Raw genomic sequence first — 143576 nt, 5'->3', positions numbered from 1 at the left:
TTTCTACCCACCAAAGCAAAACCACTTTCTACTTCCTAAAGTGGCAAAATAATAATTTTGAAACACAACAAGAAAAATATGTTTAGTCTTAAAAAGTTGAATTCAGCTGACAGATCCTCAGTTTCCCAACTAGCCCACATGTACGTCTGGAAAATGGCAGCTTCTGTATCTCAGGTCAAGGCTATTGATGAAAAAAAGATTCCCTTCTGCATCTGGAAACTCAACAAAACTTTCAGGGAAATAAAAAGCTGTCATAAGCTACTCCGCTTACATGAATGAAACTCTGAGTTTTGTCAGCTGAGACAAAGTTTGCTGATGACAGAAAAACAATGAGGTAGTGAATTGATGAGGGACCCATTTCACTTGTGGTCTGATGAGTTATTATATCAAAACATGTCCGGCATAGTTTAATAGTGTCAGCATTTAATGTTCAGCATAATGTCATTCCTACAGACCAAGACAGACACTTCCCATAGGTAATTAATCTTTTACAAGCAATTTAGCCATTGTAAGCAAAAGTGGATGAAAAGTATTAATAGGGGGAAAGGCTAGGGGCAAGCTATGCATGGAGAAACATTTCTCTGCATTAGTCCCACAAAATTACAAGTGAGTTACAGCTGATGGATTTAGGACAGTTCCTGCTGAGTAATTGTATTCCATGAGGGTTTTCAATACAATGTGATATTCATTTTCACTTTATACAGTAGAGACAATAATGGCTACAGGTGCACAGGCTGTCTTGCTGGGAGAAATAAAACTGTGATTGTTTAACATCTGACTTTTCTCACACAGTTACAACCTTTAGATTTGAGCTATATTTTGCACATATCTCAGACTTGAATTGTTCTTTTATTTTTTTTTAACTCCAAGAGCCTAGCTCTAAAAAATGCAGGCTCTAAAGACCCATTGTCAAATGAAACACATTTCCCTTGTTTGATTTGTTTTTTCCTCTCTTGCAATATCAGCTTTCACTACAGAAATGCAGACAACCCCATGTTTGGGTAGAGAAATGAAACCGCCACCACACTCAGGAGGCACAGCTGCCAGCCCGGGTTCCCAAAACCCAGCTCCCAAAACAGGAACCTTCGTGCACAGTTCTGAAAACCTGGACACCCCTGTAAATGCCTCTCAATTCTGCAGGACTTTATACCACTGCTTTTATGCTCTGGCATCTCATCACAGCTCCTCTGTGTCCTTCTGGGACTTTTCTGGTCTCTCAGACAAGAATAACAACAACAAACCCAACGAGCCAAGCAAAGAGAGAGCCTGAACTTTCTCCTGGAAAGGACAGTGTGGCTGTTCCTGGATTTTGCTTGCCAGCTGCCTCCTGTCTCAGAAATTAACTCTCCCTCCTTTTGCTCCCCAGAGAGACACCACGTTTACTTATGACGTGACTGCAGCTAACCACATCCACCTGCCAGGGTGACTCCCTTACAAAAGATGAAGCATCTGAGCTGAAGGAGGGATGGGAGGGAAGTGCAGCAGTGTTTAGCAAAAATTTACTGTAGGGTTTTCTCTCCACCAGAAAAGCTGTAGGTTCATTCTGATCAGGAAGTAATTCAGGTAGATCACTTTATTATGTTTCTATCCAACATTTCATTTCAGGGAGAAAGCTGGTTGCCCCTAAAATTGTTGTGGTTTCCTGCCATGAAATATTGAATTATTTCTTCCTTCGTACTTTAGAAAATTAAAACACATATTTAAATGCTAACCTTTTTTTTTTCTACTTTGCTGGGGGGAAAAAAAGTGTGGTAAAAATCAGGTTAAGAAGAGTTTCATTATTTTAAACAAATAGTTGCACTGCTATGGGAAAATAGGTTTTTTTGGTGGGTTTTGTTTGTTTGTTTGTTTGTTTTTTTAAGAAATATCCCTTCCTCAAGTCCTTAAGTCCTTTGGTTTAGGGATAGACTGAGTTTCAACAAATTTATCTTTTTTAAGTTAAGTGTCTCCAGGTTAACTGCCTCTGGACTTTGCTCTTTTACACCTCTCCAGGAAGAAAATAAATCCTGTCACTATTGCTTCTAGGGTTGTAGGGACCAGCAATAAAACTTTCCAAACCATCTTGGTGGCCTGGGAATATAAGCCCTCCATCCACCCGCTGGGCTGAGTACCCAGAGTGCCCTTTTGACCATTTTCCTCCTTTTCTTGTAACTCCTGCAGCATGCTGCTCACAGCAGTTCTGTAAGAACTGACACCAGTGATGATTTCGTGTACTTTTTCTCTTCATCTCTGTGCCTTACAGTGCAAGTTCCCATCACCGTTCTCTCTGAGGATGAAACAAAGTGTCTTTGTGGTGTGTGAGAAGAGGCATCCTCACACTCCCTCCTGCACTGCAATGAGAGTCCTGGTGTCCGGCTGCCAAGTTTTTCAGAGCTTTTAAGAACGTAACGTTGTGGGTAGCTGTGCTTCTCTCACAGATGGGAAGCAAACTAGGACTCAGAAAGTCCTGAGAATAGCAAGGACACACAACCATGCACGAACAGAAAGAGCTGGGTAGCGGAGGCTTTACTTCTTTAGGAAGCAAGCCTTAAAACAACCAGTAAAACACATGAACCCAAGTGTAAATAATCAACAGCATTCACTTGTGCCAGCATTTCTGAACCTGCTTTTAGAGCATTATGCTTGGGCCCAGCATTAGCTGAGGGTTTTGTTGCTCATCTGAAACAGTTAAGCTGTTCCCCTTGTGAACCTTAATCAACATCTGAACCCAGAGACCCTGAGCACAATGTGTCACCTTCCCCACTCTTGGGAAATGAAGTCCTCCAATGAGCACTGTTGGGCTGAAATATGGATCACAGATGTTGAACCAGGAAAAGACACAGAAACAAGTTTGCAGAGCTGAAATACAACTTCCAAAACCTGTATTTTTTCACATTTCAGTCAGCTGTTCCACAAGTCTTTGGGGGGAAAAGACTGCTATTTCTTCCCTTCTTCTTCCTCCCCCTTTTGAATTTTGTATTTTTGTACAGCTACGTATTCTGTTTTATCTTTAATTATTTATACTCTGTACTTCAACATCTGTACATGTTTTGGAAGGCATCTCCAAAGTTTAGTTTTGTCCTTGCTCATTGAAATCTGGGACCCTTACATAGATCCACTGTGCTGCAGGCAGAGAAAGTACTGGGCTCCTCCAGACCCCACGCATATCTTTGTTTTAACTCATCTTTATGTTGTAATTCATCTTTTATAAAAAAATAATTCTAGTGGACATTGAAAGACAGCTGGGCATGTGTGGCAGGAGAAGGCTCCTGATCAGATCAGATGTGCCCACTCACACAATCTAAAAGCATAAGCCATATTGAGCAGAGCAAGCTCTGGAGCTCAAGCAGGTCATTAGCAGTGTTTCAGCTCACTTTGAAGCAGGTCTCTGAGACCTAGTCTGTTTTATATGGTGGGATGTGGAAAAACAACCACTGCAGCTAATAAAAGGAAGGGGAACAAAGCAATGTTCCTGTGCACCTTTCAGTCCCTGCTTTCCTTGCCCCTTCTGAGCCTGCAACTGGCCAGACTGCACCCCTTCCCTACTTGACTCCTGTAATTTTCTGACCAATTTAAGCATGACCTGTAACTTCCCCTTTTACAATACTCATGAATTTGAATGCCTCCTAATTTTAGTTGCACCTTATAAATCCAATGGAAGTGATTGTGTGATCATAAAACCTTGGACTGGCTCCCAGAGGAGCTACTCCAGTTGTGAGCAATATGCCTGACACCAAAAATTAGTCCCGTTGGAATTAACCCACAGGTGCACACCCTGCACACTGTGTACATGAGGACACACATGCACACCCACATGAGCTAAAGCTGCACCAAAAGCTGAAGCTGCAGGTATGAACCACGATTGTGTACATGCAGCTTCCATATCATACACACAGTTTTCAGTCTCTGACCATTTCACAGCCAGTTCTCTCTAGACCAACTTCATATTTTCCAAAATGAAGAGCATTTAAAAATAGTTCTCGTTAAGGCTCCCCTGAATAAAAAAGACTAGGGCTGAGAGCTGATACAGATCAGAGGAGTGGAGGGAAAAGTTGCTGTCTTTCAGCCTCATGGCCTACAACACACAGGGAAGCATCAACAGTTGGTGCAGGTAGCTGGAGGCTGACGTTTATTTTGGCACCTGCCAAGGTGACTTTGTTGTTGGGATCTGGGCTTGGCCAGCAAGCTGTGCTGGTAGGACAGCGTCCAGACCAATGCAATAAGCCATGTCTTGAAGGAAGCCAAAAGAAAAGACAAAAAAGACCACACACAGTTCAAGGTTGGAGCGTGGATTTTACAGGAGAGCGTGTAGGGGTTTTCTTCCTTTCTCCTTTTTTTTTTTCTTTAAACTACTTTCCTTATTTTTATCCTTCTTTTGAAAATACTTAGGGACCTGGGAAAAGATTTGAATCATTACGAAAATGTAATTCTATCTCACGATACAGCTGTAGTGAGCCAGGGCAGCTTTGTCTGGGGGAGTCAGCAAATCAGGCTCTCTGATTAGGAAGCAGGGAGGCCTTTGGTCAAATTTAATAAAAATAGACTTGTTATATTTGGAACATTTTATCTGAGAACATGTTGTCTCTTTAATGCTGTCTTATATCTGCTTGTCAGGCAGTGGGGCACTTCCTGAGAGAAGGGCAGGCTCTCAAGAGGACTCAAAGTGAGGCTGGGAGGAATCTGTGGCTGCTGGAGGAAGAAGGAGCTGTTAAGATGATTTCAGGCTATCACAAAACTTTGTCCAGCCTGAGGGGAAAGGTTAACTTCTCCACAGTATGAGTTGTCCATACGAATCTCTCTCCCTCCAATGACACAGAGGAAAAAGATCCTTTTACTTGTCTCGTCTGTGAGTTAAAAGCAAAGCAAAACACACCCCATGATATTTACAGGTTAGGTTTTAGACAACTGCCTGATATCTCTCCTCCCTGGTGAATCGCTGCTATTGATTTAATGAGCTATAATGCAGCATACAAACAGCAAAAGTCAGCCCAGATAAAACCATCATACCACTGGGAAATCCTCAGGTCTTTGCAGTGCTGTTGTCAGCCTGTAACAATGATGGACAGGTACGCTCTGGCAGTCCAGTTCAGGGGCAAATAAGAAAAGATTTGCACAGTGCTTAGCAGCTCTAAGTGACTTTCTGTGGAAAGGAGAAACAGCCAAGGAGACAGTTTGGCAATGGACTTTTAAATTATTACAGAAAATTGTCATTTCCTTAATTCTTCACTCAAGAGCCTCCATCTGAAATACTTTGACAGTTATGGGCCCCCAGTATGAGAGAAATCTAGAGCAGGTGAAGAGTCAGCAGAGAGACCCTGAGATGGCCAGAAGGTATGAGCACAATGTACAAGGAATGGCAGAGGCAGGAGGCTGGGCTTGAGGCCTCCATCAGCTTCAGAGCATAAGAGACAAGCTGGTGAGTATCTTTTAATAGGAGGAGACTATCTTTTCAGACCCCAAAGTTCCCACTGGATAGATTGTGTTGGGTTCCACAAACCCAATATTTGGAAGTTTGGAGAACTTCCAAGAAGAGATTTTTCTGATCTGATTCTGGGTTTGTGGTCTCCCATGGCAGACCCTCATGGAGTCTGCATCACCTGTATCTCAATCTTCTGTGTAGGTAGGAGCCACCTCTTTTGACTTGCCATCCACTATGATCTCACAAACTACAGCAGGCTTCCTTTCAGCAGTGTCCTCACAGAAGCTCTCCTGTGAAAACTTCTTTAATTAGGATAAAAACTGATGAACAGCTGCAACACTTTTCTCAGAAAATAAAACTAAGATAATAGAGGAAAAAAACCCGGTGTTTTTCATCTCATGATAGATAATCCATCCACTGTAAGGAGCTGCTTTACAATCACTATATTTTACAGAGTAGGTGTCCTAAATTGAAAGACTGAGAAACATGATGAATTCTTCATACAGGCACATCTGATAACTGAGGTGTCAGAATGAATCTTTCAGTATTTTACTCCTCAGGGCTCCATCACCTTCAGGCACAAACCACAGGACTTCTCTTGGAGTCTGAGACTTTTTCTAATCTTCAGTCGCAATTGCCTGCTGGATTCTTTATGCTATATATGAACAGACAGGTACTAACAACTTTCCCTGCCTTTTCTTTCCTGTCTATTTTTACCTGAGCAGCCGGAAATGTTCATTACCTGAAGGTATAAAAAAGTTGCTGGTAAAACTCACTGTATGTATTTCCATCTGTTGTTTCTTACACATAGACATTCTGTCGGTTTAGGGTTAATTGTACCTTGGCTTTGCTTCCCACAGAGGATCCAAAGGAGCTTGACCTTTGGCACTTACACAAGTTTCTTAGTGTTGTCTTATGCACATGGATTATGCAGTATGTGTGGAAAGGAAGTAGCTGACTGAACCTGGCTTTGGAAGTCATGAACTCCAGAGCATGTACTGGGATATGAGTAGAGTTTAGGAATTTAGCATTCCATCTCATTTTGCAACATGAGTATCACCATTCTGATACAAAACACTTAAGACACTTAATCTACCCTTGGGTGAAATGAATTCTCTCATAACTGTAGTTGAGCCCAAATAATTGTTTGCACTGTAGACACTTGACACGGTGGGGTAGATTTAATAAACCTGAGCTACATAGACCATTCCTGTGGTTTAGCTTTGGAACCTCTCTATTGAAAACCTAGGAAATGAAGAGTTAAAAAGGAAATCCACATGTGTTTATAGCCAAATGGTCTGTAATGAATGTGTGAAATTAATTACCAAGGAAACTGTTTGGTAAATTACGGTTTAAGCATCAGGGCCAGTCAAAAAACCGGACTGAATTTGAAAATGAAAGGTATAAAGTTCACATGCTGAGAGCTACAGGTAGCTGACGGGCTTTTCACAACCAGCATCCTTCTCTTGAGTGACTTATGGTTTTTACCTCTGTTACCACGTGTGTCCTCTCAGAAAGAGAGCAGACCACCTATGTGATGCTGAGCTTCCTCTCCACGTGCATAGATGTGCCCGTACACTTATAACACTTACAATCAGAAAGTTGTGTGGTCTAGGATTTCAAGGGGGAAATAAAAGTTGGATTCAAGCTCCTGAGTTTTAACCGCAGTGGTTCCCAAAGGCTCATTGCCCCAAACCTGAGAAAGTCACTTGCTTCTAGCTGCAATTAAGGAATATGACACCTTTGGGGAACCATGCTTTTTATTGAGTAAATCTTTCTTGTTTCCTTGCTTCATTCTGAAGAGGGCAATAAATACAAAATAGGCCTATTTAGATGGTCCATCTTTATGTTTCCATTCATTCGCTAGTTTGCTTGCTTTGTCAACTGGCCTAGGCTGCAAGTAGCCCCATTAAGAAGATTTTGTTTCTGAAGGCCTGAAAATAACCTCAAAACAATTTTTCAGAAGATTTTAAGAGATGCCCAATAGAACACTTCTCCCCAGAGATTTGGCTGCTGCTTCTTGTGAGCCAACCCCAAATCTTACAACTACCACAGACGTGCATCTTTGCCCTGATGCTTGACTCTCCTGGAGTCAGTCAGGGCTGCTCACCCTAAGTCCTGAGCTTCCTGTTGTTGCTGATGGCTAAAACCTTGTGCAAGTCCCAAAAGAATCAGGGTAAGAGACATTTATTGCGCTTTTGTGCTAAGGCAATCGTGTTCCCCTTCAGTGCTTTCTTCAGGCTAATTTTGAATAGCTGAGTAATAAGGAATTTTCATCCCTGTGGATTATAGGGCTGCAGACTGATAGCATCTTCTTGCCCTGGTTAAGCAATGTGGTCTTGTTATTCCAAACTGTCCTTACTCCTGCTTTACATCATTTGCTTGAAACTGATGATCTCCAGAAATCTACAGGTGGCTTCCCTGGCTGACATACATTGGTGGCCCCCGGGCATACTGAGGTTCATAGTATGTGAAAGTCATACTGGAGGCAGAGATGGTGCCAGGCTTGTACTTGTGTTGGAAAGGACAATTGTTTCTCAGGGCATTCTTTTGCATCACACAAAATATTAATTTCTTCAAAACTTCCAGCAATGGAAGGAAGAAAGTTTTTTCAGAAGAAAGTTTTTTCGAAAACTTTCCATGAAATGCCAGATTGTGTGATACAAAGCACTGATGGCCCTCTGGCCACAGCTGCTTCTGTTTAGTCATAGTGTGAGCAAAGAGACACTCAAATAACACATTTGCACTGGAACAGCCCCTGCCGTAGCTTGCATTACTGCAGCTGGACTCACATCAAAACCCAATGCACCGTGTGGAAAGCAATTACCCACTGCAAAATGGTGGAATGAAAAGCACTCTTCAATATCCCCTTTCTTAATGGTGCTGAACCAGATCCGGGAGCTCAACAAAATAGTTGAGACTCTCTCTCCCCCTCCTCCTCTTTCTTTTCCTCTGTTGTTCAAGCTGCATTGCAAAGATCCAACAGGCACACTAAGCTGAGAGCTTTTATCATCCCATCCAGGTTCTTGACTGGCCTGGCAAGACTTGTGTAACTGCTTGTAAAACTGTGAGGATCCTGGTTAGGGGGCACATTGCACTAATTTACAGGATATAAACAGATATTGTGAGACCAGCCATGAGATATGGGGAGGATTCAGCTAAGCTTCTTGCACAGACTTTGGGGCCCAGCTGGAGTCCAGACGTAACTTGGACACATAGTTTTGAATCTGGGAAGGGATGAGCCAGGGAGCTGTGGGAGAAAAGGACTGGAGAACCCATGGCAGAAAAAAATCACTGTGTGCAGCCTATTACAAGAAATGGTTGAATAAAATGTTAGAGGTCCCATTTTGCAAAACAGGTGCTTGTTTTAATTCAGCAAAACACATGCATGAGAAAACAAATCACTGGAGACCAAAATGACAGCCTTGTGATGCAAAGGAGAGTGTTTGCCGAAAAAGCTTTGCATTTTCAAGTGTGTCCAATGGTGTGCCTTATTTGGGAGATGCAGCCTGTCAAGTTTAAGTGAAATTAGATCATTGATTTTCTGCTGCAGAAAGCACAGCAAGATTTCCCGGCAGTCAGGAGGGTGGTTTGTTTGGGTTGGTGGGGTTTTTTCATTAGAATTCATATTTTCCCTTGCTGTTAAAATTTATGTCAGAATACAATGCCATTTGTAATGCAAATAATTTATAGCCTCTTTTTTTTTAATTGTTCCTGTTATTTTGTTTCTCACCTATCTATGGGAAAGAACCCCACATTTGGAATAAAACATCTCCATTCAGTAGTTTGGGGTCTTCTTTTGCAACCTTTAATACTTCTCTGTCACCTACTAACAGGCTAGAAAGTGCCTTATCAAAAGCCTACACCTAATTCTAGATGATACATGACCTCAACTGAAATGGTAGTTCCTGCCTCAGTGAGGTTGCTATTTACCCCCACAATAAAAAATGCGCTAGGGATGGGCACTAACAAAGCAAAGAGGACACAGGATTATTACCCATATGGAAAGATATACAGGTCACCCAAATTCAGATACTGCTCCTTGCTGTCCTGCACTGTTGTCCTCTCAGCATGCACCATAAAAGCACTCAGATTTCCCAGCCTGTGGCAATTGCTGGTCTGCTAGGAGTGTTTTGTCTTTTTGTAGCCTTACTTGAAAGGGCAATGGTTGTAGCACCCCAAATGGTGTGGCACACAAACCCCACATGTGCCACAGACTATGTACCACCCACTACCAGTGACACCCTGGAGTGGAAATTTGCAAAACATACACATTTTTCCTCACCACTTCAGCAGTGATAACTGTCTGGTGAGTATGAAGAGGATCTCCTTTCCCTGGGCCACTGTGGAGGCAGTGGCTGGTAGACATCAAGGAGAAGTGATCCCCACTAAGAAGTGTCTATGTCATTTGTCAGGCAGGGCCACCACCAGTAAAGAGACACAGGAGATGCTAAAGGCATTTTAAATGAATGGGACACAAAGAATACCTCTCTGTCCTCAGGATGTGGATAATCAGCAGTTTTGGGGACAGGTCATGGAGTAAAGAGAACACAGAGAGAAGCTGTGTCTCGAAAGCTGCCACTGAGACGCCCTGCTGTAGCAAGCACACAAGGACTCGAGGGGGGTTAGAAGGGGAGTGTGCTGGGAAAGCAGAAGGTGCTAGCGAGAAGAGCAGCGAACAAGCGCACTAATTGCAAGAGCAGCAAGGAAAATATGACAGGGAAAGGAGTCAAGGCAAAGCCAGAGGGGCCCCAGCAGCCTGCTGCTTGGTCGGGTGCAAATGGTTTCAGCAGAGGCAGCTCGCAGCTGTAGGGAGCAGGTGCAAGGGCAGACGGATGCTGCCCTGAACCTGGGGAGAAGGCTGTAGGCAGGAAGGAAACCAGTTTTCCCAAGCTCCAAACAACAGCACCCGAAAGACGGAAAAGGAAGGAGAGCAGTGTTCAGACAGAGGAGAAACATTTCTGTCACTCTCCACTTCAGGAGCATGATGGGCAGATGAAAGATGAATTTACTTCAGCCAGTCCTGTCAGATGTTTCTGAGCTGTGGGACTTATCAGCTGTCAGACCAGAAAAGAGTAAGCTAAACAAAAAGCTTTCACAACCCTCATTCCCAAATCTGTGCGTCATAGTGTGCCACAAAAAAAATGATTTCTGGCTTTTTCTTTTTCTTAATTTTTTTTTTCTTTTTACCCCCTTTTCTCTGCTACTACTAAATAATTTTCCCTTTCTCTCACTGGACAGCTGGAGAGAATCCAGACAGCTGCTGTTCCTGTGGCTGCACACTGAATGCAGTGCAGGGAGGCTTGTAGATAGCTTTCCAAGTAGCCAAACACAACAGTGGCAAGGGGCAATCTGTGTGTGGGGAGCAGCGGGCTTTCTCTGGACTGAAGTGGCAGGGGCAAGGACAGTGTGGGAACTTAGGGCTTCCTGTCTCTCCATTCTTCCATTATCTACCTCAAAACCTTTCGCTTCTGTTCCCTTGTGCCACCTCCTTTCAAGGGCCAGTCTGTTCATATTGGTGCCACCACACAAAGCCTGGATGTCTCTGCACAGCAGTGTCCTTGCTGGATTCAGCTGCTGGCTCGTTCTAATTAATTGCTTTTAAGCTGGAGTCTGGAGGTAGTTGCCAGTCCAGATACTCCTGACTAGCTCAGATGAATACTCGGTACTCGGCTGGAAGAGAAGGGGGTAAGAGTAGCTCTGCTGTGCCAAACCAACACCCCACTAATGCCCCTGAATCAACAAGTAGATCCACAGAACTCCTGAGGACATTTCCAATTGAATTATCTGATGATCCAGTGAAATGTCTTCTCCTAGAGGCCTAGGCAGTTTGCTGGGGAACTCGCATGAAGTGGTCCTTCCTTGCAAGGTTCATGTCTCAGCAGATAAATCTCACACCTCTGAACCACACAGGTGCTCATTCTTTTAACCATTCCTGACTTCTCGAATAGCATTTAAAAATGTGTCTAGATTATTTTCTAGATTATTCCTCTTGGGTGTCCAAGACAGTCTGAGGAGCAGGACTGGAAAAGCAGAAACAGGTAAACAGTTTGAACCAATAGTGAGAGTGGCTTGAGGAGAGAAACCATATCTCATGTTCTTTATCCACCAAAGACAAAGAGATTATATTTTCTTCCAGTTTATCATGGCTTCATGGATTACTAAGAATCAGCTAAACTATTATATCAGTCTACATCAGCAGTCTCAGCTGTAACACAAGGGAATATGGCAGGGCACCATATGTAAAAGAAGGATCTCAGATAAGCTGTTACTGTGTTTGGTTCGGGACAGCAGAAAATACCCAGGTGGCTCCTTTAGCTCTGCTGATGCCTGGTAAATTGCCATGCTCTTTATCATTTGATTATGACCACCACACTCACCCTATGGACTTGGTTGACATTTTTTTTCTCCTTGTTTTCCTCTGCACTTTGGCTGAGTCTTTGCATCCTGTCCCTGGTTTGTTTCTGTCAATTCTTTAAACAGCTGCTGGGTTCTGCTCTAGAGGTGGCTGCCTTCCAGCAGTGGGGAATGTGACTCCTGACATATGGGAGAGCTGGTGCCGTGTGTCAGGAGCTGTGAGGCTGAGAGATGTGACACATCCAGGTCAGCTTGTCAGCGCTGCGCAGCCCCAGAAGAGGTCCCAGTTTGGACATCCATTTTATTATCTTCACATGCTTCAGTTTGGTTTCTAGCAACAGCTTCTTGCCTTCATTTCCCGGCCTTTAACTTGAGTCATGCCCTCTGAAAGTCTCAGCAGTTGCTGTACACTGAATAGGCTTCACACATGAAATCCCATGCTGGAAATGACCCTCAGACATCAACTCCAAGCGGCACCAGAGAACAGAGCTGCTGAGTGTGATCCTGGTGTCAAGTATCCAAGCAGCTGGGATGCTCTTTGTTTTCCCCATGCTGCGTTAGGAAGGGTCATGCTGCATTTGCCATGCTGGGTTTGGTCCTCATTTTCAAAATATTTTCTGGACTTCTCAGGAATCTTCCTCTGGCTCCCTCAGTTATTGGCAGGCACTTCACCACATCCCTCTTGCTTCTCCCTTGCACTCAGATGGTGCCAGTGCTCTCCACAAAGAAGGGTACCTTGACCCCTTCACTGCTGGCCCTTGTGTTCAGGGGGTTCCAGTGTGTCTGAAGTTTCTTCTGCTTTTTTCCCAGGACAGAATGTTTCCCAAACAGAATGTTGGCTGTGCAAGAAGGCATCTGTGGGTTTTCTGTATTCCTTTATTTCTCCGCTGTTTCTTCTGAGTTCTCATGGAACACCAGTGGTCTGTGAGCCATCAGCTGGGAGAGCCAGAAGTAGAGAATATAATCTATGACTCAGTTTCCCACAACCCAATTCCCTTTGTGCCAGAACTGATGAGTGTCAGTATCATGAACTCCAGAACTCCACACCCTGCTCCCAAGCTATGGACAGTGATGCTGCTGGCATGGAGGAACATCCCACTATGGTGAGGAGGCTGAGAACACAGCGGCAGAGCTGAAGGCACTATACCTAGCAGAGGCTTTTCTTCTCCTTACAGCAGGAGAACATGAGTTTGTAGAGCTCCTCCCTTTCCAGCTGACAAGGATCTGCCACAGATCTTTTCCTTTAGCCAATATACTGCCTCTGCTTTGTCTTCCCTCCAAAAGATCCCTTTTCAACGGTTGCTTTCATGGACCCTCTACTTGGCTCTTTTTCCAATCCTTTCAGGTCAGCCTTACTGATAAAGCTCATCAGTAAAGCCTTAGAGAGCCTCATATGCTTCTCCCTGGGAGGTGCATGGCCATTTCCATGGATTAATATCCCCACTCAACTGAAAGATCAGCCTATAACCAGGACACTTAAGGCATATTTTGTAGCAGACTCTCATGAAAGCTGTTGCTGGCCTCAACTCTCAGCTGAGGGGAGAGGAGAAAGAGGGTCTTCAGTTTGGCCAACAGAACAGATCCTACTGCCAGTCCCTAGGTCCAGGAACAGACTTTGCTGAAATAATCCCAGTGCCAGGACACATAGCAGAGAAACAAGCATCTACAGCAGGATCAAACCAGGGCCTAAGCTCTGTGCACATGGAACAGGTTCTAAATTGCTGAAAGTTCAACAAGGACCATTTTTCTAGCCAAGAAGGATTGTGATCCCCAAGCACTGGGGTTGCAACCCACAGAAATTATGTGGGGTGAGAATTCAGTTATGTAGAATCAAAGTATACAACTTCTCCTTTCTTTCTTTTCTTTTCTTTTCTTTTCTTTTCTTTTCTTTTCTTTTCTTTTCTTTTCTTTTCTTTTCTTTTCTTTTCTTTTCTTTTCTTTTCTTTTCTTTTCTTTTCTTTTCTTTTCTTTCTTTCTTTCTTTCTCTTTCTTTCTTTCTTTCTTTCTTTCTTTCTTTCTTTCTTTCTCTTTCTTTCTTTCTTTCTTTCTTTCTTTCTTTCTTTCTTTCTTTCTTTCTTTTTTTTCTTTTCTTTTCTTTCTTTCTTTCTTTCTGTCCATGAGAATGTTTCCTAAGTTTCACTTCCATCCTTTAGCTGGAACAGGGCAGAATGAGACAGGGTAAAACAGACAGACACAGAACCAGGAGTCACATATGGGCACTCTACCCTCAGACATCCACCACCTACTAGTACCACTAAAACCCAGTACACTTTTACAGCAGGAAGAGGAAACCCATGCCTAGCCAAAGCCATTCCTTGGAACATTTCTGCATGAGCCTCTCATCCATTGAACCAGCACAGCCTCTTCCTTCTCATTATTCTCTCATGTAATACCTCTACAAACGTTCCTTGCTTATTTCTTTCCCCTCTGTTCATTCCCCTGCATCATGGGTGGCAAAGCCCTAAGCTCCAAAGATAATGCTGTGCCAAGGCACTTAGACACAGCTATGTCTGGACACAGAACACTTCTCTCTGATTCTCAGCAGTATTGTCTGAATATGTCACTGCTTGCATGGAGACAAGACTTCTCAATGCCTTTATGAAACAGGAAAGGGCTTTTTCTCACCCAGGGAAGCTGAGGCATTATAGAATCTATCCAAATTGCTTCCCACGGCACCTAAAATAAACTTTACATCCTACTGTGATGTGAAAGTTCAAGAGACCAATTAGAAGCTTCTGCCATCAGGGTTTTGGGGAACTTGAATCATGTCTGGGATTGCTAGAAGGGTGGATGGTTGCATTCAAGGTCTTCATACCTTGCCCTGCTGCCTCAAACACTCTAGAGCTGGGAGATTATTAACATCTCCTTAACATTTGTGTATTCAGGTACACAAGGAAACACATAACTGCAAGATGGCCACAAAGCCAAACAGAAGCACTCCTGCTACAAAAAGAGATGGGAAATGAAATAAAATAAAATCAGCCAGAATTAGTTGGAAGCTCTTGTAGACTAAAAGGTTGAGCACATGATTTTGCATATGACAAAAAAAAAAAAACAGAGAGTAGTGACACCTGTGTCCTATCTTAAAATTCTCTTTACACTACTAGAGTGTACATGGATGAAACAACTCCATATCACAAACCAGCAACAGAGTTGTTCGTGATACATAATTAGTACTACATTATATATACAGCAGTATTCATACAGAAGAACAAGAGGCTGAAACTACTAAAGGAAAGGTGTAAATTGAAACTATCAGCACAACCACAAGCTGCTGATTTGTGTTCCCATAGCAAAGATGAAAACATTACTGCTGGCTCACTGCTAAATACGTACAAACCCTCACCAGAGGTAAAGTTGGTGCTGTATAGTGATGCACCTGTAGTGGTGTCAATGCTAAACAGTTTTTCCCTCATCCATGAAGGAATATGCTATTTCACATCAAAGGATCAGGAGATAAACTGTGTATTGCCATTGCAGGGTCCATAAGAAAACAAGAAACCATAGCACAATGCTGTTCTTGTCCTGCAGCCAAATGGCAGTAATTTCTTTGCTTGCCAATGAAATCAATCCTACATCTACAGGACTGCTATCTTGGGCCAGAATGCTCAAGCGTGATATTAGACAACCAGAGATGTTGGGGGGCTTTTTCTTGTACTAAGCCAATGCAAGGATATATTGCAGTTTGTGCATTATTTTTCCTGGCTTGTCTTTACATCGGCTTATCAAATTGTGAACTTCACCACCTGCCAAGATGGAGATGTTTTCACAGACAGATCATCTAATTTATATTTCCTAGATTCATGGATTTTAGATCCACTGCAATAAACTACTCCAGTTTCATTAGCAGTACAGACTATAATCAAGAGCATCATCAAAAGTAGGACAAGTGCACGTGTCCAGAACTGCAAAAGGGCATTACAGAGGTCTAAACAAGGAAGATTAATAGGAGATGATTGTAGCTTGGCCCTCATAATGTAAAGCTGAAAGGAGACAGACTCATAACAAAGAAAACTAAGCACTTCACGCAATTTGTCATTGGACAGTCCAAGTCTGACACCAGACACTGAGAAAACGAAAAGCTTGGAAGGACTTAAAAACTGAATGGATAGATTAATGGGAAAACAATCCATCAAGGACTCCCAGTCACAGATAAAGCACCTCTGAGCCACCAGATGCTAGTAGAGTGACCTCTGATGGATCTTCCCTGCCCAGGCACCCACTGTTGGCTTCCGACACAGAGAGGGTTTGGGACAGCTGGGCTTTTGGGTGGATATGGCTCAGTCTCCCTTGTGTAGAAACCACTGACAGGCACAACTGAATTTTCAGGACCATTATGAGCCTGAGACCATGCTTTTCAACTGTGCCTATAGGCAGTGGATCTGCCAGCACACTCCAAGGCTGTACTGACTCTGGGGCTAGGGCATCATGTGTTCCTTCAGACTTGATACCTGCTTCCCCCAGAAGTGGCTGAACAGATGTGAAGTGGGCTGATCTGGGATCATTCTCCCAGTCATTCCCAAACCCACACTTCAGAGCAATGTGGACAACAGCCCTAGGGACTCATGCTCCTCTATTTGAAGTACAAACCCTTCGTATCAGTTGCCTTCTAGCCTTGGAAAAATACTTAAGGTGCTTAAGTGTGAAACCAAGCAAGTCTTCCCCTTGGTCCCTGCCAGGAAGCACTGCAGAGGGGTGAAATTTGTTTTTCCGATTAGGCTTCACACAGCACGACCTTTGCCATCTCCAAGCCAGGTCAGGCTGATTAATGGGCTGTCGTCCCAACACAATGAGGACCAGAAGGGTGTGAGGTTGCTAGGACATTCTCCTAACAGCTTCTGCAGAAGAATCACTCTTGAATTGCTCTGCACCATTAAGCAAAGAACCTGGGGGTCCTTAATTTATCAGGTGGGAAGTGAGGATAATTACTTTTCAAGCAGCCAATACAGCCGACCGTGCACTCACAGCGGAAGCAAAGCAGGGAAGTTGGGGGATTCAGACACTGTTTACATTCCGGTGAAACTGGATCTTGGAGCTGTACACCAAAATTGGGAAGGGAGTGTCGAACTGGGATGGAGAGGAGGACAGGCTGTTATATTGAGTGACTGACAGATTAATCTAATAGTCTGGACTCTGAGGCTCCACAGGTGTTCAGACCAGTGATCAGACCAGCCAAATTTGCAGACAATAAATCCAAAACCTGCATGGGGCCATTGTGACTAATTTTGCTAGGGGCAATGTCAGGCGTGTGATAGGATGCAGGGACCCCCTCCCCCACAAGGACTGAGAGGATCTAGTGAACACTGAGGGCATTTTGAAAAATTAATTTCTTGCTCCATTCCAAGCTCTCTCTGGTTTTGATATCATACTTTATTGTCAGGATCTTCGATCATTACATAAACATAAAGGGAATCAAATCCCGATGGGAGACAACACTTTCCCTTCTGAGCAGAGGGTTGGAATTTTTTCCTGTCACAACAGGACTGCAGTTACTGTTTATTTAACTTTCAGGGGAGGAATTGAAAGCATAAATGTTTTACAGTAGTCTCACCCAAGAAAAGCTTGTCTTATATCTTAGCCTGGGATCCAGGACCTCTCTCTGCTCTTTTCCAAAAGTGAAGCAATGGTTTGACCAGGGACTGCTCTGTGGAACTGATGTGGGTCAGCTGTACCAAACCTGGGTGATCATTTGAGATGACCACGGACAGAGAGGGATGATGGTTTTTTCCCAGGTAACTGTCTAAAAGTCAGGGTCAGTGAGGCTTTCTGTCATGCTCAAGATAACAGCTGGGAAAGAAGCAGCTGAAAAAGAGAAAATCTAAATATGTCTTTAATTCCCTAGGAAAGCCACTCAGGAGCTCACACTTTTAGCAAGCAGGCAGATCTTTGTAGGAAGCACAAGACGGATGAAGCAAACACAAATCTTTCATCTGAGAGGAAGAGTGACTGAAATATTGCCATGAATGATGCTGATAAGCCTAGCACACAGCCTTTCCTCATATACAGTGCAACCAGAAGATACAGAAGACTCCGTGATTTGACTGTGTGACATCCCACTTTTGGATAAGGGAAGCTATCACTGAGCAGCATTTGACTCCCCTGCCCTGCACCATCCCACAGGAAACATGTAAATATCATACCTCTTTCAGCCTTTAGGTGAAACCAACTCATCAATGATATCTTCATAATATTTAACAGATGCTTGCACCTCCCCTGGGCTCAATAAATACATTCTGGGATCATCTCCTACCCCTCTTAAAGGCACTAGTTAAAAGAACAGAAGTGGGGGAACCCCCCCCCCCCCCCAGGTGCAGAGCAGTGCCCTGTGGAATGAGGCTTGGGTCTCAGAGCCTTCCTCAGAGTGAAACCCCCCACGAATGAAACATGTCTCACTTGGGGCAAGAGGTAAAGAAATCATGATCTATCAGCTGCTAAAATGCATCAGCACCAAGCAAGGAAAGAGAGAATCAGGCCCTGGGGAGACAGGTGGGGATCACTCAGCAGCACAGGCAGCAGTGCTACGGCAAAGGTGTTTACAGAGACCATCAATCCTCCCACTTCTAGGGCTGGGAAATTCAGCAAGAGTTTCCTCCCCTGCATCATGCAGAGCTGATGCCAAGGACCTGAATTATTATGTTGAGTAGTACAGGGGAAAAGGGCTTTGTCTTTCCTAATATCCAGTGTTGGCTCACCATAAAAAAACAGGATGGACAGAGCACCAAACTGGGATGTCCAAGCCTTGAAGCGGCAGGATGGCTGCAGCTGGTTGCAAGATGGTTGTATCTAAAAACACTGCATTTCTCTTTCCAGCTCCCTGGGAAGACAGATAGGATGGTCCTTTCTCTGGAGTTTCAACAGAGGTCCATAGGGATCAATCCCTTGGATGCCTAGGGAGCCCCTAATTCTTACATTTCCCTGGCGTGGTGAAAAAAGCTCTTTGATGACAAAGACTGGGCTGCAGGTGACCCTTTCACTCATTTTCCTGTTTCCCCCATTTTCCACAACTGCCCTGTGCCCCAGGTGTTGTATTGTGTGTGCAATCTTTAGGCAGAAGATGAGGTTTTTTGCTGTGTGCTTTTCCAATGCCTGGCAGCTAAAGCTGTTCCCTGTGCAGAGCACAGAGGCACTGGCTCCTCAGCACTAGAAATAGCAAAATACCACAAGCACTGAGTAGTTTCAGTAAAGAAATGTAACCACACATGAGCAGGGGGAATTCAACTTTCTGGTAGAAATAAAAGGGTAAAGCAATGCTCTTAAGACTAATGAAATTTTCCTGGCTGTCATCAGGATTGGCTGGAAAAAAAAAGGGCTTTTCCTGTTGATTTTGCTATTTCCTCTAGCCAGTAATTATTTCCTTCATTTTCTTTAAGCTCTCACACCTTGTTCTAGTAATCTCAGCAGCTGCAAGGATCCCATTCCCCGTATTTATTGGAGACATTTTGACAAGGTCTGTTTAGAGACAGGAAACATCTCTGTACTTTTATATGGGCAAAGCCACATAGACAAATTGTCAGTTCCTTTGGGAATTTATATGAGCAAAAAGTCAATTCCTTGTACAACGGCACTAGACAGGCATCTTTAACTTCCTCAGTTTTTCTTCTTATTAACAGTAAGCTGCCATATTTTCAGGTGATTAGAATGGCATGTCATTTGTTAGCCTGTGAATTTAACTTAACTACAAATTTACCTGCATCTGATAGAATGGGATCTGGGCTTGGGACATGGAACTTCCAGGGACTGGGCACACATCACAAATCATTATGGTACACAAAGCCTTAGAGATTCAGCTCACTAAATCACCAGTAATCTCCATGTTATCTCTGGCATTTACATCCTCGCCAGCTGTGAAGAGTGTGGTTGGGTAAGGCTGCAGATAATCTCTCTGTCTCTTGTCATCTGAATGGATTGGCCACCTGGTCAAGGTAGAAATTAAGCCTCTACAAAGGCATTGAGAATGGGCATTAACAGGGCAACACGGCACTTTGACAAGTCAGAGAAAAATACTATTTAAAAAGACATTAAATGTTTGTAGCCTAGTCAAGAGCTTTGGCTGAGCAGATGGCCTGACTGCAGCTCTACCAAGTCAGTTGAAATGGTTTCATGGCTGTGAACAACCTAAGGGAACTGTTTGCAACACCCACCATGGTACATATGCTTAAATAACACCATTTGACCTGACAACTACACAAACAGAATCCCCTTTAGAGGACTGTCTTGTAGCACCTGTCAAAGATCCTCCTGATCCTCTAACACAGGGTCTGAGTGAAGAGATGGGGAATCTAACACCACACCCACACGCTGTTTAACCCCAGAGAAAACACAGGCGACGTGAAATCCTTCCCAATCTGTCATCCATAACCAACCTGCCAGAAAGCAGCACATATCTCTAAATACACTGTGGGAAGGAAAATGCATTGTTACTACACATAAAAACATGCTTCCTTCAGGAGAGAGGACTGAAATACGTTCAAGGCTAGTCAGCAATAAGAGGGTCTCCAAATCATGTGCTTCCTAAGAGCCCTTAGTCCTTTCCACTGTAGGCTTTCAGCTCAGCTTGAATTAATATTGCCAATGTAAAATCTGTTCTTCATCCACAGCACAATGTTGAGGTGAGCCTATGCTTTGCCTTGCCTTGCTGTAGGGATGGATGTCAATCATCAGCTGTTAGGATTGCAATTTAATTCTCTGGAAGACAGTAATGAGATTCCTGGGAGCAGTTAATTCACATGGGAGTTTTTCTGCATTTGTCACTGGACAGAGGCGGACTTTTGCAATAGATGGTATATTTTACAACCTCACCGTTCCCTGGGCAAGCGCTGTTCCTGTCAGAGCAGCAGAATTTGACAGTGCAGCTCTGAACCTCTTTCTGTCTGGCTCCAGCAGTTAGAGCAACAAATGCTGAGATGAAGAGCTCGGTTTCTTTCCCTAGCTGGGTTCAGAGTCTAGCAGAGTGAGGCTTTACTGACCACTAGATCTTTTAAGTGTTATGTAAATACTGTAATACTTTATCATGTCAGTGATTGCTCTTGGGGATGGTCTGGGTATTTTCAGGGTGGGTTGCTACTTACAGCTGTGAAGCCTAAGAATTGTCTACAAGAAAGATGTAAGATTAAGCTCCCAAGTAATTAATTGAAATATAAGAACCACTCTAAATACATGACCAAAAACTCTCCAGATGACCAGTCTTAGGTGTCTACTCCTTTTATAAAGCATACAAATACACCACTTAGAGAAAAGAAAGAGGGGATGTGATGTCTAGGACATCTCACAGATCTGTGAAACAAATATATTAGCTGGATAGAGACATGGCAACAGAATAATTCTCTCCCAGAGAAGATGAAGTACTGTCACAATAAAAAAGGGAAAGATGTGACATCATGAGATAAGAGAACTTTGCCCATATATCTGGCCTTAGTAGAGTGTACATCAAAAATCAGTATTGTCGAACTGAAAATGCAGGGCAGGAAGACTTCACTGGGGAGACAGTTCATTCATGGCAAAAGATGTTACGTTATTTCTCTGCATTAAGCAGTAGGGGAAAAAGGACACCCTTAAGGACTGCTTGGAGGCATCCCTATGAAATACACCAAGGAAGAGATGAAAGAGATTACCCAGTCCAGATCAGAGACACCTCTATCACCAAAGATGTGAGACCAAGCCTGCGAGCTGAGCCTAAGAAGGTGATCTACCCTTCCTTTCTCGAGGCTCCCCACTGCAATGGGAGAAAGACATTTCCTTTTTGAGTCTCTTTGCCTGGTCTATGAATTAAGGCACTGCTCTCCAGGGATATCCATCTGGAATGCATCTGACATACTTCTCCGGTGTTGCATTTGGCTCAAGGGAATTGCTGTCCTCCCAAATAAGATCAGGGGTCTATCTACCCCATCTGCCTGTCTTCGAGAACAGACAACACCAGATGCTGGAGGTGAAGCTGGAGGAAACCCCCGTGGTCAGGAGTTATAGGATATCCTACCTAGGGAGACATTTTCCTTCAAAAATCCTATTGCTGAATGTTAACGAATAGGCAGGAACGTGCCTTCTCTGAGAATATATGCCTGTGAGCAAACACAAGAAGTTGCTATTTATGGGTTACTCTCCCTCAGCTGAGCTGCTGTAAATAACTGTATATGGCGATGGCCTGCTCCTGCTGAGAGAGAAAATGTGTTACCTTAAAACTCAATGAACTCCTAGTTCAACTCTGGCTCTTCCTGAAGAAATAAACTGCAATAAAATAAAAAGAGTTTGGCTCATGTTTGATCCATCTGAACACACCCCACTGTTCCTGAATCAAGTATGCATTGAAGCAAGATCATACTGGAATTGCACAGCAAGTGAAACTGTGAGAGCTGGCTGTGTTAGGTGCAGTGCTTTCACAACAGGGCATAAATCTTTTCTGAGAGAAAGAGGACAAAGGGAAGGTAAAAAGAAGTGGAAAAACAAGGTGCTGCTCTTATTTTCTCTAAAAGACCCAGACAGAAAATGCAAGCTCAAAGGCTTGACATGATGTGCTTAGGTTCATATTTTTCTTTTACAGAGTGAAAAAAAAAAAATAATAAAAGCCTTACATTCCACAGCAGCAAGTCAGGACAAAGAGGAGACTGAAACCATGTCTGCAGGAGAAGAAACTGCAAAGATGCAATACAGCTACCCAGAAAGAAAAGGAGCCAGCACTGTGGGGGTGTGGGCTGTACTTACGGGGCTGACTGCTGGGAGACTGAAAATAAAGGCCTGGTGCACAGAGCAATGCAGGTGTCTGAACCCAGGAGTTTCCACTGACTAATTCCTCACTCTGAAAAGGAGTTTGCTGAAGATAATGTTTAGAAAAGAGAAAGAAAATGCAACTTTTGCATTCCTTCTGCAACTCCATGAACTTCAGCACTGGGTGATGTGGAAAACACCCCATGAGATTCATCAAACTCTGTTTCACTATTTGCATCTATGATAGGGCATTAGATTCCTGAAATCTTGTCAGCAGCAGTGAGAGCAACAGCCGAGATTTTCAGAAGGAGAGGTGAGATGGATGAGAAAGGGTTAGATCTGATACAGTGCTGTTGGCTTTGATCAAGATTATCCACCTTGTGCCAGTTCCGATCAGGCAAAACGAAACACAACTCTGTGGCTTTTCAGGCCCCAGCAAGTGTCCTGTCCTTGGCACTGCTGGATGGAGTCAGGCTAGCTTAGCTAGCAGGTAATGAGTAGCTAAGCAGGTCATTTGGCAGACAGGATGACTGATGAAACCTAGGTTCCTATGGCTTTGTGCCTTGTGAGTCATCACCCAACCCAATTAGCCAGTGTTAGAAAAGACAGCTTTCCCCAGGCATAAAAAGTGAAAGACATTCCCTCTCCAGTCAATTTCTCATGTCGTAATTGATTCAGTACACATGAGATGGTCAAGCATTGGAACAGGCTGTCTGGAGAAGTGGTAGAATCATCATCCCTAAAGGTATTAAAGAGACATGTAGGTGTGGTGTTTAGGTATGTGGTTTAGTGGGGAGCATGGCAGTGGATGGTTAACAGTTGGACTTAATGACATTTGAGGTCTTTTCCAGCCTTAATAACTCTGTTATGGTGGAAGAAAGACAAACCCACACAGAGTAGTCTTGTTGCTTTGAGAACCAGGGTGAACAAGATAACAGCCCTCCCTGAAATCACTGCCTCTGAGAAGTCACCCACTCCTGGTCTGCAACCAAGACAGAGACAACTCTGCAAACTCTTGCAAGACAAACTCCCTAGCCTGTCCTTAGGGACTCACAGACTTGATGCTTTCCCAGCCTCTCCCAGCAGCTTGTAAAATTTCAGTGTTATCCTACCCATCTGAGGAAGAAAACATAAGAACACAACAAGGCCATGAGCAACCTGACCTAACTTTGAAATGAGCCCTGCTTTGAGCAGAAGTTTGGATTAGAGATCTCCTGAAGATCCTTTCTACCTAAACTGTCCCAACATAGACCATGGCCCTCCAAGGGGACACACAACCATTGTGCCACAACATTCCTCCTGTTGGGATGCCATCAGGCAGTGATAGGATGAACCTCCACAGCAATGCACAGGTTTGATTGCTGAAAGACAGCTGCCTCCAGCAAAGGTGGAAAAGGGAGTCTCCGTTTGTTAGGTTTATTTAATCCTTACAAAACTTGTGCCAATCAACACAAAAGAGCTTCTCTCAGCAGGAAAGAAAAGGAGGGAAAAAAAGATATTAGAAAAAAAAAAAAGGAAAGAAAGACAGAAAGAAAACTACTAAGCCCTCATTCAAGAGCTAACCATCCTGTCAGCCTAACACTTGAAGGTCCTGAGGACTACCTTGCACCTGATCTCTCCTCTTGCTTTTCAGATTCTGGATTTCTCTTCCCCCCCCCCCCTCCCCCCACCTTTCCATTACAACAGTCTTTGAGCCAGTCCTGGCATCTCTCTCCCTCTTGTGCAATGTTTGCCTACTACACGATCCCCTCTTCAGCAAGAAGCTTCCCCCGCTGTAATGAAAGCTGACAGCAAACAGGGACCAAGGCTCATTTTCTGCAGAAATGCACACACCTCACAGATTTCTACATGCTTCTTGCTGTTGGCCATAATAAACTCTCCTGGCAGTCCTAAGCAGAATTAGTGCATATTTGAGTCCCCAGCTGGGGGGGCCGATGGCACAGCAGATAAAACAAAAACGACTATTGTATTTCCAAAACAGCACTGGGGGAGATGTCTTTTCATGTGACACCACATTGCAAGAAATCACATGGATTTTCTCTGATGTGAAGCTTCAGGGGATTATTGTGTGAAACAGAGAGGCAATGGCTTTCTACGGCTCAGCATCTGAGTAATTTCCAATTGTCCATGCTCTCACATGTATCATAAATTACTCTGAAAAAATCTGTGCAGGATATGGGACATTCAGGATGGACATATTTCCAGGAGGAAATAGGTACCTGAGACCAAATCATTACAGGATACCACAGCACAGAGCTTTACTAGGTAAGTCCTGTGGGGCCCAAGATTGCTTTATGCCTTGTGCACTCACAGCAGAGTTGACCATGAGGCAGGATCAGGGTCACTCTGCCTTTCCGTTCTCCTTCCAGGCTGGAGAGTGAACTGAGCTCCCACAACACCTTCCTTGGCAAGATATCCCACAAAACATTTTTGATGGCAACCCTCTCCTCCCTGCTGGATACCAACTATCTCATGCTCATGCAGCTTGGTGGGTGTTTAAACATAGTCTTGACCTTATACAGCAGATTAAAGCAAGGGGTCAGAAGTACTTCCCAGACAAAGATGCGAGAAGTCTTTGGGAAGAGCAGTATACAGTTATCCAAGCAGGAGTTAGGTAAAGGCAACAGAAGCCTTTCCTGCAAGACTTTTCTACAATACTTTTAGGACTGAAAGGAGACTGTGTGTCCCTTTGCTCTGTATTGATGTTTGCCTCTAAGACAAACATCTATTTCTCTTTCTCATCCACTGCATGAATATCTGAGTCTGCACTACAAGGTCATAACAACACAAACTGCAGAGCTCTTGGAGCTGCAATGAGATGTTGAACGCCCATCTACATGAATTAGATGCAGAAAAACAATTAAGCTCAGAGTTCCTGGAATTACCTGCTGTTCACTATCCTGATGAAGACTCAAATACTTTGCTTGCAATCTACCCTGAAAATATTTATTCAGCTTGGATACTCGGGCCATTCATACTGCTTTACAGTGTGCTACAAGACTCTTGGAAGACAGCACCTTCTCTTCTCCAAACCACTGAGCCAGTGATGCACTGACATACAGGATAGTGCAGCCCAGCAAATCTAGCACTCATCTCCAGCAGGAGAAGTAAGAACTTTCAGGGAAGTAATGGCAAAATGCCACCAAATAGCCAGGGTCTAAAGGAGTTGTGCACTAAGCAGACCAAGCAAGAAACTATCTTTGCACTGAAGGCATTATAACAATACAGAGAGGAAAATTTAATGAAAAGATGGTGACATTTCCCCAAGGGAAATGCCCCACTGTAGGAACAGTGGTGAGAGGAGGTTCTGGATATACCTGTCTCTCTCCACCAGCTTGAACTCAGAGGTCTCTTTGAACCACACCCATCCCACAGTTCTAAAAGGCGTCCACACTACTGCCTTAGGTTAGGCACTTGGGTCTGTAGACAGCAGATCCCATGGCTAAGTGATTTTCCTGAGGTCATATGAGGTCCCTGGCTGAATCATGAACTGGATCTCTGCTTTTCACCTCTTTCTATGTCTATCCATCCCTCTCATCACCTAAGTTTTCCAATTTGTCAAAGTTTCTTGAAAATGAACAAAACTTGGCATTTAAAGGCCTGGCTCTTTAAGCACCACAGCGTCCCCAAAGGATGAAAGTCGGTCCTACACAAATGCTAGTACCATGGTTAAATGGCTTGCTGAATTTCTGCTAGTTGTTTTCATGGCTGACTTCCAACTCCAAAAGCTGAACTCACATAGGTCTATGCTTCTGCTCACAGTGCCAGCACTTCGCCTTTTCCTTTTGTTTAAAACCACTGGAAAAGGAGGACTGTTTCTTCATCGGTTATTTGAAACCTTGGTGATTGTATTTTTCATTTCACAAGAGAAGGGAGGGGGTGGAGTTTAGACATTGCCTATAGCAAACTAGCAGTATTTCACTAGCTCTGCAATGACAGAGTTTCCAAACCTCCATAATCTGCTCATGAAAGAACACACTGACTGTGAACTTATTTCTTCCAACATCATTTGCTAGCTTTGACCCTAACCCTTCCTCCTGGTTTAGGATCTTGGCTGAAATCTTGCTGTTGGGATTATTATCTCTCTCTAACTGAACTCTGGAAGAGAAAACAAGGTTTTACTTACACGGAATTAAGAAAAGTTTTGCAAAGCACCCAGAAGACAATTAACGAGCCTTTTCTCTAAGCACAGCAGTGTCACTGAAATAGAGATGTATCATGTGATGACTTGCACTCAAAGGATCAGGAAGCATGAAGCACTTTTTCTGCTGGAATCAGTTTTCCCATCTCTGTGTTTTATTGGTTTGTCTGGGAGAGGAGAACAGGAGGCAGAAGTGATGTGTCTGTAGCCATGGAGTGACTCAGTTCCAGATCTAAGACTATGAATGCCCCTTCTTCTCTTAGCCTTCTGTCTCAGTCAAGGCCAAACAATGTCCTCTAGGCTGCTGACAGTTCCTCAGTAGCTGAGTTCCAGTTTATTCCTATAGGCTTTTATGGCTACATTTATCCTCCTGAGACAATTTAATCTCTAAGTATCATCAAGTTTATTTTTTTGATCTTACAAATCCAGTCTGGTTTTTGCTTTTCTTTTTAAGAGTCTTTGCGGTTAATCTTTTGCCCACTGCTATGTTGTTGCTCTGCAACTGTAGCAAGTCAGGGAACTCAGCAGCTGACTCTGCAAATATTGTTCTTAATCATTATTTGATGGCTTTTCATCCATAATGACAGCCAAAAAACCATGAGCAGGGATCCTGTTCCATCACATGCATTACCTTAGTTTGAATAGGTGGATCAAAAAAAAGCTATACACACGCAAATCCTACAGCAAGGACCTAAGTGGTGTAAGAGAAAGTCACTTTTTCATAGCAGAATCCAACCAGGGAGCTTATGGCCAGCTGGTCAGCTGAATTCTCTTCTTTTCAATGACCCAATTTACTCCTATCACTTGTGAATCAGAGGCATCCTCCAGGATTTGGCAAGAGAAGGGGTGCAAGATTCTTGGTCCAATCCCATCTGATGAACCTATACTCCATTCTTCATCAGACTCAGCCCAGCAAAGCCCTTAAGCACATGCAAAAACCCCCTTGACTTCAGTGGAATTTCTCACTGGCTTAACGCTGAGCATGTAGCTGCGTTCGTAGCACCGCCTCCGATGGCTCACCAGTGTGCCCAGGGCCTGGTAAGCAGCTGACACATTCCACCTAGCAGCAGTTCCCCACTCTGAAAAAGGATTCCTGCACCCAGAGATCCTTCAGCACAAGAAAAGCCTAACGGTTAAATGTCTTTTTATTCATTTCCTGTCTTTGTGCCCAGTCCTCAGCAATATATTGCTGTCAGAAAGGAGGGAGAGTGAGAAAATTCCTGCTTAGTTTGCTTCTTTTCAATCACTGAAACAGGCTTTTAAGAGGAGAGGGAGTGTGAGGACCTGAGTAACATGCATCCAAGTTGGTCCACTATATGCAAGGATCATAAGGGTGTTACATGAAGGAGGGAGAAAGAGACTTAACAGCTTGAGGAAAAGATACTGAGTTTAAAAAGAGCTGAGAGCAGGAAGGAATCTGCCCATAGGAAACTTGCCTGACAGGTGAGAAAATTCTGTCAACAGATGACAAATCCGTGGCCAACACTTCATGTCTCCTTGCTCCTTTCCTTTAAGAGCAGCCATGATTTCTCCAGCTGATTTTCTTCATGCTTTTTCCTTAAGGTCTTTTTGGCCCAAAAGAAGAACTTTAGGCAGAGATGTTCTCACCTGAGAGAGAGGCTTGCCCTTCTCTCCTGTCCAATGGCTGTGTTGGACATAGAAACACCATACTTTGGAGGCCAGCTACAGAGATGCCTGAAGAAGCATGGTGTAGAAACTGCAAGTAGGACAGGATGGATGGGGCAGGATTCCGAACTTGGTACAGAGAAGAAGACTGAAAAGTTCTTCCAGGTACACTTTATTTAAAATATTGGTCTGCCTACAATTTAAGCCCCTGTATGTTCTGTCACACTTCAAGTCCCAACTCAGCAATGCACTTAGAAGGATTACACATAGAAAGATCTCTAGTAACCCAAACTAACAAGATTTGTTCAAATGTTTCCCATAGGACAGAGCTGAACCTGGCCAACTTTTATTGATCTTTCACCTGTACCTGTGTCAGAGGACTTAGTAAAATACACTGACTTTGTGTTGCCTTTATTTGTTGACCTCAGTGAATTTCATTGCTACAGCTCTGCTGTCCAAGCCATGTGTGTGCCTCGGCAGAGGGTGAATAACTTCAGAAACATTGACATTTGCTCCATGTTTCCTTGGCAGAGTTTGGAGTTCAACGATAATCTTTACTTTTGGAAAGATGTGGGGAGAAAGCTGTTGACTGAGACATAATGACTCAACAAACAAAAGGTTTGAGCTAGAAATATGAGGTATACTGAATTCTTCTCCTTGCTAGAAAGGCTATGGTAATTTTGAAAAGGTAAGAAAGCAGGTAAACGTGTACAGCCCATCCCCAACTTCCTTCTATTTACTTTGCAATATTCGAGTTTTAAGTATTTAAAGAACTTTGTGTAGCAAGAGCAGTCACCAGACTTGAATTCTTCTAAGCCTTTCTGACTTCCCACTGACCAGTTCATCTAGAAATCATTTTTCCTTGTGAAGAAGCATCTGTCATCAGCCAACATGGGCAAAGTGGTGACATGAAAATGGGGGAAGACCTCATTTTGACATAGTGCTTCTACAAACAGAGGGAACAGATATATTGAACAAAAAGAACAAGACTAAGATAGGAAGCATTCCTTTAATCACAGTTCTTCTAGACAAATAGATAAAACAGATATCTTTATGTCATGACTTAAGCCTCCTTAAGTAGTGAGAACCCCTCTAGAATTTTGGCTCTTATCCATCCATCCATCCATCCATCCATCCATCCATCCATCTACCAAAAATGCCTTACTTTTTTCTCAGATCCTGCATAGGTGGTTCAGAGGTCCACTTATTATTTTAAAGGACACTGAACAGGACTGAGCTACTGCTTGGGTAGATATCCATGGGAAATTTGTATTTCAGATCCAATCTCAGAATGCTAAATTAAGACTTTCCAGCTGAAGACTGTGGTATATAAAATTTGACAATACAAAGGAGGTGTTTGCCCTGTGTAGGTTACTGGCTACAGATCACATGATGGACTGAAAGTTGCTGAGAGAAGGTAGGTGTGACAGTTTCTGCCATAAATGTGTGTCTGACTTGGCAAGAAAACAACTTTTTTTCTGCAGTAAAAGGATATAAAAGAATATTTTGTCATAATATCTGCACCAGGATGGAAATACATAGAAATAAATCCAAATGGAAATTGCCAGCTGGTCAGAGCTGACAAGAAAAATTCTGGAGGAGAAAAATGGTTGTGTTGGTTTTTCAATTCCTCATTTCTTCAAATAAAAGCAAGTTGAGAGTGTGCAATGGACTAGTGGAAGATTCAAAAGTGTAATGTTTGACTTCATAAGAATCCCCTTCTCTGGAAGGAGTATTTTTATCTGTCCCACTTACAAAATGGATTAACCAGAAGTAGCATAGTGTGCCTCCCAGTAAAAGATCTACGACAAACATCCTTAGACTTAATGACTTAACCTTAGATTAGTCTCCTAGGAGAGAAAAGAATATCAGTCCCATTTTCTAAAATATTCTAAACTAATTATATAGCTGTAATAATTACTGATTTATCTTTTCAATGGACAGAGAGAACAGATGAGAAGATTTATACTTTCATTTATAGTGGTATTACATCTCCACTTTGATATCTGTAATTTCCTAAACATGGTATTCATGTTGAGTGGTCATCAAAGTAAATAATAATGCGTTTTGAAATCATGTATAAAAATGGATAAATGTTCCATGACCACAGGTCTTCAGGGGATGGCAGAAAGCAGCTTGCTTTCAAGGGCTAGCTACATATATTACAAGTTCAAATGATGCACAAGAGATTTACTTGGTGACTGTGGCTCTTTGTCTTAGCAACTGGTCATGACCAAGACTTCAGTATTCTCAGAATTGTTCAGTATGGAAGATTTATTTGTGAATTTCTTAGGCAAGCAAATTCTGTTCCACAAATTATGAATATCTCCAACTGTTTTAGAATACTAACACTTTTTGACTGTTTGGCTAGCCTGACATCAGTGTATGGGAAGTCTTATGAATTCTACAAGTCTGTACTGTAAAACAAAAGAAAAATAAATGAGAAGTGACTGTATTTTGCTCCCATTACCATCTAATTTAAAAATTCGCCTTAGAAGGGAGAAGATCCTCTGGGGCACCAGTCCTTCACCTTTGATTATAGCGTGAGGCTAGAGAACAAGAAAAGATTACATCTGCCTAAAGCTCAGGATGAAGTGTTGTGAAACAAATTCCACTTCTAATTTCATCCTATGCTGTATTTTAGCCGTAAATGGATTTAACTAAAGGAAAGTTTTACTTCATGGCCATCAAACATGACTGTCCCTAACCAATTTGAGATCTTTGTGGAGAACCTTTCCAAGAAAGGCTGAGCCTCCACAGCTCTCAGAGAAACCCTCAGCACCTCACCACACCAGTCCCTTTGCTATTTGGTGTCCACGCTGCCAGCAGCACTGCATTTCAGTGGCATGTGCTTTTCCACAGGGAGAAACACAAGCAGCAGGTGCACACAAAGCTTACTAAACCTGTCTCCAAATCAGCACACAGATGCAAAACACAACAATGATTTATTATTTACTAATTGTTGTGCATATCCACATAATGGAGGAGAGAAAGTCCTCTGTCTCTTTGGTGACTGATTAGTCATGAGGAATGAGAAATGTAATCCAGATACTACCACCAAAGCAAGAAGAGTAAAATTCTGGACGAGATGGCCTGGAAAGTTTGTGAAATCTCCATCACTGGGGAATTTTGAGAGCAGCCCAGGCAAAGGCTACTTTCAGTTGACCAGCCATTGGGAAGGTCAGAGCAGTGAACTGCCTTTCAGGATCCCTCCCATCTGTTTTCTGTGGCTCCAAAAGCTTCCTGTTCTCTGAAACATTCAAGATGTATTTGCACACAAGACCTGCCATGCACTGAGGTGTTCCAGAGACAAGCAGCACATCAAGTAAATGTCTTCTCGACAAATTGCCTTGTCTGCATCTCTGTGCCAAGCAGATAGAAACGCTGAGGCAGCCATGGGATGCTTTAATAAACACCCTGACCCAAATCTGGTTCAGAAACAGCCCATTTCTCCTCTAGAGCAGGATGACAGCACAACAGGAGGACACCCTCAGCCCCAGGACTGAGCAGCCAGGTCGAGACCTCCCAGGCCAGATGTGAAAGAAGAGCAGCTCTCCTGTTGCCCACACCACTGCTGACAGCATTTCCCTCCAGCAACAACAACATCCTCCTGCCCTCCCTGCCTGGCCCCGTTCATGCAGCCCCTCCAAGTCCCGAGCCCGACCCCAGGCTCCCCACGCGAGCAGAGAGGGAGTGGCATGTTCTGAAATGGCTCTTCACCGCCGGCTCCTTCGTTCCAAGGCAGAACTCAGGTCGCAGCAGACTCATTTGTTTGCTTCTGTTGAGACAGAGGGGGTGGAAGGGAGGAGATGGGACGGAGTTACCCAAACGTTTTGTTTTCAGGCAGAGCAAGAGCACCCTCTGCAGCTGAGTGCTCAGAGAACAGGCGGGCTGGGAACGGGAGGATGGTATGATGATGCCTCCGGAGAAGGACTCAGACCTCTTCGGCAGAGGCACGTGTAGGCTTCCAGATGTCTCCACTGCCAAAGGGCCTGGAGTTCAGGGAAGGGTGACAATCACTTTGGTTCGTCACAATTCTGACCTGGAAAGGCATTTGTACCAACTTCAAGGGCTGAGAGCAGCCCCAGATTAGTCTGACTTGTGGAGTGTTTCCAAAGTGTTGGAGCATCCCAAGGTGGGCTCTCCTACACCCAGAGTACCAGGAAATCACAGGGTTGTCTTGGATGTCATGAGATTTCACAGGAATGCAAAATAACAAAATAATGTTCCATTTGTTTATTGGACTCTGGGTGCCTTTTTTTTTTTTTTTTTTTTTTTTTTTTTTTTTTTTTTTTTTTACTAACTTGGGCCTTTCTGCCTTGTTGGGGAAGTTAGAAGTGTGTTTTCTTTCTCAGAAAGTGAAAGCAAAGAACCTTGTCTTATGAAGAACACATGATTCTCAAAGCTGCAGCTTCGTGGTAACAACCAAAAGCTATTAAGCTGAGGAATGAGGAACACAGCTATTTGTCTCCTCCCACCACTTCCCATCTTCTCTTAGGAATATAGTTTTATATCCTGCTTACAATAGCAAAGATTAAATTATTTTGTGTTTAGAAACAAATCAAAAATCTCTCCTCCATCTTTTATCTGACTTTAGAGACCGGAATTTCTTTGCTAAAGGTTCAAATATCCTCTGTTGATTGTTGATTGAAGAAAATATTGTGAATTTGACAGCCAGGGTAATACTTGATATCTGCAATAGCACAAGGATGTGAGGGTACCTACTGTGATGCAAAATCCAGATCTCTGCTGTTGGCAGGTCATCAAATCATATCCTCACCATAAAATTATCCACATCCATCACACAAGAATATCCTAGTTCTGATGAGAGGGCTAGGAATTTTTTATGTTCCTAGTGTAACCCTTTCTACAGCTTTTCCTGACAACAAGGGAGCATAGGGCAGTTAATAAACAGATTAGGGTCTGGTTTATTAATTTATTATGGGTTAAATACAACCAGAAAAACTTACTTGTTTGAAAGTGGGGGCCAAGGGAGAGAGTTACATCATTTTATATTTCAGTTTAATGGTGCTGTAGATATGTATAACCCACTAAAATAGGAAAGTAGCAGAAAACTTCCTTATTTGTGTTTAAAATACCTCACAGGATGGGTCTCCAAGAAGCTGATGTTCATTCTCCTGATTCAAATCTTGCTATTAGAGAAGGATGAAAGGAAAATCTCCTACAGAGCTTAAATCTCCTAGAGAGCTTAAATAATGTCTCCTTGGCAAGTATATTTATTGAACTGGCTTGGATTTTTCTGTTGAATTCCAATAATTAAATTATTTGGGGTCAGTGAGGAAAGAAGAATAGACAACAAGTAGCTTTTGGCTTGGAGCAGAATGGATATGTTTCTCTATTTTCAACAATAAAAGAGGTAAAATGGCACTTTCAAAACTCCAGCTCCTCACTATGAAAGGACCACAGCCATTTTGACAGTTTTCAAAGACACTCATTCAAACACCCAACATCTCCATGATCAGCTACATGCCCCTAGAGCATCAAAAAGAATCTGTGTTCCGTGCCAGCAAACACCAGCATCTTGTTGTACCTGGTGACTTGTGCAAAAGTCCCATGGACATCAACAAGCTCTTACTTGTGAAAATGTGTATCATCTCGTATCTTTTTCTAAGGGGAAAGCAGACTAATGAAATAATAACCAGAAAACCCATTTCCATGGATTTTTAGAGCTAGAATTTGATCCAAGTTTTCTCTCTCATTGTAATAGACAATTACAGATAGACACACTATCCTGTCTCCTTAGTAAAAAAAAAAAATAAAACTGAATTTTGCTTAGAGCTGGGACTCATTTGGCTTATTTGGAGATCTGAACCATATGATAATAACTAGAAATGACACAGCTGAACCCAGGGACTCCAACTCTCTAAATTTTGGAATCAGACCTGACTCATGAGTTGGCTGGTCTCATCTCCAAAACTATGAACAACGCTTTTTCTCTAACAGCTGAAAGGATAGGTTGACTTGAAATGGACCAGATTCATTAGGTTCCACTGATTTTCCTCCTTCATATCAGCATTCTCAACTGCTGCCATGTGTTCTCTCCCAGCTGCAAGAGCCTCTGCCTCTGAGCATGTACTGAAAGGCCCTCATGACTCCTTTTTCACCTCGCCTCTACACACCTTTTGCCGTAATGACAGGTCTTGGAAGAATGGACTATGCTGCCTGCTGCACAGCTGCACTTTAAAGAGACTCCTGTAGTTGTGCTGTGACACATGTGAGCATCTGCAGAATGTGGCAACATCTCTAAATCCTCCTGAGGCCCCCTTCCTGTAGGTGTTCTTGCTGCTCTCCCACAGCAGTCCCCAGAAACACAGAAATCAATCCAGGAGGAACAGAGAATATGACTTGGGGGTGGTCTCCTGTTTGCTCAGGTAAAAGCACCAGATTTTCTGAAGGGACATAATGCTTGTTGCTACTGGGAGAGTCAGGAGGCCTCTATGATTTGTGTGTTACAAGAAAAGTGCCCTGAGATTTTTTTCAGTGCTGCAGAAAGCCTGCAGCTGTTTTGTACAAACCAGGTTCATCAGTGCCCTGCTCATCTCTTGTATACACACAGAGCTGCTTGTCCCTAGTTAGTTTGCTATGTAACTTAACCCTGAAGCAGGTGCTCTGGTCACAACTCCAGGCACGACAAAGCCTCTCATCCCAACAGGGAACAGCCCACACAATCCAAGCAAAAAAAAGTGCCCCTCAAACCACAGGGATCTGACTGTTCTTTGTATTTAAGTTCTGTGTTCTTTCTGGAAAATACATAATCTTGCATTTCAAAAGCCAAGCCCTAGCCTTTCTTCTTGCAGGTAACTATCTGGGAAAATGCCAACAGGTCTCAGTGTCCTTTTCAGGGCACAAAAGGAGTTATGATATTCCTGATCCAGGTCTCTGTACCTCCTCATTAACCTTGACTACTGTATAGGGTAAATTCTCTTCGATGTGTGCTTTAAATTCCTAATTTGGAGGTCATGCACTGGTGATGCTCTGCCCACCCTTAGGTGGAGGAGCATTTCAAGGAAAGCCATAGAATCCCAGTGCCACCATCCTCTAGACAAGGTGAAAGAGCAGTCCCAAATGCTCACCCACCAAACGTCATCTGCAGACACCAAGCAGCTTCCATCTGAGTTTCAGCACTTGCCTTCAAACGGGCCTGAGATTATGGTGCTGTCTCTGTGGCCTCAGAGGTGGCTGCTGAGAGGACAGAAAGCAGCCTAAAATCATGGGTGGCTATGGTTAAACAGTAGCTACATGAGCTTCAGTTGCAATGAGAGGGGATTATAAATTGAGGAGAAATAGAGCCCTTCCAAAGGGAAAACATGACATTCCATCCATCTCTAGGCCATGCCTAATTGACAAGGATAGTTAGGAATAATTACCTTCAATTTTCAAAAGGGAGAAAAACATGGAGATTAAGATTTTTGCCCAAGAGCGCTTATATTACATAGTTTCAAAGACCAGCATTTTGAGTTTGGGTTCTAAAGCATTGGTTTCAAAAGTGGGATTTGAAAGGGTTTTCAGGCAAGTATTTTTAGTAAACCAAAGAACATCACAGCCCAGAAAACAAGTCCGGACTTTCCCACTCCTGACAAATAGTACAATCCTTTGGGCCAACCACATCTTCTCCAGGATGCCTAATGTTGGGCACAATTGAACAACTAGCATAGTTTGGTCTCTACTATGGTGATAAAAAATAAAGTACAGGTGATAAAAAGTAAATAAATTCTCTGTTTTAAGTTCAAGTAATTCTGATAACTTTGAAGCAATAAGTAGAGCAATTAGATGTGCACTTTGCATGCACACTTGCACATCTGTACTGTTAGGGAATGTGGTTCCAGGCTAATGCTTGCCAACACTACTGGGCCATCCATGTTTGAATAGGATTCAATGTGGCTCAGATTCAGAAGATATGTCTAACTTCTACACACGTGGCTTCTTTTACATGTCCACATCCAAACAGCAGCACTGCCAGCTCACCCAAACTGCAGGCCCTGCTGTCCAAGAGTTAATGTGTCTCCTGGTCACTCAAGGCAAGAGCCCTCTCTCTCACTCCAAAACCAACATACATGTTTCAAAATTTTGCCCTAATTTCCTTAAGCAAACTGGTGATGCGTTTGGATATGATTTCTTCACTCTGAAGTCCCTCCTGTCATGGCCACATGCTCCTCATTTTGCATGACATTTTTGCTTGCACAAACAATCCTTTGTACGTGCAAAATCTCGCATTTGTGCTTGCCAGTCAAGCAAGCCATTGTCTGCTCAGCCTGTCTTTGTGCCTGCAAAAATTCTAGGGCAAATGCAAAGGCTGAACAGAAGAGTCTTTGGGACTCCCAGTTTTCTAACCAGCCAAAGCCAAAGGCATTTCCAACTCACAATGACCTCATTGCAGTCAATGCAAACACGCATCCATCCATCCATCCATCCATCCATCCATCCATCCATCCATCCATCCCAGCATGAAGGCTGAAGTCCTGGCCCTCTCCAAGCTGATGGGAGTCCTGCCTCTGATTTCTGAGAGATGCCTGAACTTCCCTTGTGTGGGTTCTTTTTTCTAAGTTTCCCTTTAGCAGAAATGATGCTCCTCAGTTGCATATCCTCTGCCACTTGCAGCCACAAGTGGAAGCAGCCACATGACCCAAGTAATTAAGGCTCCGAGTGCTTCGAGCGGCTCGCTCCCACATTCTGCTTGGTCACAAAAGAGCAGTCATGGACCTGAACACAGAGACCCCATTGTCCCCAGGCCAGGAGAGATGGCTGCTGGGAAGAATTTGAAAGGCATAGGTTTCAGTATATATGTTGCTTTTCCATGAAACTATATACACTTTTGCAAATTATAAGCTGTTTCCTGTCTATGTTCCAGCACTTTGAGCTCAAATTAAAATCTCCTTAAAATTGGACCAGCAGGAGGGGGAAGAAGGAGGAGGCGTTTGCTGGAGTTCTTGAGCAAATGGGAGGAATTTAAGGTCTTGTCCTCTGTAATTCCTCCCCTATAAAGGAATGTACTTCACCAGGTTGCCACATACTGAAATAAACTTGGCAGAAGTGAGAGAAGCAGTGTTTTCCTTCAGGTTTTTAATGCTTTTGGCTTGGATTGCATTCTCATTGCTTCTTCCTCCTGCATTCTCCTGCCTTTCCATCCAGGTGCCACTTAACACACTGGCCATTTTGCCGAAGGGACACAGTAATAAAAGAAACCATTCCACCAGGCTGTGATGTTTTCCTTCCCCTTTGCCATTGGCGACCAGCAGACCTCCAGGCACCGGCCAAGGGATAGGTAATGTTTTATATGCCCCTTGCATGGGTTTGCTTGCATACCAATTACAGCCTGGCATGCCTCTGCCCCCCCTCCCCCAAGGATTGGGAACATCTGGAAGTATTCACAGTCCAAGCACAATCTGGCTCGAGTCCCAAACTGGAGGGAAAACAAACCAGGACGCCTGGGAAGTCAGAGCGAGGTTCACTCAGGCACACCAAGGACCTGCCTCTGATGTTTCTTCTCTTCTCTCTGCTGTGTGATGGGAGTGCTATGAGCTGAAGAGTTTCACCTGTCTGCTGACTCCATGCTGTGCCTCTTTGGCATCACCAGGGATACTATCATCCATGCAATGGATCTCTCTTGTGTACTACTTTCCTTCTGTCTTCAAGAAGGACTGTGTCCTGGTCTCAAATGCCATATTCAAATATTTCAAGACTTGATCTTTTCCAGCCTTCTAAAACTGGTCTCCTGTTTCCCAGAATCAGATTTGCCAATGCATCCTGCATGCCTTGAGAGAGCACTCAGCCCCACTGCAACTTGGAAAGGCACTTCATCTCCCAGGGAAGGGCTGTTCTCTCTAACACCAGTGCTCAGCCATGGCCCATTTTCATGCACCTCCTTCAGCCAGTGGAAATAGTTCAATACCTGCCAGAGGAGAATTCAGGCCATGCACTTCACACACTGGCAGCATCCTGAGGCACTGGTCTGCCTTTGCTGACTTTGCTCTGGAGGGATGGGCACCACTTCCCAAACTGATGCTGCAGCAGGCAGAGAGGTCAGTGCCAGCTGGCTGAGACAGCACAGACCTCAGCACAGTCCACCCTACTTCTGAGGTGGGTTTTCTAGGATATGGTCAGTTTCCATGGTGGCCTGGCTTGATTAGTACTGTGCTCCAGATACCCGGTTTAAAAGCTGAAATTCAAAAAAAGTGAGGAAACCAAAGAGAATGGCTTGGTGTGGAAGAAAATATGGACTGGCCTCCACAAATTCTTCCTGATAGTTGTGTTCATAATGAAAGATGATGCCATGGCAGAGTCATGTGTGGACCAAATATGTGCATGATTTATAGCCTAAGATAAGTTCTCCATTCAGATTTTCATCCAACATTACAAAAGCAGGAACAGTCTTTCTAGGTGTATCCTTAGAGGAAAACAGTAGAAAAAAACATGCGCAGAAAGCTTAGGATTATTTTCTTTGGCTTCTGTTCTGTTCCACATACACATAAAGGCAAAGAGATAAAGACAGGAAATAGGCCCTCACTATGTTGGTTTGCTACTCTAATTGAAGTAGCAGAGACCCACAAGGCATGCAGCACAACTGTGGTCTGATTCTACCTCAGCTTTCTGGATTAAGTTCACCAGCAACAGACCATTCCTTCATTTGCAGATGGCTCAGAGTAAAGTACATATCAGAGGAATAACAGCAGAATGTATGTCCTGATCTGGAGTAGGGAGAGGAGATGGATTTTGCAGTGACTGATGCCTACAGCTCATGCTCCCACAGGATGTTGGCCTTGATAACTCCAAGTCTTGAGCAAGATCCTTGACTTTTCAACATGGTGGGAACAGCAATCTGTTTCTTTTAGTCATGGGAGTCAGGGGTGACTCTGCCAGCTCTCTTTGACTTTGCTAATTTACCCAATTCTCCCCTTGCACACCCTTGTTCACACTGAATATTGTTCCTCACTCTTTTGACATACCTGCAACTTAGAAAGCAGAGAAGATGGTTGCTGTCATGAACCCATCCCAGGAGAGAACCAAGGAAAGAAACAGGAAATCTGGTGGGGAGAGCTTGGTATACCAAAAATAAATGGGGTAAAAAGTTCTCCACCAGGACACAGATATCCTGGTAGACAAGGACATATATCCATTTCAGACAATATAAAACAGAATTCAACTCTGGCTTCATGTTTTATGGCGTGAATTTCATGGCAATAGATAAGCCTGTATTCTGGGAGACCAAGACAAGTCCATTTATGAGGTAAGGACAAGTAGGTACAGAACCAGCAAAAATACCATTTCCCTTCCTGCTCTTTCGGTTCACTTCAGCTGTGCTGCTAAGGTTAAACAACACTGAAAATAAAGAAATTCCTTCTTTTTTTTCCAAATCCAGCTAGAAGGCTCTCAGATCTGAACTCAGCCATATAAGCAAATTTTTCCAAAGCTGAATTTTATAAAGCAGAAGGACTAATACAGAATCATACAGAATGCATGCTGTCACTCCTCTATGCCATGGTGTGCCTTCTGCTGGAGAACACAGAGATGCAGACTGGATATGCAGAGCCCAAAGGAGGAGCTCTCCTTCCTGCTCATACACATGCAATTGCCCTGGCAGGGTACATCTGTCAGCACAGGCCTGCTCTGGCCCCACCTCCACGCTGAAGGCAAAGGAGGCTGTAGCTGCACTGGGCAATTTCAAGTTACCCAGCCCCTAGCTGCTCTTGGGGCCAAGTTGCTGCTCTGTTCCCCCTGTTAATGATCAGCTCCTTGGGATGTGTCGTCCAGGTTCCCTTGCTTTGCACCTCATGATAAGCGATCCCCTAGTCAGTCCCAAAAGAGTTAATAGATCTGCCCTGTTGCTGTGGCATTTTTCCCTCCATACAAAGCAAAACACAAAAGCCTGTGTTGAGAGACCTGTCACAGACAGGTATATTTGTTAAGGTGCTCAGAAAAGGTACTGACAAAGCAGATTTTTGCCTAATGAGGAAAAGAAAGAGAGGGAGGAAAAAAAAAAAAAAACCACACCTGGGGAATCCCCATCCATTACAGTTTCATTATCTTTTCCACTCAAAGAAACAAACAAGGTAATTTTTGGTACAGCATTTAGGATTTTTCTGATCAGGATGGTTACATGCTGTCTGAAGTCAAGCCACCCATGGTTTCTCTTTGGTCTTTTGGCAATGCTTCATATGCCAACCTCAAAGACAACCACAGTGGCTATTACGTGTGCAGTTGAATTTGGTCATACCCTTCTCCCACTTTCCGAGAGCTCCAGGGCAAAGCCTGGTCTGTGCAGGCTAGAGAAGGCAGAACTTCTAGATGTTCCATAGAGGCTGAAGGTGAGAGAGATTTAAGGTCCCTTTCCAGGTCCCTGATCACACCAGAACTCCAGAGACATAACCTTGGCCAGGGCAAGACTGATTACTGTTATATCTGGCTGTGTCAGCTCTCTTAGTGGATGGGGAAATGAGCATCTCCAGAGATCAGTTTATCCAACCTTTCTTGCTTCATTCCTGAAAGGCATTGAACCCTTCTAATCTAAAAAAGAAAACAAATCTATTCTCTGTTCACTGATCCCAAGCTTTCTTATGCTAAGCATCACATGCTATATACTCTTAATTTTATTTCAAAAAAACAAAGCAACCACAACATCAGTGGATGCATACACTGACTTTATCTTAATCCTGATTTCCCTGAGTGGTAGGGCTCCTTTAATATACCTCTGTTTCCTTATGGAACAGGAACACAACTTGGACATATCAAGTTCCAACCCACAGGGAGGGTTTATGAGCCAGCCATAAGAGCCTGAAACACGACTCCAAGATGTGTCTTTGAGAATATTGCCACTGAAAGCTCCTCAACTGAAAATGCTTCATATAAAAATCTTAACTGGAACAGCCAAAGGAGAATGCTGGTGTCTGAATACAGACTGAGGAATCAGCACATTCATTTAAAATCAGATGCCAGCACTAAGACACATATGGAAATAGGCTCTATCCCTTCTAATACATATGATCATGGGGATCGGGTTCCTTGCAGGACCCAAGCCTCAGACAGACAGGAGATTTAGGCAATGGATGACCTTGAAAATGCTGCAGCATAAATCACCACGGAAATCCAGGAGGGTGGGTCTGTTTTCCCCATATGAATATTTAAAGAACACTCATTTTTTTAAAGTGATAGATGACAAGCAGGTGGCCCAAAAACTGGAAGTATTCTTGCCATTTGTTCTGGGACATTTCTTCACAGGTTTTGCATTTACTTCTTTATCTACTTATTTATTTATTGGTGGCTTGCCATTTTATTCTCCAAGGCCAGGAGTTGGTTTTGGAAACTTTCCTGGAGAACGGCGCTCCTGCTCTGGGATTGCTTTCTAAGCCTGGTTTTGATTTTAAGCAAGCAAGATCTGATTTCCCTGCTTTGCTCCAAGCTACCTTGCAGACCATGCTTTGGACCAAACCCTCAGCACTCACCACATGGTTGGGACTGTGCTGATTTCATTAGTGCATGAAAACAGCCAGATCTCATCAGCTCAAAGGACCTAATACCTTTTCTTTGGCATTATGCAGTAACAGGTGCCCAGAGAAGAATATAAGGGCCAGGCAAGTGCACAGTGATACTTCCCTGGAGTGTTCTCCCACTCCCCAGTAAGACAGTGGGTCTGTGTTTAAAAGCCCTTTATTTACCCAGTTAGTTTTTTAATTCATGCCAACTTTTTGCCCTTCCTAGCCTCCTGTGGCAAGGAGCTCCTTTGGTTAATTTTTGGGAGTATGTATTTTTCTCCTTGCTTGTTTGTGTTCTTCATGCTTTTCCTGCTTTTACAGATATTTATAAAATCTTCTCCTGGCCACCTTGCTTCCCAGCTGAAGAGTGCTAGTCTGCTTATTTCTCTTACAAAAGCTCTTCCCTGCCTCTGACCACTCCTGTCAAAGGAGCGTGAGACACAGGTATGAAATCCCATCACTCAGTCCTATCACCTGATGGGTCTGAGGAGTGGGGCAAGGCTGTTTGTACCTCAGCTGTGGCAGAGCTTGTACACACACATCTCTATCCAGCACAAACATGTCTACCAGGGGCATCTTTTTTAAAACTTCAGTGGTGGAAGGAAAGCACAAGTCATAAAGCAGAGGGCAAAATACTTTCCTCAGATAACCTGGTGACTGCGAAGTCCATCTGCCGTGTAGGTTAAAGAAAAAAAAAATGCCTAAGATATATTATCTAGGCATTAATGGAGACATCCATCCATGCCATTTCCTGGACCCAAGCACAGGCTTAGGAGCAGGCAGATGAACAGCACTGGGAAAGCACTCTCCACTGGACAAAGCAGTACTGGGACAGGGCCTAGAGAGATACTGGCAGGGAGAAAATGTTCCTGAGCCTCAGTCTACCCTGGTTTATTTCCTCCCGCTCCTCATTAGCATGAATAATAATGAGGTAACACGAGGAGGGGGCGTTGCTGGCAAGGCTGGTGACAGACCTAGTGAGTCTCTAAGGAGAGTGTATGCAATTATCTGAATGAAGTAAGACTTGAAGCCAGAGATAACCAGTACAAATAAATGAGCAGAGATGAGATCAGGGTGATGTCATTCACCCCAGGCAAATTTTGGATCTCTCTTCAGGCGGAAGTTTCACTAACCAGCACAGTGGAAATAGGAAATTGAAAACAAACCTCCGACCCATGAATTTCACCACTGACTGCTAACACAACTGTCTCCCCAAAGCCAAGGAAGAGGCCAAGTGGGGGAGAAAAGATCAGGTTCCCATTTATCTCAGAAGTATCTTCTAGTCACCAGCAGTGCTTTGACATGATTGAGTGACTTCCAATGAGTCACTTCCCTTCAGCCTCCCCTTCCAACTTTCCTCCACCTTATGTTAGATGTTGGGCTTATGGAGGTAAGACACAGACCACTCTCCAGTGGTCAAGTCTGACAGTCCAGATATTTGCCAAAGTTCCAGCAATTGTGCTAGCAATTTTTTGGAAGTGTTAAGCACCACTTGACAGCAACAGGAGTCAGAGAAACTCAACAAGCTTTTAAAGCAAAGCCAGAAAAGAAAATTGAGTTACTGCTGTCTTTTTTTTTTTTTTCCCCCCCAGTGGAAGCATATGTATAGAGAGCAGAGCTGCAGATTGGTGTCCCAGTGACTGACATGCAATCTCTTGGTGAAGACATTGGCCATGGATGCACAAGGGAGCATTCTTGTGCATCGTTTCCTTTGTTTATCTCACCAGCTGTATTTATAGATTTGCAGAATGCTCTCTACAGTTTGCAAATGACTGCCTCATACAGCTCACTCCATCTTCAAGATTTTTATAATGTGGACCCAATCCAACGTCTAGACCAATAATAACAGCTCACATCTCAGCCAAGCCTTTTCTTAATTGTCCACAGGGCTGGCAAGGAAATACAAACATTCATAGAAACAGTGACATTACTAAAAAGACTTTGACCAGCTGGCATCTTTCCCTGCCAGTCTTGGGGCAGCTTCTTACTGTATATTTCCTAGAGCTCAATCCAGTCTGGTCTTAAAATAGCTCAAATGATGGTGATTCCCTGAAAAATAGAAAATGTAATAGCCAGAGATTTGCCTTCTGACTTTGTCCATTGGGGTAAAACTTTGTTACTTCTTAACTCACCTGATGGCCTCTCAGCTTTTTTGACACAGTGTGACAGGAACAGGGTTTTGGGGTGTCTGTTGGGAAGGCTTCTCTCCCCTTATCCTTCTCCCACACTGATGGGGCCACATCTCACATGCTGGAGCTCCAGAGCTGTGGGTTGTTCCAGTGTCAGTGGCAAAGTGCCCCTGGTCCCATTTAGGATCTAAAGGCTCAACCATGGTGCAAAAATATTGTCCCAACAGATGGCAGCTTGTATGGGAAGAAGTTTGGCTGTCCCACCATGGTATATGTCTATGCAATCCTTTCCTTAAACTGTATGCTGTTCTTCTGGACACTCAGCATCTCCTGAAGGTTATGTCCTTTTTTTGCAGCACAGATTTCTGTTACTTCATTCCCCAGCCAGCTGTCCTTCAATTTGGTGATCTTATCATACTTCCACAGTTTCTCTGGCTCACTTCCAGATTTTTTATCTGTTCTCCCACTTTGGCTATGTACCACTGCCAAAAGCATGTCCATGGCCAAGTGTTGTGGTACAGGTGTGACTGTACCATCAGTCCTGACAAATCCTTCCTTACATTTCTCCAAGACTGAGATCCCCACAAAGATTGTCATGAAACCCTGAGACCATATGGTCTTGTGCCTTTGCATTCATCTCTGTATATCCACCTATTTTTGTCTTGCAGGAGACTGTAAATTGGCTGGCTTACTCTTAATTTTGCAGTTTAAATAGCAACAGGCAAAAAGAGAGAGGAGTGGGGAAGGGAATGAGTCTGGTTCCTCAGTGTTCCCTCCACATCAGTGAATGTTTGTAAGACAAAAACACAAACTGCTCATCTCTCTTGCACTTACAGGAAGGACCCCACCTCACCAGCCTAGACCTTGGGTACCCCATCCCAGCAGGGTCTAAGCTTCACATGAAGTCCGACACAAGCTATACTTTGTGGCATTAAATGACAGTTAAGTACTGAGCAGGCTTTATGAAAACTCCATGCAGAGAAGGAAGTTTCACCACAGCAACATTATCAGTGATCGCTGACTCAGCTGCTGCAACACCTCATTTTCAATTTCACAAAAGCTGCAGGATCCAGACTCCAATGCTGGGGGGCCTGAGGCTTCAGGATTTTGGTTGGGGCCTTTGTCCGCTCGCAAATTACCCACTGAAGACACAAGCAAAGCTGTGGGCTGTCATGCGATATGAAGCATTTTTCTGCAGATGGGTTGGGGTTTTAAAATAATATGATACCATGCAATGAGCAGTTGGGAAGCAGAGTTAGAGAGAGTGCCACTCCAAGCCCTGCCCACTGCGAGACAGCGGCAGAGCCAAGAATTAAACCCATGGCTCCCAAGACCCAGACTAGCGGCTGAGCCACAGGATCATTCTTCTCGCCTTCCTGCAATTGCCCCAGCTGAAGGCCTGCATGGTCCCTGCCATACCAGAACCCCACCGGCAGAGTATGCTTCCAAAACATCCCTGCCAGAAAGACTGAAGCAATGCTGGGGCTTGTCCCTGTGGCAGAGAAAGTGCTCTCACTGCCAGCCAAGACAATCTTTCTGTGCCATGCTCTCTGGCAGAGTCCAAGGAAGCTGCAGTTATTTCAGCCTTCCAAATATTAGCTTTCTTTCTCAGATACTAGAAACCCAGGCAGTCCAGTTTCCTTCATCCTCTACAAAGATTCTTCCCACACCACTAAAAAATGCAACCATCCTATTTCATATGCACGGTAAGAGAAGGAGCATAGCAACCAATCAGGTTGTCAATATCAGAGTTCAGGAGGTTCAATGGGAACTTGAAATGCACAGTACCCTGGATAGGAGAGCTTCAAGCTAGACCAGTCCATCAAAAAGAGCTTCCAGCAGCAGCCACCATGTGTTGTTCTCTTTGGTTCCCAACAGCCCCACTGAAGCACTCAGGTGCAATGGCAAGCACTCATTCCGTGGTTGAACTCAAGTGGAGATGGTTGTCAAATGTACCCGTGAGCACTGTCCACTGTGCTCCAAGTTATTCAGGAACCTCACAGGAGCAAAAAAAAATAGCACATACCACCCTGTCTAAATAAGTGGTGCACAGGAAGACTATTTCCAGATATTTCTGATCTCCTGACCTTGAGTTTGCAAGCTGAGCACTCTATTAATTTCATTTTTATTCAGTGCAATATCAGCAGAATTCCTTCTTGTCTCTATTACTCCAAGGATTGTGTCAGCTCTTCTAACCACATCGTTGCACAAGGAATGTATGTTCATCTGGACCTTCACCATAAACACTGTCTTTTGCATAGTCACCATCTTTGGGAGAAAGCTTTTCCTTTTTTTGCCTTTCCTTTTTGTTCATAGATAATATGGTCATAGGTACATGCATGTAGCCCTGTTAAAACCCACTTCCATGTGCAATCAGTTATCACTGTTCAGTTGGTTATTAGCAGCAAAGGGACTGAGCCAGATGGACACATCACTGCACACTTGTGGTAATGACAACATTGCCCTGACACACAAATGATAGGGTTTGTAATGTCCTCTGCTTCATCATTCCCTAGAAGTCTAGACCTTACAGATTGGAACACAGTGCTTTAGGCTACTTGGGCCATTGGTACTGTAGAAAGAAAATACATGGGTGTCTAGATATTTGGAGACTTGCCAAGCCAACAAAAATAGCTGAGCAATACCACAGCTTAAGCCAAGAATGGATAACTCCTAATTTTTAAAGAAACTCTTATATTGCCTGCCAGGTGTTCAGGGACCAGGTAAATGCAGCTTAATGTTGCAACTTTATCAATGTACCCTACCAGACCTAGCATGGGTGTGCTTTGCTCTCAAAAAAAAACCACTCCCAGGATGGTAAGCCCTCCTGTGACCTGGATACTGGGACCTGCATCCAGATTTTGGGTTGTCTGTTATTTAACCTAAAAAATCTAAACAGAGAAAGTCATCACGAGATACTGCTTCCTCTCTAATTTGACAGTGCTCTTCATCTTGGATAAAAACCTCAAGGCTTCCCAGCTCTGTAAATCCTTTCTGTTTGTAAAGACACATTAAGCAGATGGTAAACTGCTCTAGGCATTGATTCCACACAAAAATTCTCACATTTGGAACATGACATCAATGTGGCCCATTGGTCACATAAATTCCCAGGCCCGCATTTCTCCTCTCCTTTTTGCTTCTTGGGTTGTTGCTTACAGAAGACCCCACATTTCTCCCATTTCTCAAAGACTTTTCGCAAGGACAGGAGTGTTTCTTCCCCAAGGCTGAGGCAGGTCCAGAAGAGTAATATAGACTGGAAAAGTTTGTTCAAGTGGGAGGAAAGAAAGATCACAATTGCTCTGGGAAATAGCTGGCATAGCTGTTCTTCGTTTGACACCAGTGTCCAGTCTACCCAGCCTAGGCAGGACTTTCCTGCAGGAATGTTTCCTTGCCTGTCTGCCCACACCATGGGCTACATTCACAGATCATGGGTCACCTGCTTCTGGGGACACAAAACTGAGGTTTAGCAGGTCCATTCCTCAGTGGGCCACAAACCATTTTGAGGAATGTAAATAAAATCCATTCCACTTGTAAACTGTAGATAATATGTCTTTTCAGACATTCTTTGCCTAGTAAATTTGCTGCTCCTCCAAAGACAAGAGACTCATAATGTCCACCACTTCTGACCTGATCAGTCAGAGCCACAAGGCAGCTCTTTACTCACAGTTTGGTAGGAAGATTTTGCTGAAAGAAAATTTGAACTCAAAGCCCTGCACCCACAGAAAAATGCTCAATTTGCTTTGGTAGCTTGTTCCATCTGGAAACAGCAAATGACAAACTAGATAAAAAGAACAGTGTCAGTTCTACTCTGCATATACTCTTGGAAAAATAGAACCCATAGGTCTCCAGCAAGTGCACCTCCATCCAAAGTAGCAGTGACATAGACTGTGAGTAGTTCTAATTCAACCAGAGCTCTTAAAGAAATGCTATGGTAAAAGCAGCAAAGTGGGACAGTCATTCCTAGAGCTAAGAGCAGGAAATTAAATTTGACACCTCTGTGGATATAAAATGCAAATTTAAAAAACTGTACACTCAGTTTTGGAATAATTTCATTGGAACTGCAGCAGATTTTCCATCCTTTGAAGTCTTCAGGGGGAGACTGAACCCATATTCAGATGACCTACTCTAGATGCTTCATTTAATTATTGCACACACTATGCACTAAAGAAAAAGAAAAAAAAAAAAAAAAACAAACAAACAAGAAATTCTGGTTGTCTTCTCTCCAAGGCTATAAGATCATTGGATACCTATGCAGTCAGGGAAGAGAGATAGTCATGACATGAAGTCAGTTTCCTGGAACTGCTGGCCTGCATTTTGTTGTGGCAGCTTTTCTCCATGACAGGTTTTGGCTTCACCTCAAACTGGTGAATTCAATGAATTAATCACCAGAGAAATTTCTACAGAGTTTGGTTTATCTGCCACGTGTCAGGATTTATCTTCATAACTGTCTTTTCCAAGCTTACTGTGCAGGGACCACTACCCAAATAGCCTTTGGGAAGGACCAAAGTTCTTGGATAAAGTAGAGATTTTCAACTAGATAAATGGCAATCAGCTAAAAGTTTGTTAGGGGACTTTCTGCTAGAGCAATAGCTTTGGAGTTTTTGTCAGCTAGGACAGAGTAAAGGAGAAAACCAGAACTGTCACTTCCCCCTTCTGTGGGATGAATATATCCAACAGTTCCCTAATCTGTCCGAACTGGTGACCATCCCTCCACTCCATGCATGAACACCATGACAGGAATAACCTCACCATTTGTATTCAGCAAAGAAGGGGTTAAGCAAGGCCAAGAGCACCTTGTAAACAGACTGAAAGTGTAACCTTTGCTTATAAATCATGAGTTCAGCCCCAGAACATGCCTTTAATCCTGTAATTACATTCAGAACTCACTGTTTCAGTCAAGGAAATACTAGCTCCTCTCCAAATGGCACTGAGGCTGACCTTAAATGATATGTTAGCTCCCTGAAATGGCCGCAGAGCTCCAGTGCTTCCAGCATCCCATTCCTGGTCAGTGGAACAGGGAGGGGGACGTGCCCGGTTGTGTCACCCTGAGTTCTGTGAAGCTCTCCTGTGGGGCTCTACTTCCCACCAGCAGCTCCCTGAGAGAGGAAAACTGCCCGCAGACATCAGGTTGGCTTTGCTCTTGTGGCTGGCAGGAGACCTGATCCTCCACAGCTTGGGAGCAGTCACGACCTCAGTCATGGGCAACGGGATGGGCATTGCTGGTGGAACATGGTGTGCCTTCTTGCAGCTCTCCTCCTTTTGTGGGCACAGCCTATCCCCACCATCCCTTGGGAATAAACAGCGGTCAGGAGCAGCGTGAGGGCAACCAGGCAGCCCCCTTTCCAATTCCAGCTCTTCTTCTGCACCAGCCTCTCTCTACAAGCAGATTGAAGTCTCTCTCTGGTCACTGAATGGTTGCAAGAGGCAACACAGCTCACCAGACCACCCTCAGGCTGGTCCCCTGTCAGATTCCTGCCTGTGCCACTCAACTCTTACTCACCAATGAAAGGCTGGGAACTTCAAGAGTTTTCCACCACAGCAGAAATGGGGGATGGTCATCTGCTCTTGGGTAACTCTATAACAGCAACTTGTGCAGCCAAGGTTTTCATTTATTTCCAAAGCATCTATTGTATCTTTTTGTGGTGAGCCCCAGGATTATTTTCATCCTTATTCACCTCTTCTCCATATCTGTTTCCTGCAGAAAATGTGCACCAACAGCTTCACAGATGTGCTTGGGGAAGTTTTTCAGGCCTGATCATAAACCTTCCTCAGATATGTCTTCCTCCAGTAATTTCAGAGTCTCTCTAGGTAGACCAGCAAGAAAATAAAAATTATAAAAAAGGAGAACCACAGTGGCACTATAGCACCTGGCTCCCAGCTGCTCTGCCCCGGGATATTTACTTGAGCTAAAACTTGCTGAATGTTATCAGGGCTTTCAGTTTCCACTGGGAAATGGAGTTGCTTTTTTCTAGACCCATTTGTCTTAGGACATAACAATGTGCTGTTTCTGAGGCATCTCAACTGGACAAATGAAGCACAGATCTATTATTTCCAAAGAGTGGCTGGCAAGATCTTACAATGAGCAGATGTTCTGCCAGCACCGCCTGAATTGCTGGAGTTCTTAAAGTTGTAAACAGGGTTATCACATTGCAGTGAACTCCAAGATCTCTCTGGATTGGATCCATTTTCCATCCCCTTCATGGGAGGGATCCAGGAGCTGGATGATTCATTAGCGGCGACTGGCCAGAGCACACAGCGGCAGCACATGTCCTGGGTTTTTATGGGAGTAGTTGTGTTAGTAGTAGAGTAATGTCCTCACTGCACAAACATTGATGTGAGTTTCACCTCGTAGCTGCCTCACTGCTGCCCTTACTGAATCTTCACTTGGAAGATCTTGCCTTCCCCCTAAATTTGCTTTGCTCAGCATCCCAAGGACAGGAAATACCAAAGGCAAAGCTGGACCAACAGGTCATGGTCTGTTAGTGGCACATCAAACAATAGAGTCTCAAATGTCAAACAAAAACATACATCCTTTAAATTGCGTATATGTCACACTGGGCAAGAAATTCAAATATTCACACCCCTCTGCCAAAAACCTACATCTGCAGAGATGATGTGGTGACCTGACCATCTGTTTGAGGTCAGATGAGATGCAGAGACTACCACTGCCTTGTCCAGGGTCTGTAGGTAAGTATGTGTTTCATGCAGGGACACTACAACAGCCTGTCAGCCCAGATGGAAAAGGAAACTCCCTGGCTCTTCTCCTTTGGAATTATTAAGGACAGTATGTAAGGGCAAAGGGTAATACTGGTTGGTGTAGTTGTGTAGAACTGGCTGTTGAAATCATATTTGGTTTTCAAACCTGCTGTTGAAAACAATTCTTGCAGTTGAGCCAGTTCATATCAATCTCTTGAGTCCTAACCTCTAACTCAGCGACTAGGAATCTACTCACTTCCTCTTAGAAAGCTTAAGCACAGTAGTTCTGCAAAGATCCTGAATTTCTAAATGTGTGATAATCTTACACCTTTGCTCGCAGTCAATTTCTTGCTTGAAAAGTCTCCTTCAGCTTTTAACTCTTATCTCCAAATACACTCTTATTTTCTCCCTTCTCCATTGCAAAATGTTAGCATCCAGACTAGATATGTGCCATTCCAGCAACACATGGCTGATAGCGTTTTAGGCTTGGCTCCCTCACTGGGGGAAGATTGCCCAGAGCTGATCTGTCCCCCAGTGCTAAAGAGGGATTGCAGCTAAGCAGCATTTTTCAGAGTTACATCCCAACTTTTACAGGCCACAAATAATCAATCTTGCCCAAAGCACTGTAGAAATCTTCCACCTTATGCACGGGATACATCCCACTGAGTTTTACTATTTCTCTGCAATTTCTTCTAAGTCCAATGTATTCCTGGTGACAGAAAGGCAGATCCATTCAATTTAGTACAGTGAAGGGAAGGAAGAACAACTTCTTCTTTATTTGAGGGTCTTCCTCCTGTCACTGCTGCTAACACAGTATGCATTTGAGCAGGTTAAACTGACCTCCATTAGCAGCCTGTGCTGCTGAGATAATACCACAGCACCATAACAATTTAGATTGTCAAACTTGGCTGCCATGGTAAGGCAGGACCATTGCAGAACTGATTTATGTGACCAAATGGATGTGGTGTGGTTGAATTTGCCTTCAGAAATCACAGCTTTTCCACAAGACCTCCTCCTCTCCCCTCGAGGTCTGCAGTGAGATTTTAGCAGAACAGATAACTCCAGAATGAGAGGAAGTGGACCTCACATTATGGGTTTTTTCTGCCATACAATTTGGGGAAGGCTGAACCAAGGAAAAGGAGAGCTCAGACTCCATGCACTGACAGGAGTGGAAAATTGGCTGCAGAGCAAGAACTGTCAGATAATTCTCAATGGAATTCTTTCTAAGCAGGAAGGAAGTTTGCTTATGGAATACCACAAGGATTAGCACTGGGTCTGCACAGCTTTTAATTATTTATATCGCATAAATTAGAGGGGAGCACTTGGAGAGGAAAAAACTCCTTACCTGGCAAGCCAACTCTTCCTCCAAACCAAGCTTTTGCTCTGTTTCATGCCTACTCTCCATTCCTTCTCCCTTTCAGACCTCTACTCTCCATCATTACCAAACCCTTTTTTTTTCCTCCTCTTTACCTTCTTTTGCTCCAAGATTGTATAACATGATGCTATACTCCAATATGGTCTGTAGACATTGCAACTTGTGAACTCAAAAGGAGGCACAGTCAAGGCTGTGCTGACATTTTGACCTTCATTGCCAATCACTAGTGATATGCAATCACTTAGAGCCCTGCTGCAGTAGGTCACTGTGCCCTCCTATAACAGGAGAGTTTCTGCCCCCAAAATTCAAGGAGCCATGAGCCAGGTCAAGGCAGGAACCTCACATTGCCACTGATCTCTGTCCCAAGTTCTGCTCTAGTTATGCATGAGATTGGTACCTGAGAATGACAAAGTCCAGACAGGAGCTTTAATGAATTGTGGCCTAGACAGCCTAAAGGGCTACGCCCACCCACTCCAGTGGGCGTGGAACTGGAAACAGATCTGGGGTCTGCTATATTTGATGTCCAATCTATCAATGACCAGCCTTATGGATGAGTGTGGTGCTCAGGCTAAGTGGGACCAGACCCAGGATGCAGGTTATTTTCAGATTTGCTATGCAAGGAATTTCTGGTGCAGTGACACCTGGGAGGTGACAGAAGACAAGTTCACTTCATGCCACCATCACTGCTATAGCCTTGATTTCAAGCTGTGCAGAAGGACATCACCACTTTCTAGGGGCATTTGTATTTCCAATCCCACTGAAATGGGGGTTGGGGAGCTGTTCTTTAATTAAGAGAAGTGACAGAGAACTGGCAGCCCCTTGGCTTTGCAGAGGTGGGACCTGTCCCGCTTCAGTGGGTCAGCTGGCTGAAGAAATTGAGGCTGAACATGAGCCACCTGCAGAGCCTCATTTCTATCACTCACTCCCTTCTTTCTCAGCTGAGGCACCATCACTATTCTGTGATGAAAGCAACACAATCTGCAGTTTCACAGGGTAAGCATGCATTTAGGAGGAAAAGTCAAGAGCCATGAATTTTGCAGTTAAAAGGAATCATCTGAGCAGTCATTTGCATTTTCCCAGAAAGGCCTTTTTTTTTTTTTTTTTAAGAGCTGAACTAAAACACATGAGAAAAGGACACACAACCTCAGTTTACAGACATGTGAACTGCTTTCTTCAGATAAGACTAAAGAAATAAATGTTCAACCTGGGAGTAACTCCATCAGCTCCTACACAATCACACTAAGTCTGAATCTGATTCACAGAACAGAAGAAAACAAACAAATTAACTCCAAAAAGGTCAAACAGCCAAAGAAAGTGAAAGGAGTGGAATGGGAAACCCAGTCAGTGGTTTCCCTCATGTCCTGAACTTCTCATAGGCTTGAACCCTGAACCCACAACGTAAGCACAGACATTTTTCATTACAACAGAGGTATTTCAAAGCATTGGGAACTTTGGCAGTACAGCCTAATTCTGCCCATACAGCCCCCACCAGGAGCCAAAGGGGATCAGTTTCATTGCTAAGGTGGCTAACTAGGATCAGATGAGGACTGAGGTTTGGGGTTGCTTGTCCCTATGCTCTACAGTCACTCATCCAGCTGCAATGCAGCTAGAAAGTTATGGGGTGCAAATGGATGTTCCCTTCAGACTGACCTTTCCTGGGAAAAGCAAATTCATTGAGGCAAAAGCTTTTCTGGCCCCAGTACATTCTCATGCAATGAAATACTGGCATTTCCACTCACAGGAATGAAGATTTCCATCCCAAACCAATGTGATATCCTTTCTCTGACAAGAGCCAAAACTTAATGCCTCAGAGGAAAGCAATAAACTGCCACAGCACGCCAGGCCAATTTTGTGTGGCTAAAAGGAGCAGAGGATTGGGCTAATTCCTTCCTGGCTTCCAGGATGATCTCTTTGCTGATGCCTGAGATCTCATTACTTCCCTCCTTCTCTTGCATGACTGCAGGCACATCTGCATCTGCACTTCACTGTGTTGCGAGCCACCAAATTTCTGAAATTTCTGGTGTCTGCTCTCCATCCTGAATGCCATGCAATCCCCTGCTGCCATGATCAGCTGCACCAGCCAAACCCCTTGTGTAATCACTGAGGTGGGAAAACAAGCATCCCATGTGTCTATGAGGACACAGATTAAACAAAAATCTCCATGGCTTTGCTCTGCTTGGACAACAACCACATCACCTCCAATCCCACAGGAGGGCTGAACAGTCATCTCAGAGGGTGATGCTCACTTTGTGACATGCAGACACAGGCCACAGCCAGGACTTACCTGGTTTTGTCTGTCACCCCTTGTTACCATGACTTCCTAAAAAACATGACTAGTGTGATGCATGTCTGCTCTGTCATCTGTAAATTTTAACTCCGTTGGTTTCTTTCAACTAACTTACAGAAAGGGAGCTCAGGATGACAGTTCAACATCAACATTTGGGAATGTGTGTCTAAAACTGAATCCTGCTCTTATAAGAGAAATGTGATAAGCCACCAGAGCATCTACATGAGACACCACATACTCTTTGAAGGGCCTCAGCCATGGGACAAGTTTCAGCAAGAACCTTCTGAGAAAGCAAAATGGGCCAGATGTAGGAGAGAGCTTTGCAGGCACTCTGGTAGCCATTGTCCTGCCCTGTCTCCTTCCAACACAGAGCAGAGTAACCTCGTAGAAGGAAGAAGGATGAGACAGAGCGGCAGAAGCAGCAGTAACACCAGAGCATACGCAAACAGCATGGAAGAAGTGCCATGCATGGGAAGACACAACCTACTCTCCAGTGGCTCAGCCCCAGAGCAGTGTAGAAGGACAGAAAGCAGAAAGCCTCCTTACAGTGAAGTCAAGCTGCAGTGGAAAAGCTTTGGCTAGGAAAGGAAAAATCTTTTGCATGGAGGCTTAATTACACGCATCATGTATTCTTTCTGAGGGACATTGAAGAGGGCAAAGTGTTTCCATTGAAAGAATAACAGAAAGGGAAAGTTTCCATGACCCTGTTCTCAGGATAAACAGAGGGATGGGTGGCAAGAGCTCATAGTCTACTGTTTGCCGACAACTTTGCTTTGTATTTCTGAAACCAACCAATCAAGAACCCAGAGGGCTGCCAGACTGCCTGCAAACCCCACCTTCTCATCCCTCCTATTTTACAAAGTGCCTTTTATTTTTAATATTATTCCCTAAATGAACAGGCTTATGCAATCTCACCCACCCTCCATCTGCCCCTCCCCTTAGCAGCTCTGAAATCTACAGGCCCTTTCCACTGAGTTTGCTCAAAGGGAAGAAGTTCCAAAGATAGGAAGCTACTGTGAGACTTGTGAAAATTATTTAGAGAGAGGATACAGTGTGTATTAGGGATCTGGGTGTTATTAGGGATCTCACAGTAGGGTGAGAGATGAACTCAACCATATTGATCCACATATAGGTGCACCATCACTTGCTACACTACATTTAGGCTCCAAGGCCAGGCTGCCCTAGGGTCACAGCCTTGATCAAGGATTAGCAAGAGCTAATATGCACCAAGCCAAAATCAAACCCCTCTTCCCACAGCATCTGAGATGCTGCACCCCTCTGAGCCCAGATGTTGTTGGGCTTGGAGATGCCTCTGGATTACCCACAGGAACACTAGAAAGCAAGAAAGCTTTGCTGGAGTAAAACAGCTAACAGAACCTCACCAGCAGCCACAGGCAGAAAGGAAACTCAGTGCCAAAGAAGTCACAGCCTGTGAGACTTCATCTTGAGCTTCCCAACTATTCTGCTACGGCTGTCTCTGTGCTCCCCACAGGGGATAGAAAGGGACCTATGCCTCCTTACAAAGAGTCTGGCAGGAGCTGGTAAATGCGTTTGGGTGGCCTCACTCTTTGAGAGGAGATCCTCTCCAGCAGGGCAGAATCAAAGGCATTACAAAGCTTTGTATGGGTGCAGTGCTCTGGGGTGTGTCTCTGGTACAAGTCCCTGGAGAAGAGAAATAAGGACTCGTCACTGAGTTTCTGACCTGGCCCCTAGGAAGCAGTTTGCAGAAATGTTCCTCAGAGCCTGGTTTAATGTTCTTGTACCTCGGGGCTGTGTCTGGTGGTCTCTGTCTCTTTGATGGGGTGACAGTTCCCCTCTCTTCCCAGAAGGAAGATACGATTATGCAATGTTTCCATCATCACAGACGGGGAAAACGAGAAGCTGCCCCATGGATCTATGGCATGACTGGACTCAGAGACACTCGGCCAGAGGTCTTACACTGTTAGCAACAACTTGCGAGCCCCTCCATGCCTCATTTTTCCAGCAGAACCCTCTGAACCCTATTGCTCTTGCAGCTGCAATGCTCAGATCCCAGAAACACTGGGATTGACACCAGCAGATTTGTTGAAGCCTCCCTCATTTTGCAAGACTGTTTCAGACACTCTTGTTTCCCTGGGGGACATTATTGATGTGTCCAAACAGAATCACCAGCAGAGACCAAGTTTCTCAGGCTGCCACCCCCTATTGCAGCAGCAAGAAACCAAATGAACAAGCCTTGGCTTCAGGGAAGGGTCTGAGCCCATCAGCTGTCTCACACTACCATGAGAGTGGAAAGCCAAGCAACCCTGCCCTTTTCTCCGCACCCACCAAGGAGTGGGTGCTGTGGGCATGAAGCATCTCTGTGGTTCAGAGAAGCCAGCTCCCTGGCAAAGGGTACCCCCACTCAGATGGCATCCCCACGTTTTCCCCACTCCTGCCTCTCTGCCAGCCAGACTTCATCTCCCTAGCTGTCACTTAGTCACATGTTTTCTCATTCCCAGCTATGCTGAGGCTCCTCCATCCACTATCACGCAGTGGAACTCACCACAAATTGCTGACTCCCTGTGTCTGCAGAAACATGCCCCATCATTGGGGGGTGGGCGAGAAGAGGTCTTTAGCTCTGTGCCGAACACACACGCCCTCCCACTCTGATTGTTTTCCCTGCAAGGCTGCCACGGCTCCAAGGAAAGCTCCCTGAACCCACAGAGCAGCTACTGGCTCAGACAACACAGCCTCAGGGCCCTAAGCCCAGCTGTGGCTCTGTGCCCCAGCCCCTGCGCTCACACACATTTTCCACTTCACACAGATGCTGCTCAGCTAACCAGAGGCCAGGCTGCAGGAGTCAGCAAACCTCCAAAGGGGAGGCCAGGAAGGAAGACTCGGGGGCAGGCAGCTATTTGCTCTGGGGCAGGCATCCCTCTGGTCTGAGCATCCCTCTCGTCTGAGCATCCCTCTCAGCAAGAAGCAGCACTGCCTGACAAGGTGCCTGCACAGGAGGCACTTCTTACTGTCTTCCTGATGATGTAACTTCAAGAACAAACCTCCATCTGCAGCCACTTTACCTCCCCACTCTTGTTGCACAGCAGTTTTTGATCACCAACAGTATTTACATTTCCTTGTCTTTCCCTGGGAGAACTCTGCAACCTGCTGAAACCCATCAGCCCTTTCCTGGAATTTCAGGTACCTGTTGGCCTCTCTTAAGATGGAGACCAGTTTTTTGCTCCTGTTTCACCAAAGGGCTGTGAAAAGATTCACTGCTTCGAGCTTTGCTCCTGTCTCCTCAAAAAATGGCACTGAAATTGAGGCTGAGGGCAGATGCTTCAGCTGGGATCCTTGGAAAGACAAAATAACCATTGGCCTTCAAGTACTGTTATGGAGAAACACTGGGCTCACTACTCTTCCAGAGGTTACCTGGGAAGATCTCTGGTGGTTATCCTACTTGACAGACTAAAACTGAGCAACATCAGTGACTCCAGATTCTCTTCCCTCCTAGGAAGGACCAGGTAAAATGTCTTGCATGTGAGTGTGACATGGCTAGGGGAGCTGTCAACAGATCTATGCTGTTAATGTGCTCACAGCCTCCTTCAAAACAGATAAAATGCAAAATCTGGTGTCTCCCCCAAAACCACTGAAACCTTTTATATGCACATATTGCTGCCAAGTCCAGGGTAGTCAAGGCTAGTGTTAAGCAGCTGGATTCACACCCCAGATTGTCCTACCTGCATTGTGTCTTTCACAGTTGTTCATGCTCCAGCATGGCCATTGCTCAGAGCTAAATCAGCAAAGCCTGGGTTTCTCCAGGTAAGCTCCTAACAACTTGGGGCTCTGTGCTGAGAACTTGAGAAGTGAATGTACAGTGGCCACCTGAACAACACTTCCTTGTGTGACCAAGGTCACATTTGAACTTAAACTCCCAAGTAAATAATCCCTTACAGATTCTTTTGGGCTTCTTTTGGTTTACACCCTGCAAAAGATGGGATTCTTGGTGCCTCCCAGTGCCTACCATGAGAAATCTTAAGTACAGAACTGCCATGAAAACAGGGTTGAGTCTGGTGCAAGGGGAGGATTCATTTTGCTGGAGCTGTCTGAGTGAACTATTTCAAATACAGGAAAGACTGAATGCCCCCCAAATCTCAGTGTCATTTACCAGCATGCCTTCCCCTCCACTCCAATAAGTGGAAACTGTCCAAGTTTGCAGCTGCTTGAAGGTGACTGGGTAAACATAAAAAATACTCCCCTCAAAAAAACCAACTAAGCAAATAGAATTTTGAAACATGATGTCATTTAGCCAGCACAGTCACAGTCTCAGTGTAAGCTCCACAAAGGGCAACCAAAAATCTGGGAAGGAAAGCAGAGCTTGATCTCATCTGCAATTTCATAGAGCCTCTGACATTAACAGGAAAAATGAAATCCCCAGACAGGCAAGAGGTGAAAGTCCTGCATTGTTTTGTCCAGTGTTTGCGGAAGTCTCTAAGAGTAGGACAGGAAAAAACCCCACCATTTTGAATCCTGACAGCAGACTTTTTTTACAGAGGGTGTTTTTTCTCTACTGGACTGAGCATCAGCAATGGGAAACTCAATTCACCTTGATCTTTACCAGGAAGGCCATGGAATGAGTGCTTGGCTGGCTGGAGGGCTAACACAGATCATAAAGGTGAACACAGGAACCCACATGCCTCACACTGAGATGGGAACCAGGAGAGTTCTGCTCACCTGGAGTTGTCATCAGGCCATGTTTCCCAATCCCATCTTCACACATCATCTCCCTGCTCAGATGAGTGAGCAATTGTATGTGGGGTTACCATAACTCAACTCTCAGAAATGAGATGAGCTACCTGTGCTACCCAGTACCTAGCCTGGTAAACAAGGAGTAAAGAAGCATGAAACCCAGGTTTCTGCCCTGTTCTCACTTGGGCAGGTAACTCACCTTAGTGCCCCCAGCTAAAAAGGGCAGATAATCTGCAGTTACATCCCCCTCCTGATGTGCAAATACAGCAAGAGGTTTACATATTCTCTCAGCGATTCCTCATGGCTCATCACCATCGAAATGTCTGCCATGTGTCTGGGCTCTCAGACATCCTCTGCAGTATGACCACAAGGTGCTGCCCAGGGGATTTAGAGGCACCATTCCAAAGCAAATGCTTGCTTGGCTTCATAACAGTATCTTTGCAAGATAAATCACACTGCTCCCTGCCTTCCCCATCTAAGAGCAGCATTTATAATCAGAGGCTTTTATTTTGCAAAGCAGAGCTGCAACCTGACCTCAGAGGGAAGGAAGAAGATGCTTTTTCTCTCCTGGAAGGAGGTCTGTTCCCAGTCCCAGTCTGGAATAGCATGGATGGGTTCAGCAGGGGCAACATCCACTGCTGAAAGGAACAATCCCTCTGACACAGCCCATTTGAGGTTTGGGGTGAGGAACAGTGGTGGGAAGGAATTAAACACCATAAAAATGTAAAAGGAGTGCTAAAGACCCACACTGCCATTTAAATAGGTCGGCATGATTAAAACCTGATGTGTTGTAAGATCTTATGGGCATCTCATTAAAAACCTATTACTTAAAAAACAGAGCTTAGATGGGAATGTTGTTAAAGGGCAACTTAAAATAAAACTGACCATCTGGTCCTCATTAGGCAATTGTCTATAACCACCATGTTATTATAAAATCCACTGTGTTCTCCACATCTGCTTATCTCTGCTCTCCCTGCCTGCCCCTAAAAGGGCAACACCGGCTGAGACTGGGAGTCTGGAAGGAGCATGATCTGGGGGAGATGGAGGGGGTCTGTGCTGGTGTAGGATTTCTAGGTGATAGTGATCAGCTCTTCCCACATTACAGGTCTGTCCATGCGCTCCGTATTATTTTATTTATCCCCCTGCCTTCTATCCATCCCTGCATGGTATTTCTGTTGCAGTATCCACGGTTTTTTTCTCACAGTGTAAACCACCCAGGTTTCTATCTCACCCCACTTTCAGCTTTGGCCACTGCTCCCAACATACTTAAAGCACACTCAGTTAGTGAGCACCATTCGGCCAGGAACTCCAGGTTCTTTCACCCCAGCCCCCAACAGCATGATCCTAAGACCCACGCCCTGTGCTGCAGCCCCAGACCACCCACACTGCAAAAGCATGGAATGGATCAGCATCAGAAGAGGAACAAAAGACAAGAACCCACCTCCTGCTAATGCTAGACTGGTAAGTCCAACATTTCCTGGAGTTGTTGCATTCAGACATGGTTCTTAGAGACCAAGCACAGACTCCACCAGACATTCCTTGTCCCAAGGCAGCTCTGGTGGAATAACATACCAAACCCGTATGTAGAACTATCAAGACTTTTTGTCAAAAATATTACAGGAAATCCTACAAGTATGCTAATACTTTCTACGCAGGAAACAAAAATAATCAACACCACAAAACAAACAAACAATATATATATATATGTATAGCTCTGTGCTTGCTATTGGCAGAGTTTAAGATGAAAGGGCTTTGTAGGAACAGCTGAAGGACTATTCACCCAACGAAGATGCCCCAGAGAAGCTTGTCCTCTGTGCTGTGTCCAGGAGCAGGGCCACCTGCTGATCACCATGTACAACAACCACCGCAGAGAAGGGAACCAATTAATCAATGCTGAGCTCAAACAAAGAACTCAGTCAGGAACAACTGCTAGGCTAAAGACAAGCTACAATCCACCTCAGAGGATAGATAAGGGATACAGGTTACCCAGAGCACAAGTTCAGTCTGTCCAGAAGGCAGGATCAGAAGCAAGACTTCAGCCAAGCACATTCACAGCACAGGAAAACTAAATACCCTGGGACAAGCTGAAATTGGGCTCCTGAGGCAGGGGCCGAAGGTGTGGGTGGAGGTCCCAGGAGAAGTTAGAGTAATTGGTGCCTATAAGTACCCTGAGGGAGCTGCCAGAAGAGTTTCTGTACCACGGAAGGACAGAGACAGGGGTATTGTCAGTGGATGAGTGATTTCAGCAAAAGAGTAAAGCACTGGGTCTGCACTGGAATCACTCACAAAATCATTTCCTTCATCTCAGCATAATCTCCAAGCACTCCAACTAGACTTGTAACAGACAACCACTTGCCTGACTTGTCATTAATGTACGTTGTCTGACCCTCCCCACAGAACCCAGCTATAATGCTCCTCCATGCTGAGGGGTGGGGCCGCGCTTCTGTGGTGCAGTACATTAGTCCATCCAGCATACGCACAATCAAACCAAAGGGAACTCCTCCTTTCAGGGACCTTGGACTTAGGAAGCTGAGACAGGGCCATTTTAAATGTCTAAACTGTCTTTCCAGACCCAAGGATGGGGCTTTCTCCAAGAGGCAAGGTTCAGAGGAACCATTTGCCAGACTCGTAGCACTTTCTATACAAAGCACAGGCAGTTCTGACCAGGAGGAACACACAGGTAGTCCAGAGATGTGGCATGTGAGCTTGGAAGCCCTAGGAAACACTGCCTGCCAATCCTACCTGCAGTGGTGGAGAGGTAGCTTTCCAAGGGAGACCCAATACGACTGAAATGTTTTTGTCTTGCTTGCAGAGGAGGAAAAGAGAAGGGTGGAAACAAACACTTGTTGAGTAGGAAATGATTGTAGGAACAACATCCTGGCTCCATTCTTTTTTTAGAGGGACTAGATGCACAAAACAGGTTTTGCTGGAGTTTTCATCTTGCCTCCCCAGGGAAGAAGTCAGCAATTTGCAGTTTGCTCCAAGTATTCACCCTGACACAGTGCTCTGTGTTTACCAGCAAGGTACACCTCCTGTCCCCAGGCTCTGGAGAGCAGGGTCAGATGCTGTTTCAGGAACACAGGGGCATGTGTTTGTGCTTGTTTGTTTGTTTGTTTGTCATTGGGATGTTGTGAAGGCTGCTTAGTTAGTTTATTTGTTTCTTAAAACTCCCAGGGGGAGTTTCTGGCAGAAAGCACCTCCTGAGTGAGCTTGGATCAGGGTGTGCTTTGGCTGGGAACTGAGGAGATCTGCATATGAAGAAACAAGAGGTGAAGAGGAGACGTATGAGGCCAGAGGGCTAAGGATTTGGCTTTTCTATGTAATGCGCTCATCAGGCAGGGACAAAAACAATCAGAAAATCAGAAACAAGCTTTGCCCACAACACAGCTCAAACCTCAGCAAAAACCATTGGAAATATTTTCATTTCAATTTTTTGCCACTATTGGGCCTCCTTGTGTGTTGTTTGTGAGAGGCGCTGCTCTAGTTCCGATTGAAATCAGTGGGAAGCAGCCTGCTTTAGGCTGGAACACTGTGAACCCCCTGCTTTGAGAGAGATTGAGAGATGTTAATGCAGCCTAATGTCCCAGAGATCTTGGACATGGTTTTCTGTTGGAGTTGCATCCGAGACAATTAACATTCCCTACAGGAGCACCTGTCAGCCAGCCTTACCTCTGCCACTTGTTGGACCATTTCTGCAGGGACTTTTCCTGTGAAGATATCCACAGGGCTCAAAAATACACCTGATGGGGAAATCTCCAGACAGAAGAGAGAGCCAGAGGGCTGGTTTATTGCTGTCATCACAGCCAAAGAAACACGCTCTGTGGCTGCTGAGCTATCACAAAGCCAGAGGAGCTCTGGTGAGCTGCAGTTTTCATGCAGGCTGAGTCTGCAAGCCACCTCAGCTGACCATGTCATTGGTTTCAGAGCAGTTGGACATGTGGAAAATAGAGCTACCTTTTCTGTTCGCTGTTTCCCTTGGGATGAACGAATATTGCACAGATCACTACAAAGAAATCTTTCTAACAAGATGCCAGGTCCCATCTGCTCTGGGAGAAATCACACTCCTGCATTCAAAAAATGCTGATGGAAGTAACAGATGATGTACTAATGATCCTTGGGGCTTTTAGACAGGTTTCCTTAGGAAACCAGGCATGTGAGATCACATTGTCTTTTAGTCTGCCAATACATTTGTCTGGGTCCTTCCTAATAGCTTTTTAACTCACAGGTCAGTTTTAAAAAAATATAACAGAGGAGTATAAGTCTCCAAAATAGAAACTTCCTTTGACTTTTATGAAAATTATTGACCAAGTGTAAGAAAAAAAGAGAAAAATATAGGTCTAATAAAAACACCTACCTACTGCATGAGCTCAACCCTTTACAGGGCTTCAGAGAATCCACAGAGATGCTCACCTTAAAGTTCCATTAGAAACAACGCCTCCTCAGTTTTCCCATTCACACAATGATTTAGGACAACTTTAGGCTTCAGGTTTTCCATAAATGGGTGTCCTTGCCCCCTTTATTATACTATTCACATCAGGACAAAAAGTCCTGACACAAGCACATGTGTCTGTGCCTGGTGGTATAGATTGTGCTCTGGATAGTGAGGAAAGACACACAGAAAGTGAATGGAAGCTGCAAACCCCAGTTCCCAAGGGATCAGCATGGTGTTGATTTCTGTAGCTGGTGCTAACACAGGAACACTAAAGCACAACTCTCCTGGTAGCACCTGGCACCACCACATGCCTGGGGAGGTACCAGAGCACTGACGCCAAACAAAATTCTTCGCTTGTTTTTAAAATGGCCTCAATCCTCTCCCCTTCCCAACACCCTTCTTTTTGCTGGTCACATCACTGGTTTGGAGGACAGGTGTCTGCAGTTTTCCCTCCAGAGGCTGATGCAAGAGGAGATCCACCAGAGTTAGCGTGTAGCCCTACCCAGCGAGGATTAATCTCCTCATCCCACCTGCTGTGTCTCATCACACACCCGATACTCTTCATGTATTAACTTCATGTCTGGAATGCCACCTCTGCTACTTTAGCCTGGGCTTCCTTGCCCAGCCATGCCATGCGCAAAAAGCCCCTGTTCTCCTTCTGGACCTGGCACAAATATGTGGAAGGAGAGGGGAGGATGGTGAGATACTTGTTTTCTTTTTCCTTTTCTTTGTTTTATTGTTGGTTTTTTTTTTATCATCCAAAGATTTCAGTGGTGAAAGACGCTCTGTCAGTGTGTGCTGTGAGTGGTTCGCTGTGAACAGACGGCAAGTTGTGGTCACTGTCCCTGGCCAGCTGGGAATTGCACATCTCCTATCATATTTATTGGTCACACATATTCTGTCACCTCCCCCTTTCTATTTACCCATTGTCCAGCTGCTGTCTCTCGTCTTTTAGATCACTGGGACATGGAGATCCAATTAAGATGATTATAGCCATGTATGAGCCTTCAGCTGCCTCCTAACATACATATTTGTAATAGTGTTTACATGCTCATTTCTATTCAAAGGCATTGTCAAACTCGACTTCATATGTTGATATACATAAGCCGAAAGTCAGAGATCTAGCCAAGATTCAGCAGCCCTAGGAAAATGGATTTAAGGAAATGGAAAGTAAAGAGTCACACCACAGGCAGTGAAGTACCCTGAGATATTCTGGGCCCATCCAGTGTGTCTAATGATGAATGGATCATCTTGCAGATACATTTCAGAAAACCCTCTGAACCTTTGATAAAGTACTCTTACAACATTGTACATCAAAACCAATTAAGCAAATTCCTAGAGCAACTCAAAGAAAACACTCATTTAGCCTGTTATGAAAACTATAAATAAAGTAGAAAAGTATATTGCATATTATTTCTCTTTAGACCCAAACAATTAACAAATGGGGAACATTTTATGATTGTTTCCATTTGAAAAATTGATTACACAAGTGCAATACATTCTTGATGATATTTGTAAACATTCTTTTGTCTGAATTTTTTTTACAATCGTAATTTCCTTTAATAACAGTGGTAACAGTGGCATCCCATTTTATTGCTGAAAATTCCCTCAGCAAGTTCCCTGTATTGCTGTGAATTTTGTTTCTAGACAACCTTATATCTTTCTTTGCTTCTTTGCATATTATATCATCACTGCACAGGTAATTCAGAATTTGTCTCAATTTTAACTTACTTTCTCTATTCCATTTCTACAGAAAAAAAATCCTGGACTTGGGTTTGAAGGTGCTTCGAACCTGGACAGGATTAGCTGGCTGAGGTATTCAGAAGAGCTTTAAAGCGACAGATATGACAAAATCACAAGGGTGCTGAAAGTCCTCTCATCCATGTTTTCCCACAGTTGTTCCTGAAGGACAAACAAAATTCTTCTGAAATGAACACAAGTAATGGGGGAAAAAAACACAGCAGAGAAGCTGATAGGAAATCACCTGCCAACATAACTATAAAGAAATAGGGGTGACATGAGCTGCATCTTTCACTGTGCTCAACATACCATCTAAAGCTGGAAGACTTTTCCCCAAGGCAGCCGGTCTTCTAGCATACCCAGGTCCCCTCATGGCCAAGAAATGGAGACTGAACCTCTGAGGGCTGAGGTGCAAGACAGTTTTATGGGAAGTCTGCAGTCAGGAGTTGGTAATAGCTGTCAAAGCAGTGAAAAAACGGGGAAAAAACTTTTTCAGAACAGAGGGTGATGCTGGATCCAGGGCAATCCGGAGACATCTGGGTTAAAATATACAGAGGTATTACCTCTGGCTGTCTTCACATCAAGATTTCACATCACAAATATGACCTAAGGACAGGTGATGCTAAACCTCCACCACTTCAAATGCCACCTCTTGTAATACATGCAAGAAACAGAGCAGGTGACCTTCTAACAGCCACTGGAGCACCTCAGCCTGAAAGTGTCTGAGAACTCAGGAACCACGTGAGCATCTGTAGGAAGGATCCAGCAGCAGAAGGCTGTTTGAGAAAAGTGCAGTGATGAAAAATGCTCAGGTGCATTGCAATCTGAAGGAAGAGTGCCTGGAGGAAGAGGCATGAACTCTTCTTCCACACCACTGAAGTGTACAAGTCCCTCAGCCTAGACTCGGCTTATCCTTGCAAGCTCACTTCGGACATTGTGTGGGCACAAGGAGGACAGTCAGCATTTGGCCATACATGAGCATACCCTGGAAATTCAGCTGTAAAAGAGCAGCCAGAAATTATCTGTGTCTGTAGTGCTTTTGCTGTGTGCAGACAACCTGCTCACTGTATCCCTGCAGCTTCTTCTCTCCATCCTTGAAAGAGGTGGAGGAGAAGGGAGAGGTGTTTGTTTCTCCCAGTCCTGCTTTGGAAGCTGTATTGTGCCCATGCTCAGCACTCCCCTCCCCCTCTGCCAGCCCCTCCCCAGGGTTGCTCCTGGTGGCCACAATAAGAGGTTAGTCAGCCTATTTCAATTAGTGGCAAACCGTGTGGCGTGACTCCAGGGACTCCATATGTTCATAAATATATGCAACCACACTTTCCTTGATGCATTCCTCATTCCAGGGAAAGGCCACATCTCCACAGCTTGCTGGCACAAGTCACACAGGCAACTGCAGAAGAGATGGGATAACAAATACACACTCACATATATACACACACATATACGTAGGAAAACTTGGCACCCTCCCACCCTCTCCCGTGTTGACTGCCACATGGTCCCCATCAATTTTTGTCAGAGCCAGCAAGCCAGCCAACCGCTCACAGATGCTGACAAGGCAATTTTAACAGCTGAGGGACTTCTCTCCTTTCCTCCTCCAACGCGCAGGAATTGGGATGACTTTTTTTTTTTTTTTTAAAGTCATCTGCTTCAGCCCATGGCATTGCCATCTTCCTGGGTGCTTCTTGACTTGAGTGCCCCTTTCTGCATCTGAGGTTCCCCAGCAGGTTCCACTTCACCCCGTGTGGAGACGGGGTCTGAAAGCAAAGAGGTCATAAGAATGTGCTGTCTCCATTATCTCTAGCATCCCCAGAGGAGAATAAAGGTCTCCCAATCCAGTTGCGGCAATTTTCCCCAATACTGGCTGCAGGAGTGCAGATTCTGTCTACTCCTCCTCCCTGAACACAGTTGCTACTTTCAAGGGGGTTTGAGGGTTAAGGACACATCTCAGTGTCCAAGAGATCATCTTGTAAGGAGCTCGTTCTTCCATGTCATGTTTTCAGGGTTTTCTGCAGGTGACTGGGAGTTTGTGTCTAGAGTCTAAGTAAGGCATGAATTAATGAAGACCTCCAAAAATATATTTGACACATTTCAGCAAGTTTGCTAATATTTAATGACACCACACACACTAGCAATGGCCCCTAGGCTTGGGTGAAAGGCAGGAACTGTGGTCAAGAGAAAGGGACACAGAAGTACTTGGGGGAGGAAACAGAAAGCAGTAGTGGTAGAATGAGGCTTTCAATCGCAGTGAAATCCTGGTCCCGCTGAAGCCCTGGCAAAATCTCTCATGGTTGCTCACTTAGACCCTGTCCTGGGTAAAGCTCAAGAACATCAGTCTGATGTCATGTGGATTGGCATTTTCAGTCCCATGAGAAGAGACATTTTTGTGTCCAGGGCCTGAAGGTTCTCACTTACCACCTGTGCAAATCCTTCATATCTTGCCCAGCTCAGTCCTACCCCAGGTCAGAAGAAGGGTCCATCTTTGTAATATCATTCAGCAAAGGGAGAAATCCCCTGGTCAGGCACCGTCATCCACCCAGCTCTTCTCAACACAGCTGTGGGGCTGCATTTTGCAGGCAGGAACATGAGGCTTGCTCAGATGCCCAGAAACATTTGTGCAGGCAGTGAGACTGACAGGCACATGGTGGGACGGGAAACAGAGGGAGAGCAGGACTGGAGGGAAATGACTGAAGTTAACCATTTCAGAAAGCTAAGTCCATCAGGGTTTTACAACTGGGGTGCACATGCCGTTTTGGCAAAACTGTCCAGCTAGCACAGGAGCACTCATCTTCTTCCACCCCAGCCTTGTGTCAATAATGGGCAGCACAACTGAAACCTCTCTCTTCATTGCTTACTGTCAGGTCACGTCAGCCTTTGCCATGCAGTCAAAGAAACCACACTACTCAAGCAGCCCCATTTTTCAGAGCTGGAGGCAGCTGGAACGAGGAGATACTTGAGAAAATAATGAAGCTCAATAGGCTGCTCAAGCCTAGATGGGGTCATGGATAGAGTATGGGCAGTTAGGAGGAAGTGCTCTGACCACAAGCACACACTGCCTGTCACATCCACCAAAAGATATCTTCTGACATAAACAGGGATGTTATTAGCTGTTCTGACCCTGAAAACCATCCAGAGTTGACGAGCCTTTTCCAAACCACTATCCTGGGCACAAGATACATTATCAGAGGATTTCCCTATTCCCATATTATCATGCTGCTCAATTCTATGTATTATGGTATTTCTGCCCCTCTCTCAGAAACCCCAGGTGCTGATAACAAGTGATGGCAGGAGAAGGGGCAAGGATAACTGTCAACTTGGAGCTTGAGACTACAAGCTTTTGGAATTGGGCTCGGCAGCCTGGTCTCACAGAGCAAAATATCACCACTTCCAAGGATGCACAAAGTGAAAGATGCTGAGGTACTGGGATGAGCTGAGGAATTGTAAACCCCTGCCACCCTGCGTTTTGTTCAGTGCTCTGTCTGGGACTAGGGTGGGATGTAGAAACTTGTCCATGGCAGGGAGAGGGAGTACAACTGTAAAAGGAGACGAAGAGTGAAAGCTGTGAAGACTGCCAATCCACAGGACTTAGGCAGCTTCCTCAAGCTCTCTGACGGACTGCCCACCACAATGACAGCCGTCTCATCAAGCCAAAATCAGGTGTATCAACTGTGATTTGAGATGGATGAGCAGGGCAGAGGAATCTGACAAGAATCTGTCTCAGAGAGTCCTGGCAAGGGACCATGGGAAGTACTATCTCATCTTGCAGCTGGCAATGAGATCCATGCTAGAAGAAACTTATTGGCCCTATCATAATTCAGGATATCCAGTCGTCTTCCTGAGCATGGATTCTGCACTGGAAATGAAAGAGAGAGATCCCAGATTAACCCAAAGAGTCTTCTAAGGAAGATAAAATGATGCTATGAAGTGGAACCTGTCCCCTGCGTCTTACTCTTGAGATCTTCTTTCTCATTTCTGCCTGCACGTCTAGGAAAATCTGAAAAATAGCACAGGAATCTAGAGGATATTTTAGAGAAAACACTATTGTTCTCAGATTCAACCCCAAGTGTAGAGAACTCTGTCTGTCCCATATTTCCAGATGACCAGTGATTTCAAGAGCTCACTGCTGCCTCAATGCCTGGGGTGAATCCCCATTGCTGCTGTGCAGGTTAACAGCAGACACATAGTCCAAGAAAGCATGGATGCGGGACTTTTACTTCTATTGGTCCAAGTCTTTCTCCAGTCAGAAATACTTGCATCCTTCTGGATCACAGGTGAAAACAACAAATATCATCTGCAGGGAGAGAAGCAAAACAGAAGGGATAGTTTGATTTCTGAACTTTGCCAAACTGATCTAAGGCTAATTGTCCCTACATCTGCCTAGATCAGAACCAAACTTCATCATCAGTTTGAAATCTTGCTTACTGGCCATGCCTGGGTGGCTGGAGCCATCTGCAGAGCAGGGGCATGCAGACAGTTGGAAAGACATCCAGGCAGAGCTCAGGGAGAGATCTTGAGTTTCACTGTTGCTTGAATAAAATGAGCTGATTTTGCCAGTTGTCAGGCAGCAATCAGAGCACTGATGAATGACAGAATAAACTAAGTTCCTTCTGCAGCCAAATTCCATGACACCTCCACAAAGTTGACTTACACCATCCATCACAACATCTGCTGATGTCCACGGTAAGGGGAGAGGGTGTAGCTCTTCATCCCACCCTGGGTTATTTTTACAGCTGGGAAAGGAGGTGGTGAACCTGGACAAGAGGGTTGGAGACTTTTCTAAGACAGCTCACAAAAGCTGTGAAATGAGAGCCAGAGCTTAGAAGGCCCCAGATCCCCAGATCAGCTGCTTGAAATGTGTCACTGGCAATGAACCCAAGAAAGGCCGCATTGCCCAGAATGGAATTTCCCTGATTCTACCCAAGCAGACAAATAAAATCTTCCGGCAAAGTACCTGTCTCCCACTGGTGTAGAAAGTTGAAATAGATGCTTAGAACTCAGAAGCATCTCCAGCCATCCTGGAGGACACAGTTTCAGGGGGTAAAGGCAGGACACTGGGATACAGAGACTGACTCTGACATGCAAACCTTTTGCCTTCATTGCCACAAGACTTTTGAAAAAGACCCAGCCAAGCAAAGATGATGGAGCTGTACTAATTTATATCAGATGAAGATGGGTCTCCTGAAAATCAGTTCCAGGTGAGCTGTGTGGAGCTGCCCGAAACCTGTTTGCCAGTTTCTCTCTCTTTCTCTCTCCATTCTCTGTTGCCAAAATACATTCAAGTGAAGATTCACAGGCAGCACAGAATGGTTCCCTCAGGAGGAGTCATTCCACACATGGCTTCCCAATAAGCCGAGTGGCAATGTTTAGAAACCAAATTGGTCATCACTGGCATTTGTAGAAACAGACAAGAATAGCAGGAAAAAAAATTCACAAATTCCTGCATATTTTTCCTGATTGTTCCGCAAAAAAAAAGAAGTTGGGTTATCCAAAAGAGAAGAATGGCTTAAACAAGCAAAACATCAGTAATCACCTGCTTTGCTAAGTGTTTGTAAATAACATAAGCTGGTTTTCTTAGCCAAATGTCATTCCTTTCCACAACCATCACTCCCTTCTCCCAGTTACTCACTGTGACTAATGGGAGGGGAAAGAGATTGTTGTCTTTTTTTCTCCTCGATGAATTTTTAACCAAAAACTTTCATTTTAGTTGGAATGCGCTTTCCTCACCTCCTCTTTGCCCCCCCAGGATGCGTGACACCATCCTGTCTGCGGCACGAAATCCTTTGGCTTTGGTCACTTAAACATTCTGCAGAAGTAGAAGATAGTATCTAAGTCCCCAATGGCAAACTGGGAGTGGTGAGACAAGACCTCTAAGTTTATAACACTTCTCCAAGATGGCTAAGGTTCCTCAGCACATCCTTCATCAAATTCTCAGTTCTGCTAATTAAGCTATCAAATTCGGGTTAGAGGGGACAATTGTTTATGTTTTTGGGGTTTTTTTTTCAGAGCTGTAGATCTTGCCAGTAGACTCTTCAGAATAAGAAAAGAAAAACCCTCTGAATCACTGCCCAGAAACTCAATCCCAAAAGCCTCCTCCCAACCTCTGTTTACAAAATTATAAGCTTTCTTTGTCCTAACCATTTTCCTGTTACAATAATATTCTTCATTTTCTATCTGACTTTTTTTTGGTGCATGGAAAATGTGATTTCATTGTGAAAGGATTTCTTATGAATCAATACAGCAAAGAGAACACAGAGATGTTTGCAGTAAATCACTCTCAAAGTGGAGACACATAGAAAATGAGTTGCAAGAAAAAGTAGATAATCCCAAGCCATTTCCAGATGGAAGGAGGTTATATTTTCCACACAATGTATCTGGGTTTTGTGTCACAAAACATGCTGGTATTTATTTAATGTATTTTTTTCTTTGTACCGTGGAGTTATGATTATATGAAATGAGTTTCCAAAAATGACAAACATTGGCCTGGTTTAGGTAACAAATGGAAGAATTGAGATACTGAGTTCAAACCAGCTAAGGCTTAGCCTCTGTGGAAGTTAAGAGTCACGTCCAGCAGCAGAATGTTGACTTGCGTTCCCTGAGATTCCCTCCACTTCTGGGACAGTAATGACAAGGGGAGAGGTCCAATTTTCCAGTGTTTTGCCAGTTTTTTTCACCCACTTCCCTGTGGCTAGCAGGGATGATATTTGGAGGTAGGCTGACTTCTCCCCTTCAGTGAACTGTGTCATCACCATCTCTTCAGAGTAGGCTTGGCAGGACTGAATGCCCAGCTACTTGAGGAAGCTGCTGGATCTCTGACTTCTTGGAAGCACTGGACAGGGATCAGCCTGTCTGAGCCACGCATCAAACCAAGTGCTAGGTACCAAGCTATTGTCCTAAAGGAGAGACACCTTTAGAGAGGGAAACATTGTGGCTGAAGGACGCTGAGTCACATCCTCCTAGTGATTCACTCATGCAGTGACCAAAAACTTAGGTAAATAAGGGAACTACATCCCCCTTCCAAAAACTCCCTGAGAGCTGAAAATCTGGTGAAAAATCATGGAACCATGGTTCATCAACACTGCTGGAGTATAGCATCCTGCAAGGCAACTGAGAAATCTGTGACTCTAGTAGATACAACCCCAGATATGCAACCAAACAAGCAGCCTATGAAGAAACAAGAAGACTCTTTAAACTTGAGTCTAGCTGTGGGCAGACAGTATAGGAAAGTTCCTGTGCAGACAGCTGGGGATAAAATGTTCTATACAGGGGAGAGAGATCTTGAATTTTAAAAACTGGTGAGGAAGATCATTGTGGTGCTCACATAAACAAAGCAGCATGGGTCTAGGCTGCCTATGGCAGTGGCCTGTCTTCATCCAGGTTGGAAGGTGGCTGGGTACTGGCCCAAGAAGTCACTTGCACTCTTGCTGGTGTTTTCTGCCTCGTTGTACTTAAATTTCTGGCTCCAACAAAGCAATGCAGCTCTGCTGGTCATATCTCACAAGTTATTTAGATAAAGTGCCAAGAAAAAGAGCTGGGGTCACACGAGCCAGCTGGACAGGAGGATGAAGAGGGTAGTACAAAAGATACTAGTTGGAGTAGGGGAGTAGTTGATGTAGCAAACCTCCTGTCCTTCATTATCCAGTTAATGCAACATTCACGACAAACCTGTTGCAGGCTGTTCACAGTTTTGTTGAACTGGAGAAGGACTACAAATATTACATACAGATGCTCCATAGAACTGAGCAAAGGAGGAGCTGGATCTTCATTAGAGCCCCTGGCTGCTCCCCTGCTCTGAATTCCTAATCCTAATCGCACTGACAGGGGGTGGGACCCAGAGCAGGTGGTTATAAGAGTTTCATGCTCAGCGAAGTGTTCTGAGGGCATGACCAGGTCGTGAGCTCCTGCAGGTCACTGAGCAATGGAGGAGCACACCCTTTTCCGTGCGGTCGGGGACAACAGTTTTTGCCTTTACGATGGCTGGGGCTGACTCTGAGGCTGCCAGAGCTCTGTGTGACCAGTTGCCTGCTGCTATTTTTTTTTTTTCTCTCCCTCTTTTTTATTTTCCTTTTTGCTTTTTTCTCCCCAGGAAAAGCTGGCACTCTGGCTATTCCAGCCCGCTCCTGCCCTTAAAGACCTGACTATTTTTCTAGTGTGTCAAATAAATGCACCAATTGATAAGAGAAGCAGCACCAAGCCTGGAAAGCTGGCCCCGGGCCGGAAGAAATGCCTACAGGAAAGGAAGCGTTTGTCACATAGACACGCGCACGCACACACACAAAGCTCCATTAGCCAAACTGTTTGCAGTCATCTTTGGATTGCTGCTCCCTTCTCCTGCTTCCAGCGATCCCATCGGTGGGGACCGGCCGACCTCTAGTGGTACGAACTCACAGTGCTGGCAAGGAGGGGCAGAGAAGGAGCCTGCATTCAGAGCACAGCACCTTCTGTTGCGTGGGTTCCGTCCCTGAATTATAAAACTGCCACAGAACTGGAGAAGCCAAAAACATTGGGAGAGCATCTAGGAGACCAGGGGAAAGCAGCCACAAAAGCTCAGATTTCCAGCATCACCCCGGGACTTGTGTAACCAAACCCTTCAGCATCTCCACCACAGATGTTCCCCAAGGACTAGTGGCTCTGTGAGGACATTTGGTTGAAAGGAGGTTGAGAGAGAGAGCAGAAATGGGACAGCAGGATGCTGACTTTGGAGGGGGCTTGTGAGACCAGGAGGATTATATTTAGGGTCCCTCAGTTCACACCCCTTGCTCTGTACAGTCATTTTTCTTTTCATTCATTTCTTTCCTCAGGCAGCAGTTTCTGTCTCGTCTAAAGAGGGGGTGTCTCCCTAGCCCTCAGCAGTGTGAAGAGGAAGGGAGCCAGGAATGACCACCAGAGCTCTGAGAAACCTCACAGCCAAGCATTTTCTCCTGTCTGGAAGGTATTTAAGATCTCCCTCTGGGAGGGGCTGAGGCTGGAGCTGGGGGTCCTTGGGATTGAAGGACAGCCATTGCTTGGCTGAGGCAGAGAGCAGCCTGACGGGGCAAGGCTGAGGTTTCTTCACGTGGAAGTGTGAGCTATAAAGACATGTGAAACCCTATCTCCAGTGCTATCCATATCAAAGATTTCGAGGGGGGTTGCTTTAAAATAGGACCTTGGCACAGGTTCCTGCTTCTCCTCACGTCTTACTGAATGGCACTCTGCCAGAATGTCAGCTTGGCTGCTCCACATGTCCCAGATATCCTAGGCATGTCCCACAAACCTTTCCGGTGCTCCCAGGGAGATTGCTGCCTCCACAAACAGCCTCTTCTCACAGCTGTGGAGGGTCCCAGTGGCCCCTGAGCACCATTTCCCCAGCTGAGGAGCATCTTCCCTGAGGTGCCAGAAACAAGGGCTGAGAACATACATTCATTAAAAGGCCTTTGAAAACAGCATTAAGGAAATTGTCCACAGGGACTCACTTTTCCCTCCCACCCTGAGTGAGCACAAGTGAGTCATCTTCTAGGGACCCTCCAAAGTACCACAGTAAAACCCTAGAGGGACCATAGAGACCCCCCTCATGTCCTGAGATCAATCCAAGCTGTCTTAAAGGGAGAATAACCATAGTGATTTTCTCCTATTCCACCCAGGCTTTCCTCCTTGTTTTTGCCCTTTTCAACCTACTGCATTTGCAAAATCCAAGCCCAGAGAGGGAGCCCACAAGAGCAGAAACCTTTCAAGTCTACCCCAAGGCTAGTGGATGAGTGTTTTCCCCCTGCTTTCCAAGCTGGAGGAACAAGCAAGATTGATTCAACAAAAATAGCCAGCAGCACTGGAAAAACTGAGATCTCAGCAAAGCCAAAGGCGTTTGCTAAGCATCTCCTATCTGGAGAGTTCTCTCATACAGCCACCCCACAGACAGCCAAAACAAGGAGGTGCCTCAGCAGTAAACCGCTCTTCTCTGCCCTCCTGAGTGAGTGCAGTGCATCCCAGTAGAACTGTGCTATGCCAGGGCCAAGGTCGCTGCTGCACTCTGCTTTGATTTAACACAATCTCCCCTCCCACATGCTGTTTTCATTAGAGCCTGGATCTTCTGGCAAGGGCACTATGCACAGTCATGAGAAGCTGCTCACTGGTGACTTGTTTTATCCAGTTGTTGGAGGATTAAAACAATGAGCTTGCAAATATTTCATTCCTCCTCCGCACTCTTGCTTGCTTGCTTCTTACTTCCGCTCTTTCTTTTCCCTTTTTTTTTTTTTTCTTTTTTTGAGGAGGAGGAGGAGGAGGAGGAGGAGGAGAGAGGAATTGTATGTAGGAGATAGCACTGGATCTTGGGACTAGGAGGGATGAGGGAAAAGAGATCAGAAGGGGCTTTATTTCCTGTTGTGAATACATATGTATGTGAGCACACTTGTGTTTCACACCTGCACTCTCCCAGCTGTCCAGCATCATCACAAGCTATACGTTTGTTGCCCTGACACAGGCAGGAAAGCTCAAAACAGGACCCCTTTTCACCACCACTAGAAAGATGTCCCATGCTAAAGCCACACAACTGTCACAGTGTCATCAGGACAGAGGCACATACCTCTGTGCTTTCACTCTGGCAGGCCTAGACATGGAGAGGAGGGAGCCTGAAATCCAAAAGGATAACCCCTATTTTGTAACTAAACGCTCTGTCTCTGCCTTCAGCTGGGAAACTTCTGCTGGGACCTGCTGTCATTTAGACACGTTGGTGTCCCAAGCCCCAGGCGATGCGATGTGTGAGGAAGGATTGGTTTTGACTGGAGACAAACTTCATGCCTGTTTCTGCCTGAGCTCTGCATAAGGATGGAGGGTTAAACCAATGGAACAGGGCAAATTTGGGGTGGTAGCCAAGAGGCAAGAGGGTGTGACTCACCCTGTGACCATCAAGGCATGAGGAGGCAGAGGACAGTTCCAAGAACATGTGGGTACAGCCAGCTAGAGGCCATCAGTGAGGTAATTGGAAGCAGACACGAGGCAGACCATGAATGAGGTGATAAATGAAGAACCACTGAGCATGCTAGAAAATAAAAACTCTTGCCCTGTGCTGGGCCACAGGGATTTTGAACAAATTGCTTCATATTCCTTCCTGACTCATTTGCCTTCTTTAGCCTGGCTGTAGAATGTTGGGACCACCTGGACTCTTCTTTGTCACTACTTCATGTTCGCCTAAAACTGCCAGCACAAGGGGCATCCGAGGAAGGACAATGACATAAAATCATAGAATCATTTAGGTTGAATCCTGAATGATCCTAAGATCCTAAAATCCTTAGATCGTTGAGTCCAATCATTAACCCAGAACTGCCAAGTCCACCACGTAACCATGTCCCTAAGTGCCATATTTACAGACCTTTTAAATATCTCACTGGATGGTGACTCAACCACTGCCCTGGGCTGCCTGTTCCAATGCCTGACCATCCTTTTGGTGAGGAAATTTTCCACAATATCCAATTTAAACTTCCCCTGGGGCAACTAGAGGCTATTTCCTCATGTTTTATCACTTGTAACTGGGAAGGAGACTGCTCCCCACCTGGCTATAGCCTTCTTTCAGGTAATTGTATAGAGTGAGAAGGTCTTCCCTGAGCCTCCTCTTCTCGAGGTCAAAGACCACTCCAGATCCCTCAGCTGCTCCTTGTAGGACTTGCACTCCAGACCTCATCAGCTTCACTGCCCTTCTCTGGGCATGCCACTGGACATGGTGAGCATCAACTAACCAGGGAGAAGAGACCTGTCTAGTGCTACTTTGACTCATCTAAGCTTTTGAATTAGGCTGCCTGCCTGATTTGCTTGGATGATGTGGTCCTATGGGAACCAAGGCTGCGCAGTACTGCTATGGGTTGTTAAGAGTTGCTGGCACTGGAGCCCTGCACAGGGACATCTTTGGGCTGTACTAATGTGAAAGACAAACAGGCTCTGGCAGAGGCTACGCACAGCACACAAGCCTGGGACCAGCAGTGCTGGGAGTGATTGCTCTGCACCCAGCTCTAAGTGCCCCGACTGCATTCGCATCCTGCAGCCACCGGGATGGCTCCCAGCCCTTTTATCTCAGGGTGTACAAACCCATCTGCCTCTGAGCATCTCTCCATCTCAGGACATCTCCTTATCTCACCTGTACAAACCCAGATGTCCATTCCAGAGCAGCAGGAGCACGATGCAGGGGTGTGCTCAGGAGAGGAGCCACAGAAGAAACTGGCTGCAGGCAAGGAGATATCCCCTCCTGCCCAGCCGGCTTTGGGCATGCAGCAGTCCAAGGCCTCCATCACTTGGAGACACATCCCTGTAGATGGAGCCAGAACCTCACAAAGTAGAAGGACAGCCCAGACCTACCCATCACCCTTCTCCAATCGCTCTGCTCTGAACAGAGACTAGCCCAGCCCCTCTCCTCCCTCCCACCCTGTCTTCTTCCCTCCCTCTCTTCTTCCCTCCCTCTCTTCTTCCCTCCCTCCCTTCCACACATCCAGGGTTTTGTCTCCCCTCCCTCTCCAGATCAACTATTCCCGAGTGTCACATTGTTCCTCTTTATTCCATATTTAATCCAAATTCCTTTCTGTTGTCTTTTCCTGTCTGCCACAGCCATGGAGAGTGGCTAATTCCTGCACCACAGGCTGCATGTTGATGCCCTTTTCTGAGCAGTAACATGCTCCTGGGATGATGATGATGCCCCCAGAGTAATTTCTGGGCTGTCTTTTCTCATCTCATTTTCTTATGATGGACTTCTCCAGGCCCTGCTGGTTTGGATGGCGGTCCTTATCCTAGTCTGGTGCTGCTCAGCCCCAGTCTGTGTGGCCATAGGAACCCCAGACAGTGGGGCAAGGGGTCCTTTGCCTTTCCATCAATCAGTCTCTGTGTCCCCATTGCACATAGTGGCTGAGCCACCCAGGGAAGCAGTAACTCAGCAGCAGCATCCTGGACACCACAGCAGGGCTTGCAGCTCACAGGAGACACATCTGTTCTCATGGGCATAGCATGAGCACAGGTAACACCAACCCCAGAGTGGCTTTTGCCCACATCATTCTGCTCCACCCTTCTCATCCTGTGGAATTTGTCTGGTTCCTGGCCTTTGCCCAGACATGATACTCAGGAAAAGCCATGTTGTATCAAACTTTCTTGTTTCCCTTGAGGACACTTCTGAAGGGTACCTAGCACTGAAACCTCTTCATCCCCACCACCATGACCCTAGTTTTGCTCCAGATTTGAGGGTTGCTTATAGCTTAGTCAACCAAAAATAATGGGGAGGGAGGGGAGCAAACCCACCAGCAGGATTTCTCAACCCAGGGTTTCCTGACTGTCTGATGGTACACCCACTCTTTTCTCTTGAAACAGCAGGCATAGTGGAGAGAGAAACTTTGCCACCTTTCACAGTCCCACAAGAAACACTCCTTGGATGGCCCCGGGTCCCCAGAGCTGGGGCTGAAATGAGAAAAAAACACTGATTTAGGGGGGGGTTTTAGGTGAGGAAGATAGAGAAGGGGAGATGCAATGAGGAAAAGGTTTCCCAGCATGAAGCTGGTGGGACCTGCCTTTCCCAATGGTCATGCCAGAACCACAAGCCTGGCCTGGGTACAGCAGCAATCTGCAAAGAGGGAGACCCTGAAAAGCCTGTGCTGTCAGAGCTGGTGAGGGGAAATTGGTGGCAGATAAGAACATGCTGAGGGAAAACACAAACCAGAAGTTCCGGAGGAATTTTGGAGAGGAAATGGGGAATTAACTGCAGAAAAGGCGGGGGAGAATGAGAGGCAGTTTATGGCTTTGCAACAAATAGCCTGTGTGCGCCACCTCGCCAGGCACTCACCGCCTCTCCTCCCTGCCCAGGGATACTCAGCAGTGGCCATCCCAGCCAGGCAGAAACAGCAGGAATGGCAAAGTGGCTGGTGCTGGGCCCTGGGGAGTTGATTCCAGCAGGAATCAGGAAAGAAACAAAACTGAGAGAAGCTAGAAAGAAAATACCATCCCTGCAGTGTCAGAAAGGGTGAGGAGGCTGCAGGTCCTGTCTTGCCTGCAGGTAGGCAAGGGACAACTGAGGCCAAGGCTGGCAGACACCAGGCACCTCACAAGGTCCCGTGGTGCAGCCTGGCTTGAAGGGCACTTGGGTCGCTTGGGTGCCCACCCCCAGCACCACAGCTATTTCGGAGGGGCCAGAAACCATTCCATCTCCGCCCCTTTCTTTTTTTACCTCTCCTGCCTTTGCCTCCCAGCACAAGCCCCACAGCACGGGGTCCCCACGCAAGCAGTCCCCGCAATCCGCCCCTCGCCCTGCAGCTATTTTAAATAAAGGCAGGAGGTATTTTTAGTGCTGCCGGCTCCCGGGAGAAACTCTGAGCCTCTGAGTCGCAGCAGTGCTGGCGCCAGAGAAACTGCCGCTGCTCTGGCTGATATTTCTTGTATAATTAAACTCAATCCATCCAGGGGGCTGGGTCTTGGCCACCAACTCAGCAAGGAGGGGAAGGAGTGGAGCCAGAGAGCCAGGGGCTAAGTGTTCTGACAGATGCTGGGAATTGCTCCGCAAATGCTGGAAAAGGCTGGCCTGAGACTTTGGGGGAAGTTTTGCCAGGCACAAGCGAGCAGGATGGCTCTGAAAGGCATAGGGAGTGGGATTTAATGGAAGCAGAGCCCAAACTGCCGCCTCGGCAAAGACCCCATACCACCATCTCCCTCATCCTTTTCCCCTGCGGGAGAGGGACCCAAAAGGGATGCCCAAGGCTGGACAGACAGCACTAAAGGCAACCTGGGAAAAAGCAATAGGACTTGAAGAGCACCCAGTGGCTGCAGGGCAAGCCAGAGGAATCCCTGCTGGTAAACAAAAGCCCAAGCTGGAGCTGGAGCCATGTCGGAAGTTTGGGGGCTGTCTGGTTAGCCAGCATCTGGTGAACACAAGCTGCGGCTGGAGGCTGACAAGCAGCAGCACAACCCCTCCTTCTTCCCACACCCACCGCCCGGCGTCTGTCCGGGGGCCCCAATCTGCCATCGAGGAACAGGGGGAAGGACAGCCTGGAGAAAACACAGCACCCGCCAGCTTTTCATACGGGTTTGGGTTTTGGTTTTTTGTTTGTTTTTTGGGGGTTTTTTCCCCTGTGCAATAAAAACTAGAGCATTTATTCCTATGCTCCCTTAAATTTCAAGATACATTTCCAGCAATCCAAACACCAAGCTGGCATTCCAAGCAACAGTATATTTTATATAACTGGTTCTTTTTTTTGTTGTTGTTTTTACCACTTTATAAAGCCATACAATGAACTGCAAAGAATCCAACATCTGTACAATGGGAAGACAACAGCGGAGTGACATTCACACACGGACATGGTGCGACCGAAGTCATCCTTACACGCACGACAACATTATGGGCATAAAGATACAAAATATAAGGTATTTTTTTCCATCTATATAAATACACAGAACTGGGCAAGTCTAAAAGTTTGAAACTGTTTGTTAACACTGATTAGCAAATAAATCTGTAACATTCCCAAAGTAACAAAGACAACAACAACAGCAACAACAACAAAAAAAAACCCACCAAAAAAAAAAAAACCGCATAACACGGCGGCACAGGATCCGCCAACAAAAACGTCATATTGCTTCCTTTTTTCTTTTTTTTTTCTTTTCCTTTTTAAGGAAAAGAAAAAAAAATTAGTAACCCCAAACCAACCTCGCAATTTGCAAAACAAACGAACAAAATGAAACAAGACCCTGCGGGCTCCTTTGCTGTCTGATCATCCTGCCTGCTCCAACGGGAAGGGTTGCCTTTTGTTGATGCTGTTGTCTGGGGTTTTTGGGGCAACTGGTTTCTTTACCTGCCCGACCTGCTGGGTGGGGATTTACTCTGCACTTTGGTTCAGGCAGTTGAATTCATTGAAAAATCAATGCCCAGAGGCTGGGTTGGGTTTTTCTCCCTACCTGGTTTGTTTTTCATGTGTAATTTGACCAGGAGGCAGCCAGCAAATGTTACATTCAGAGCAACCCCAAACTCTGCTCAAAATCATCACCCTGCTGTCTCCACCAGTGATGAGGGACTGGTGAAGACCACGCAACGGTACATCCTATCAGCAGTTGATGACATGGATCATCTCCCAAAATGGCTCCCAGGGGCAGAGCCAGAGGCAGCTCCACTGAATGGGAACCCCATATTTTGTGCATTGCAGGTGCCACTGAGCAGGACAGACAGCAAATTACCTCCCCAGGGAGCATTTCCCAATAGACAGCTATATCAACAGCAAAGGCAGGACGGGCTTCTCCAAACAACAAACTGACACAAAAAGGGCACGTACAATAAATTTACACACACACACACAAAAAAAAAAAAAATATATATATATATATATCTATATATATGTGGGGGAAAGTGCGTTTTTAAGGATATCTTTGGCAAGAATATATGCAGTTCTTTGTGCAGGAGGGAGGGATGTGTTTGTGTGTGTGTGTGTGTGTGTGTGAGCGAGAGATACCATCCGGCTGCTGACAACGGCAGTGTGATTACAACAAAACATATGCTGGGCTTAATTCGTGCGAGCTCGAATCTCAAATAGCATGACTGCACTTAAAAAAAAAAAAAAAAAAAAAAAAAAAGGAAAAAAAAAAAAAAAAACCCGAAGAGTATTTTTCTGTCCCTTTCATAAGGAAAAAATATCAGCACTCCGTCCCCACCAGCCCCAGGACCTGGGCAATCCTAAATGCTGCTGACGGTCTCTCCCGGGGACAGAAAGGGTTGTTACGCCTTAAAACCTTCTTTTAAAAAGGAGCTAAAGGGAAAAAAAGTGCTTTAAAGGGAGCTGATAAACACCCGGCTACATCATTGGAAGGTGATTAGCTGTGTGTTAAAAAAATAATACAATCGTCAGATGATTTTGTTAGTGTTTGAGATTTGGACACAGTCTAAATTTTCAGCTAGTGGGTTAGTGGGGGAGCCGGGAGAGGCTCGGGGCCTGAAGCAGGCATGATGCTATTGACAGGTATCTGCTGGGGTCAGCTTCTATGCAACATCTCTGGGGTGTTTAGATCTGCTTCATTTGTATGGGGAGAAAGAGAAATAGAAGTTCCAAGCACCAGTTTCCAAGGCAGCAGATTAAAATAAAATTACATTATTATCATCTCTTTTCTTAGCAGTGAGAAAACCAAGTCTGAAAAATAGAGGCTTTCAAAAATATATCTTTATATATCTATAAACACAGTGTTTTCTCTGATGGGTGAACGGCAGGGTGAGGAGATTACGGGTGAGATCGTCTCCTGTCTCACTTGAATTTCGCAGAAGGAGGGAAATCACTTCTTGAAAATATCAAAAATTAAAAGACCTCTGCATCTGTGCGGCCAGGGAACCGGGGAGGGGGAAAGCCCCCCCACCCCCCAGAACCTCCTGTCACACCACCATCTCACAACCAACTCGTCGCTACCCATCCTTTCACACTCAAGTACATCAGCACAGCCTCTGGCCCTGGCAGCCCCGTCCGGCCGCCCGCGCCCCCCACTCCCCCCCCCACACACACACACACCGCACACCGGTCACACACAGACACCCCGACACAGGGGCCCCCGCCTCTTCCCCCATCTGTATTTTGCCTTGCTCTGGATTTTCTTTTAACATGCAAGTGTTTCCCCAGGGCAGGGGAAGGGCAGGATATAGTGGGGGAGATATGATGCGCAGAAAGCAATATGGCAAAAATAAATATCTTTGAGTGTAAATTTAACCTTTTTTTTTTCCTCCTTAAAATTTCATTAGCTTACAGTATTTTGTCAGTATAGCTTGTATATATATATGATAGCTATCAAGGCAAGGGTGGTCCACGGGAGACAAGCTCTCCAGGGGACTGCAGTGCTATGTTTTTAATTTTTGTCCCCAAAAGACTATCTGGGCCACTTTGCACTGAAAACTTAGCCCAAAAAAGCTCTCAGGGGGAATATCTGCAGCAGAGGGCTCAGCTATGACACTGCAGCTCCAGCTGGACCATTCCCCCTGCCCTAAACCTGCACATGTGACTGAAGCATCCTCTGCCCCCTCCCCAGCACCATAGGGCAAGGACCTCCACCTGCTGCACCCCCATCATGATCTCTCCCCCTGCAGTGGCACAGGGGCCCTCTGACCCTCTTCTCCACCCAACTTGCCCTCCTCACCTACCAAAGCTAAGGGAAAAGCTGACAGCACTGAAATCACTGCAAAACTGTGGTGCATTTCAGGGGCACAAGCCTCGAACCAGATGGTTTTGGGGGTACAAATGTGTCAACTAGGGTGGCTCTCAGAGGACCTGTTACCTCCCCACTGAGCCAGGGTTGCCCAGCCACTGCAGGCCCCTTGCTTAATTTTCTTCCTTCTTTTTATTTTTTTAACGTGGCCTCCAAAACAAAAGGAGAAAAAAGCGCCTGAGTTACTTGTAGTCATTTGCCTTTCGTGCAACTTGAATGTCCATGCAATTTAAAAACCGCTTGCGTGTCTCCAAAAAGCTAGATAAGGGGTAGCCACGGATCTGCTGCTTTGCACAGGAAACCAACCTGTGCCAGCATCTGCTATTATTATAATCATTATTATTATTACAACTATTCCTTTCTGTTTTGCTTTTTTTGTGTTAAGAGAATGTGATAGGCTGCAGGAGAAAACTGCCAAAGAGGACTAGTGACGGGAGGGAAAAGGGGAAGATGGGAGAGGAGGCAACTTTCTGCATCCTCCAGGTTCCTGGGGAGTATCCATCTTCCCCAGGCACAGAGTGGTAGGAACCCCCACACCTCCTCACAGGCTGGGGGGCACCAGAACCTCTGGGGAAGGGGAGAACAGCGTGACCCGCCTCTCTGGGTGGACTCACAGTGTCTCACCTGTGACTGGTGCCAGGCTCTGGGTAAGCAAAGGTCAGCCCATGGCCAAGCTCCCCAGGGATTGGAAGGTTCAGGATCAATTTCCCTATGCCCCCAGCAAGTTACCAGGTTGCGAGCAGGTTGTAGGGGAAGCACAGGGACCAGTGAGGACCCTCCTCTACAGCTGGACAAGGGAAGGTTTCTGAGAGCATCTCCTCTGACGTCCCATAGACCCAGCGCATGTCATTATCTCCTACAGGTCAGTTCAAACACACAGCAGATGGTGCTGCTGGGATGAAGCTTCTTCCATGGGTTTTGCCAGTTGCCTTTTTTTTTTTTTTCCAGATGGAAAACACCAGTCATGGTCCCACATTCAGTCCCAAATGGATGTCACCACTTGAGGCCATGATGCTGAAAGCTGGAAACACATCTCTCACTGCCGCCTTTGCTTTGGTCACCTTCCCTGCAATGGGACACGCATCCTGTCTGGCGTGACTTTGTGGCTCTCTTTTGTAGGTGTGTGGCTTTGGTTCCTCTACGTGTGTGTTTGGCTTGTGTTGAGTTTTTAGGGGTTTTGTTGGTGTTTTTTTGTTGTTTGCTGTTTTCCTCCAAAATTCCAACCCTTTCCCCCCCCCCATTCACTTCCCTCTCCCACAATGCACTTCCTCACACTCCTTCTCGGATCAGCTCCAAGTCCTTCTCCAAAATTCAAGAATCACCCGCAAGTGCCAGCTCATCTCTTCTGGCTGGAGCCAAGCATGACCCTGGAGACAAAGTTGACGATGGCTGCAGCTGGCTGGTCTGGGTCCAACTCAGCAAAGAGGTGGCAGATGTTGTCTGTGGTGCTCCCTTGCTTCCTGGCCACAAAGCCGAAGAGCCTGTGTGGGGAGAAGGCAAGAGCCTCAATATTGCTCCTGCAACGATTACCATCACCCTCTTCCAACATGGTCTTGTCCTACTTCCCCTCTTAACATCCACCTCTCACAACACAGAGGGATAATCCCAAACCAGCCTGCATGAAAGCCCATCTTCTCTTCCCTTTGCTGCAGTTGCTTTGAAGGCCAGCTTTCAACCATTTCTTGACCAAACTGCCCTTGGTCTGAACATCTCTGCCACCCTTCCCAAGTCCATCCCAAAGAAGGGACCTTCCAACGCCCACAGCACTGCCTTGGTTTGGCCTCTTGAAGCCAGAGGTGAGATGGGCTGGCCATTGGGGTAGACCCTCTAAGAGATGAAGGCCATGCAAGGACACAGGAAGCTGAGTGAGACCATCTGGTTATTTCTGTCTGTCTCTCCCTTGATGAATAAAATGTCCCTTTTTTTTTTTTTTAATTAGAATGTGCAAACTCAAGTTATAAATATAGGGGGAACAGAATGTGAGACAGGCCCAGGCTATGGCATTTCTAATTGGGGAGGGGAAATATCCCAGCAGCTGGACATCCTAATAAAAACCCCTTCGCTCACACAATGGCTAAAATTAGTGGGAGCTTGCCCCTGGACATGGGCTCAGCCAACAGCTCTGTGCTCCCATGGGTCAGGACAGGAAGGACAGGAAGAAAGGGGAGAGATGACCAGTAGCTCACATGCCATCATCATAACCCCAGCTGTGCTCCATAAGCTAGTTCCCAATGACTCTGTTGCTAGAGTTTCCAGTTTGGTCAGTTCAGCAAAGAGCCATGCCTGCTCTGACCAGGAATTTGGGGCTGAAAGATGCATCCAGAGTCCCCAAGGGCTGAGCACATCTTACACACAGCCAGGATGCCCTGCACAGGGCATCTCCCAGCCAATGCCCAAACACAGGCAGAAGCCACCTCGACAGCAGCCGGGAGGAATCTGCTGGGAAGCACAGAAAGTACTTACCTGGCTGGGCCACTGCCATCAGTTTTAGTCCATCTGCAAGGAGAAGAGATGGTGTGAGAGATGGTCCCTCCTGCACCCCACAGAGAGACAGGGCCATAATGGGGGCTACCACACCAATGCTGGAAGGCCAGCCTGGCTTTGCACAGGCTTGGCTTTATAGAAAAATGATGCACCTCTCCCTCAGCCTGAAGGTGCTTGTAGACACCAAAAAGTCACCAGAAGCAGCTGGCATTGCACCACAGTATCCAAGGGGACCTTGCATTCCTGCTCTCTGCAAGAGCATGAGAGAGAGCAAGCAAAGACCCCGTTCCAAGCATCCCAGGAGGCTAGAGGAGTGAAAGGGCTGGGGGTCACATGCTCCCCCCAGGTTAGGGCACTCACTTTCGTTCCTGGGGATCCAAGTCACAGAAGGTGACGGTATTGAGGGGGTAGTGTCTTCGGAAGAACAATCTGAAACATAAAGCAGGGAATGTCAGGGCCACCTCAACCCAGCTCCACCAGCCCAGGGGACACTGCCATAGGTCTCCCATAGGATGTTCCCAGAGTCAAGGACAAAGCTCAGCCATGTCCATGACCAGGCTGATGCCATCCCAGGGACATCCTTCACCAACACACTTCCTGAATCACAGCCCTGTTGGGAATGAGCCAACACTGTCTTTTGGCCAGAGATGTGGCCATGGAAGCTCTTACTTCCTCTGGTTGTCCGTTAGGGTGATGCCTTGTGCAGAGACTTTGAAGTGAACAATGGTAGCTGTGGGCGTGGGGTCAGCCACCAGCGTCTCAGCAACAGCCTTCGAGATGGCCTGAGGCCCCGTCAAAGACTCCATCTCCACTGAATTGATGAAGAGGACATTGCAGGCTGGAAAGAGAGACAGCAGACATGGGATCAACCAGTACTCCAAGCCAAGTTCACCCCACGATAACCCCTCTCAACTCACCTGCACCCTGTTTGAGGAGGTCTGTGGCTGAGTTGGTGGCTGATGCAGAGTCTTTCTTTTCCTCCATGGGATCTAGAAGACAAGGGATGGTTACTGGTGCTCCCTGCTTGGACACCTACCCCCTCCCTGCAGGCTTTGGGGACAGATGCAATGCCTTGTGGTCCTAGCTCTTACCTCGATCAGGAATGACCAGTTTGCAGGGCAGGGCCAAGGGTGTGATGGAGTGCTGGTACACCAGTGCTGAGAGACAGCCTGGGGAAAGAGGGAAGATGGTCAGCATAGGGCCAGTGTTGTCAGATGAACAATTGTTTGCATCTGCTGGGTTAATACAATGATCCTTTCACAAAACCATTAGGCTATGAAACTGCACAATCCGAAGTACAATAATCATTAACCAAGAAAAGGAATAAGAAACTCCAGCTTTCCCTGATTAGGTCACCATTGCTCTGGGTGGATGGAAACAGGCTTTTAGATGGGTTTCTTCATTAATGGGCTAATGCCACATGTGGCAATTCCTCCCACTGAAATCACCATGTAGCCCTCCACAGAGGGCTCAGGGAGGGGACAGAGGTGCCAGGGCCACTTTACGAACAAAAAAATGCAACAAAGGTCTTTGTGCAGCTCCTCAGACAACATTATTCATGGAGTAAATGGAACAAGGAGAGCCCCTGCCCTCCAACCTCCCAGCAGCATCAGTTGTCCTACACCTGTGTGTAGAAAGGTATGTACCTATGCATACAGGCATGTTTGTGTGCTCTCGTGAGTGTGCATGAACGTAAAGGCTCCAAATGCCCACAGGATCCAGTTACACAGGGACAAGAGGCAGTAACAGGCTCTCCCAGACATCAACAGATCTGCTTTGACAGTATGGTGAAGGCAAGGCTCTCCCAAACCCAACCCCACATGCGGGGGCACTTACCAAAATTAGGCTCATTGGGACATCCTTTTAGTTTCACACCTCGTGAGCTTGTCTCAATGAGGAAGTGCCTCACCAGCTCATTGGTCAAGTCTCCTGGGAAGAGATGAGATGTTCTCACAACCAGAGCCACTCTCCTCCTATTACTATGCAGTACCATTAAGAAACCAATGCTCCAGCTCAAGGGAGGGGTCCCCAACACTACACACACCATCCTCAAATCTGTCCCTTCGCACAGGGTCAACCCCAAGCGAAGCTCCCCCACAGTGTTTGTGGGCTGGAGAGGCTGTACCCATGTCATTATACCAAAGTCCAAGATGTAAATGCTCCTGAGCTCTCCACAGCTCATGGCAGAGGGTGTCTGCTGTTTCCCTGTGCCCTGGGAGACAGGGATCCTGCCACATCAGCACATACCCAAGGGCACAACTGGCTCAGCAGCCCCAGCTGCCCGCTCGCCCCGGCTGAACAATGGAAAGCATCTTAGCGTGGGAAGGAGAAGGGCACACAATACCTTTCTTGTTCTGCTGCATGACCGTGGGAGGCGGAGAAGCAACTTTCATGGCAAGGCCATAGGCTCCCCGGAAGGAGTGGCTGTCTCGGATGATGAAAGCCCCCGGCTCCCTGTCCCTCAGCAGGGCAATGGCTGCAGGAGAGAACAGCAGAGCTCAGAGATGGCACTGTGAGAACCAACACACCCTCAAGACACCCGAAGGTGTCGGTTGGGACGGGATGCCCCAGCTCCACACCTCATAGCCAGGCACCACAATGTTACCACGCTTCCTGCATGTGTGAGTGGGCTGCCAGGCACAGGCTCATCTCCCCCCATCTCCACTGCCCTTTTGTGGGCATCTCCAATTCCCACCCTGACTATCTCTGAGAAACCAAGTACTGGAGAGCAAGCAGGAACCAAGGCCCAAATGCTGGGACCATGCCCCTGAAGGCAGCCTGCCACCTCCTTGCTCTCCCCACTCATTTTAGCCCTGTTTCCAAGACACCCCTGAGCATTAGCCACTCAAGAGCCAGGTGTTTTGCACCCCAAACTGCAAACATAGATCCACTGCACACTGCAGGGACTGGAGCTCCTCTACCAAGAGGAAGGTTTGAAGAGTCCATATCACACAAACCTGCAGCTTCAACCCCCATCTGCAACAGCCTGAGCAGTCATTATTCACCTTCACTCTCAACACAATCCATAAGGGAAATCCTTGCTAATCCCTGTGATCCTAGACACATCCCAGTTCCCAACCCTGTGCCATCTACTTACCCTGCTCCCTGGAGATGTCTGGTTTGTACCAGTACTTGGAAGTATCCTGCACAAACTTGACATTGGCACGAGTCTCGGGACTGATGTCTGCAGGAAAGGGAAAAAAAGACAAGAAAATGCTGAAAGATGCTGTATCTGAAACTCTACATCCAGCCAAAGCATTAATACTTCCACCTCCTTTCAGATCCAGCACATTGCACTAATCTCAGCCCAGTTCCCCATACCCAGACAGGCTGATCGCTACCTGGAGCATATGGGGCTGCTGGGCATCTAAAGCTAAATCCAAGCTCAAGGGCCCTCAAAGGGCTGCACACAGCCAGACATAAAATGGAAGTCTTCATTTAAAATAAGCTGGTGAGGTGAAATAAAAACTGTTGGAGGAAAGAAGTATGTCTGAAGGTGCCGGGGAGATCCTGACTTCAGACTGTTCCCTAATGTTCAAGATTTGGATCACACTTCATAAAAATAAATTTCTTCCCTTATCTTTGCTCTGTGAAGAGGAACTGGACAGGTTGATCTACCTTGGGCAAAGCAACCCCAGCCCCAGCCCTGCCTGACTGTGCCTTGTTCAATGCCCACCAGTGGCACAGCCCCAATGGGAGCTGGTTCTCTGGCTGTGAAGCTGTCATTTACTCAGGCAACACTTACAATCACCTGCTTTCCAAAAACAACCAGGCAAACAACCGAGAGGCTTGGATAGCATCTCTGCTGGAGACATGTTATCAGCCCTCGGCAATCTGGTCACCTTTGGAGAGGCAGGGGCCTCACTCCCCTCTCCAAGCTGCTTGTTAATTGTTACGCATTTAAACTGCGCATGCTTCTCCACTGGGAATGGTCCCTGGCCACAGGAGTCACGAGGCCAGGACAAGTGCCAGAGTGCCCACAAAGGGCTGCCTGCTCAGCAGAGAAACTGGCCCAGCAGCCGGAGCCACCACTGCCCCACAGCTTTATTCCCCTGGTCCTATCAGCCCAATCTTGACGTCACCAAAGTGTCTGCAACCGGAGCTGGCAGAAGCGTTCCAGGCAGGATGGCACCCGGGGCACAGCACCATTTGAAATGAGGAGGCAGCGCTGCAGTGGAGTCTCAGTGGGGTAAAGCTCTCCAGGAGTGGGGCCAGGAGGTCAGTGTATCCCCACAGCAGAGAAAAATCGCCTCCAGGAGCTTTGATCTCTGCATACATATCTCTGGAAGCTGTTTATGCCAGAGATGCTGGCCGGTGTTTTTCCTGTTTGGATTTGTCAGAAAGTGCAGGAAATGGCCCCAGCCCCAGTGGTGCCTTTGGTCTGCAGGTGGACAGGAGGGGTAAATCAGGACATGCCTGCAATCCCTTTCCTGGTGGCCAGCAAGGAGGAGAAGGGGAGAGCCTTGAGTAGGGTAGGGGGACACCAGGACCTCCAAGAGCATCCCTTACCTGGCATGGAGAACTTGGAGAAGTCCGGCAGTGTGTGGGAGAAGGCGACAGCACTCCCACCGCTGGGGCTGGACATGCCGCTGGAGAGGGGTGAGGACACCTTGCCGTTGACAGTGGCATAGTTGGGGAGGCTGTTGGAGCGGTCCCCGGCTGACATCCGCCGCTTCTCAGGCAGAGCGGGCTGCGATGTGGGGCTGCCCTGGCGGTAGGCAGCTGAGTCCGGGGAGGAGGAGTGCGGTGTGCTCGTGCCGGGGTAGTACGCTGGGGAGACAGGGAAGGACGGTGTGGAGGGAGGCTGGTAGCCAGAGGAGCTGCTCTGCCGAGACAGTGTCAGGTGCCTTTCCTCTGGGCTGGAATAGCCATACAGGGGGCTGCCAGGGGATGTGGCTACCGCTGCTTGGTGCCTGGACAGGCTGGGGCTCCCTGGTGGGGCCACCAGGTTGCCATGGGCCACCACAGCATGCCTGCCCAGCCCAGGGCTGCCAGGAGCACCACTCATGCTGGGGTTGATGGCTCTTCGCCCAAAGCCGGGGCTGGGTGGTGTATTCGTAGCCACTGTCCGGTGCAGGCTGCGGGGGCTCCCTGGAAGGGTGTGGACCCCCACCACATTGACCTGTGGCTGCGGCCGAGCTTGGGGTTCTGGCTGGAGGCCAGCTCGGCTATCAGGGTAGTCAGGGCTGCTGTATGCTGAGCCAGGAACCCCTCCTTGGACCATTGCAAAGGAAGATGGAGACGAGTTTTGGTAGCTGCTGTGAGCAGAGGGCATCTGCGAGCCTACAGGCGACCGGTACAAGGGCTCAGCTGAGGCATGAGGAGGTGTAACCGTGCCGTGGGGGCTGCCTTCTGATGGGTAGCTGCGGAGGGAGGCCCTGAGGAGAGACAAAGAAAGGCAGAATTCAGCTCCCCCACTCATTCCTGCTGCTGACCAGTACTGGCACCCTCCTGCATGTGGCACACAGGGAAACTGAGGCACAGAGCCAGTCAGCTAACTTGGCTGTTCAGAGGCAACCATGGGATGGGTCCGGCCAGCTTCATGGAAGCAACTAGAGGCAGCTTCAGCTCCACCATGAATCCCAGTTCCTTCTCAAAATATGACTTCCTGAGGAACACAGCCTTTTTTCATCAGCTCCCAGCAAACACCCGATTTATTCTGCCCTGCCAGCCTGTGTGGTTGCAGAACACCTCCTGGGCAGGGTGGACAGGGGACAGGGACAATGGCTCCATCTCAGCCCAGAGGACTAATGCTCAGCCTAACCCAGGTCTAGGGGTTAGCACACACCATCCATCCTCCCACTCCAGGGTCCAGGTTCCCAGTGAGAGGTTTCTGAGGTCCAGTAACCACCCAGTGACCAGCAGGGACCCAGATTTGTGTTCTCAGGGCACTGAAGATGGCCGGGATACCTGCATGGAGAGATGTGGGTCTTCACAAAGGCAGTTTCAATGAGGGAACAAGCACCATTCCTGGAGATGTTCAAGAAACAACTGGACATGGAACTTAGTGCCAATGTGTAGTCTAAGGTTGGACTCTATGATCTTGGATGTCTTTTCCAATGATTCTGTGACTCTGTGACCGTGATTCTAAGCCTGTGCACCAGGCAGGGTTCAGCCCCAGCCCCACCAGTCCCTGTGACCTGCACCCACTGCCTTACCCATCCATGCTGTGAATAGGGCTGCTGGTGGAGACAGGGCTGGGGGCAACGAAGGAGTTGGAGAAAGTGCCATTCCTGGTGGGCACCTCTGGGCCTCCGGGCTGGGCAATGGGCTGGGCAGCAGGCTGGGCAGCAGGCAGTGTCCCTCCCCTGCCCGTTGTGGCCGTGCGGGCCACTGACTCAACATAGCTCCTGGGCTCTGCAGAAAAAGAGAAGTGAAAACAGATGAGCCTACAGCTTGCATGGGAAGGGGGCCGCACCCTTCCCAGGATCCACATGTCACACCAGTGAAGGTGCTTGAGCTGACCTCCTCCAGCTGAACATTTCCCCTACCTCTTCCAGCAGGGGTTGTGCGAAAACACATCTGGCTCATTCAAGACCTTGAAGTTGCTTCAAGAATGCTGAAGACCCCCAGCCAGAGCACAGGGAGGGGGGTCATCCCTTTCCCTGAGGGGACTGGAACATGGGACCACAAACCCTTTGCCTGCCACAGACCCTTTACCCTGCTCTGAGTCAGCGTCCCTCCCACCCAGGATGCCACAGAGCACATCCTGCTCCCTGTTCATCCACGGCCCCTAAAAGTAGAGGCAGTGACTCTGCCCAGCCTGCACTGACTCACACTGGACTGATGACAATGGCCTTTGGTCCCTGCCTCCTGTGGCCCACCTCTCCCAGACATATCCAGCAGCAGACCAGAGGGCAACTCCAGCTATTTCCACTGCAGCATCCAACACTTTCACTCCCAGCCCAGCCTGAAACTGGAGCCTATGAGCACGACCAAGAAAAGCGATTTTCCTTTAGAGTCGCCAAGATGTCCCGTGCCAGGAGAAGTAGGCTGGGCTGGCCATTACTAGCCATGGCAGACACCAGACACAGTCCTCTCTCATACTTGCCCCCTACTTCTTGTTCCACCCAGGCTGGTCCCCATCCCTATGAGAGCCCCCACAGCCCACAGCTCCCACCAAAAGCTGCACCAGAGGAAGGGGCTGCAGCTTTAGTCCCATTCCCCCAAGCCCCACCGCCACGTCACACCTCAGCTGGCCCTACACAAGATCTACTGGCATCAAATCCTATGGGCCGAGCAGCCTTGTCAATCTCTGGCTCGAGGCTGACCATGCCCAACACAGCTCTGCAGTAGTAATTAGCATGACAAACATTATTAATGTTATTATTAGTCGTAACAGCTGGGCTCTGGCTCAGCCTGCTGGCAAGCTGGTCTGCTCACAGTCAGCAACGTCAATGCACAGCTCCACATTCAGAGCTGGAGCAGAGACATGTAAGGAAAAAGACTGTCATAGGTCCCACTCCTTCCCCCGCAGCATCTCTGTGCCCCATCTGTCTGTGGAGAGGGAAGGATGAGTCCCTCCCTTGGACTGATGTCCCTGGCCAACAACCCCAGGAAAGATCTGAGCCAAAACCAGACGATGGACCTCTATACAGGCTGGGTACCAGGACATCCTGAGTGACAGGGATGAGGCACTACCCAGGGCAGCTGCAAGAAATTCATTGCAGCTTAGGTAATTAAATTAATTTCACAGCTACTCACTTTTCCCCTTCCCAGTTCCCCAGCCCAGACTAAAATTAGCCAGACAGTACATGAGTCAGCCTGCAAGAGGTTAAGACCATAAGGCTGCAAAAATGCCAGCCCCTCCTAAGAAGGCAGGACCAGGGGGCTTGGGGGCTGTGCCACAGTAAGGTGTGTGACCAAGGGCACAGGTTCCAGTATACTGATTCAATACAGGACAGAAAAAAAGTTAGGAAGTTTCAGGCAGGATTTTTTTAGGTTGAAAAATCTGATCTTGCCTCCTTGTGTTTTCTTGGAAGGGACTCTGGAGATGGGAAAATGGGTGGGAAAATACAGAAGCTCTGAGTCACCAAGGAGATGGGCATTTGTTTGGGAATCCCAAATCCGAGCCAGGCTGCACTCTGGCCAGAAACCCCCAGTTCTGCATCTGTGTCAGGCTGTTTTAAAGCCTCCTCAGAGCTGACAGCCACATCCTGAGCTCCCACACTGCCAAAGCATCTTCCAACCCCATACACAGGGCAGCCATTCCAGCTGGGATCTACTAGGCAGAGCACGGAGGGGGAGGGACTGCCCCTCCCAGAGTGTGGTTCCTGGAATGTGTGGCTAAGTGCAGAGGGTCCTAAGCCAGTAGTAAGTCAGTTCTTTCTCAGAACCATAGATTCAATGCCCAAAAATATCATTTTAGAGAGGATGAAGCAGGGCAAGAGGCCCATGGTGACCACTCAGCCTAGGCAGTGCAGGGTCACTGGACATCCTTGCTTGGGGGTCAACCATCATGCAAGGGGACAGAGATGCAGGATAGTTTGAGCTCCTCAGGGTTTAGTGGGAAGAAGAGGAGAGGCAATGTTTGAGTCTTTGGAGGCTTAAAGCTGCACAGAAATGGTAAAGCTTGGGGGAACTTGTTGGGGGGAAAGCCTGGTTTTATCCCAGCTTTGTTTCCTTTAATGTATCCAAAAAGACATCATTGAAAAATCAGTTCTGAAAGTAGAACTCTTTTCCAAGCAAACACTTTCTCCAGTATCACACAGTGTTCAGGTTTTGGTTGTGTGCATTTTGAGAAACTTCCAAGGAGAAATGCTGATGGCTGCTAAGGCTAGAGGAAACACCGCACCCACCAAGAGACACCCTTTCCCCAAAGCCCATCCTGAACACACAGTTCCTCACCCCAGCTCTGAGAGCCCAAAAATTCACTAAAGGAGGAAGCAAAACCACCCAACAACCGTTACCTAGCAGGCAGCACTCCAAGGAATCCCAGCCACTCCCAAAACCACTGTCCCCACACGAGATGTGCCATCCCAGAGCCCACAGTGCCTGCACTATCAACACAGCCACTCTTGAACTGATGTCCCAGCTCAGCCCCATCCTTGGCATCCCCAAAGTGGCATAACCCAGAGACAGGAGAGGTGGGGAGAATTTGGGCAGCTGCCTGATGGGCAGAAGATGTGCCCCAGCTGCTGGTGCTGCACCACTGCCCAGCCAGCTGAGCTGGCAACACACTGGTGGCCTCTGCGCCTGCTGACCTTTTGTGCTGCACTTTGGTTTATTTTCACTCTGAATGGCAACAGCAAAGCCAAAAGGGGAGGGAAGGAGACTAAAACTGGGGCTGTTGCTCCCAGATCCCTTCCAGACTCATCCAAAGCTGGCTGTAGCGTGCCAGCATCCCCAGCATGCCACCAGTAAGGATGCCACTCACTGACAAAGAGGTCTCAGTCTCCACAGATGACTGCCGCACAATGTGACAGACCTTCGGGTCCAACTTGGACACTGAGAAATCCTACCATGACACAAGGCATGATGTCCTCCTCTAAAGGGAGCAGGACAGGCAACTCAGACTCCTACATCCCTGAGGGACACCACAAGGAAGGGCTGCTGGAACAGTCAACTGGGCCTGCTCTGAGTGACAGTTCCAACAGTGAGGTTGCATGAAGAAGAGAGATACAGAGAAAGAAAAGCTCTCCTTACCTTCTTCAGTGTCACCGCCCGCTTCCCCTTCTAGCTCTGAGAGATGGAGGGGCAGGGGAGTGATGGGAGTGGGAAGAGGAAGAAGAGAGGTGTGAGACAGAAAGAGAAATCAGAGTTAAGCAGCTCTGCCTTGCTCAGGCAGGGGCACACAGAGCACAAAGGAGAGCCTCAAACCTCCCAACACAGTGCTCCAAACTGAAAGCCAGCCTCAGACACCCCCACATCATGTCAACATCCCAGAAATTATGTCCAAAACCCAGTAGGCTGGCTTCAAATGGGAAAGAGGGAACACTGCAGCAGAGAGTAACCAAGAAGCCCACAGGCACCAAAAAAAGCATCAGCTCACCCTTGAGGGCAGAGGGAGAAGGGTCTTGCAGTGTGAGCTCAATCAACCTGTGGTCCCCAAGCTCAGATGGGTTTGAGGAGCTTACACTCAGCCCTGAGCTGGCTCAGGAAGGGGCCCTGGGTGCTGGGGAGCAGTAAAGTCTGGCTTGGCAGGCTACTCCAGGACACATCTCTAGGACAGCAGGGCCTTTGCACTCAGAGACTGCTGTCCAGGATGGAAAGAGCTCTGGATATTGTTCTGGCTGACAGGCTCAACTCCCAGAGAGCAAACTGTCTCCAGCTGTCCTAGGGAGGAGAAGGAATGTAGGGGGTGGGAGAGGGAAGAATATGGGGCTGGACAGGAAACAGGGCCACAGGGTTATCTAGCCTTCACCGCTGAAGACCCTATTGTGCTGAGCCCCCCAGGGCAGCACCAACATCGCCCATACTTACACAGTCCCCGAGTCCCCACAAAAGGTGACAAGGACTCCCATGGCCACCTGGCCCCAAAAGGGAGGAGGAAGTGCCTTCTCCAAACTAGAGACCTTTCCAGGGTATCCTCACAGATGGCCCCACAAAAAAAACCTGCCTGCAGTCCCCGTGTCCACACTCACCTCCCACTGGATGCAGCAGGATCTCAGCCGGGTTGTGGGGTTTCAGCCCCAGTGCTGAGAGCGGGGTCTTGGCCAGGCCAGGGGGAGAACGCACTGTCGGCACAGTGGGCACAAGAATGTTAGTGGAGGGGTGGGAGGTGACGCTTCAGAAAGGCAGGAGCTGCCCATGGGTTCAGAGCCCCCACAGCTCATCCCACCCACTGGCTACAAGGGAGGGCTCCTGAGAACATGAGATGCCCCCATATGAAGCAACACCCCGCAGAAGGATACTGATTCCTCTCTTCTTTTGGGAGAGGACACCGGGCAGGAGGTGACTGGGTACAAGCACCCTGCCCCATTGCAAAGCTGGCAGGATGGAGAAAGGGGACAACTCCCACCAGGACAGGCCCAGACCCCATCTCCCAGCACCATCTCCATGAAGTCCCACCACAGAGGCATGAAGCCCCTTTCATTTCCCCTATGTGAGCAGCCACCCCAACCCAGCTCTCCCACACCTGAACTCCTTTCTGCCAATCCCCACATCTGGCTGAGCTGGAATCCAGATGTCCCATAGCAGCTCACCACCCCCACAAAAGGGACAGAAGGACTGCCAAAGAAATCTTGCCCTCCAGACCAGCTCAGTGGGTGAGTGAGAATGTTCACACAGAGGGTTGGCAATGTACATGTGAGTTTCTGCACCCCTGTGCCCAGACATACACACCAGGAGGAGCTGCATATGTGTGTATGGCTATGATATGGATGGCAGTGGGGCTTCACAGGGCAGGGCAGACTGCCCCAAGCAGATTGCACCTCCTCTCCCCTCCTACTCACTGGGTTTGCCCCGTCTCCCTGACGCTGTATTTTCCCATGTCAGGGGAAACCTCAGGGCATCATCTTCAGCAAGAGAGACCAAAGGGCATGGGCCTCCAGCAGTGTCTGAATGTCTCTGACTGGTGGCACAGGCACAGGGCCTGTGGCGAGGCTGGGAAGAAGTGGGTGGCGGGAGGTCCAGAGGAAAGCCAGACCCCTGCCCTGAGGCCAGGTCCACCCAGCAGCCTGGGGCCTGAGCAGCCGAGCAGCCGAGTCCCTGGGAAACTAAGACAGCAGCACCTTCCCCAGTGGGTGTCTGATTTCCTCAAATCCAGCTGACCTCAAGCCACTATGTCAGCTCACACCTCAGCTGCCTGATGAGCAGCAGAGTCCTCACAGAGCCAGGAATTCTCCCGAGACCACAATCCCCCAACAGAGGGGAATTGCTCCTGTATCCCTCAGGGCCACTCTGGCAAAGCCTGAAAGCTGCAACTTCAAGCTTCCCAGGCTTCCCTGGCTGGTGCTGGATAAACAGCACTGTCCTGGGGCCACGACCTCAGCCAGGCTGTTCCCGTCACCTCTACAAGTGACTGATCCCCCAAAGCCACTGACCCATTGCCAAAGGAGCTGTTGCTGCCCCAGGGCTGAGTTCACAGCCCCCAGGAACAACAGGGCCATTTCCGAGCTGCCAAGCACCCTGGCGATGCTCCGATGCTCCCACATTCGTCTCCTCATCCCAAGAGACAGGGCTCAAACATCAGAGGATTGCAGGGAAGGAAGAGCAACAGTACAGTAAAAAAACCACCCCAAGGCCCATAGGCTGAGCTGTGGGGGGCAGGTGGTTTCAGTGAAATCAGAACATGGTATCAGAGGGGGCTGCGCTCAGCCCAAGTATCCCCAACCCTACAGCATCGCTCACAGCCTTCAGCCTACAGAAGTGTTTTAGAGGGGATGGGGGGGCTGCCATCTTTTTAATGGATTTCCCAGTTGACTGGCTGCTCCACTGTACTGCTGTGGCCCGAGCTGTGTTGTGCCGACATGTGGCTGCTCCTCAGGGCTGGTCACTCAAGCTGGTCACACAAACCCAGTCCACACAAACCCACCACGACTGAGACAGGGTAAGTCAGAACAGAGACGCTGTGCTGGAGGAGCAGAGACAAGCTGCATGCAAAGAGCATACACCCCAGCCTTTTCCCCTCCTGCCTTTGAAATTGTGAGCAAGAAGTGACATGGTGTGTGAGCCTGCTCTCCTGATCTTCAGTCCCTCCTGCCTCCTTCCCACTTGCCTGCCACTGCAGTTTTGCTTCTCTTCATGCCATGCCACTAGGAAAAATGGGGAGATGCAGGACTGGGATGGGGTGAAAGCATGCCCCTCTCCTCATCCCACTTTGGGATCTGATCAAAAAAACACCCCAGTGAGTGGAGGGTGGGAAAAAGCCAAGACAAGGGTGCCAAGCATGGGATGCTGAAGTAAATGGGATGCTGACAGCAGGATGGAGTGGCAGATGTGGAGGAGAAAGGAGGATGGAGAGGAAGAGTGGTTAACATGGTGGTGGGTGTCTGGAACCTGGAGCTGTCTGACCCTTGGCAAATTTCTGGCTTGCCCCGAGCCACCCACCGAGCCCCTCCACCTCCCAGAGCCATGGCACTTACAGCTGTTGGAGTAAGGGGTTTGTGGTGACACAGGGAAGGCTGGGGTGGGGGGAGAAATCTCACCGCCGCTGGAGGGTGGGCTGGTGGGGGAGGCACCCTCCATCTCCTCGAAGGCTTCCTTGTAGCTGTGGAGGTGAGGCTGGGGAGATCAGGAGAAAGGGTCAGTCCCATCCCTTGATGGGCACAAACCTCTAGGACACCCCAAGGACAGGGCAGAGGGGGCAAAGAGAAGGCACCTCCTCCCTGCTAACTCCCACCACCACCACCACCACCACAAGAACCATCACTGATCCTCAACTCTATGGATGCTGTGAATGCTGACCAAGCCATCCCCCTCCCTGGAGGCATGTCTCCCCAGTCAGCCACTCCCCCAACACCAGCACTCCTCTACTCCAGCACACCTCTTTGGGCCTCCCTCCAGGGTTGGCTGCGATGGTGCTGACCACCTCAGGTGAGAGCACGGTGGGGCTGCGGGGCGAGCTGGGCTCTGGTGAGCTCTTCTCATAGTGGCTGTCGCTGGGGGTCCGCTTGCGGGCAGGGACTGCACTCTCCTCCAGAGGCTTCTCCCGGGACTGCACCCCTGCAGGGCAAGCACAGGGTGGTAGAGGGGTGAGGAGCTGCCAGCTGAGATGAGGACCAGCAGGAGATGCTCCAGCCCTGACCTGAGAGGTCTCAGCTTCAGCACTCAGCTGCATCAAACCCCCAAACCAGCATGGGTAACTTGGAGTAGATATACCCTACAACAGTGACCCCACAGCAGGTGATAAAGCAAGGCAGGGTTGTAGCTAGTGGCTGAACTGCTGCACTAGCCCTCCTAAGCACCGTTAGATTTTCAGGGACAACAACCTCCAGCAATGGGTGCAAGGGGCAAGAGCATCCTGAGATTAGTCCAGACAACCCAGCCCTGCAGAGCAGGGAAGCAAGAGGATCACCCAACAGCATCATAGTGGGAAAGGACCAAATTACCCATCACAACGACAGCTGTATTCAGCCTGCATCCCTGCTCCCACAGCCAGATGTGGCTTCAACCACAGCACTGGAAAAAACCTGGTTTTGTGAATCCCTGAGGCAGAGGATCTGCACTGGATCAAGAAGAAAGAACCCAACAGAGGAATGCTTCAGAGAACCCTAAAAAACTACTGCTGTTCTGTCCCCAGTGCAAAGCCTCTCTAAAAGGAGAGATCAGCATCTCCCCTCCATCTCCCCCCAAATCATCCTTCCCAGGCCCCAGCAGTATAAGCCACCAATGTCCACAGCCTGAGGGGAAGAATAGAGTGACCAAGTCATCACAGGAGAATGGGTTTCTTGGGCTGTGGAGATCCTCATTGCCTGGTATAAAGCCCAGAAACACAAAGAAAGTTGGCACAGGGCAGGGCAGCTCAACTCTCCCAGCATCCAACAGTGCCCAAACACACTTTCTATCCCACCTCTCCCGGTTAAGAGGTTAATCTGGGCCCATAGATGATGGCGCCAGGTTCAGTGCACAGCAACCCCGCAGAGTATCATGGGCACAGATCAGAGTCCTGTGGGACTCACTACCTACTAGCAGAGGTGACAACACTGTCCCCTTACTTTTCCCACAGAATCATTGAGCACTCATGCTCCCCTTGGTCAGCACATTAGGGAAGAAAAATAGAGAAAAGGAGCAAAAAAAAAAAAAGTAGAAAGGCCAGCATCACGCTCCAGGAAATGCACTTTTCAAACACCAACTCCTTTCCCACGGGCTGGCGGAGGAAAACCAGCTATCAGCTGCTTCCCCTCTCTCCCCGGGGCTCCGCATGGGACCCAGGCCTCACGCCCGCTGACCTCCCCTCTTCACTGCTGGGCACACACACCAGAGCTTTCCCGGCCGAGGGGAACGGCTGGGAGGGCAAGAGGGAAGGAGGTCGCCTGGGCACATTGCTAAATAATCAGCCCAGTGAATGGCAACAACAATAAAATCGCGGCTCGGGGGGAGAGGCGGCCAGGCTGCGAGGCGGGGGACTCGAGCCAACGGGGCTGGCTCCAGCCGCGGAGGCGGCCTGGAAAATTCCACTAAGAGCAGCTTTGAAACACAACTCCCGATCCCTTCTGCAGGTGCTTACCGGGACGGGGAATGGCCATTAAATAAACTCATGCAGAGAACAGGGGGACAGAGAGGGTCCCTGGGAAGCTGTCTTGCAGGTATGGGCAGCACTGCATAGGGCCACACCTTATCTTTTGTCCTGCTCTTCACTTTAAGGGACTAAAGCCGGCAGTTGTGAGCACAGGGAAAAACAAGATATTTTGGGGGGGAAAAAGCAAACTCTTATATTTCCTTTTCTTCCTTCTACTCTGTGCACTATGGATTCTCTTGAACACTGCAGGAGGATCACCAGGAGCATCCCTTGGCCCATTCCAAAGTGAGCTGCAGGGCCCGAGCACTTCAGAGAGGCAGGTGCTGGCTCCTCGAGCTGTGCACGCCTACCTTGCTTTGCATTTTTCTTTTGGGAAGCACTAAACGCGGCAGATGTGCACATGACACGTCTGCAGCATGGGACCCCCTGCTCCATCCCCAGGGCTTCACGTCACCTAACGACAGGGTGCTGGATCTGGCCCGCTGGGACACCCAGGAGCTCAGCAAGCTCTGGCTGCTCCACTCCCCAGACATGGAAAGCAGCCGGGGCCACAGGGAGGGGAGGGAGGAGAAGGGAAAAAGGGACTCATTGTTCAGGAGCGGAGAGTGGGAAACTTCACAGGCCGCCCGGAGCAAAGCCTGGAGGAAACCCAGGCTCTGAGCATGGCTCCCCCGACCCCCTGGGTGATTTATGGGATGGAAACTATGCTTGAAAAACAAACTCTCCTTTCCCCAGCTCACTTTGCCCCCTCAGCAGACATACAGCCTCTCTTAGCCATGGTACTGTTACTGGACTCCCAGGGACGCAGTGGATGGCAGATTCCTGTTCACAGAGGGAGAGCAGCAGCCTGCACCCCACTTCTCACCCAACACCTTTTGCACTGTCACTCCTTCTGCTCTCATTTAAGTACCTAACCTAGTACCAACCCACTGCCCTCAGACTCAGCACAGCTCTAAGGCTGTGGAAGGGCAGGGAGCACTACAGCCGGGAAAGGAGGAAACAGGAGCGATGGCAAACCCAGGTAATTTTGCAACTGGGGAGCCAGGTTTTAGGCCAAATCAGGAGACAGCTGCTTTTAGGCCATGAGATGCTAGAACTACTGCTAGGCAAGAGCCAGGTGATATCCCCACAGTGGACAGTAGAGAACAAAGAAGCATCCCAAGGCCCTCAGGATGTGCACTCAGCAGTTAAAGCCAGGGAGGGACACAGAACCCCCAGGGAAGAGAGATGCAAACTCACTCCCTGCCTGCATGAGGAATGGACATTGTCCTGTGCTGCTCTTCAGCAGAGCCAAACTCACCCCATCCTGGCACAGACTGCTCCCCACATCCCACCTGATTACCCCAAATGGGTAGGTTAAAATACCTTACTCTGTGCTGAGGACTGGGAGGGTTCAAACCTCTTTGGTCCTCCTGGGGAGAAACCCAAGGTGCCAGTGGGGAGAGAAAGGTCACACAGAAAGATGGTGACTCCCCAGCCCCACTCCATCTCCCACCTTCTCCTTGCCCTGGGACAAGTGGGTGCACAACAAGAACCAAGCAGGTCGCCAGCACGCATCACCCAGAGCAGACTCACCTTCAAGGAGCAGAAGTCAGACTATGAAATCCAGCCTCAGCAGCCCATACCCCCCAGCTGCAGACCAAGACATAGGGATTCCTAAACTCACATAGGAGAGACCCTCCTGGACCGACCACTGGCTAAATCTGGGTTCTGTGGAGCTGCACCCCAGCTCCTGCTTCCCAACGGGGTGAGCTATTGTCAGGGCAAAGCTTTGGAGGAGATGAAGCAAGGGTCCAGAACTGGCCCAGCAATGAAAACCCCACCAGCAAGCAGTGCCAGGCTTGGAGGAGATGCAAAACCAAGCGTGGGCAGGCAAGTCTGTACCAAGGGCCAGGGGCTCCCCCATCACTGGAGGAGCTCAATGGGAGCCCTGACCATCACTCTGTTGAGAAAAGGGATCAATCCTACATGGAGATGGTCTCGTGAGCCTCCCTCCATCTCACACCCATGCAACACACAGATCACTCCACATGCATAGAGGAGGAAGGATGAGAGGGAAGAAGGGATGAAGGGGAAGGAGAGAGAGCAGATGGGAAAAGAAAGAAGGAAGGATGAGAGGGAAGAATGCAAGAGAGGGAAGGAGAAGGATGGATGGGGAAGGCTGGAGAACAAGGAAGGAGGGGAAAGGAAGGAGGTGGAATGAACGAACCGGAGAAGGACCGTTGCTGGTTCAGAGGAGGACGGGGGACTTTGGTGCTCTTGTTGAGTTCCCTGAGCTTGGCGTTGTACTCTGCCAGCACACCAGGACAGGGAGTGCAAGGAGGGTGGGAGGTCACAGAGGACAGACACAGTCCCTCACAGAGAGAGGAAGGGCAGACAGGACAAATGTCACGAGATACAACAGAGGGGCAAGAGAGAGAGAAAAGGAGAGAAAATATTAGCTGGGATCCAACAGATGAATCTGGGGTCATTTGGGGTCTGAAGGAGCTCAGTCTCTGCTTGGAGTTGCTCTTCCACCAGCCAACTTGCCTGGCTCCAGGCACCACATAAACCCATATGGGAAATCAATGGTGGCCCCTAGTCATATACAGCATTGTGCAACACCACAGCTGCCCCATCACCATCCCCTCAGGGATGGCACCATGCAGGTCCCCTTCATCACAGAATGCTCAGGGCTGGGACAAGAAGGGATGACCCCAGATGCCTTGCTAGAAGATGAGAGGGACTTAAAAGACGACAAGACCACCTCTCCTCTGTGGGGAGATGCTGGGCATGCCAGCGCTGCCCTGTGCCATCTCTTCTCCTCCATCACCAGGAGGAAGAAGGAATGGGAGCAATTCCGACACCAAGAACGGAGGAGGTGTGAGATGCTCCTCATCTCTGCGCCAGGACATGCAGGCAATTTATAGCAGCAGGGAATGTAAACAAACATGTCCATGCCCACTGTCCCCACTGGCTGTCCCCTCCCAATGCTGGCTTCAGGACACCTCGTTCCCGCCAGAGGTCAGGCCACCTGCCTGCGCTGTCCCCACCTCAGGATAGAAGGCCCAGCTTCAGCGGAGACAGGCGGCCACAGGCTGGGGACCATCCCCCAGATGGCTCTCTGCTCCCTAGGAAATCCACTGGTTACAAGGGGAGGAAAAGTGACCCCAGGCCAGCCCTGAGGACCTGACTCAAGGGTTGGGGGGATGGATTTTTCTGGCAGTCAACATCAAAAATCCATTTCCCACACACTGCAAATACTCTTCCTCCACTCCTTAGAACTGTCCGCTTTTCCAGCCCATTTTAATACTTCATTGGGGCAACAGGGGAAGGCAGGCATGTGCTGCTTATAATATTAAATCCAGACATACAGCGCGGTTTGGGCATCCATGTGTCCTTAGGTTTGTTTAAATTCTTTGCAAAAGCCCCATGGCCCTTTGTGAATCTGATCCGGATCACAGAGGTCAGGTTCAGACAGATGCAAATATCTTACAACAACTCTATGATCCTCCTTCAATCCCATTCCTGCCACTGGCACCCCTCCCGCCCCACACCCCATGACTCAGTCCCCACTCCTGGGAGGTTGATGCTGTTGGATTCTTCCAGTCAAGCTTTTTCCCCCTCCCTCTAATGCCGGGCGAGTTTCTGGACTGAGCACAGAGTTGGAAGGGACGGAGCTGCCAAGCCCCAGCATCAAGTGCTGGCCCACAGCCCCAAACCCTTCCCAAATGTCACTCCACAATTGAACAACTGCAGCCAAAGCAGTGGGGAGGGAGGGCACCAAGCTTCCACAGCACCATGGCACCTTCTTTCTGGGTGCCTGGGACATTGTTGTGCCCCAAAGCCCCTAAGCTACAGCTACAGGAGGGCAGGGGATTGGTGGATGCAACTTCCCCTCTAGAGCACAGAACTCATGCCTTCATCCAGCCACAGCACCGACACTCAGCAGTGCACCCAGCCAAGCACCAAACCACTCTGGCAAGGCTGGGGAATGTCTTCCCAGCCCCTGACCACTGCCCCACGGCTAGGTCCAGATTCAAACCACCCTGGGCCAAGCTGGGCAGAATTACAACTGACAGACAACAGCCTAGTCCCCACTCCAGCAGCACCCCAGCTGCCCAAGGAGGAGGTCCAAGCACTGAACCCAGCAATCCAAGGGGGAAAGCAGAGACTGAAATCAGGGATGACTACAGCTACATCAAACACAAGGCAAGTTCTCTGCTGGGACCCTACACCAGATCACGCTCCAGGCAGGGAGAACAGCATGTCCAAGTGGGGTCCAGGCACGACAACCTCAGCCAGAGATGAAAACGTTTTCCCAAACTCTACATACTCTCCCCAAAAGAAAGCCATCCCCGAGACCCAGTGACTGGCCCTGCCACCAGGGACGGACCAGCCCTATTACCCTAACAGGATGGGGGGGATCTGACACCCTCAGCCACCCCTTCCCACCTCTGGGCAATGCTGCTGCAGACAGCAAGATGCAAAGGAGGATCTCAGCAAAGAAGAGCAACACAGGCTGCTCCCCTGCCCTGCACGTTTCCATGGCAGATGGCTCAGTCCCAAGCCCAGATCCAGCACGGACAAGGAGTCTCCACAGCACTTATCCCCAGCTCTACCATGCATGCCATCCCCGTGCGCTCCGGCACCTCGGGACATGCATCCTCCCCATCCCCCCAAGGAATCAAAGGATCCTACCTGCCACCCTGTGGGCCACCAGGCCCTCCAGATTCAAGGGCTCCTCTGCTGACCTCGACAGCTCTTCATAGCTCTCCGGTCCCTTCAGGGGCATCTGGTTTTGTGCTGGGACGGTGGGGGAAGGTGGGGAGGAGGTGAGTGGCTGCTGAGACCCCACAGGGCTGTAGCACGAGGTGCTGAGTGGGACACTGCCCATCTGTGCTTCGGCCGGGGCATGGCTGTAGCTCCTGGGCTCTGGCAGCGGTGTCAGCTGGTAGCTGTAGGGTGAATAGGCTTCCCGATAATCATGCACCCCATAGTCCAGCTCTCCAGGAGAATAGGCTTTGCCCCCGGGCTCAGAGACCACAGGGCTCACGGATGTGCCGAAGGACCTCGGCTGGGCCACCTGCGGAGTTGGCCGGGCGTAGAGACCAGCAATGGGCTGGGTTGAAAGGGAGGAGGGCAGGGGTCCGGCTGGCTTGTCCTGACGGGAGGTGGCAGGCACACTCTGCGACTTGTGGACAGCAGGTGCCAGGTCCAGCATGAGGACATCCAGCGCTTCGATGGACTGCTCAATCTCCCGGCGAGAGGGCACCCGCGGGAATTCAGGCATGCTGTGACTGTGTGGGGGCACCGTCTGCAGCGGGCTGGGCTGAGGGCTGCAGCTAGAGATGCTGGGGCTGTGGCTCTCCATGCCACCCTCCAGCAGCCGGGAAGGTGGCCGGCTTCCTCCATGCTGTTGCCAGGAATTCAAGCCCCTCTGCACAGCCTCCCGGCTGCTGGTACTGCGAGCCGGGGCCTGGGGCAGCGCCGGGTTCACATCGTACTTGGCAGTGTCCACTGCCGGGAAGGACCGGGAACGGTAGGTTCCAGGGTGGTCGTAGGCATACAGGTAGGGCTGGGAGCTGGGCAGTGGCTGAGGCTGGAGCCACCCTGAGGCATGGGAGCCCGGCAGGCGCTGTGGGTAGCCAGTCAGGTGCTCCTGAGTGGATGCCGAGGGCCGCAAGGAAGGCAGTGTGTCATGGAGGTGGTGGCCCATCAGGGTGTTCTGGTTGTTGTAGGGATAGCCACCATTGGAGAGCGGCTCGCCATCATACAGCCCCTCCTTCAGCAGCTTCTCAGCTCCATTGCAGCTTGAGGGGCCATTGGGAAGGGAGGACAGGCTTCCCACCCGGGGTGCCTCCTGGTAGCCAGTCTCACTGGCAGTGGTGGTGCCATCCAAGGAGGAGAGTGTGCCCAGGCTGCCCACACTGTGCCCATCCTGGTTGGGCAGCTCATCATCCAAGATATCTGTCTCCCGCTCAGCCACCAGTGCCGCAGCATTCCCATTGACGTGCACCTGAGCCGGCACCACGTGACGGCCCGGCATGGCAGGCAGGCGTGCCGGCACAGGGCCGGGCACGTGGTTGTGCATGCCTGGTGCACTCTCCAAGCCAAAGCCGACAAGGAGACGATCCAGCTCCTGCTTCTCCTCGGGGCTCAGCACCGCCTGGCCACTGGGTGCCCCGGTCACCCCCGGCTCATCGGTCCGGTCGGTCTTGGTGGAGGCAGTGGAGTTGCCCGAGTCGCTGCTCACTGAGAGTGTGTGCTCGACGTGGTTGGGTGCCGCCGAGAGCGGGAGTCGGGCAGCGCTGACGGCACCAGTGCTGTCGTGGAGGGAGTCTTTCTTCTTCACTTTAGCGTAGAGGCTCCCATCCAGGGGCCCTTGTGTGTGCCCAACCTCTGCAAGGGGAGAAACGAACACGAGACCCCAGATCAATTGCTGGCTCTCTGCACGGGAGCTAATGGGTCCCATTAGCCGGTGATTTCGATTTCTTCTGTGTGCCAGAACACTTAACGACCAGCATCGATGTCTCCACACTCCCACCGGCGCCACCATGCAGAGACATCGGAGACAGGTCCTCCCCAACCCCATGCCCCCAACAGCCCCCCAGTTCACACACAAGCACTGCCTGCTCCACTGGGATGCACCAAATATCCAGTGCATTACTTCCAGGCATCATTCCTGGCAATTCTCCTCCATGGATGGCAAGGGCCAGGGCTACCCACACCGTCAGCGATCGCTGCTCCGCAGGGCTCATCCAGCCCCAAAGGACCATGTGGCACCAGGGAGGCAAACAGGGAGGGTGGAGGAGATGCACCACAGGCCGTAGGAAGACGGGTGGAGGCAATCAGTATGTGGCCTTGTAGCTCTTTGTGTCTCCAGTTGGATGGATGTACACAGCCCACAGGTGAAGGACAGATGAACCACACACCCACCTTCCTTCTCCCTGCCCACTCTACTCCCAGATGATGCATGGATCCAGCCAGACATCCTTGACTTTTTCTTCCCTAGCTACAGAGGCTCCCACCCTTTCTGTTCTAATCCCTCCCTCTGTTAGGCCAGGTCAACCCGCCCCAGAGCTTCCACACTGACAGTGCCCAACACTGCCCAACCCTGAACATGCAGCATCTCCTCCCCAGGAAGACCCTGGCACCATGACTGAAGTTCAGTGTGGGCAGCTAGCTCTGCTCCACAGCCCCCTAAAGGCAGAGGGGCAGCCAGGGCATCACCACCAGTAATCCTGCACTCCAGTTCTGAGCCCCCCAGCTTCCATCACACTCATCAGCACCAACACCACAACCAGCTAGACCCTTTAAACCTTTCCAAGTGGGGCAGGCAGACTTTGGGGATACAGAGGGACCTTGGCCACTGCCAGCAATGGGAATAGTTCCCAAGCTGCATCCCCCCCCCCGCCAGAGCAGCACAGCACGGACCAGGCTGCAGACTCTTGTTTTTCCAGCTCCCTGATGAGGTTTCCTGGAAGGTCCCGCGAGCAGTGTTAAACACTTTCTTTTGGAGGAAAAAATGACTCTTCCCTGGCGGGGGGCCAGGCGGCTGACTCAGGGACGGAAGACGGCCCTAGCACGATAGTGTGAAATCAGAGCAGTCCTATCTGCAAGCAAAACACTTCCGAGCCGGGACAGCTTAACCAGTCCCCCACCACCACACCCGCACCCCGGCAGCTTCCATGCCAACAGCCCCCCTCACCATAAAGCAGAGGAGGGCAATAACACTGAGCCCAAGTCCTGCAAAGTCAGGGCCCTCTCCTGATTCCTTGCTGATTTTCCACTCCTGAATCCCCACTGGCAGTATCCCAAGGAGGCAGTTGAGCCCCAAAGCCTCCCGCTGCCTTGAAGATGTCTCAGGACCATGCAGCAAGGTCCTCACTGGGCACTTGGTAAGGGAAAGGGTAAGAATTTCTCACAGAGACTCAGAGCTTCTTCATCCAGCCAGTAAAGCCAGGAGCCAGTAGCATTTGTCTCCACAACACCTCCCATACTGGGGAAAAGGGGAAGAGAGGAAGGGAAACACTTTCCATGGAGAGAAAAAGAAAAAAGCAGCATATCAAGGGGCAGTGTCAATGCTGGACAGGCTGAGACACTGCTTGGAGACAGGCGGAAAGGCACAGCCCTCCTGTCTGAAGGCTGCATCGGGTGCTGGCTGGTCTCAAGAAACAAGGCAAAAGCCAGGATGGGGGCTGGGAGAAGAACAACAGAGGAACAGAAAGGAAAACGGAATAAATAAATATAAATGTAAGCATGTGGTGCCAAGGGAAAAAATAGACAGGGAAGGCTTTAATTACTCTTTGGGCTGGGTACTGCCCCGCGGCTGGGAGAAATGTCCCCAAAAGAGATCAGGAAGGAGCACAATGCAGTTAGTGGCAGAGACAGAAAGCCCCAACTGCTACATCCCACCTTCCCCAGAACCTATGGTGAGGACGGGACATAAGGGGGCTGGTGGCCACCCCACCAAGAGCAGTATCAGGGTATTAAGCAAGGAACAGCCTGTGACAGCTAAGACATCAGCCAAGCCCTTGTCCTACAGTTACTCTGCCCCACACCTGATTGCTCATCCTGTCCTCAACCCCATGGACCTCCTGGGCTCTGATGCCATGAGACAAATACTGCTATTCGCTGCCACTCCAAAGCCTCCTTCACTATCCCTGGGCCACAATATCTCTCGTATGACTACCTACTGCTTGTCACCTGAGAAGTTGAATAAAAAATAACATGACACAAAACAAAACTAAAATAAAATAAAAACTAAGGGATAATGGAACAGAACGCTTTAGCCAAACCAGCCACCCTCAAAGCAGCAGGCTCACAGGACCTCATTTGCAAAGTGTCTGCAGCTCCCAGCAAGGTCAGATTTCATCCCTGAAGGTCGGAGTAGCTCCTGCCTGGCAGACTGTGCCATCCCACCGTGGGCTGGGTTTGCCCTGGCCTCAGCCCCGGACGCAGCTCTGCTCTGGCTCTATCTGCTGCAGCGGTATGGAGGCAGCGGCGGGAAGCGCTGAGCCCAGCCTGGTCCCAGCCCTGCTGCCAGGCTCGCTGCCCTAGAGAAGAAATGCTTTGTCCTCTCCCTCTCCAGCACCCTGACGCTACACCCAGTAAAAAAAAATGGTCCAGGACAAGTGTGGTAACACCGAGGGAGTGAGCTTGCATCCGCAAAATCCCAGGCATCTGCCTCGCACGCAGCGGGGTGCAGCACACAGCATCGTGCACCAGCACAAATCCTGTCCACGGCTCTGCACCGGGGCAGAAGATAAGGCTGAGGCATCACCGTGTCTCCCCATTGTGCTACCAGTAGCATCCCACCAGCTGCCTCCACTCCCCACCCAGAGCCCTTGCCCCAATGCATTTCTGGAGTATCAGCCCACAGGGAAGACCCTGAGGTCCCGGGCCCCTTTGTAGGATGTAGGGGGTAGGCTGAAGCTCACAGGAAAGAGTTTAGCCGCTTTATCTCTGGTTTCATCCTGTAACCAGACATGATGGCATGGAGCAGCCCCAGCCCCTGAGCCGTGGGTCACCACAACCATGAATTCACCACCCAGCTCCCAGACCAAAGAAAAGCGAATTCAAGACTTACCAGAAGGGACGGGGATTAAAAGATCCCAGGCGAAGGGAAGGAGCGGGCAGCAAAAACCCTTTCCTTCACCCCTTCCAGTACCAGAGCCTTCCAGGGGCACCTAGTGCGGTGGCAGCTCCAACGGCGTCCACAGCCAGCTCCGTGTGTCCGTCCAGGACAGGAGCCGACGGCCTGAAGCTGGCTTAGGTTGGGTTTGTCCCTTTGGCTTTGCTTTCCCTCTCGCAGAGGGAGCTATTCCCTTCCCAGCGCCGTGTCCCGCGGGGCCGCGAGAGGGGTACCCGGCCGGCGGCGGGGCGCCGGAAGGGGTGGGATACGGGGAACCCCAGGACACGGGGAGCTGGAGGGGAGGATGGACGAGCCGAAGGTGGGAGAGGCCGGAGATGGGATGGAGGCGAGGAGGTGCGGCTGTGCTCCCCTCCGCCCCAGACCACACAGGGACCACAGGGAGGAGCGGGAGGGGAAGGGGAGCGGCGCGGGGACGGCGGCGGGGCCGCCCAAGCTCCAGCCCCAGCCTGAGTTAACCTCAGTGAGGTGCGGAGAGGGTGGGAGCCATGGAGGGAGGACAGCCAGACAGACAGCTTCCAGCTATGAATATTAACTACTTCCTCTACAGGCAGGGCTCCGCCACGTTAACTGTTTCCTAGGCAGGACAGACAGCCGGACAGCTGGACAGCCTGCCCACCTTGCACTGTGCACTGAGCATCACCCCACTGGGTGATCCCCTCATTTGAGACACCCAGCCCTGCCCAGCTCCTGTCTGCACGCGTCACACCTGTCCCCAAAGAGCAGCGACACATTCAGGGTGGGGATGTCCTTCCAAACCACACACGATGCTGAAACTCAGACGGGTCTGCAAATTCAAATGTCTTGTTGGAGTCTTGAGTTTCTCCATCTGAATTAACTACACAGCTGAAGAGGGGTGGAAACCAGCCACGGGCAAGCCACCAACCCCACCGACCCATTTTCACAATCTCCTTGCCTGCCCTGCCAGCACCACGGGCACAGCATGGACAAGCCACCCCTGTTTTCAGGATGCACACACTGCCCTGCTCTGTGACAGGAGGTACGGCATGATCCCATCCACTCCAGAGCTGTCTTGAGACCAAACTGCACCACCCCAACCAAAACCCATGCTGGGATGGTGCTGAGAATTTGCTGGTCCAGGTGACAGCAAGCCCACCCCACATCCAGGCCCCTGCCTGTACCCATGCTCAGGACTCCACTTCTCAATTGATCCACCATACTCAGCAAAACATGAGGCTCCCTCCACTCTAATCCCCCAACCCGCGTGTTTCCCACACCCCCATGGATGACGGCAGGGGATGGGAGCAGTGTTTCCAGCCGGCCCCCTGACTCACAGCCCTGTTTGCTCCCAGCTAACAGCACATGCCAAGCCAGCATCCTTCCAAAACCTCCAAAGTTTGCTTATTTTCTGACCCAGCTGTGTCGGCTGCAGAAGGGCAGAGACAGAGCTTCCCACTTCTGCCATGGGACAACCCCAACCCTAAGCACAGAACTGCTACAGGTTTTGACTTCAAGGACAGTTTAAAGGGGAAAGAGAAGGGACTGAGTTTTCACCAGCTGGTCTCTCTTTCCCTGCATCCCAGCCCTGCCTGGTTCCCAATCTCAGTGAGAACAAACTCCACCACCACCCCACATGACAACCCCAAATACCAGGTCAGAGGACAGATCCTGCCCTGGGAATAGCCACACTCCACCTGAAATGTCTAGCCAAGCCCACAGATGCTCCAGCATTTCACCCATAGGGAATAACCAGAAGCAAGGGTGACACTCCCTGTGAATTCCCATCCAGCCCACGCAGATCCCCACTGCCCTCCAAAATGCCCACCTCAATACACCCTTACCTTGGAGCAGATGGAGCAGAGAGCAGCGGAGAGGGGCAGAAAAAGGAAGGGGAAGTGGATTCCATCAGCTTTAGTCAGCTGGTGAAGGCAAGAGGAGAGCCAGTGGCCCCCCTCCCCACCGAGCCTGGCCTAGGGACCAATCCAGCCGCAGGGGGAAAGCAGCAGCCTGCCAGCAGCTCCAGCAATGGATTTAACAGCTCTGGCCCAGCCCATTTGGCTCTCCACCTCTGAACAGCCTGGCCTGCCCTCCTAGGGCAGCCTCAGCCCCTCCTGATAGGTGGGACAGGATCTGACCCCACTAAGAAAGGTGTACCCCATGAGATGCCGACCCTCCTGGAGGACAAACAGATGTCAGCAACCCCATCAAGGGGCTTTCTCCTCCATGGAAAAGTGCAGGATCGGTATCCTGCTCCATTTCTGGGGCTCCAGGACCCCCTGACCTTTGCCACATGTGGTTCAGGCTCTGATGTGACCTCCCCTCACTGGAAGGGTGGGATGCTCATCCCAGTCCCCAGCCTGGCCAGCCCTGTCCTGCGAGTAGGGATGTGTGGGAAGACAGCAATGAGCTGCAGGGGAGCCCTACGCCAGAACCATGACTCAGGTAGGGATTTAGCAACTCTCTCACAGATGTCGGATTTGGCCAGGCTCTGGCCACTCTCTTCCTGGCCTGGTAAAAAGACAGGGCAGGCAGGGCCAGCCCAGGGTGTGTCCAAGGACCAGTGGTTACAGGGAGCTGCTGGGCTGGGGACACATCCGGCCCTTTCAGATTTTCTCACACCACCCCGGGATGGCAGTGCTTGGGGTCCCCCCGCAAGTCACACATCCAGACCTTGAGGACAAACTGTACACACTGACTCCATGCCAGCCCCAGCACCCTGTTCTCCATCAGCACTCGTTTCCTCAGCAAAACCAAACCAGGCCATAAATGATCTCCATACAGAGTTACAGCATCTGCAATACCCCAAACATTCTCTGCAGTGATCCTCCAACCAGCTGCAAACCCAGCAATGCCCCATCCAGCTGCCGGCCTCCTCCTGCCTCTCTGGAGCCAGCTTGGCACCCCAAGGAGAGCGACCACAAAGTACAAAAACAGCCACAGTATGAAGCGTCACCTCCCTTCAGCCTTTGAACATCCTCAGCCAACCAATGGCCACGGGGACTGCAGCAGGAACCTGCCAAGCAGTCACCACTGACCTGAAAGCCCCTTCAAAGAGGAGGAAGGAGGGCAGGCAGAGCCACTCGCCTTCCCCAGGCTGTGCAGACATGGCTGAGGGGCAGAAGGACAGACTGGGGCGGCATCCCAGCATACCCCACTCTTCATAAGGACCACAGGGCAGCCCAAGCATGGTCGACAGCAGAGACCCTGCCTCAGTAAAGTAGGAGGGCGAGTTCACTGCTGGGGCCAGCCTGTCTCATGGAAGCAGCTCAGAGAGAGCCTGTTGAATCCAGCTGTGTCCCCTCAGTCAGAGAGCAAGATGTGGGGGTGCAGATCCCCCTCTCATGCCCCCAGCTCTGTAAGAGCTTAGTCAACCAATAATGAGTTTCCCCTTCTCCAAGTCCCCACAGATAAGCACAGCAGAGGTGAGTGGAACGCCAGGACAGGCACCATCCCCAGCCACCCGCCTGCCCCTCCAGCTTTGGGGTCCCACAGGACCATCCCCCTCTGGCAGGCACCCCCCAGCCCTTATGGGTGCTCCATGCTGAGACAAAGCTGCTGGAGAAAGGGCATCCACCTTCACTGAGAGCGGCTGTGGCCAGCAGCGATGCAGCATGGGGGAACCCACCGTTTGGCAGGCGATCCCGATCCCGATCCCGCTGGCCCAGGCTGCAGCGACCGTCTGTAGGGAGCCTTCGCCGAGTGGCAGGACAGGCAGTGGCAGGGACAAGGAGCAGCGGCTGATCCCAGCCCGGCGTGGGTCCTGGTGCCAACCTCACCCCCCTCCACCCCCGGACACCGCTTGCTCACGCCTGGTGGTGCCAAAAATGTGGCGTGCAATTCCCTGACCAAATAAGGCAAGAACGACCATAAACAGGGACCCCCCCTGCACAGCCAGACACCAGAGTCCCCATTCTGGCTTGGAACAGACTGGAAAAGAGGAAAAGTGACAAGAGAGAGGAAAAAACATGGGAGCCCCCCGAGCCCATGCTAACTCCCACCACCACTGCTCAAAGTGCCCCATGGGACAGCTGGGAAAGACCCCTTTGTAGATGGGCTTCTTGCAGCTGCTTGTGCTGGCACAGGTCAGAGGGCAGCCTTCTGCCTGCGGCTTCAGCCTTCCACACTCCCGGCTCATCTCCAAACTGGGGCAGTGTTTACAAATTCAAGGTGCCCTCATTCTCTATTGCCACCCTTCCCAGCACAGAGGACAGCCCAGTCGGTGCATGGAGGTACCTCCACAGCCCTGACACCTGATAAGACCCCCAAAGGGAAATGGAGAGGAGCCCTGGGGTACTTCTGCAGCCCCAATATTCACCAAGACCCCCATGAAAGTAGAGAGATGAGTCCCGGGGTACCCCTGCAGCCCTGTGAGGGGCTGGGGTGTAGAAACTTTGGCCCAGGGTCCAGAGCAGAACACATGCAATGAGGCACTTAGGTTTCTGCAGGCAGGAGGGGACTGCCAGGCAGTCTTGCCAGCCTGAGGCTGCACCCACAGCTCCCCAGCCTGCACATAGCCCACAGCTGAGCCTGCACATCACGAGTTGCCTGTTTACTGCCCTGTGCCAAGGCAAGTGCCCGTGCCAGCTCCACACAGCCACCCCAGGTCCGGTTCAGTGTGACCACCACAGCACAGACACTCCCGCCAGCCCCACCCTCCACGGTGAGCATCGCCATCCACAGCTCCCACTCAAAGCAGCCGGTGACCTTCAGGGACACCAGGGACCGCAGCTGTCCCTGCTCCAGGGACGCCTCTTCAGATCTGGCCAGCAAAGCCCAGGCATTTGCTTGGCCACGGGTGGCCTTTCCTCCAGGACAGCGGCCCACCACCCTTCGACACACAAGTACTGCCCATTCCTGCCAAGTGGGTGACAGCAGTCAAATTGCTGCAACAAAATGGGTGCTCAAAGGGCTCTCCCTGGCTCTGGCTCTGAGAGATGCAGCAGACCATCGAAGGCCCGTGAGACAGCCTCACCCCCTAGGGATAATTAAGGCACATCTACATCCTGCCATGCTTGCAGCATGACAAAGCAGCTGGGATACCTAATGGTCCTGCAGAAATGGGGTTTGGATTTCTTAACAGTCTGGGGCATAAACTAGTGCTGGACTCGGCTTGTGCAAACAGGACTTTAACAGCTAAATGCTGAGAAGAAGAGCCTAAGCTCCCTGGCACTCTGGCAGAAGGCAAAGTCCATGAAATCTTGCTCTCCCATCCCATGGCCACACTGCTCCCATCAGCAGCCACCTGTCCCCAGCTCTGCTGCCCATCAGTGCCCCCTGTTCTGGGGTAGGGGGTATTTCCATGTGGACACTTTGGCCACTGACCACTTGTGACCCCTAACCTTTCTCCAGGTGCTTGCTGGGCAGGGGCGGCTCAGCCCAGGCCCCCTCTGCACTGTCCTCACGCTGGATGTTGAAGTTCTCGTAGGAGTCCCACCGGATGAGTGGGTCAGATGTGTTGTAGTCCACAGAAACACTGGGCCCATTCTCCAGGTGCTCCATGCCTGGAAAGAGGCAGGATGGTCAGGCAGGATAACAATGGAACCAGCAAGGGTGGGATGGGGGAATAGGTGGAGAAAGTGCATGCAAGGAAAAAAGTGCAGGAGCCATAGAGCAAGGCAGGAGACTCCTGTAGGAAAGGCAGCATCAAGAGATGGATGAGCACAGGATGTACATCAAGACTCACATATAAGGTGTACGAGACTGCCTGGGGCTTTTGGGATTGCCTAGAGACCAGCACACAGACTGGCAGAGAGCGTGCATGGGTCTGGACTTCCTGAACAAGGGAGTCCTTCATTCCCAAACACTCCTTCCATCTCTCCTGGGCGAGCAAGGGCTACAGAGAGCAGCCCCTGGGGAAGAGAGCGAGAGGGATAGGGCATCCATGGGTGCTCCTATATCAGCCTTACTGCCTGGATGCCTCACCCTACCTGGTGACAAAAGGAATTCAAGGGGACAGGTGAAGGTCACAAGGGAGGGAGCAGGGGATACAGCTGAGGGGAAGGAGACAGCATCCACCTCCAAACCCCCATGGCACTGAGCCAGCCATACCTTGGATCTTCTCGGGGCCATAGGAGAACACAAACTCCACTTTCCCATACTCAGGGAAGCGGTCATCTGGCAAGGAGAGAGCAGAGTAAAGGGAGTATCTCCATCCATAGCTCCAGTAGTATCTAGTCACCCCAAACGTGCCTACAGACCAGCTTAAGGCTGGGAGCTGCTAGGGGATATCCCTGCATGGAGCAGTGCATCACAGGCCCTGAAACAACCCTGAGACAGCCCCTCTGCACCAGTCATGGTTTTGGCAATGAAAAGGATGATGGTGCCACCACTTCCCAAGCAGCACCGCACCCTGCAGATGGAGCAGGAGTGCCCTGTTTTGGCGGGGGCGGATCTGGGATGGGTGCCCAGATGTCCCCATGATGACACCAGAGTTACAGAGGCAGGAGAATGAGGGAGTTTGGAGTAGGGAAGTGCCAGGGCAGTTACCTCTGAAGGCCTCATCCAGGTCCTCCTTGCCAAAGACGACATCAAGATCATGCACAGCACATGTGTGGAACTGCACACGGAAAATCACGTCACGGGTAGGGCTCCGAAACTTCTTGTGGTAGCACTTCAGCTGCAGAGAGGAATGGGGATGGGCCATCAGGATAAGGGCCATCAGGGTAAGCCCCCGGACCTTGGGCAAGGGGAATCTGGGGGTCCTGAGGCAAGGCAACCACACAACCTGTCTGCTTCCTACACTGGGAGCTGAGCTGACGATCCTTACCAAGATATCGCCCTTGAGCAGCAAGCCAGGCTCAATGGTGATGCAGATGCCCGTCTGGCTGTCTCCTTGCACATTGCTGCAGAGAGGAACAGTGGGAGGAGGTGAGCTGTGGTGCAGAGACCCCTGCCCAGAAAACTCCTAGCACCGTCTCAACCAGCCCTTCCACCAAAATCCAGGCAGAAGGCGGTGCAAAGCACAGAGTGTGCCCTCCCTGAGACTGAGGGGGTCCCATCCACCACCTCAAGGGGCACCCATTCCCAGTGTTAAGGAGGACAGGAAGGAGAAACTGAGGCACAGCTCAGCAAGGGTGCCAAGACTGCTGGGTGGGAGGGTTTGCCCAGGTTCCAAGTGCCGAGGCTGGGCTATCAGCCATCCACCTGGCTCCCATGGCTGAACCGGGGCTTAGGACACAGAGGGAGAGATCTCGGGGAAGACTCTTCTACCTCAATTTTCCTGGGGGAAGCCCTCCCCCCCCAGTGCACCACAGACAGACTGCCGACGGGCAGTGGCGTCAGCAGCCAGGGACAAGGGAAGAAAGGAGTTGGATTTCACAGGCAAGATAAACCTGGAGTTTATTACAGGCATCCCATAAACAGTCTATTAAAAGCTGAAAGGCAAGGCCAGAATGGCAGTAAATCTCAACTAACGGGGACCCATGGCGGTGTGGAAGTGAGATCTCGTCCTAGGGGTTGAGATGGGAATATCCCAGAGGTGAGGTGCTCTGGTCCCTCCAGGGGTCCCACCCAGACTGGGATGTGGCACTGGCAGAGTGTCTGGAAGGCTGGAGAAATCAACTCCTGCTTTCCTTTTGCCACTGTCTACTTCTCAGAATCAGCATCAGAAAAAGACTGTGGGGAGATTAAAACAGGGGGAAAATCTTTTTTTGGAGAAAGAAAGAATATTAGCACAGTTGGTCAGAGCATGTTGCTAATTACACCAAGGTTGTGGGTACAGTCCCCACATGCGCCATTTACTTTAGAGTTGGACTCAGTGATCCCTGTGGGTCCTTTCCAACTAACTAAGAATACTCTACGATCTGTGAGAGCTAATCCAGGCACGAAGAGCAGTTTTTTTAAGCAGGGAGAGAAGAAATGCCTTCATCTCCCAGGGTGCCTTCCTCTCCCAGATGTCCCCATCCCTTTCCTCACTCCCTCCGGGGACACCCAGCCCCAGGCTCCACGCAGCCCCAGGCTCCCTCTGCTGATATGCGGAGTCACTACAGCCCTCGCAGCAGAAGGGTCCAGTATTGCCCAGTATAGCCAGTTACCACCTCCAAAAAAAAGGAAGCCCCTTTTTTTTCCCTGGCCCCCAAACGGACTAAGTACAGAGCACAAGACTACAGGGGACTTGTCCTTGACCCTCTCTATCCTCCCCCGCTTGCCATTCCCCCCATGCTGGGCAGCAGGAAAGCCCCATGGCAAAGAGATAGTTACTAGATCCCCGAGGTGTAGACGGGCTGCATAGCCTGGTAGATTTTCAGGAAGGGCCGACAACCTGGAAGACATCAAGGCGGGGAGAAAAGGCACACTGCTGTTAGCCGGCTGGGCGGAGGGGCCAGGGGAGGGATTAGTCACGGGGGAGAAATCCAAACAGGGAGGGAGCCAAAGCAAACAGCCACTCCCCTGCCCCAGCCAGCCTGCACCGATCAAGGGCAACATCTGCAATGGGCAGAAAGGATGCTGTGGATGAGCTGAGAAAGGGAAATGCACTCAATTTAGGTCCTGTAGGACCAAGGGCAAGTGCTGGGCTGGGGATAGGGGTGGGATGATGATCTGTGATGTACAAGCACCAGAAGGGATAATGCATCCCAACGCCACTCTGGTGCCATCCTTGGAAAAGCTGTCAGAAAAACAGCGTCACCCCACAGCTCAGGTTAGTGCCCAGCATCGGGAGGGCATCCTCTGAGGGCATCTCTACCAGAAAAGGGTAGCACCCTGCTAATACGAGTGAACTGTCTCTGAGAGGGAAAGGGAAATTCAAACTACCAAGGAAATGGTGGAAAATATCACCCAAGCAGGACAGGCCTGGCCAGGCAGTGGGGGGTGGTGGTGTGGGAAGAAGCAGGCTGGGGGAGCAGCTGGGGGCACCTACCGCCTTTCGACTCAAAGTTGGGGATGCCGTGCATGATGACATGGTGGAGGAAGAGGGGCTTGTTGTTCATCTTGATACTGCCAGAGAGGAGCCCACTGAAGTAATGGATGTACCTGGAGGGCAGACAGACAGCTCAGGGGGCAGAACCCTCAGAGGAACATCCACCTTGGACCCCTGCATCCAACCACCCTATGGGGAAAAAAACAGCCTGCAAAGGTGTGCCAGGACCCACCTCCTCTGGGATGGCTGCCCCACCGGCACCACCTTGTCCTCATAAAAGCGCTTCATGGCAAACCTGTCCAGAGCCTGGTCAGCACTGTGGGGATGAAAGAGCAGATGAAGTTGAAGTATTGGCACCAGCACTCCAGCACCACTGGGATGGAGGTCACCAGTAGGCCCCAGGGCCACCCCAGGACCTCATGTCTCTCTCACCTGGCTGAGATGTTGCTGTAGTGCATGTAGGCAGCCACTACCACTCCCAGCCGGCCACGGTTCCCCTGCAGGCACACAGCAGAAGGGATGTCATGGGGGCAGCAGGGCCAGTGAGCACCCAGGCACGGACATCCCACAGAGGCACACACTGATCCCTATATGCATACGCCAGTCCACAGATGCCCCAACCCTTATTAGACACACACCAATCTACACATACGTGCTGACACCTACCCACACCCCAAAGCACAATTCTCTCCACCACATTCTCTGCATCTCTCAGCCCCCGAGGCTGCTCAGCCTGATCTCTGCAACCCCACAGAACCTCACTGCTGTGCCCCAGTAAGGGGTCCTGCCCACCTTGTTGTGCAGCACCACCACGTTGTGTGCTGCTGCATTGAGCCACGTGTCCATGGCTTTGCAAATGCTGCAGATCTTCTCCAGTGCAGGGGTGTGCATGTCAGGCCATCCAAAATCCAGCACCTGAACAGAGGAACAAACAACCTGGGGTGACAGGCACTCCCAGGCGGAGTTCCCAGCCTGCCAGTAGGCAAAGCCCAGAGCACATACACAAGGTAGGCATTACTGTGTTGCTCTGATATGCAACCCCCCAACCCTAACCCTGCACCCCACTGCCCAGATCTCCAGCCCAGGGAGGCCACCATGGTCCCAGATCTCAGGCCCCTCACCCCAGGTTACTTGGCTCAGCTCCTGAGGGCTCCGCTATTATCAGAGGGATGAGGCCCCCAGGAGATTCCAAACAGCCCATTTTGGACTGAGAATGCAGGACTGGGAGGGCAATGGGAGTTAAGCTGAAATACCACAGAGCATGTCTCAGTGCTTTTCTCAGGGCTTTTCCCAGCTGGATAGAATAGAAAAGGTGGCTGTTTCTCCCCTAGGCATCTTGTAGCAGGGAGCTGGTCCTGCAGACAGGCCTGCCCTGAGGCCCCTGAAACCCCTGCTGCTTCTCACAGCTGTGACCCACCTTAGGGTGAAGTTTGTTGACATCACGTCTCCGCTCAGAGAGGTTGAAAAGCTTTAGGGAAGATGAAAAACAGAGTGAGAGGACATCTTTCTCCCTTGCTGCAACTTCACCTCTTCCTCACCCCAAAGCCTTCCAAAATCCTGCTATGAGAGGTTTCTGCAGACACATTATCCTGAGTAACACCTTGCCACAGGGCAGTACAATGACCAAAAACTCCCAGGGGGTCTGAAAGGGACTGGTAAATCCTCAATGAAGAAAAAAATCTATCCAGCATAGTGCAAAACCCCTCCCTCAACAGAGCCCAGATAAAGACAAGGATGCAGTATCCATCCCCTGCAAGCACCCATCCCCAGCAGCTGAGCACCCCAGCCCCTCCACCAGCCTGACAGGGACCTAGCTGTGCCCCTCACCACATAGTTGTTCCCATGCTTGGACTTGAGCATGTGGGCCACTTCACGAAGGTTGCTGGAGTAACTCTGCTCCTCAGCCACGCTGGGGTAGGAGACAGCAATGATCCGCTCCGTGATGTACACCAGGTCCAGCTCACAGCTGCTCTCCATGGCTGCAGTCAGGCTCATGCTCCTGGACAAGGGAGGGGACCACTGTCAAGACACAGCACGGGGAGGGGACACAGGGACCCTTGCCCACACTGCAAGACAGGCTGGGACACATGGGGACACAGCTGCCTACAGTCTTTCCCCTGCTCCCAGTCCTCTTGGGGTGTCTTGGGGATCCAGGTTGGGGATGGTGGGTCATAACTCCTGTGTCTTCTTCACTGGATAATCTCCCAGGTATAGCACCTCTGGAGAAGCAGGTGTTGGTGGGAGGCAGCTTCAGGCAGAGCAGAGATGGTCATCAAAAGGGGAAAGTGAGGCAAGTACCTGGATGTTTTGCAGCGTGACTGCCCACTCCTGGGGGATTTTGTGGCATCCTAAAGAACCAGGGAGGAAAAGCAAGTTACTGCCATGATCCAGCCACAGCCAGCACAGAGGTCTTGCTAGACCTGGACGTGATGGTGCTGCCAAAGCATCCCACCTCCACCACACTGCACTGAGCATCCTAACACCCCCAAAATATTGCTGTCTCCGAATCCCACCAAGCATCCCAGCGGCACAAGCAACTTGACACATCCCACATGCAAAACCCAACTCTGACAACCCCAGTGCTGCTGGGACCAGCTTCCATGGGCACTGTGGGGTCGGTGCCTTGCCAAAGGGTCCCAGAGGACCTTTTGGGAGGATGCTGAGCATGTCACAAGTCCCTCTTGTCTTCATCAGGCTGCAGGCACATCTGGTGGGACAGAGCTGCTTTGGCCCTGCCGGAGCAGGGGCAGGTTTGCTGCCCAAGCAGTGTTGATGAGGCAGCCAGGCACGACAGTTTGCTTTGGCCCCAGCTCCACCAAGCCAAACGCCTGGAGGAAATGTTTGAGCTCTTGGAGCAGGAAACTTCTATTCATGCATGTTCTCCGGCCTCGAAAATTTCATCTGCAGCCGGCTTGCTCTGTGACTTCATGACCTCAGCCGAAAAACAAAGCAGGGTTTCCAAAAAAAACCGCTGAGGAAAAACACACTCGCACCTCATTAGTTTTAGTAACTCCAGCTAATAAGCAGCAGTCATTTAAAGACTCATCTCACACAGGCAACACGCCTGGAAGGATCAGAAATAAGAGATGCATCCTGCAGCTGATTCCCAGGATGTCCCATTGGTCCCCAGAGCTGCAAGATTGCTGCTACTCTCCTCAGGACTGCAGCATTCCAAAGCTAGCATGCCAAAGGGAACGAGAGGAGGTGGGAGAGCAGTTTCCCTGACAGCCATCACCTGACACCTTCTGCCCACCCAGCACAGTGCCAGAGCTGCTCCCATGGACAGCCAGCGTCACCCTCCACCAGCCTTGCATGCCCCTCACAAGGTCAGGTTGCCCTGCAGAGCAGAGCCAGGTTCAGCAACCCTGGGGCCTGGGGACAATGTCACCACTCCCAGCCAAAGCCACTCCAGAAGGCAGCAGCTTTGTCTCAGTGCCAGAAGTGCTTGAACAGTACTGACAATTCCCCCTCCAGTTTTTCCTCACGGTGTCCCAAATTGCCTGCTCACCTCAAAAACCCTCCAGCAATGCTGAGGGCGAATAAGGAGTTAAAATTCAACAAAAGAGAGGTAAAACCTTTCCTAGGAGAGTCAGGGTGCGTTGAACAAGCCTGAGCCTGAATATGGGCTCGTCCCGGCATCACCCACCAGTGATCAGAATGGGATCCCTACCACAGCTTGTGCAGTGCCCTAAAAGTTTATAATGGAAACCTCTGGGGTCCCACATCCACCATCCAAGGGAGCCCCATCAGTCCATGTCACCCCATCCAGCTGCAGCAGCTTCCCCAAAAAACAGCCTTTCCCAACAGAGAGCTGACATGGGGAAACCAGGAATCACCCCCAGCTCCCACATGGGTGAACTGAGGCACGAGAGGGCAAGAAAGGTGGGGACACCAGAGCCCCTTTCCCTCCCCATACCTGGATAGCAGTAAGCCCCTTGCTAATCCATTTCCACGCCATGGCTGGTCCACTCCTGGCACCCTCCAGACCCGGGGGAGTGGGTGCCCACAGCCAGGGCCCTGCAGTGTCCCCTGCCCTGGCGAGAGCCCTTGAGCTCTGCCCCGCTCCCCGGGTTCTGCCCTGCTCCCCCTTTCCCAACCGCAGCCGTGCTGCGTCTCTGCAGCCAGCCCCTGCACGAGGAAGAGTCAGCCTGCAATCAGCTGATAGGAGCAAGCGCTCCTGTTATTAAACACTCCTGCCCTTCACTGGGCTGGGAGACCTTGCAAACGTCCCCTATGGAGAGAGACTCCAGCCAAGCCAGTATAACCCAGTCCAGCCCAGCACACGACAGGCTGGTCGCAGTTACGTCGGGCTGAAGATCCCTCTGCCAACCCCATCAAGAATATGCCTTCTAGTCCCAAGCTAGCTTGGCATGCCCCCAAGCTCCTGGCAGCATCAAAAAGCTGCAAGTCCCTTCTGCTTGGAAAGGGTGAAGAAAGGCACAAGAAAGGCTTCAGAAATACCAAGAAACTTTTGTGAAAGACAGCAAAGCCAGCAAAGGAGGCTTCTGACCGGATTTTTCTGAGGATGTTCTTTCCCAGGGTTGGAAACATGTCCTGGACAAGCAAAGGGATTAGGCAAAGCCAGATCTCAGGTGAAGAAGGTTTTCATTCTCTTCCTCATGGGAACCATCATGCCTCCATCCCTTGGGTCCCAGCCCCAAAACACAGGGAGGCCAGCAAGCTGGCTGCAGGCAGGGGGGAAGCTGTCCGTGTTGACTTTGGCAGTGCATTTGTCTACACTGTCTTAGCAATTTCATGTCCACAGATTAAGTAACAGATCCCCAGCTCCAAGATAGGAAAGCCAGCTTTGCAGCAAAAGCCTCGGCCCCCAGTATGCTGGGCTCCACCACCGCCTCTGCTACCAACTCTGGGCATCTTGCTTGGCGTTTGGCATGGCCATCATCACCTTGGCTGGCAGGGGGAGAGGACTTCAGGGTCCCAGGTACGTTGGGAAACTACAGCATTCCAGGCAGAGGGATTTTGGCTTCAGGGGGTGCTTGCAGCAACGGGACAGGTACGAGTAACCCCCTAGGAGGTCCTGAGGCAATGATCAGCCTCCGTGGCTGGTTGCACTTACCAGAACTTCTACCTGCTTGGTGATGCTCTCCCCCAGGGATAGCTGCAGACAGGAGCAAAGAGAGGGTGAGAAAAAGGCAAGCGAGAGAGGACAGATTGAGAGAGGGACTCACATACACAGCCGAGCCAGGGTCAGAAGTTCCCCCTGGCTATTTCTGGTGCTTCCTAGGAATTGCATCACGGTTCCATCCCCTTCCCTGTCTGCCAGCATGTCCGCTCTTTCTAAAGGCTGAGAGTCCCCCAAAACCCAAGGGCAGAGCTGGGATACTCAGATACCAAGGATGCTGCCATCCTGCCTCTCAGCCACCACCACTGGCACTGGACCACTGTTGCCAATGGGAAGCATTTGGCTGAACCCTGAGCCTGTTCCATGATAGGCACCTGGTGCCCCCCACAGTTGTGGGATTCCCAGATGGATCCTCCATAGTCAGACCCTACAGCTAGGAGAAAACAACAGGGCAAGCCCAGTGCAGTCCCACACCCAGCCTGGCAACTGGCCACCAGCAGGACCAGCTCCCCAAGATAAGCCAGATCCCACAGAGCCAGTGAAGGACCTCAGTGGGAGCAGAGTCACGGTCTGAGATGCTCAAAACAGGCAAAAATTTGGTGATACGCCACTGGAGAGAGCTCTGAAAGGAGGCTGGGGACAGGAATTAACTTCCTGGGATGAGAAAAAGTGTCTGGACTGCAAATATAGGAAGCAGGAGACAGATACCTCTGTCTGGGAATGATGGTTGTGGTGCCTGGGGGTGGCACAGCAAAAGGACCCAGCTGGGTGAGTCCCCAGATGGGAGTCTTGAGACCAAGAGGATGGAGATCACCCCCAAACCAGGCTGCTCTACTCTTGGCAGCAGGGCCGGAGCAGACATTTTCATCCATGAGGCAAGGCAAACCCCTTCAATTTCCTCCCAAAGCCACAGTAACGGTCCCAGCTCGAAGCCAACATATTTTTGCTGTCGATAAGTGCCCAAGGAGGTTGGCAGGGGCGGGGAGTGCAGGCAGAGATTAAACTCAGGGCAGATAACCACCATGAGGCCCCAGGGCAGGCAGCATGATCCACTCCTACCCCATGCCCTTGCTCACCTGGGCTCTTGGGCTGCCCTCATGGGCTTGCAGGTGTTCATCCCCAACACTCACTCTTTAGGTGAGACCCCTGCCCAGCTCTGGGCTGCCCAGCTCAGGGCCCCATGTGAGGCCCGGATATTGTGGCACTGCCAGGCTGCCAAGCCTGAGCTGAAACCCTGCCAGGGCCTCCTCTCCCCAGCGCCTGCCCCAGCAAGCCTTGGCACACGTCTGGAGCAAAAAGGAAGGGCTGCTGCACCGGCCCCGGGCTATGCCAGTCTCCCTGCTGCCACGTGCCCGCTCTGCCTACTGCCACAGGCATCACCAGGCTGGGGATGGGGAAGAGGAGCTGCTCTGCTGGCAAGATGCTGCCCGGTAGGCACCATCATATCATGCTTCCCAAACCTCTTACTGGGCATGGCCTTGCTCCAGGTGATACCCTAGAGTCCAGTCAGGGCCTGGATCACTGTGGCGAAGGACTGTGGCTGTCTGCCCAGTGCCCCCACACCCACCCTCCCCAGGACAGGGTGAATGGAGACGATACATCCAGCTGTTCTCCTGGTGTCCAGGGAGGACAGGGTGGGAACAGCCTGCGTCACCCTGGCCCCAGCAGATTATTAAAGGCCCCCAGGACAGACAATAGTAGAGGATGACAATAACAAAAGCTGCAAATACACGGCCTTGGGCGCCCCGAGCCAAAGGCACATCTGGTACAGCCATCTCCGGGTATGCAAGAAACCGCCCCAGCTCTGGTCAGGGAGGGAAGGCCCGCTGCACCAGGGGACCCCAGAGCCCTGCATGGTCACGTCCTATCTGCCTCTCAGAATCCTGCAAATTCCTCTTCCTTGAAAGTTCCAGCTCCAGGAGTCCCATGATGGCTGGGACTGCAGTCCCTCTGGGCTGCTCCAGCTTGTGCTGCTCAGCTGTGGGATGCCCTTCAGCCTGCAATGGTGGGGGGCACAGCACCAAAATGGGAGCGCCCTTACCCCCAGCTCAGGACCCCTGTGGTTTTGAGAGTGGAAGATTCATGCCCTGAAGCCCTGGGACAAAGCCCTATACCCAGAGCAGGGTGCTCCAGCATACTCAGAGCCCTGGCTGTCACCCATGGCTCACAGTGGAGGTGTCACTCACCAGCTCATAGTTGACAGTGGGGGAGCAGGGGGTCACAGCCTGCAAGGAAGCAGAAGAGAGCCAGAATTAGCCCCTGAACACCCCTGTCCAACACAGGGCGTGGGAAAAGGCTGGAATACAGCATTCACCTCCCACCCACCCCACAGGGAAAACAGCACCAACCCAAACAAGTGACAGGGGCATCCATGGCCTTGTCACACCAGGCAGGAGCATAGGCAGCATCCCAAAGTCAAGGCTGGCTTCCTGGGAGTGGGAGCAGGCTCAGGGCCCTGGAAGCTGTGCCATTCATCCTTGGCCAGGGAGCCAGGGCAGCCCCAGCCCGGGTGGGCATGGCGAGCACAGCACGGTGCAGCGCAGGGCAGGCGTCTGATGCCAAGAGCAACTAGCTCCTGGAACAAACCCCAGCCCAGCCTCGTGAGCTCCTGCAGCCGCCCGCTGAACAGCCCGGCTATTGTTACCTTAATTACCAGCGGCAATTACTGACAATTAACCTTGGGTTTTGCGTGCACCCCAGTCCGTCGGGAAGCAGGAGCATGCCAGGGTGGGAGAGGCAGCGCCTCGTTGGTGCTGGGGCAGCGGGCACAGGCACTCCAGCTTTTGTTGGCCCAGAGATGCCAGCAGTAGTGGGAGAGTGTGATTCGGGGCACTTTGTCCTCTACAAATCCCACCAGGAGCTGTGACCCGCAGTAAGCCATCCCCTGCCCCATCCCAGGATGGAGCCAAGATGGCAAACATCACTCAGGGGCTAGTCCCCTACCATGGGAGCATGGAGACCTATGCACCCCACTCTGCCTCTCCTGCCTCAGGCCATAAAAAGAAGGACTTGCCTCAAGCACCCCACTTGGAGCACCCAAATCCCATCCCATCCTGGTCCCCAGAGCACGATGCCCAGTGCCTGCTCCCCACCCCGGCTGCCAGCATGTTCCCGTCCCGTCTCACTGTTTTCTTCAAGGGTTCCTCCTCCTCCCGCTCCCTTCCCCTGCGCTTTATTATTATGATTTTATTCTAATGCAGAAACGCTTCCATAAAAGGCCCTTTTCCCTGCCCCGCGGCGCTGGCCCCACGCCAGCCTCCCTGGAATGTTCTCCGGCAGCAAGCTGCTGCTGAGGACGGAGCTGGAACCGACGAGAGCTGTGCCGTACCCTGCACCGTTCACCGCACACCGCTGCGCTCTTCCCCTGGGGATGCTCAATAAGCGCCCCTGACCCCTGCCCAGCACCAGCTACAGGGCCAGAGACAGGGGAAATGCACAGCTCCCCCACAATTGGACACACTGGTCCCACAGCCAGGTAGGGTCCATGCCCAGTCCTCCTCTGCTGTTGGCATGAGGAAGTTTGCAGGCTACAAATGCACCTCTGGCTGGAAAAGAAAAAAAAATGGAGTGCCTGTGGTTGTATTTCCCCACCCTTAAGGATGCTCTGATGTCTAATATGGGCTTGTGCTCACCCGACATCACTCTTCCCATCCACAGGAGACAGCAACTGAGGCTGTATGACACTCTCGCATCTCAAAAAGGTAGTTTTACAAGGACTGCAGGAATGTAAAGCTGTTTCCCTCTCTCAAGTTTGGCTCAAACATGCCTCCAGTTCAAGCAGAAGAAGGAAGACCCTGCCCCAGACAATGGACCCCTCCCTAGGACAGTCCTGTTCCTGACCTAGAGGTGCACAAGCACCTCTCCTCCCCCACGGGACCAGTGAGAGTATCACTCTATACAGGACTGCAGCGACCCCCAGAACAGCCACCATCTCTGTCCTCAGGGCTTCCTGCATCCCTCGGTGCAGGGAGGGGTGGGAAAGCAGGGGGACACACACACCCCCGGTCCAGGCTTCGCTTCACCGTGGCAGACACAGCGGCCTTTCTTCTCTCCCTCACCGGTGTTTGCATTCCTGCCGGCTGGCCCCCGCCGCCGACCCCGCCGCCCAGCAGCCCTGCCCAGGAATGCGAGGAACGAGGCGCAGCAGGGCTGCCGCCCACCCCACCAGCCTCCCCATGGTCCCCCACCCACCCACTCGGCCCCCCAGGTCGTAGCCCCATCCCTCCCAGCAGCCACATCCCATGAGCTGCTGCCTTGAGACCCGAGTTTTGCCAAGCAGAAAAATCAGTTTCCCAGCAAACAAGGCCCCGTGGCCACAAGTGACAGCAGTCTCCGATGTCTCATAAAGAGTTAGGCACACCCTGCAGCCTTCCGCTGGAAAGCGATGATGGGCTCACTCGCTCATCACCAGCTGTCACTATACCTAGAGAAACTCGATACCCTTGACATGTCCAAGCCCAGAAATAAACACCTGGCTGCCAAACCCCTGACATCTCCGGCCACACCGTCACAGCGCAGAGTAGCTCATGAGATCCCTCTTCCACCTAACCCCTCCAGCTGCAGCTCAGGGACTGACCTCTGCACCACAGATCCCAACAGGACTTCAGCACCATTTCACAAGAACTGAGTGAGGCTGGAGGAATGCAGACATCCACCTCCTATCCAGGGGTGAGACATCTCAGAGCCTTCTCCATGCTGCAACCATTGCTCACACCTCCCTCCCTCAGCACCTCCTTCCTCTCCCTCCTCCTCCCTCAGTAAGACAATCCTTGCACCCATGGAAGTGCCCAGGGCCACTGCCAGATTCTGCTCCAGCAGAGCATCCCCGTGGGTTGTAGCCCCAACCTGCAAGATGCCAGCAGGGCTGGGGGAAAACAAACCTCCATGGAGGGGCCCTGGGATTCAGGAACGGGCTGGATCAGTGCAGTACTGGGGTCTCCCCAGCTGGGCTGCTGGAGCTGGGCGAGCACTGGCCCACAGCCCACAGCATGGCCCGTCCGGCTGCCGGTGGGTGATCCAAGCCCATCTCTGACGCAGATCCCTTCCTTTGGGTGGCGGTTTTTGTTTTTCCCTTCCCCAGGAGCTCTGATAAACATTCCGGAGCCGGACAATATCCGGGCTGGTGCTGACCCTTACTATGCCAGGAGCAGATGCAGCACCAGCCACCCTAGCCCTCACACAGATCCCTGCACACCAGAGATGCTCCCCATGGCCAGGCACTGAGATGCTGGCAAGCCAGCCCAGCTGCTGTGGTTGGAGCTGGAGACACATTGACAAAAGGGACACTAACATCCCAGACCCTGGGATGCAAGCCAGCTTCGTGGCCCCCCTATTTAGAAAGAATGTGGACCCCAAGAGAGGGAATCAAGGCACCCTACTCCCTCCAGTCCTGGAAGTGGCTCCCCTGCACAAGCCACCCTGTGGTCTGGAAATGCAGTTGTCAAAGAGGAATGTGACTCAGTGGCCACACTGGCCTCCCACAGGACAATGCTTGGGCAGCATAAATGCCAGCTCAGCCCATGTGATCCCACCTCATGGGGTCCCACACCACCCCATGAAGGACCACTTCCTCTCAAACAAGTTAATCTCAGCTTTGTGTCACCAACATCCCAGCTGGGCTGCAAATCATTTCCCCAATTCTCTGCTCACCTCGAGTCCCTGCCTCAAGCAAAGGGGATCCCAGGGACAGCCACAGGCCACAGCAACTTCCCCAGCCATGCCCAGAGCCCTTCCCCTATACACCAGTCCCTCCAGCCCAGCCACAGCCACCAAGCCCTGCCAAACCCTCTTTTAGCCACAGTGCGGGCCAAAGTGTGAACTGCCATCGGGCACCTCACAGCAGAAGACACTTTTATGGGACAGGTTGGCACCACTAAACTGGGGATGCTGGGGAAGGTTTTTCCCTCTCCAGCTCCCCTGCTCCCCATTCCACCTCAGCATCCTTCTCCCCTGCCAGGCCCAAGGGACTATGGTGTTTGTGCTCTGCTCACCCCCCTGCCCACCACATGGGTCGGGTACCCTCTCCCCACACCACGTGCTGGCTGCTCCTGCCCTCACATTATTTGCAGCTCTGGCAAAACTCCTGTTTATGCAACATGTCCCCGGCGGGAGGACGGCATGTTTCCATGCACACCCGCTCCCCCTCCCCCCCCCCCCCCACTCCAGCTCCACCCTGCCCAGCAAAGCCCTGGTGTGAGAAGCACAGGGCAGCCACACAGAGCCCCAGATCTCCAGCATGGGGGTCGCTGGGAGGGGGCAGCACCCAGTGCACCACACAGCCACTCTCTGCCCCCACCAGTGTCCAGAGGTGCTGCTTTTGGGATTTCTTCCATCGGGTGAGGGTAACTGGCAGATGCGCCGAAGGGCAGGGGAGCGGCTTGGCCAGCAGCTCAGGGTGAGTCAGACTGGGCTGATGTTGGGGCACGGAGGTCTCACCGCTCCCAGGCTTCCCTCCAAGCATCCCCAGCCCGCCCTGCAGCTGGGTCAGGGACCGTCACTGTGCTACACCCTCCATGCCTGGATGCCTGGACAGCACCTTTGCCAAGGCAGAAGCTATCAAGTCTACCCTGCCCCTGCATTGTCCAAGAGATGCTGGGGGCACCAGGGAGAGTACCACAGGGCAAAGAGCCACTCAGGGATGTCCCCCAATCTGGGACAAATGCTATCTCCTCTGTCTCTCCCCTGGTATGTTGACGAGGAGCCGCCCTGTGGCCCATCCCCGCCAGGAAGGCGACAGCAGGACCAGGACAGAGGTTACCCAGTACACACAGCCCTGCAAATCAGGGATGAAAAGCCACAGGGGACGCCAGCCATTCCACCCCACAGTGGCCGTGGGGGCCACCACTGGCACCCCAAGACACCCCGAAACACACAGTGCACTGGGAGGGTGATGGCCCCCAGCAGCCTATGGCTGGCCTGGCCAGCAGCCCTGGCACAGGGATATGGGATAGGACAGGAAAAACAATGTACAGAGAAGCTTCAAGGGGTTGCAATGGAGGCAGCTGCACCAAAATAGCCCTGGTCTCAACCCAAATAAGGGCAGGTCCCGGCTCCGGGGCAGTTTGAGCAATCAGCCTCAGCGCTGCCAAGTGCAGATGAGGGGAAGGGAGAGAAGGTAGCATCCCTGACCCTGTTTGGGGGGAGAAGGGTGTTTTTGGGGGTCAGGAGGGGGACGGAGACGCCTCCACATCACCAGGACAGGGACTGTCCCTACTTTGCTTGCAGGGGCTGGCTCGGCACGGGGCCGGCCACAGGCAAGGATATGCTGTGTTCCAGTGCCTAAAAAGGCAACATCTGTAGGCAGCAGGTCTGGATCCAGCCCCATGGGCCAGCATACGCCTGCCTGGCTCTGGCCCCACAGCCCCAGCCCTGCCCTGCTCTGCCACCACACGTGTACTGCCACCCCACTGGGGGGACACCGCTCACCCCAGTCCCATGGGGACCCCACAGCCAGCCTAAGGGAGAGCATGGGGTCACTGTCCCTTCTGCACCAGACTTCCCCAAGAAAATGAACCAGGATCCCCCCATCCCCTCACCAATGCCCCAGAGCCAAACCAGACCACCAAGATTGGCCAGGGAGCAGCTTCTGTACCAGGGATAGGCTGGGAACAGAGTCACAGCAGGACTGGCTGGGACAGACTCCGCTGCAGGGGGTTTCACCCGGACTGGTCCATGAACAGGTTCTTACAATGGATTGGTCAACGCATGGATTCTTAGATAAGATTGGACAGCAACTGGATCTGGGGCTGGCCTGTGCATAGATTCTCACCTGAGATTAGTAAAGGCGTGGACTGTCACACAGGATTGGCCAGCACATGGATTCTTATACGGGATTAATCACTCCACGGACTGTCCCATAGGACTGGTCAATCCATGGATTCTGACAGGTGATTGGCCAGAGCACTGACTCTCCTGCAGGATTGGTCAGAGCAGAGATTCCCACACAGGATTGGCCAGTGCACGGATTCTCACATGGAACTGATCAACAAATGGATTCTGACCTGGGACTGGCTGGAGCACGGGCACTCCTGTGGGACTGGTCAGCACACCGGCTTGTCAGCAATCTGTGCCCCACTTTGAGCCCAGTGCAGGATCCTTGCCACAGATCCACTCTGGTGGAGCATCAGGCAAACCCCTTCCTGGGCATTTAGACCCTGCTGCACACTTTGGGCTGCCTCCCAGCATCTGCCAGTGCCCATGGGTCTGGGACTCACCTCATGAGGTGGTTAAGGTGCCAAAATAAGACCAGGCTGCCCCAAGGGGTCTTAGTTCCCCATCACTGAGCCCAGGGGCTCTACTTGTTAGGCAAAGGCCCAATGCAGATGGAGACTGGAGTCAGTGCTGTGTCCTCACCCTGCAGCCACAGGGCTGAGAACACTACAGTGAAACTGACATGCTGAGCACCACCTCCAAAACTGGTGTCCCCCACATGTGTAGTTTTGAGAAGATGAGGGGATAGGAGGAAGAGGTGGAGACAAAGAAAGGTACTCCCGCCTTAACCCAGGAGCTGTGCTGTGGGACTGCTCTCTTGGGTCCCAAAACCCATCAGGGAAGCTCCAGTGCTGATCAGGGTCTGCTAGCACTGTGACCAGGTATCCCGGAGATGGGCAGCACAAGGCCAGAGACCAGATGGTGGCAAAGCAAGAAGTAGGGTGGCCAAAGACAGGAGCAAATGGAGCCCCCCAACTCGGGACCCCAAAAAGCGTGCATGGGGGAGCACAGCTCCAAGGCCCAGCACCCTACCTATGGCTAGCAGGATCACTAAGAAGAGGCTTCGTCAGAGCGGGTGAGAGCTGGAGGTTTGTTTTCTACCGATACACTTTCCCTGGGGGTGGCTTCAGACTCCAGACAGGACACACTTTGTCTTACCAGTGCCATCACGCTGTAAGGCCAAAAAGTGCCTGCTTGGTTGTCCCCCAGAACGCCCAGATTCAAGTGCCATGAGCACCCAGGGGGCGCAGCCACTGTCACCCCACTGTCCCTGCTAGCTGTCCCCCAGCACACAGACTGGCTGGGGTCACCGGTCCCGCACCAGGGCTGATGCCAGCGCCGAGCGGGCTGAGGCGCCCGAGAACAGAGCAGTTCTCTTTTTTTCCATGTTTTCCCCTTAAACCCAAGCGGGCTGATGCCTCCCTCGCTCGGTCGTTTCCTCTCCCAGAAGCACAGCCCAAAAACATCTGCGCTGGGACTTGCCCTGACGGAGTTAACCCTCTGCGGGCCCGGCGGCGCCGAGGGGCCGGGGATCCCTGCCCGGGGGGGCGGCGGGGGGGGCTGGCACCCGCCAGGGCTGCCTCGCCACTCATTAACCCGGAGTTTAACCATTGACGGTCCCGCCGGGGAGGGGGGTTAACCCGCGGCCTGCCAGGGTGTCCCGGCCGAGGGGCAGCCCCCCACAGTGTCCCCCCGCGGGGGTGACAGGAGCCCGGCATCTCCCCCCCGGCTGCGGGGCGGGAGCGGGGTAACGGGGGCGGACCCCGCTTTCCCGCGCAGTCTTCGCTCCACGGGGACGTGTCCCTACGCACTTTGGAGCGGGGGGGGACGCAAATCCCAGCGCCTGTGTGTCCCTCTCCGGGGCACCCTGAGAGTCACCGGCCCTGGCGAGGCAGGGGAGAGGGGCACGGGGGGCACGGCCCCCAGAACCGCTCACAGGTCCCTGACGGCAGCAAACCGGCCCTCGCCCCCTGCTCAAGTTCTCCTCCCTGCGAGCACCGCACCGCCCTCTTCAAGCCCCCCCGCACCCCGAGACCCCCTCTGGTGACAGCTGCGGACCCCCAACACGGGGGGCAGCACCCCCTCCTCCACGCACCACCCCATCACCGCTCGGATATCACCCGTGGCCCCCGCCCCCTGGAGAGATGACACCCCTTCCAGCACCCCCCCGTCCCGGGGGGCCTGAGAACCCCTGTGCCCTCACCGCCCGCCCATACCTGGTTCATGACGCTCCCGAAATCCATCCGGGGTCTCGTCTGCCTACATCCGAGAGGGACGGCACCGCAGCCTCACCTGGCCCCGGGGGCGCGGGGGGCGGCCGGAGGGGCCGCGGGGGGCAGGCGGGAGCCCGGCGTCGCCCGGGCGGGCAGGCGTGAAGGCAGACTGCAGGCAGAGCCCCCCTCCCTCCCCGGGCCAAGCCTCGAGAAGGAAGGAAGGAAGGAGGGAGGGAGGAGGGAGGGGAGAGAAGGAGGGGGAGAGCCGAAAGGTTTCGCTCCCCAGAAGCGGGACCCCGGCGATGGAGGGGCGCAGGGAGGTCCCGCCGGCTCCCCGCTCCCCTCCGCACCCCCGGGGCGGCCGGGGCTGGGGAGCCCGGGGGCGCCGGCCCCGGCCCTGCGGAGGAATGGGGTCCCGGTCGACTTTTTCCACCGCTCCCCTCCCTTCTCTCGCTTCTTCTCCCTCTTTCTTCTCCTCTTCCCTCTCCCCTGCTGCACGGCGCGCTCCAAGTCCGGCCCCGCTCCGCTCCCCTCGCCTCCCCCAAAAACGCCCTTAAAGGCAACCAGGAGCCTGACTCGAGCAGCTGGCCCAGGGGTTGGGGTGCCGGCAGGTGGGCAGCCCCCCCCCCAAAAAAAAATTACCCCACACACACACACCTCCGCCACCTCCCCTTTCAAAGCTCCTCGCACCGGGTGCCGAGGGGCCGCGGCGGGCGGCGGGGTGCAGCGGGGTCGGGGCCTTATCGCCCCGCGTGACGCCACTGGCGTCCCTGTGCCCTTGGCGGGGGGGTGGCAGGGACCGGTGTGTGGGGCCCTGCTTGGGGCCTGCCTGGCACCCCCTGGCACAACCTGGTGCCCCCCTGCCATACGCAGCCCAAGTGCCCAACTAGTGGTCCCTGGGTGCCCCACACCCCCAGTGTTGGGGAGGATGTGAAGATTTATCAGCCCGCCTCTCAACTAAAAATCAAAGCCAAAATGCGGGAAAAGCCCCGTCTGTCCCTCAGCATGTAAAGTCATGCCAGTCCCAGCTTGCCTGTCCCAAACCTGGAGTGTGCCCAGCATCCCCCTGGCCTTCCTTCTCTCTCCCTTCCTCCTCCTCCTCCTCCTCAGGAAGCTGCGTTTCAATGGATGGAGCCCTGGTTTCCCTTGCTGCCCCTGGGACAACCCAGCCCCAGCCCTGCTGTACAAGCAAGCGCTCAGTGCCGGGAGACCCCACAGCAAAGATGAGAAGCCCACCAGCAGTGGCCCAGAGAGAGGTGAGCTGGCCAGGGAGGCGGTGAGCCAGGCACCCGGCCCAGTGCTGTTGACATTTTCTCACCCAACGCCTCCCTGTTCCTGTTTGCATTTCCGTCCTGAAGCTGTGGGCTCAGCCAAAAGGCTGGAACTGGCTCTGCTGGAGCGGTGCAGGACCCCAACACCCCTCCTACCTCACCACTCCTTCAGAAGTCACCAGGGAGGGGTCTGTGGTAAGGGGTTCTCCCACCTCCAAGTCCCCCTAAGGGACACCACCCCTGTGAGTACACTCCAGTTCAAGGAGATCTTTCCCAGTCCCTCCATGCCTCAGTTTCCCTCCATGCCACAGCAACCCAACACTGCCATGGGTGGGAGCACCAAAAGGCATTGTGGACCCTTCCTGCTGCCAAGGACAAAGCACCAGAGCCAAACATCTCTGCAGGGCATCTCCTCATTCCCCTTCCAAGCAAGCACCAGCCAGCCTTATGCCCTCCCCAGCATCCAACAGCACAGGGTCAGATCCCAACAGCCACCACTCTAGGGACAAAATCCCATGGCCAGAATTCACTGATACCCCTAAACAAGTCCCAAGCCAGGATTCATTGACACCCCTAAACAAGTCCCACCACCACCACAGTCCACAAAAACCAGGCATCCCAAAAATATGGGAGTGTTGCAACAAGGATGGAGGGAGAATGAACATCCTGCACCAGCAGAGCACAGCATGGACCCCAGCCAGATGGGAAAGTATCAGCAACTGAATGTGATGGAAATGAGTGGGTGAGCGAAGGGCACTGATAGCACATCCCTGTCCTGGTCCCCAGGGCAGTGACAGAAACTGTCCCCTGGGGACATGACATGTCCCTTTCACAGGACACAGCTAGAGAAGCCCTGACAACATCCTTGAATTACAGCTGCCAAAGTACCTCCCGGAGCCATAGGGTCAAAGTGCCAGTGGGAGCAAGTCCAGCGGTCTGCAAAGTGGCTCCAGTGACTCCCAGCCCTGCAGACAAACCACCCCTCACATGAAAAAACTCCTCTGTGACCCAAAACAAACACCCTTGAGCATCATTACCCCAGATGTCATTGGAAGAAAGGAGACCTGGGGACCAGGCACCCAGGTGTGGTCCATCTCCAGAGATTAAAGCACACAGGAGATAAGCCCCAGCGCAGGGTCTGTAGACCCCCCGCCGTGAGCCAGACCTTTCAGCTGTTTTGGGATCACTGCCACCTCTTGCAGGGTCCTGGGAGTCCCCAGGGACCCAGCACCCTGCCGAGGGCAGGTCTCAGGAGGAGTGGCCATGGGAGATGCAAGCTCATTTGGGAAGGGAGAAAATCAGTGGGAAATGAGGCAAGCCTGGACCCTGCTTCCCAGCATGACAAGGCTCTGGGAAGATGGATGCAGCCCTGGCAGCTGCCAAGGAGGGAGGCTGGTGGTCCCCACCACCTCATCTGACACCTCTCAGGCCAGTCCTGGCCAGTGCCCACCAGTGCAGCAAGCACAGGCAGTCTCAGCATCCCCTCTCCCCTACCCATCCTCTCTGTGCAGCATCCCGAGGGTGCAGAGAAGGGCCCCAAGTCCTCCAGGCAGCCGAGCCGGCCCCCCACTGGAGCTGAGAGGCCAAATATTTGGGCAGTGATGTAAAGAAGGGGAAAAAGGAAAGAGGCAAGGGGAAGAAAAGAAAAAAAAAAAAAAAAAAAAAAAACCACAACAACAACAAAAATCCCCTCCAGGACCTGCTGCACAAATACGACCTGGCACAGCACCGGGGCAGAGCTGCACCCCACAGCCCTCCATCCCTCCACCCCAGCTGGGCCCACGCCAGGGTCAAGGACATATTCCTGCACCATTCCTTCCCTCCCCCCGCCCCGCCCACTCTGTTGTGGAGACCAGGGGTGTTGCTAATTACCTGTGCCAGAGCACTGGAGGGGTGGCTTTGAGCGGGGGCACCGGGGACAGAGACCTGACGGGCAGCTCCCGTGTGACCAGTACGTCATCCACTCGACAGCACAGGGAGGGAGCAGAGTGGCTGAGGCAGGGAGCAGGGACCGGACAGCCACAAGTCCCATGGCAAGAGTCAACCAAGCTGGGACATGAATGTCCCCTCCTTGCAGCCTTTGTTCCTGGCACAGCCACCGGGAAACTACAATGCACGGCCTGGCCATACCCCCCAGTGCTCCCTGGGCCCCTGGCCATGGCACGGCTGGAGGGTGTTGATCACCAAGAGTCAAACCTCCCCAGAATTGTCCAGTCATTCCTTGCCTCAGTTTCCCTTCCTAGTTTTGACTTGCTTTACAAGCAGGGAATATCCCCAGCACCAGCTGAGGGGTGGCATATCCCCTCACCACCACCACCACACCCCGCCATGAGTCCTACAGCCGTCCAAGGTCCCGTCAATGCCGCGGGCACTGGGAGCGATTGCTCTGGCCGGGACATGCCTCGCTGCCCAGCCCTGGCCCTGCTCCAGCCTCTGGTTTAATGATGGACAAACCTACCCCCCCAGAGTCCCATCCCAGGGGGCACTTGAAAAACAACCCAGGCCTGGCATGAGGCCAGTGGGGATGGATGGCAGTGAACTGGGAGCACATGCACGTGACCACCCGCCTGTGCGTGAGGATGCCCGTGCACACAGATGGATGTTCTTGCACACATGTGCATTTCCCTGCAGCTGATGCACTCGTGCATGCATCTGTGAGCACACACGGTCATACACACACATGTTCACATACACAGGCACACACACACACGTGGCCCAGCAGCCTGGCATGCCTCCAACACACACTTTCAGCTCCCCAGGAAGAGACACTGGGGGGACAACCCCCAGACCCCTTGGCCCCGTGCAGTGTTATGTTCCTCAGTTTCCCCTCTTGGCACAGCCCAGCACCCCCACTCCCCCAGCACTGGTGGGCTCCTGGGTGGCAGGGGCGAGCAGGGCAGGCTGGAGCCTTGCCAGCCCCAGGGGCTGGCACAGGCGCCATTTCCCAGAACCAAGCACCAGCAATCACCAGCCGATTCAGCAGCCAAACACCACAGCGCTTCCTGTCCCCCAGCCAAACCATCCATCATGGGGCCAGCTCCCACTATGGGAAACAGCATAGTCCCCATCTTTTCCCAGCCTCTCCAACCAGCATCACAGCAAAATCCAGCCACAGTCAGAGTGAAGGCATCCTGGGGGACAGGGGCACTGCTAGGATATCCCTTGATTTGGGACATGCCTGCATGGCGTCACTGCTCGGAGTATCCTTGGTCAGGAGAGCAGCGTCACCATCAGATTCTGGCTGTGCCACTGCCGCCAAATGCCACCCACAACACAGGCTCACCCACACTTGAACACAGGCACAGAAGGACTGCACCCCACACCATGTTCCCTGCCTCCTGCTGCCCCCAGGCAGGGCACTCACTCGGTGACTCACTTTCCCCACTTTTCTGGGTGACGATACGCCCCCAGATTTGGGCGGGCAGTTTTGGTGCAGGGAAGGAGGGAGGGGGCAGGCTGTGTGTGTCACATACATACCAGTGTCCATCTATCCAACCGTCCCTCTCGGAGAGAGGGAGGGAGGTTTGCTAAGCAAGAAAAAATCCCTGAGCAGAGGCACAGGGCGCAAGAAGGGCCTTACATGGGCATGGGAACAGTGTTGTGCTTCCCAGCTGATGAGTGTGCAGCTGCCCTGGCCCCTCCACAATCACCCATGGGCACCAGGCATCCCACCAGCATCACTGCCAGCACACACCACTGCTCCCCCACTGTCTTTCAGGCCGGATGGAAACTTGAGGGATGCAGGTCACTGCCAGGGCACAGGTCCTGCCCTCCCTGCTACAACTCTGCTTGCTCACTGCCTTCTCCCACTCACCAGCACCTCAAAAGCTCCCAGGTGTCCCCACAAACACTCCAGTGCCCCCCTCTCCTTATCCCCATCACACCCATGGTAGCACCTGGCACACCGCATTGATTTCCAGCAGTACAACTCTTTACACCCCACCCACACCCCCATCTCTCCCCATTCCCCTATACCTGAGGTCCATTTGAGGTTTGTAAGTGGCGGCTTTCCCCAGCTGGGCCAGAATGCAGCTGGCTGGGAGCTGGCCATGCTAGGGGGCAGAACAAAGAGGTGGAGCAAGTCTCAGGGAGGTAAATATGGGGATCAAAGAGCAGACACTGCCAATAGCATGGCAGGGCAGACTCCAGGGCCGGAAGCCATCAGAGCCAGGGGACACCAGGACCTGACAGCAAATCCAGAGAAGGAAGAGGAAGCATTGTAGGGTGCATCTGCCAGCACTTTGGGGGTGAGCCCATCTTCCCTCTCCAAAGTATCCTGGAAGTGCAGGGGTTAAACATGAAGGACTTCAGGTATACAAGAGGCCATTTTTGCTCCCTGCCAAGCCCCCTCCCCACATGCACTCTCCCCGGAGACCCTACAGTAACAAGCCGGCGTGTGAGTCAGCTGGCCATTTGCCCGACCGGAGGAGCCCCTCCCTGGGCGCTGGCCCAAAGGAGCTTTGCGGAAGGCCCCTGGCCCTGGCCCCATGCACGCTCCCCCCCAGCAGCAAACCCCTCGGCTAGCTGGCCCCAGCGAGGGGGCTCCAGCTTCCAGCGAGCGTGGGAAGGGTGATGGAGGCTAATGAAATGCAGCCGGCTGCGAGAGTGAGCCATGGGCTGCTCCTGCGCAGTCCGTCCAGATGCTGGGAGCCTGGTATGAACCCCCTCTTGCTGTACAACCCCCTATCAGACATCAGGGAATCCCCACCGGGTTCACACCCAGACACACACACTTCCTGACACTCCCTCCTGCCTGGAAACCACTGCCAGATGCTCCCTGCCACCGCCTACCCTGCGGTACCACGGGCGTCCCCTCACCGCACACCCCTTCCAGTTCTCCCCACAGCACCCCGGCAAGGCCAAAGTCTCTGGCCTCAGCCTTCCTGGCATCTTTGGCACAGGCTGCCTGGAGTGACACAGGGTTCTGTGCTGGCCCAGAGTTGACAGAGGATCCTGGAGCTGGCGCAGCTTCACTAAGCCTCCCAGCTACCTTTGCCCAGCCCGCTCAAGGCCCAGAGTACCCCACGGCCCTCACTTCCCCCAAGAGCCCAGCTGGGGCTCAGTGCCAGGGCTGCTGCCAGCACCTGCCATGCACCGCCACCCATCCCATGGCACCCAGCAAAGCCCAACGTGTGCCCGGCCGCTGGCACCGCACCCCCCCTTTCCTCTCCCTGCCTGCCCAGCTGGGCACAGGCAATGGGCACGGGAACAGGCATGTCCCAGCCTACGCTGTCTGCCTGGGGCATGCCAGCTCTTCCCGCCCAGGATGCCAGCCCCAGAGCTAGCTGGCATACACACCTCCCCAGGGATTAAGAACACGAAGCCTCCCCTGCCCCGGCAGCACAGTGATGGGCACCATGCCCACCTCGAGCTCCTCGGAGAACCTGGATTGCTGTAGGGTCCCCCTCTGCCAGTGCAGCAGCTGGATAGACAGACATCACTGGGCATCCTCAGTCCTACTGTCTCCTACCAGCAAGATCCGCCCCCGGCTGGGCATCGGCAGAGGTGCTCAGCCTGTGTGCATACAGCTGGCAGTGCTCAGCTGCGGTGCATGGCACCCACGTGCAGCAGCACTTACCCTGGCAAAGGGCACCCTGTTCCAGGCACTGGGGCACAGATACCTGCTGGTGTGCTCTGAGAAGGGCTGCACCCCAAAACCCAGCCTTGTACACAGACAGGCACATGCTGTCAGCGACCAGGCAGAAGAATGGCACTGTCAGCCTCACCCAGCAGTGACACCAGTGCCACCATGACCAGCCCAGAGCCAGCACCTCATTTGGGTACCGATTCAGTGGGGTCAGCTGGCATGGACCATGGCATCCTCCCTCTGAGTCCCCAGCACCCCCAGGCAGGGCTGGGGACACCTCAGGGCACTGGCCTTACCTTTGATTGGCATTTGGTGTGGCAGGAGAGCTTGCAGCCTGTGGGGGAGAGAGGGGAGAGAGGGGAGAGAGGGTTATTTGAGGCAGGAGGGGGAGCAGTGCCAAGGGGCAGTCTGCAGGCACCTGACATGCAGGGCGGGAAGGGAGAGCACCCGACTGCACTGCAGGGCATAGAGCACCTTGGCACTGGGCACTGGCTGCCGGGATGTGCACACACATGCAGGGACACCCACACATCACACCAATGCACACACATTCTGGATGGCACCAGTATGGCACAGCAGCAGGCGCACAAAATGTGGCTCTAGGGCACACACGGTGTCAACATGCACAAGTTCCAGTGCCCAGGGTGAATAGCATGAAGGGGAGACCATGCACAGACAGGTCTCATGGGGCCTCTCATGGACACTGGCATGGCTGAGAGCACCACAGGGGTGCAGCCATTGCCTGTGGTCCCTCCCTCCTTTCTATGCACTGCTGTTACACACTTTCACCCACACCCCCACAGAGGGCACACGCTCATGGGCAGTGTAGGCTGTTTGCCACTGCAGGGGGACACACACTTGTACAGGGCACGACTATGCTGCCTGGGTAGCCCTACAAAGACACATGTCCCATCCCCAGGGGACACAAGTGTGTCTCATGCAGCATGGCCCAGGCCACGGCCGCACCCCAGTCCCTGTTCCCCCTGGGCCTGTTTCCTGCAGCACAGGAAGCCTCATTGTTCCCATTTCCTCTGTCCGCCCCTCGCACGGGGCTCAGCAACACCACACACGTGTGAGGACGCTCGGCCTTGCCTGTGACCCACTGGGTGCCACGGGCAGCAAGCACGGCTCACGGGGTGAGCACCCACAGAGTGTGCACAGACCTTCACCTGTGTGCACATTCATGGTGGCCGCTACACATTCACTGCACATGCAGGAAGCTGACACACAGCCACGTCCATGTGCGACACTTCAGTGTCTCCACGGGCCACCCTTGCCTCCCAGCCACCTTCCCACTCACAAAGGCACCCGCACGTACTTTCTCACAGCCACAGCTCTCCCTCTAACACACAGGCACACGTCTGCACAGACTGGCACAGGCACGGTCCCACATTCAGATCCTCGTGCATGCAGGCATACATACACATCCCCAATGTCCTGACCTCACTGGCATGTCCCCTTGCACACACATGTCCACAGCCCCAGCTCACCTCTGCAGGTGCTGCCCTGGCGTGTGATGGCCTGCCGGCAGATCCCACATGCCTTCACCTTCTTGAAGCTCGTCATCTTGAAGGCGTGTGCTGGAGGGGCCTCCAGGTCCTGGGGCTGGGGGGAACATGGGGCTTCGTCAGCGGGAACAAGGTGGCACCAAGACTCAGACACTCAACTCTGACCTGCCTGTTTCCCCTCGGCGGCGGTTCATCCTCCAACCATGTTCCTCACACCCCTTCACCTGTGGCTGTGTCCTCTGCAGCTGTGGTACAGGGTATGGGCTACAAGATATGGGGTCCAGGGCAGGGGATGGGGGGGGGATGCGGTGGGAGATAGGGGGTACAGGAGAAGGGGGGGAAGGGGGGGGGGGGAAACTGCCTCTGCCCCTTTAAATAGTCTCTGCCGCCCCCTGGTGGGGTGTGCCTGTGTGTAGTGTGTGTGTGCGTGTGTGTGTGTGTGCGCACGCATGCAAACACGTGTGTGTTCACGTACATTTCTGCATGTGCACGTATACGTGTGTGTACATGTGTATGTACGTGCGTACGTGTGTGTACGTGTGTGTACACACAGAAGTGTGTATGCACATGCCATGTGTGCACGCACAGACTGCATGCACAGATGTGTGCACGTGTATGTCCCTGCTGTTTGTGTCTGTGTGTGCAGTGTCTGTGTGTGCACATACACAGGTGTGCACAGGTGTGTACATGCACGTGTGCACATGTGTGTGCAGACATGTATGTGTGCATGCACTGATGTGTGCACACTCATGCCTCCCTGCACGTCAGTACATCTTCATGTGTCCCTGGGAACATGTGCCGTGCACAAGCGTCTCTGTGAACATGTGTGTGGGTACAACTGTGTGTGTCTGCACACACAGGGGGTAAAGATGCTTGAATGCACGTGTGGGCAAACTCGTGTGCATGTGAGCACATGTGAAT

The 143576-nt window shown here is 50.1% G+C and overlaps 1 protein-coding gene across 8 annotated transcripts; it reads right to left on the bottom strand.

Annotated features, from left to right (window-relative positions):
* Positions 1 to 80207: 80207 nt before the first annotated feature.
* TNS1 (tensin 1) lies at positions 80208 to 135486 on the bottom strand. 8 transcript variants are annotated; one of them, XM_066190181.1, is made up of 30 exons: positions 134293 to 135486; positions 126553 to 126591; positions 121582 to 121631; positions 121111 to 121282; positions 120701 to 120751; positions 120076 to 120198; positions 119716 to 119780; positions 119516 to 119599; positions 119284 to 119396; positions 118626 to 118686; positions 117193 to 117268; positions 116913 to 117042; positions 116475 to 116540; positions 115766 to 115927; positions 105512 to 107212; positions 99137 to 99315; positions 98736 to 98874; positions 96294 to 96386; positions 95356 to 95391; positions 91869 to 92067; positions 90220 to 91088; positions 88808 to 88894; positions 88055 to 88186; positions 87547 to 87639; positions 86802 to 86879; positions 86628 to 86699; positions 86380 to 86548; positions 86071 to 86139; positions 85690 to 85722; positions 80208 to 84707 (listed from the first exon to the last, which is right to left on the bottom strand). In XM_066190181.1, the coding sequence occupies exons 1-30, from the start codon at positions 134317 to 134319 to the stop codon at positions 84563 to 84565; spliced, it is 5313 nt and encodes a 1770-aa protein (XP_066046278.1). In that variant the 5' UTR covers positions 134320 to 135486; the 3' UTR covers positions 80208 to 84562. The 8 variants fall into 8 exon arrangements, with proteins under 8 accessions (XP_066046278.1, XP_066046279.1, XP_066046277.1 ...); XM_066190182.1 differs by lacking the exon at positions 126553 to 126591; XM_066190180.1 differs by lacking the exon at positions 134293 to 135486 and having other exon boundaries at positions 98799 to 98874.
* Positions 135487 to 143576: the final 8090 nt, after the last annotated feature.

This window comes from Chamaea fasciata, unplaced genomic scaffold (genome assembly GCF_029207755.1).
Source record: "Chamaea fasciata isolate MVZ Bird 193981 ecotype frontalis unplaced genomic scaffold, bChaFas1.0.hap1 SCAF_8, whole genome shotgun sequence".
Taxonomy (NCBI): Eukaryota; Metazoa; Chordata; class Aves; order Passeriformes; family Sylviidae; genus Chamaea; species Chamaea fasciata.
Note: the sequence above shows the minus strand (reverse complement) of the source record. Positions and strands in the feature narration are given on the sequence as shown.

Excerpts from the sequence above, each read along its gene's own strand:
- TNS1 (XM_066190181.1), bottom strand. The coding sequence starts at position 134,319 with ATGGATTTCGGGAGCGTCATGAACCAG. Across the intron at positions 115,928-116,474 it reads TGGCCCCGAGAAGATCCAAG|GCATGGAGCACCTGGAGAAT; the intron begins GTATGGCTGGCT and ends GCCTCTTTCCAG. Across the intron at positions 88,895-90,219 it reads CTCCAAGTTCTCCATGCCAG|ACATCAGTCCCGAGACTCGT; the intron begins GTAAGGGATGCT and ends CCTTTCCTGCAG.